The sequence below is a fragment of the Lethenteron reissneri genome, chromosome 69 (genome assembly GCF_015708825.2).
Source record: "Lethenteron reissneri isolate LAM-NWPU_2019-01 chromosome 69, ASM1570882v1, whole genome shotgun sequence".
Taxonomy (NCBI): Eukaryota; Metazoa; Chordata; class Hyperoartia; order Petromyzontiformes; family Petromyzontidae; genus Lethenteron; species Lethenteron reissneri.
The window spans coordinates 10,714,671-10,858,849 of NC_083847.1; the positions used below are offsets into that span (position 1 = coordinate 10,714,671).

The 144,179-nt window shown below is 49.1% G+C and overlaps 4 protein-coding genes and 1 pseudogene across 11 annotated transcripts; 3 read left to right on the forward strand and 2 right to left on the reverse strand.

The window, feature by feature from the left end:
• The first annotated feature begins 16,281 nt into the window (after positions 1 to 16,281).
• On the forward strand, positions 16,282 to 22,274 carry LOC133360710 (sodium channel subunit beta-2-like). The gene is made up of 4 exons (XM_061579496.1): positions 16,282 to 16,732; positions 17,365 to 17,499; positions 19,569 to 19,594; positions 21,612 to 22,274. The coding sequence occupies exons 1-4, from the start codon at positions 16,282 to 16,284 to the stop codon at positions 21,732 to 21,734; spliced, it is 735 nt and encodes a 244-aa protein (XP_061435480.1). The 3' UTR covers positions 21,735 to 22,274.
• Positions 22,275 to 36,465: 14,191 nt separating this feature from the next.
• LOC133360832 (zinc finger protein 771-like) lies at positions 36,466 to 62,781 on the reverse strand. Its single transcript, XM_061579719.1, has 5 exons — positions 61,679 to 62,781; positions 59,208 to 59,327; positions 45,479 to 45,598; positions 39,315 to 39,608; positions 36,466 to 37,966 (listed from the first exon to the last, which is right to left on the reverse strand). The coding sequence occupies exons 1-5, from the start codon at positions 61,716 to 61,718 to the stop codon at positions 37,272 to 37,274; spliced, it is 1,269 nt and encodes a 422-aa protein (XP_061435703.1). The 5' UTR covers positions 61,719 to 62,781; the 3' UTR covers positions 36,466 to 37,271.
• Positions 62,782 to 65,903: 3,122 nt separating this feature from the next.
• LOC133360831 (zinc finger protein ZFP2-like) lies at positions 65,904 to 86,790 on the forward strand. 6 transcript variants are annotated; one of them, XM_061579716.1, is made up of 7 exons: positions 65,904 to 66,062; positions 70,032 to 70,243; positions 70,659 to 70,817; positions 71,303 to 71,488; positions 76,297 to 76,686; positions 77,614 to 78,464; positions 82,041 to 86,790. In XM_061579716.1, the coding sequence occupies exons 2-7, from the start codon at positions 70,201 to 70,203 to the stop codon at positions 82,212 to 82,214; spliced, it is 1,803 nt and encodes a 600-aa protein (XP_061435700.1). In that variant the 5' UTR covers positions 65,904 to 66,062; positions 70,032 to 70,200; the 3' UTR covers positions 82,215 to 86,790. The 6 variants fall into 6 exon arrangements, with proteins under 6 accessions (XP_061435700.1, XP_061435701.1, XP_061435696.1 ...); XM_061579717.1 differs by having other exon boundaries at positions 79,240 to 82,188; XM_061579712.1 differs by lacking the exon at positions 82,041 to 86,790 and having other exon boundaries at positions 77,614 to 79,406.
• A 3,790-nt stretch (positions 86,791 to 90,580) lies between these two features.
• LOC133360835 (zinc finger protein 497-like) lies at positions 90,581 to 118,016 on the forward strand. Of its 3 annotated transcripts, XM_061579722.1 has the most exons (5): positions 90,581 to 90,780; positions 92,438 to 92,619; positions 93,338 to 93,481; positions 110,359 to 110,925; positions 111,576 to 118,016. In XM_061579722.1, exons 2-5 carry the CDS (start codon positions 92,571 to 92,573, stop codon positions 112,736 to 112,738), a joined length of 1,923 nt encoding a protein of 640 aa, XP_061435706.1. In that variant the 5' UTR covers positions 90,581 to 90,780; positions 92,438 to 92,570; the 3' UTR covers positions 112,739 to 118,016. The 3 variants fall into 3 exon arrangements, with proteins under 3 accessions (XP_061435706.1, XP_061435707.1, XP_061435708.1); XM_061579723.1 differs by lacking the exon at positions 93,338 to 93,481; XM_061579724.1 differs by lacking the exons at positions 90,581 to 90,780; positions 92,438 to 92,619; positions 93,338 to 93,481 and adding an exon at positions 108,884 to 108,921.
• An 18,376-nt stretch (positions 118,017 to 136,392) lies between these two features.
• LOC133360456 (zona pellucida sperm-binding protein 4-like) overlaps positions 136,393 to 144,179 on the reverse strand; it is an 8,981-nt pseudogene continuing 1,194 nt past the window's right edge.

Here is a 144,179-nt window from a genome sequence, read left to right on the forward strand (position 1 = left end):
TTTATTTTCGCAAATTCGCTTTAAGTTTGACGTTTCTTCATGGATAGTGAATGTAATAAATAATTCTACGCAGCAACAAAGTGGATTTGATGTCTTTATTTATTTCTTCAGCACTTGAGTCATAAGGTAAGTCTACTTTATGCTTCTACATTATGGTAAAATATACATTTCTCGGCGATTTTCCACATATTGCATCGATTTCCAATTTATTTCAACTCCAGCGACCGAAAGCAGAAGAAAATAAAGTATCAGAGCAGTGAATTTTTACAAATTGACGGTTAGTTATATACAGTGCTACAGTTACATTCAGTGAGGTGGTTTATGACGTAGTTTTGTGCAAGAATCACTGCCATTAATACAGTGCTACAAGTGAACTGCAGTGAAGTGTTTTATGACATACTTGTGTGCAAGATTCACTGTCATTGAATTTACACAAGATACAATTATACTCTGCTCGATTTTTTTCGTAAATATTACAGCTTCCGTCCTAAGACGGGCAAAGAAGCTAGTTACTTAATAATACGCTTCCAAGAGAGGTGCTTTAACGAAGTAAAAGCCTTAAGAGAGCTTCGATTAAATAAAGATATTCGAATTCTGTCAGCTGATAAAGGTCACACTACTGCAGTGACACTTTGGTTGTCTGACCACATGGTAAAGATACACTTAATAAATGTATAAATAATCTTAATGCACAAAACCTAGCCATCTAGTTCACCATGGAAATGGAGGTGAATAGCAAACTCCCTTTCCTAGATATTTTGCTTGAACGTGGCCTAAAATGGTAAAATAACACACAGCGTTACCGAAAGGGAATGCACACTGATGCCTATCTGAATGCAGATTCGCATCATCACCCCGAACAGAAATCCTCTCTCATCAAGACGCTCATACATCGGGCTAAAACAGTGTGAGATGGTGAAAGTCTAAGGAGAAAGATTAAACATGTTAAAGAAGCACTACGACTGAAAGGCTACAATAATGCTTAAATTAACAGAGCATTGAATGCCAAATCAAGATCGAACAACAATACTGCTTGAAGTGATCAGATTATTAAAACAATAAAAATACCATATATCTCAGGAGTAACTGACAAATTAGCTCTAGTTTTGCAAAAGCAAGACATTCAAGTAAGATTTGGTACGATACACACAATTCAAAACTAGTATATTGTACTAAAGATGAATTACCTAAGTTATCAACAGAAGGTGTATATCAGATTAATTGCTTATGCGGTAAATGCTATTTTGGACAGACGGGACGTAACATTAGCGTAAGATTAAAATAACACTAAATAAATATAGGATTCTCTCAAACACAACTGTCGGTAGTGACAGAACATGCTTGCCAACAAGGACACTCAATTGATTTTGATAACGTTGAAGTGTTATGTAAAACTAATTATTACTGATTCTAGATTTGAAGTTTTCGTGACTGAAATGATCCATACTCTTTGGTTTTTACCGAAAAAAACAAAGATTAATTATTACTGGCCAAGATTAATTATGGAATCCATTGTAATTGAGAGAGATACAAATAATTTTAATGGCTCTGCTAGCTACAGGCTTCGTACAGCCTGGAAGTGTATTATTAAGTAATACATATTGCAATTACTTATAGGGGGAAAACACATACTCGAATCGGCCTCAAGCGAGGACCTGGTGCGATGATGTATACGCGTTGCTGGGAAGACAAAGGCAGCCAGGGGTGTGGTGCTAATCATCCACCCCCTACGTGTGTGTGACTCAACAGCTGGAGCAGAGTAAAATATGACGACACCGTTCTAGCTTCTCACTTTGTTGGAGTGGTTAGTGTGGAGCCCCTGCCACGTCGCCCCTCCCTCAGTGGCTGGCTGATCTTGAGGCCCCCCCACCGTCACCCCCCCCCCTGTCACCCCACAGTCACCACCACCCCAACCGTCACCACCACCCCCACCGTCACCCCCCGCGCCACCGTCACCCACTCCCCGTGATATAAAATCGGCCCTTGGCCTGGGCAAAGACGGGACAAGATTTTGAGTGCGAGTCCAAGATGGTCGCTCTCGTCACTCGTGCGTGTTTGGTGCTGGGGCTCTGGGTGAACGGGGCACGTGGTGAGTGGATTCCCACGGTTCACATAAGCACACAGTCGTGTACACACGCACGCGTGTGTGTGTAGGTGTGCGTGCTACGTAGGGATTGACTTCAACCACATCTCAAAACGCCTTACCGGACGGTGTTTTTATTATTGTACGATTTGCCTTGCCAAGTCGGACGACAGATGCTTTATGGGCGCCATGGTAGCTAGGAGAATTTAACTCCCTCCCTTGGTATGTTCAATTCCAACCCTGACGTCTGCTGTATATTTGGAGTTTGCATGTTCTCTCTGCCCGTGGTCGTGTGTATTTTTCTCCGTGTCCTCCGGGTTTTCCCTCCACATTTAGAAACATGCGTTTAGGGTATTTTGCTGCTGGGAATTTCGACATGATTGGCCGCATCATCAACACCATCACCACCATTCTGTATGTATGTTGAACTAATTTCACACCATACGTAGCCAACCGTAGATAATCATAGGTGCGGGGGAAGGAAAACAAACTTAACACAACAATCATTTTTAAAAAAAAATTTCAACCTAGATGATTGAAAAGTTCATAGCTCCCAGTGGCTTCCAAATATCGGAGGGAAGGGCGTACAAGACGCTCGGAGAAGCACATGAGAAAGCGCACGATGCGGTGACCATTTTTGTTTAATGGTTAACTAAAAGTCGCTGCTGCGAGGATGAGCGGAGTTTGCGTGATGATGGTCTATGCTCCTGGACGAGATCAATAAAGGCATTGAGGTTAATTTGTGGCAAGCACTTTGAGTGTAATGAGTGCGACCTGATGAACTTAAAGCTAAAATATTTGTTTTATTTTACAAGGTAAGGCTCACCGAACTATATAGTTATTGTTTTCAGAAGCGACCTGGTTACCACAAATTATAACTCAACAAAGTGGGTTCATCATGTAGACATTTATAGCAGCAGCCAAGTACTCTAAAGGCGTGTTAATTATAAATGTGGAGGAAAAAACTGAAGGACCCGAAGAAAAATCCACGCGACCACGGGGAGAGAGAACATGAAAACTTCAAATATACAGCAGGTGTTAGGGTCGGGATCAAACCCACGACCTCCTGTATGCCAGGCGAGGTAGTTAACATCTCCTAGCAACCGCGATGCCATGCGATTGCGAGATGGACGCAATCTCTGGAGGTCATTACGTCCAGCGTCGTACATGATACGACACATCGCCACCACTTTCTTTCGTAACTTTTGCAGTTGACGTTCGACCTTCAAATGTCCGCTCTTAAAAACTTTCCCACCACCTGGATTTTGGTTTTGTAGCTGACCTCTACATGGCACTGATGCTCATCTCAGTGACCTAGCTTCTCCAGGAAATGTGAACATATGCAAGTGGAAAATTCTGATTGCAATGATTGTTTTGCTTTGTCCTTTCAGTAACCTGCCTTCCCACGCTGACTGTACAGATGTTTATAGCTATGCATAGCACTTTGTTATGAACCAGGTTACCCGAGTTTAATTCCAGGCCATGGCTTACATCAGCGGTGACTGCTATCTGGTATCTGCGACGATGACCGGAGTTTGTGTGATCATTTATATGCCTTGACGAGATCAGCAAGGTATTGTGGTTCATTTGTGGCAAGCACCTTGTTTGTAATGAGAACGACCTTATAATGTATTCGTTCAGCAACCGAAGCCAATGCAGCTCGGCGACCTTGGTCGGATCTTGCAGTACCCGTCACGACACGTGCCAAAGAATGTTGTACACTCTGCAGTTTGCTAATTTTTTTCCAGACGTCCCGTGAGAGTAGTGAGTTGCAATAATCAATTCTTGTAAATACTATGCTACACGCCACCGTGTTGGCTATGTTACAAATCAGTAGTTATCGAATGTGCCATAGAGCCCTGATATGGAAATTGCAGGACCTTACTATGTTGTTGCACGTGGTGATCAAACGACATTGTTTTCGAGTATGGTGCCGAGGCTCTTTATATGAGTAGAAAACTGCATCCTGCAGTCTGCGACCACCCACACCTAATCCACAATTGTGCTAGCCTGAGGCTGAGTGCAACCAGCAGAACCTAAGATTTTTCTGGATTAAGCAGCATTTTCTTTCGCGCAAACCACATGTGCGCCGCTTGCAAGCAATGTTCAAGGTTACAGAGGCTCTCCATATCTTACTTTGACTTCACTAAAATTTACTTTTGTACATCGTCAGCAAATTTATGGAACTTGATGGCATGTTACGAGATGACATCGGCGATCGGAGAGACGTATCTTGAAAACAGGAAGGGCCTGAGGACGGACCGCTGTGGTACTCGGCATGGCATCGGGTGATGACTGTTCGTCCCCCACTTGACGAACTGTGATCGACCATGCGGGTATAACTAAATCCACCCCAATGGTGTACCCAATACACAAAACATTGACCTTAGCCGCCTGATGAGTATCTCATGGTCAATGGTGTGAAAGGCGGAAACATCGAGTCCAACCAACCTGTCATCCGTGATCTTGTAGAGGTCATTAGTGATCTTTAGTAGTGTCATCTCAGTGCTGTGGAACATCCGGTATGACGACTGCAATGGGTTAAATCTGCCTGTTGCAGCGACCTGGGGAAGTAACCACTTCAACCATAGGTATTCAACCTTTGAAATCGTGCTCTGGTTTGAGTCCGGGCGATAGGTTGTGGGTTCACTATGGCTTAAGCTAACTTTTTTTCAAGAGCGGTGTTACCTGCACCATTTTGATATGGTCTGGGAAACAGCCCTCGCTGAAGGAAACATTTGCAATGTGAACAATCGGCGGCGCGAGCGTGTCCGAGCGTAATGTAAGAATTAACGTGCGGAATGTAATCAAGTGGCGATGTCTCATTTGGCAACCGTATGATGAATATCGACAGCTCTGCAAACAACGTTGGTGCCAGGGTTATCGAGTTTTGCATTGGTTCGAGGTTGATCAAACTCAGATGGCAGACCGAGGGAATGCATTGCCTTCAAGTTAGAAACTGAAAATTGGAAGGATGTTATTAACCAGGTAAAACCTTAACTACTTTATAGTTTGCCTTCGTATCCGCATCTCCAGTTTCTTCAGCCTCCTACCCTCCAGTCCCGCTCACGTCCCAGACCCAACATTTTGTAGTACTCGGGCTCGGGTTGGAGCTTGCACTTCAAAGCCCCGGCATTGTGTTGTACTCGAGCTCGGGTGCAACTTGAACTTCGCCACTTTTCCCTACCCCACACCCTCTCCTCCCTTGCTCCTCCCCCCTCCCTCTTACGTATATATAGCCTCGTGTCACAAGCAGCCTCCTTTTGCCCACGTTAGCAATTGTTTATTGCTGTGGGTGCTTCCACCTGATGACAGGCACTTGTGTTGCACCCGAAACGTCGTGATTTAATTTATTTTATTTTATACCTACGTGACTTTACCGAAAGAACCAAAGAGTTTTAGAGACTGCTGTCTCGATTGTCACTTTTTATTGAAGAACGATGCAAATACAGTGACTGCTCTACTTACAAACGAGTTAGGTTCCAGTGATCTGTTTGTAAGGCGATTTGTGCAATTCTTAACATGTTGTATGGCATAGACACTAAACACGGGGAATGCCTTTAGAAGTTGTATAAGCTCGTATAGAACTACCGACTCTTGATCCAAACAGGCAACTGGACATACGGACAGCATTATTCATATTTCTGAAAGTTCTTAAATTGATTTTTTTGTAAGTAGAGGACTCCCTTTACTGTGCAAAGATCGCTTTGATGTTGATGGGTGGTTGGAGTGCAGCAGGACCCTTCACGACTCACCACAGAGCACAGAGGTCCCGAGCAGACTGAGTGATGCTCAGAGCATAGAACGATCTATGAGATGACTCAACAATGAGTCAGTTGAGAGATCTGCTAGCAGCTCTGGAACAGAGTCGAACAGTCATGCGAATTAAACGTGATAACCATGCGTGGTATCATCTCTGGTCGATCATCCAACCCCACCTCCTATAATCACTGCATCACAGGCGTTGCAGGACCAGGCACTTCACTAATCTCTGTCCGCATCCTTTTCAGGTGCAGCCTCTGAGGAAGACGCGCGTCTTCTCTGCTCCAAATTCGGTTCCACGGCGAGCGTGTGTACCAAGAGGTTCGTCATGAGTATGGTTGGCCACTCCGTGCTCCTGCCCTGCACCTTCTCGCTTCGTTCTCCCTTGAACCAAGTCAGTGTGGAGTGGAGACTCAGGGAGGTCAATAATGGAGCAGTCATATTCAACAGTTCGAATAACAATTATACTGCCGACAATTTCAGGGAACGACTCAGACTGCTGGGAGACCCAGGCAAGGGTGAGGCAAACATCAGCATCGTCAACCTGAAACGTGCGGACATAAACACCTACTTCTGCCGAATCAAAGAGTGGGAAATGAGTGAACAAAGAATCAAAGAATATAATTACTACGGTCATCATGGAACCTACCTGCTCGTCCAAGGTACATGTTGTCTCGGTATTGAGATCCGGTTCAGGTAACAAACATTTCAGGACCCCTGCCTCTCAATTGCAGCAATGACACGTGCAGGGCTAGCTTTAGGAAAATCATCACGAGTTGTCTCGGCCTCGCTGTGCGCTGCGTTGCACCACTATCCGAGTAGTTAACCTCGCATTCAATAAACCTTCAGAGCCAGGGTGAACATCTGTCTCCAACGTATTTAATGAATGAAACGAGGTAAAACTGATGGAAAAACACAGCACAAATACAGCATCTGTTAATACTTGCAATATCAATACAATGAATGAACACTGCAGCATCATAACATTGTCTTAGATAACATGAAACTCAAGAATAGGTCCTGGATGGACCAGGCACCTACATTAGCACTGAATAGCTATACAACAAGATAATGTTGCACACTCGAAATGAAGGACGTGGGCAGGTGCTCCAAATCGAGGGCAAGCACATTTATTTATTGTGGTTAATATTAATCTTGGGAAGAACAGCACCGTCACTCTGTCAAATGCAACAACACGTGTGTTACAACCAGCCTTGCTCCCGAGCCGCCATTAACCATGTGACTCGTATATCTGCGCGGTCATTCATTAACCATTTCTCTTCAACCCAATTCTACTACTGATAAACCATCTTTGTCTTTGACAATCACATTTGCACATCACTATTCGACTATTACGTTAATCCTAAGCTGTATGTCTATCTATACCATCCACTTATATCGGTATATTCCACCCATTATATGTACTGTATGTGTACAGTATACGTACTGTATCTCACCATTGTACAGCTTACTACTTTACATGTGTTCTATTCTCAATAGCATTGCAAGTAGTCATACTCTGGGTACATGGGCATGGTTATAGACTAAACAGTATTAGATTTAGAGAATTACAATGACAGTAACTAATTACAGTGCGTCATCCCTTTACAATGCACAGTGCTAAAACGCCTCTAATTGCATATATCACAAACGAACAATTCAAAGCAAAGGCTTAAAGTCTAGAACAAGTCTAGAACATTTATATAACGATCAAAAACAACCTTTGGGTCCTTTACCTGTCAAATGCAACAACACGTGTGTTACAACCAGCCTTGCTCTCGAGCCGCCATTAACCATGTGACTGGTATATCCGCGTGGTCATTCAATAACCCTGCCAGCCACCTACAGGCCCGACTCAGTCATCACATGCTGCTGTACACACATGCATTGATGCACTGCACAGCACATCAGGACTTTCACAGAACCACACTTTACTCCCTTGCTGCACAAGGACATAATTAAAAGAGTGATCCATTCCTAATGTGCCACACTCTCCCCCACAGAATGAGTGTCGTCTCGATACTCCACCTTTCTCATTGCAAACATTTTGCAGTCTTTTCCCTTAAACTGGTCATGAAAGGAGTTTATGAAATCGTGAACACAATTTCTCTAGGGATCATATCCCTTCCAAGATAGCGCCACTCCAGAAGCTCTCTATTTTAGTGTGAGCTCCAACTCTTTGTGCACGAAGAGATAGGAGCCCAAGCATTGTATTATGCTTTTGGAATTACCAGACAATCTGGTATTATTAAACCATGCTTCCCATTTTACTGACCAGAAATGGTTAGGATTCTTTTCCCAGTACCTGTCAAGATAAAATCCTTTACAGCTTGTCAATGCTATGTGGAATTTACCTCTTAGGTACTTACTTATCGGCCTACCAACATACTTGAAACCTTTTCCTCACCATTTTTTCTCCTTTTAGGCATATTAAACACAACACTCACAAACAAAAACATCTTAAACAACTACAACTATATGACCACAGTTTATAGTTTGTCTTGGTCACCCATCTTGTAGTCAAAAGTTCCTTGTTTCACCATGGCCTCCAGTAGCAACCAACAGTTATTCCTTGTGCTCTCGGGCTCCTTCTCACGATGGTTGGTTCACCTAACTTGTCATAGGTGAGTGTTTTTGGCTGTCTCCTCTCTCTTTGAGGGTGGAGTCTCCTGTCGTGATGACTACTCTCATCCTCTCCATCACTCTGTTCCAGGTCCCTTGCAGATTTACCTGCTGTACTCAACTGCTCTCCTTCATTAGTTATAGCCAAATTGGTCTCACTATATTCTGATCCCGTCGGCAACAACCGTCCCTCAGTTGCTTCAGTTAACTGATATTAACTCTCTGAATCTGTCTCCCTGCTCTCCGTACCAGTTGGTGATAAATGTTCCTCGGCTGCTGCCGATAACTGTTGTTCACCTTCTGTGTTGTGCGGGTGGAATTCTTCAGCTTCTGGGTTCAATGGTGACTCCGTGTCTTGTATTACTGTAGCTTGCTGACCAGTTTTTGGCCAACTGAAGTAACCTCTGTCAAATCCATCCTCTGCTTCCAACTCGCTGTCTGTTGGTTCCTTCAAGTCTTTCCATGGGCCTCTCGTCCTTATTTGGTGAGTTTTCTTTGTTGCTTTCTTACTCCGTTGGTTTTGTGATGGCTGCTCAGTTGGGAGGAAGTCACAAGGTAGCAGCAAATTCCGATGAATCACTTTGGTTCTCCCTTCACCGCTTTCAGGTTTCACCTCGTAAACTGGGCTGTCATTACTTTTTCTTCCAATGACAACATACACCTTGTCCTCCCAGTACGAGCGAATTTTGCCTGGTCCTCCTTTCTCATTCAAATTTCTCACCAGGACACGATTGCCTTGTTGTAGCTCTGCCCCATGAATTTTCTTGTCATACTGGTCCTTCCCTTTAGTGGCTCCTTTTGTTGCACAGTCAGATGCTATTCTGTAGGCTTCCACCATTCGCTGTCTCCACTTCTCCACATATTGCGTATAGGATCCTTCCTCTCCCTTGTGTTCAAAACCAAAAATCAAATCCACTGGTAGTTTTGGAGACCTCCCAAACAGGAGATAAAAAGGCGAGAATCCTGTGGTTTCACTACGAGTACAGTTGTAGGCATGCACTACCTTGGCCAGGGAGCTCTTCCAATCTGTCTTCTGCTCTTCAGTCAGAGTCCTTAGCATTGACAGCAGGGTCCTATTGAATCGCTCTACCTGTCCGTTACCCTGTGGGTGGTATGGGGTAGTGTGGGAGCCTCTTATTCCACAATTTTTCTTTAATTGGGCCATCAGCTGATTCTCAAATTCTCTTCCTTGATCATGGTGTATTTTTGTGGGGAAACCAAATTTAAGGGCATAGTCATTGAATAGCTTGTCAGCCACTGTTTTTGCTGTTTTGTTGGTTGTAGCATAAGCTTGAGCAAACCGTGTAAAATGATCCATTACAACCAGGATATATTCATATCCCTGCTTACATGTTTCAAGGTGCAGGAAATCAATGGAAACCATCTCAAAAGGGTATGTGGTGTTGATGTTAGCCAAAGGTGCCCGTGTTGGTATGTTTGGCTTTCTTTTCTTTAGGCAGTCACATACCTTTGTGACAAAATGCTCGACGTCGTTCTGCATCCCGGGCCAATAAAATCGATCTTTGATCAAGTTCAATGTCCCTTTCCACGCCAAGATGGCCCATTTCCTGATGCATTTCTTTATAGACTAATGGGTGATACAGTTTAGGCAATACCAGCTGGGACCTGGTATTGGTTTTCCGGTACAGAATTCCCTCCTTACTGATGTGAAGCTTTGCCCATTCTCTTAATAGTGCCCTCACATCACGGTTTTCTGTCTGGCTGGCTTTTACCATGGGCCTTCGATTTTTGCCTTTGTACTCCAATACTTTGCCAATGACTGGGTCTCTTTGCTGGGCTTATCTGAGTTCACCCCTTGGGATCGGCTGAATCGAGCAAGCTAGTGAGTCACAATCCTCCTGTATTTCAATGGCATGGAGTGGTATCAATCTGGACCAGGCTGTTGATTCCTCATGCTGAATGGTGACTCCCTGCATTGTTGCACTAATCACCTCTGGGCTGACTTTTTCAGTGCACTGAGCTACGAATCAATGTCCAGGGGCATCCTTGACAGTCCATCCGCATCTGCATTGATCCTTTTCGGGCAGTACTTGATTGTGAAATCAAAGTCGACCAATTTGGCAACCCATCTTTGTCCAGTTGCATTGAGTTTGGCAATGGTGAGGACATATGTGAGGGGATTATTGTCTGTGCATACCACAAACGAATGGGGCATGATACAGATAATCCCGGAAACGTTCACAAATTGCCCATTTCAGTGCCAGAAATTCCAGTTTGCCTGAGTGAAGGTGGTAATTTTTCTCTGGTGGAGTGAGAGTTCTGGACCCATAGGCTATGACTCTCATTATTCCATCTTGCCTCTGGTAAAGGATAGCTCCCAGGCCTTCTTGTGAGGCATAGCAATGTAAGACAAATGGTTGATCAAAGTTTGGGTATGCCAATATCGGTGGACTGGATAGGTGATCAACCAATTGAATCAAAACTCTTTGGTGGGAATCTGTCCATGTTAATGGTGTTCTGCTCGGCAGTTGGCCTGATGTTGTTCCCTGTACTATTTTGTTCTTTTGAAATTGCCTAGGTGTTGTTAAAAGCAAGTCATACAGTGGCCTGGCGATACTTGAAAAGTTCTGTATATACGACCTGTAGTAAGAGATGAATCCCAGCATCTTCCTGAGCTCTCCCACTGTTTTATGCTTCCTTGCTTTAAGTGCTTGAACTGGGGCAATCTCTGCTGGGTCCATAGTATAGCCATCTTTCGATACGATTTTGCCTAAGTATCGCACCTTGCTCCGGAACAACTCACATTTCTTTGCTGTCAGTTTGACACCATGTTGTTGATACCGACGCAATACCTTTGTACATGCCACACATGATCTTCAAAGGACTTGCTATGAACAAGGTTGTCATCCAGGTAAGGCTGACAGATTTTGTCCCGAAGGCCAGACAGGCAGTCCTCCATGCTCCTCTGGAATTCTGCTGGTGCTGAACTCAAACCAAAGGGAATACGCACCCACTCATATAATCCCCATGGTGTGATAAAAGCTGTGAGGGGGCGACTTTCTTCATCGAGGAAGCCTTGATGGTAGGCTTTCCCTTGGTCTAAAACCGAAAACCAAGAACTCCCACTCAAACTGTCAAGCATGTCTTGGATCCTTGGGATGGGATGCCTGTCAGGAACCGACTTCTGGAACAGCTCTCGGGAATCACAACATAGTCTCAGGTTTCCGTCTTTCTTCCTTACGCAGACTATGGGTGAAGAATATGATGATCTCGATTTTGTCACCCAGCCTCGATTGATCAAGTCTTGCAGATACTGCTTCACTTCATTATGCAATGGTTTTAGGACGGAAATGTTCGTCTTTTGCACTGGAGTCCTATCCTTGAGGGTGATATGCATTTTCAATTAAGGTATGCTCCCAACATCATTGTCATCTCTTGAAAAAGAATGGCATTCCTCTCTGAGCATTATCTTGGCTGCCATTTGCTGCTCCTTTGTTAGGTGGTCCAGGTTCACCAGTGGGTCCCATTTTTCGCATTGCTCTTTAATTTTTGGCCTCAGCTGCAGCCCCTGAGCTTTTGCTCCACCAGTTTTGTGGCCATCCTGTGTTTGTTGGCATCTCTGATCCTGACTAGGGGTGCCTTGGTGGTACGCCACAGGTCTTACTGCTGCTGGATACACAGATTTCACAGGCTGTAATTGTCCTAGGGTGACCCGCTAATCAAGTGTGATGCTGTGTTTGGTTATGTTGATCACTGCGATTGGTATGCAGGATGAGTTGCCTCTACTCAGTGTCACCAGGACCTCGTTGATGTGTAAACCCTCTGGCCATTGGGGCTTCTCTTCAGGGAAAAACAGCATCACTTAATTTCCCCCCAGCTGTCCTGAATGAGCACGACTTCGAACCATTGTGACTTGCCCTGGTGGTAGCACCACTCTCTGTTTGCCTGTCTTGACTGCCCCACCATCACGGTCCCGGTTGCCAGAAGACAACAGGTGGATGAGGACGTTTGTGTCTCCTGGAGTAATGGAGAAAGCCTCACCCACAACCCCCACTTTAATGGGGTCCGCAAATGTCTCTCCTCCTTCCACCAGCCCATTGATGACCTGCTCGATGACATTAAAACCAATAATGGGATCTTCTGCAACCCTGGGGTCACTGGATACCAGCATTGGAATGAGAAAGCACTGACTGGTCCCCATATTACTGTTCAATCTGAATACCACCTCTATCCAACCTGTGAATGGTATTTCTGTTTGGTTAATTGCCATTCCATTAATTGTACCCGTCCCCAAGAGCTCTTCAACTGGTCTCACTCTTGACTTAGGTAGATGCTTATTTCGCCATGCTTCATTTATAACACTGGCTTGAGCTCCTGTGTCCCAGAGGGCAGAGGTTGATACGTGATCCAGTAAACACTTCACCATGCATCTTTTCCCAATTAACTTTAACAGTCTGTTGTTGCATTTAGGCCTGAGAAAGCTAACCTTGCCCATATTTGGGTTCCTCCACTCTGGTGTCTTTTGACATTCTGTTTTCTTCTGTAATGTGTTGATTGCTCTGCAGAGTACCTTGTGTTCTTGCCAGTGTCGTTTTTGGCAGGTATTCGAGCAGTACTGTACTGCGTGACAACCCTGGCACTTCTGCAGTCTTACAACATCATTCTCTTCACGGAAACAGTAATGACACCCTTGGGACCCTGATTTGTAGGTTACTGCTGGTCCCCCCGTAGCAACCCTAGCCAGTTTCCCTGCTGCTGTCGAGAGGCTCGACATCCACGGGCCAGGTGTCCCGGCTGGCCACATTTGAAACAATGGTTACATGTACCACCTGCTCCAGCCTCTTGGCACATCCTACACCCTCTTGGTCATATTGCTCTGTCTTGGGCTGGTTGTTTCCAGTGTCCTCGCTTGGTGTCTGGGGTAACATCATCCTGCCACCTCTTCCTGATCTCTGCAACTTCAGCCCTTAACTCGCTTACCATCTTTTCAATTCAATCTCGAGATGGCCTTTCAGTTGCTGATGTTTTGTTGCCCTCTTCTTTGGTCCTGACATTTCCGTTGTTGGATGGTGGTATTGGTGATGTAACCACTTTAAATGGTCCCTGTGAGTCCTGCTGACAGCCTTCCCTACTCCCTGTCAACTCAGCTTGCAGTTCATTCATCCGAGTTATTTTGGGAGCCAAATTCTGTTTTAGCTTGTTTTGTCTCTCAAGTTCCAAGCTGGCTGCTTCATTGACTTTTTCAATCAGCATCTCATCAGTGACAGTGATGTCATCCAGATGGGGCTTTATTTGGAATTTTATAGAGTCACTGAGCAATCCTGTGCCAATCGATCTCAGGAACTTCCTGCGTGCCATATCTGGATTGTACTGGTCATCAGCTCATTTTTCTTTAGATGCAAATAATAGTCTGTCCTTTAATTCGATAGCTCGGAACAGGAAGTTTTGTGCAGTTTCTCTTGGCTCCTGAGAGATGTTCATCAACTTCTGATAGAGATCAGATGTGCTTTCTTCTCTATAGTGTCCTTTCAAAATGGTTTTTAACTTGAAAATAGTCAAAAAAATTATTTCTAGCATGTCCCTCAAATTTAGACCAGGACTGATTGCTCTGACGACTGCCTCAATGATGTCAGACTCGGCATGTCCCTTACGGGTTCCTGTGTCGATCTGGTGCATCAGATTGGTGTAAGATAACTTGTCTTTCTGCCCTCTTTCACCAATCTGCCTGCAGATCCTGAATTCTCTCCATATTGTGACTTCCGGCACATTTCCTAGTCTGGCCATTCGTATGGGATTCAATGCTGCTGTGGTTTTTGTTCCACCTTCACTTGAGATTTTCTTTTCCTCAAGGGTTTTTCTGGATTCTTCTTGTGACTCTTGTATTTCACCATCCATATCTTCAGAAAGTTTTGATGGTGGCAGTGTTTGACTTGTTCCACTGCTGTCTTTGTCTTTCTGCTGTATTGTTTCAATGAAAGACAGCAGGTTTTGAATATATGCACAGGCCTCTTCATCTTCTTCTTGGTCTTCAACTCCATCAAGTACTCTTTCTGCCATACGAATCAAAGCCCGTCTGCTTTTATCTTCACCAGTCTCATCATCATTGAAACACTTCAAATATCTGCATGTTTCCATGAGCTGGGCTTTCTGCAGCTGATTCAAAGTAGTACTGGCCTTGACCTGCAGCTGTTCCAATGCCATGATGTGAAGACCGTTCAGATCCTTGTACGAATATCTTTATATATTCTGCCTTTACAGTTGCTTGGTCCGTCTCCGAATAAAGTCCAATAACAACTCAACACGTAATACGAGTGACTCCGTACACTCAGGTGATGAGACACAACCCTACTTCGGAGACAATCTAGCTTCCAAGCTCCAGGCAACTTGTAGGCAATGGAGACAGCCCGATCCCAGGTGACGACGATGGCAGTTCCCCACACCAAGCAGCCCCAAGCCTCCACTCACACTGCGATTTATCCTCGCCCGGTCTGGCCACGCCCTATGTCTCAATCCTCCTCACCGCACCTGGCCTTGCCTCCCACCACCCTTCTCACACTTCCCCGCCATTGGCTCCCAACTCATTATCCTCATTAGCTTGTCCTTCCCCGCCATTGGCTCCCGTCTCATTACCCTCATTAGCTTGTCCTTCCCCGCCATTGGCTCCCGTCTCATTACCCTCATCAGCTCGTCCTTCCCCGCTATTGGCTCTTGTCTCATTAATCCTCATTAGCTCATCCATTAGTAACAATGGTCCCAGGGAGCCACACTGTCCCACTATCGCTCCGCACTGCCATCACACTGGTATTATAAGAACATAAACGAACTTACAGACAATGCTTCTTAAAGTCCCGCAATGGACAGATGCACCCGTCTTCACTGAGACGCTAATTGTGCCTCCATTGTGTACTCTGTGTAATGGCTGACACCCATGCCTGGCCTCATGACTTAGAGATCCTTAACTCGTAACTTCCTGGTCACGTGACCAAACTCAACACCATCATATCAGGAAGTTCCTGTGTGAACATACCCCCATATCTGCCGTGGGGCAGAACACAACCCTCCACCGCATGGCCTTGTGGGAGCCTCAGTACATCTTCTGTTACGGAATCAGAAGAAAAACTGATGACATAACGTACGTCATCACAATGGAAAAGGATTAATGTGCTTGCCAGATATAGTGGGTTCACTTGAGAGACACACTTGACTTAGGAGGCAACACGTTTATTCTATTACCACAATGGGATAACTACATAAATGTATCAACGGGATAACTATATAGCAGTAACCACCACGGGGTAACTACATAATCGGATTAGATCAGTTAACACACTGCCTGAGCCACGATGCCGAGCATGAAGACCGAAGAGCGAACGGACGTAGCACGACGGGTTCCATTCCAGTAGAGAGCCCGGATCGGACCTCGGGACCTCCCTTTTATGCCATTCAGCATGGCCTGGCTCCGCCACGACCATGCCCCCTTCTAGAACTCACTAGAAGACTCTGGGCCTTCCATCACATGTCCCTTCTGTCACCTTTGGCCCACATCCTTACCCTGTTCTGTCACGTGCCCTTGCCTGCCAATCGGGCTGCTATGTCTTCACATGCTCTCTCTCTGCCCGCCGCTATAACCATGCTCCTTCTGGACCATTTACCATTGCAAAGCACACCCTGCTGGCAGAGAGGGCTAATTACAATCCAGTTCTTCTCTCTATCAGTAACTGGCGCTGGGCGCCAACGTGACCCAATATATGTCACTCCACCTTCATAGCCATGTAGTTTACCAGGGACCATGTACATTGTGCTCTCAGTGCAAACCCTCAATCTACCTCCTATTAGCACTCCATCACAGACTCATGCTGTCAAAGAACCAATCTCATTCGCATTCTTTTTCAGGTGCAGTCTCTGAGGGAGACGGGAGTCTTCAGTGCTCCAATTTCAGCTACAGGACGAGTATCTGTACTGAGAGGTTCGTCATGGGCATGGCGGGCAGCTCTGCCCTCTTGCCCTGCACCTTCTCGCTTAATTCTCTCTCAAACCAAGTCCACGTGGAGTGGAGACTCCAGGAGGTCAACAAGGGACTGCTCATATTCAACAGTTCAAATAACTACATCGAAGGGAAATTCCAGGATCGACTGAGACTGGTTGGAGACCCAACCAAGGGGGAAGCGAGCATCAACATCACCAACCTGAACTGTAGTGACACAAATGCCTACTTCTGTCATATCAAAGAGTTGAAAATGAACCAAGAGGGAAACCGAGAGTATAATTACGCTGACCAACTTGGAACCCTCCTGGTCGTCGACGGTACGTGGGCCATACGTTCGAGCTTGCGTGTACACAGGCGACCCTCTAATGCACAGTCACCCGTCTCAAAGTTCCATTTCCATGCCCTCTTTGTTCGCCACGACGCACAGGGTCAACTTGAGGACAATCGTCAATTGCAATGCATTCATTATGATCAGCCATGGCTAAGGAAATGAAAATTCGTTCATCAGACAAAAAATTAAATGCTCGATAACATGTGTTTAATGAAAAAGAACATATCCTTGTAGACGCATGTATCCTCGGTCCTTGATATGATATAAATTCCCATCGCTTGTTATCCAGTAGGGGGAGCGATGATCAGGTTTTTTTTTTATTAATGTCAGAATATAAACTTGGCACGGAAACACTTTCTGGTGACAATTCTTGGCAATATCTTCCCGAATACAGTCTGGTTCTGCTACATCATGGATTTAGCACCACTCAAAGTGCATTGTTTTCAGAAATCTGGCCATGTCTCTTAAAAACAACTCCATTGTGATCAGAAATATGGCCATGTCTCTTAAAACACCTCCGTCGGCTGATTTGTCACACAAGCAGGATATGAAGTTGCAACCTTGCGCAGTGCAGATCCAGTCGTCTAACCACAATGTCACGTGAACTCCATTGCGCAGATGTCTCCATGGAAGACAATGTGACTACTGCATCTAACTCAACATCTTCCATCACGGTTATCGTGATATCCATCGGCTCCATCTCTCTGGGTGCCGTCATCGCGTGCGTTGTGCAGAGGGCACTCCAAGCCAGAGGTGAACGCTTTCGATGATGTGAGGGGTGAACAACAACAACAAACTGTCTACACGGAATTCGCTCGCAAAACCCGCAGGGGATTGTCGTGTTAGGTTCCTGGGAATTGCCGTGGGTCAGACACCTCGTAGCTTAACTAACTTGCCCGTTTCTTCACTAAACACCAAATAAAATATGGCACATTACACAATAACGGGATGATTCACCAAACTCTACGTCCATAAAGGTTGCTTCTTCTGGAGAGCAATTTAAAGATTTTCATTAGTTATTTGCTAATAAGATCAATCGCATTACTTGGACCCAAGGGCTCCTCTCGTCTTTGAGGCTTTTTTACTGGTCCTGCCATACAGACTATTGTGGGGATGTAATGGACCACGTGTGATTTAAATCCCTGTCCCTCTTGTCTTCTTAAGGAGGCCTTTGAGCCAGTGATCCCAATGGTGACCGAATTGGTCAACTCTTCCCTCTCAAAAAAAATGTTCCCGGTGTAACAGGCTAAAATAACCCCTGCCCCGATTAAACCCGTGTATAGTGTGGCTCAGGCCAGAGTATACCCGGGGGGATAAAGTGTCCTAGGCTAAACCATACCCGGGGGTTTAAACTAGACTGGGCCAGACCATACCCCTCCAGGCCAGAATATGCCCCATGTGAAAGTTCAAAGGCAATTATCCATACAGAGAACAGCCGACAACGAACTTCAATCGATATCTAAAAGGCGTATAAATGGAAGTAAGAATCACAGTTTGATCAAATGAAGCATTTTTAGGGTTAGGGTTATTATTAAAGTTTTTCTGGTTGAAGTAATCAAAGTCTATGTGTTTACAGTTTTAAATAAAATGTTGGAAACATTTAGGAATTCATGTGTATATCGCTCAACACTATTACTATCATGGAAGTATGATTTGGCCTAGAGGGGCATAATTTGGCCTAGGCCATAATATACCCCAGAGTATAAATTGGCCTAGGCCATGATATACCCGGGTATAATCTAGCCTAGGCCATTTTAACCCCGGGTATACTACGGCCTGTGGGTATACTATGGCCTGTTACACTGGGACCCTGAAAAAGGCTTTAGTGTGACAACTTTTAAAGGAAACGGTTCTGGATGTTGATATCCTGGCTAACTATCACCCAATTTCCAATCTTAATTTTTTGGGAAGATTATAGAAAGGGTGGCCTCCTCCCAGTTGGAGTCGTGTCTTGAGGCCGAATGCTTCTTTGCTGTAACTCAATCAGGCTTCAGGGCCGATCGTGCAACTGAGTCCGCCTTGATTTGCATGGCAGATGATCTCCTCATGGCGTTGGACAGGTCCTGTATTTCAGCCCTTGTTATGTTGAACTCGAAGGCAGCCAATTCTCCCCGGTCTGCCGTCTTGAGTTTGAATCAACCTGATACAAAAACTCAATAACCCTGGCACCAGCGTCAGTGGCAGAGATGTCTCTCGATCACGTTACGCAGTCAATCATAGATTATCCAGTGGCTTCGGGGGGTAAGGGCGCGCCGGATTTTACAAAACGCCCCATAATCACCATATTGTCTTTATTTAAAATAGAAATTTTTTGCACATTCTTGCATGACATGTTTTAGGTGCTGTGTAAAAGGTTTTTTTAGTATTTTAAATTTGTTTACTATGTGAAATTGGCATAAATAAAAATCAAAAGACAAAATAAACATCCTACTTTTAAAAGTTACTGTATTTACTGTACCGTACTTACCACTCCAATCTGGAAGACTGCAGAATGTTCATTGTTTAAGTTGTTGTATGTAGTGTATAATGTTCCATATATATTTGACACTGAAATCAAGCATAGCTACTTTTTTTGTCACGCACATGGTTCCGATTGCTGGACTGGGTTACAGCCTTTTTCTAGCGGTTTTGCCCGTTTCGCCGAATCAGTTCGGGACCACCAGATAAAGTTATAAGCTGCATGATCGCACGCCAGATAATCAATGATCAACTGTATATCCTATTTCCGTTATGAAAACAACAACACGCATATGTGCAGTTACGGGAGAATGGACCGCAGTTGACTTGCTATGCAATGTCTTTTTTTGTTCTTTCGTTCTCAGCTTTGAAGAGATCGTCATTGACTATGGTGAGAATCCTTTGAAGGGGAGCTCATGCTGCTTGTCAGACTCCCGCATCTCGTGTACAAAAACTCCTCTGGCGCCCCTCGTGATGGGCGCTTCAAGGTCCGACCGCATCCGCCCAGTCCCCGCCGAGCCGCATTGGCTTCCGGTCGCCGAACGAATGCGTCGAGAAGTCGCACATATAGACGGCTCGTTCATCGGCCAACGAACGAGTGATTACATGCGTGAGGATACCGGAGCGCCCGGAGAAAACCCACCTGTGTGCGAGGGGTAACACTCGATCCCATACAGACCGACCAGGTGGGGGACAACATTATTTGTGTCTCGCCTTTTCCTGGCAAGTCAGGGTATGGCTTTCGCACTTCGCCTGGGAGTGTCCCTCAATGTTGTCGGAGGATCCTCGTCCCAGGGCCTATCTGGTGTATCGTCGTTTGGCCCTGAAGAGGGTCCATTGGCGTGGCTCGTGTTGTGGTTCTGGAGACTGGAAGATCGATTATCGATGTTAGTAGTGGTGGTAATGGTGGTAGTGTGTGTGTTGTTGTTATTAATATAGAGACCGGCTGATTGATGATTGATGTTACTCATGGTGGAGGTGATGGTGGTAATGGCTGTGATGGTGATAGTGTGTGTGTTATTGTTGTCATGGTGACATCACCGCCACTTAGTGGTGAATGGCGGTTGTTATTGTTGGTAATCTGGAGACCGGGAGATCGATGATCAATGTTCAGTCGCTACGTCGACGGTAGTCATGATTTCTCACTTAACAGAGTGGGCCGCGCGTGAAGGCTGCCGTCTTCAACTCCAAAAGTGCCTTAATGCTTTCTGCCCCATTCAAACGTGACGTCTCAGCCACGCCGATGTCTCCTCCTCTGGCAATGCTGTCTCCTTAATATCTGAACCGCTGTCTATATAGGTGGGGTGATTATATCAACCCCCCTCCAACCGTTGTGGCCCCACCGTGGCCTGTCTGAACATTGCAGGCGTCGAAGTGAATTCGAGCTGTAACAGGATAAAATTAATCCGCGACAGAATGAATGATATATAAGTTACGTCCATGTAGACGGAAGCCAGTCAGCGTCAGGGGGTGGCTTCATGTGGGCTTTTTCGAGCCACAAATCATGAGACAGAAATCACTGTAACGATTTAAAAATGTTCGAGTGTGGATCAAGCACGGATCAAGCTTTATATTGTAAAAAATCAGTCAATTCCCGTTTAATCGACCATTGAAACAATAAAAACACGACGATTCTCGTTCCACAATTCCTTACATGGGCAAAGCCACGGCCCATTACTCCATATATGGTTCTAAAGCATGAACATAGATTATCCTTCATTCTGTCGTGGATTCATTTTATCCTGTTCCAGCGCACGCGTAACAATGTGGTCGAGAGCCAAGTCGAAATGAGTCGGCGAACATTAACGTGACGAACGTCGGGACCCATAAAGGTCAACTTGCTTTATCCATAATAATTACAAAGGGTTTTTATATGCATACATTAACCCCCACCAATTGTCCCCCCTCTGGTCTTATCACCTGATTGTTCTCACAAGTGACGACATCACATTGACACCCTCCGCTCCACTTAAAACCGAAATAGGAGGATTTCTCCACAAAACTGTGGCTGTCTGCCTGATGTTGCTGCTTGTTGTTGTTATTTTTGTAATTACCGGCGAAACGTTATGGCTACTCGAATTGTAGATGTTGTGGTGGGTTTACTCTCCAACGCGCAACTGGTTAGTGCTCAACTAGTAACGAATTAGCCGCCCTTTTTTTACTTGACACAAACCCCTTGCTAATTGGCTGTGTCTCGGGGTGGTGGCGGGTTTAACGTCGCATTTATATCCATGCAATCTAACCCAAAATAACTCTATGGATAATTTTGGTCGCGAAAGCCCGACTACTACTGCGTGTTAAAGGGAACTTGCATTGACCGACCTCTGCCCGTGGTACGGTGAGCGTTGAAAATGCCCACGGTTTTTATTCTCGCTTTGAGCATTTACTTCTGTGTGTCCATTCCACAGGTCGTGAGGGAGACTCCGATCACGTACGATGCAGTGCGGGTGGAACGTGTAACTGGCACATCGGAAGACAGAAACAATTTTCGTACTTACTCGAATGTGATTTACTCAACAGTTAGCCACTAGAATCGGGTAAAGTGAGTTTACAACCACAGCATCCTTACCTAGCCTCCAGTATGTTTTGTTACTTTCAACAAAGCAAATGCCTGGGTAAACAGAAGAAGGATACACATAATTGCTCTGTCTGGTATAGACAAATCGCCCCACTGAGCTTTGTAGCTCTTTTTCAAAAGCAACGTGGCCATCACAAATGATAGCTCAACGAAGTGCGCTTATCATCATTACATGAACATTCATAGCAACAGCCAAATTACTTTAAACGCGTGGTGATGTTGATTATAAGGAAAAAACCGGAGGACCTGGAGAAAAATCCACGCAACCACGAGGAGAGAGAAAGGCATGCAAACGCCAAATACACAGGCGTCATGGTCGGGATCAAACCTACGCGACCTCCTGTATACGAGGCGAGGTAGTGAACATCTCTGAGCCACCGTGATGATATACAACAGGCGTTAGGGTCAGGATCGAACCCAAGACCTGTATACCAGGCGAGGTAGTTAACACATTCTAGCCACTGTGGCACCCCTGCCTTAAGTTGTGCACTGCAGGAAGCTGTTCACTTATCGAAGGCCATACATTAATCAAAGCCAGCATTGGATCAACACACGTGAAGGTCGATTTTCAAATCTGGCATAGTAGTGTAATTTTAGAGTTGTGTAGTGCATAGTAGTGTATTGTATAGTAGTCTAGTGTATATTGTAGTGTATAGTGCAGTGTTGTGTATAGTAGTGTAATGTGTAGTGTATAGTAGTGTAGTGGGCTGAAGTAGTAACTAATTGGCACATTTTGTTTACGTGACACCTTACCGGCTGTGTCGGGTGGTGGAGGGTTACGACACATTGAAACGTGCACGATCTAACCCAAAAACCTTTATTATGGCATTTATACCCTTTCCGGCAATAATACCACAGGAGTTGTGTCAAGATGTTCAAACACCAATGGACACACATGCCTATTATTGCAAGGCATCAGAGTTGGCATTAAACACACATCATGCTCGTTGTAAAACACAGAACATGTTTTGATAATAATGGTGACCAGGAGTAGCAATTGCGGGTGTACCTACCCAAGGGGAAAAACTGCACCAAGGGTCATAGAATATATCCATCTATGAGCTCCCAGAACCAGCTATAAGGTTCGAGAAGGGGGGCGTGGCCAGCGTGGGTCCTGGCCCCACTGCAAGCATAAAGGGGTGAGGGAGCTCGAGGCTGTTCGTGGGAATCGGGGTCATCTCGCCGTGGAAGTCGCCCTCGTCAAGGGGTATCTGCCAAAACCCCGCTAACAAATCAAGAGTCGAGAAGAACCATGCACCCGAGAACGCGTCCAGGGAATTGTCCATCCAGGGGAGGGGATATGCAGCTACTGAGACCTTATTTAGTTTGCGAAAAGCGAGGCAAAACCGCAGGCTCCCATCCCGTTTTTAACTAGCACCATGGGGGCGCCCCAAGGGCTGGTAGAGGGAGAAATAATGTCAGCGGCCAACATCTCCTCAACCGCCTGCTGAACATTTTCTTTCTCCCTTGGGCTCAGCCTATACGAGTTTTGCCTAATGGGAGCTACATCGCCAGTGTCAATGCGGTGTTGCAGCAAAGGGTTGTGGCCGATATTAAATTTTCCCTGGCTGAAAATCAGTGAATTCCGGCAGCAAGGTACGCAACTCGTCCCGTTGCTCTCGAGACAAGTCCGGATTCTATGCGCACAACTTGTCTGCCCATGTGCTATCCGACTCGCCTCCCTGTTTTACTGCGGCCACGACCCTTGCTGCAGCTGGGTCGACTGCTTCACAGCCCGCAGCCATCGCGTGAGCCAAGACTGCCGGTCTGGACAATAGCTGTTCCCAACCCGACGTTTAACACTTGCAGGAATAGCTTCCGGTCCGTCCTCCGGACCGTCTTGAGCACCCACTAGCGTGGGGCCCCAAGTCGCTCTGTTCAAGGAATCGGCGAACTGTAGCCACTTATGGTAGTGCAGTGGAACCAACATCTGCGCACCCGGCGGGATTTCAACATTCCCTCGCCAGTGCTTGGACCATGGGGGTGGCCACAGTCACCCTACCTGGAGAATGCAAAAAGGGTAACTGCCCTCCTGACGGCATCTCAACACAGCCCTGGTCGGTCAAAATTTTCAGAGGCATCTTGCCGAAAAAGTAATCCAGGAGGTAAGGCACTGCCAACGTCCTCGAAACCATTACAGGACCGGACATCGTGATTTCACCGATCCTGATGCGTGCCTCTATTTGTCCAACAATCCCCATGCTCCTCACGTTGATAGCAACACACGCGTTTGCGACCGGCCTAATACAACGGTTCATGAATCACATCCAAAATGATGGTAGCCGAGGCACCCGTATCAACCAAGACCCATACTCCTACCCCTTGACGAGGATTCCAAACCAAAAACTGCATTCCGAACTCCCCAGGGAGTATTCCGGTTTAACTGCCTTCCTATGGGGTTGCATTTGGTGCCAGGCATGTTCCAAAGGCTAATGGAAATGGTCTTGGCAAGTCTACAATGGGATTCATTCTTTATTTATCTCGACGACGTCATTGTGTCCGGGCACACTTTTGATGAGCATTTGCAGCGGTTGCATTCTATGTTCGTCAGGATACGGTCCGCTAATCTCAAGTGCGGTATTTGGGTCGCATTGTCAGCGCTTCCGGAATAGCCACGGATCTGGACAAAACGGCGTGCGTTTGTGATTGGTCAACTCCCAAGTCGGTGGGTGAAGTTTGCAGTTTTATTGGGTTTGCATCCTATTAATGGCGGTTTATTCCTCAATTCGCGACGATTGCCAAACCACTTAATGCTTTGACCGCTAAAAACCAAAGGTTTTGATGGGGGGGAGGAGGAGGATGCATTCGCCGCACTGCGTGATCACCTTGATAATGCGCCTCCCCTTGGCTATCCGCATTTCTCCTTGCCATTCGTGTTAGATATGGATGCCAGTGATATGGGCATAGCGCTGTCTTGTCCCAGTTAAAGAATGGCGTTTAAAGTGTGGTCGCATATGGTAATCGTGTCCTGTCCATCACAGAGCAGTGCTATTGCTTAACCTGCAGGGAGCTTTTGGCCATGGTATATTTTATACAGCATTATAGGCCATATTTTTATGGCAGGGACTTTGTAGTTTGCCCGGACCACGTGGCCCCCCAGTATTCCTTGCGAGTCGACCAGCCTTCTGGCCAGCATTCACGTTGGCTGGAAATACTGCAAGAGTACTCATTCAGGGTATTTACTGAAAAGGTCTTGTTGTACCTGTAGGCCTTTTTCCAAAATTTCATATTAAAAATAATTCTGCCAATATATTTTGAAGTAATAAATAAATAAATGGAACAAACACCGTCACCCCGCTACCTCGCACAAGCCACACCAAGCATCTGGAGGTCATAAAAAACATTTAAAATGTAACTCCGGGGCAAAGAGGGGTTAACGACGATCTGGGAAATCTCCAGATTGTCAAAGGACCGCATGCCATGACCTCCCCACGGACGTTTTGGACAGTTCACAAACAAATCTGCAGAGCCGTAAAACACAGGCACGTAGCAGGGACAAACGGACATTATAACTGAACATTTTTCTTCTAATACGGTAAAAGTTCGAAACTTGGCTATAAGAATAAGTCGACATTATAGACTGCAGTATTCCTTATTGTATTTCTTATTGTATCTTTCTATCTACGTGACTTTACCAAGAGAACCAGGGAATATGAATTCCGGCAGTCAAGAAAGCTTAAGTCAAAACTAAGCTATATCTCCAACCTCCGGATATCAAAACATAACTCGAGAATAAAACACCGATCCCTGGCGACACGGACTGAGAACAAAGCTTAGCAAAACCCTTGGAATAGTGGTGGTAACAACAAGGGGCATTACGAGTCTTGGTTAAACATAAACCAAATAATAACCACGAGATATTAGACCAGGGGTAACTCAAAATAGATGCAAGAAAAATAGGTCAAACACATATGTATTCCATGGAATCAGCCTTCCTGGCCACCTTTGTCTTCCAACAATTTAACACAACACATGGTAGCCATAAAATACGTATGAAGGGAGAGTGCCTCCCCTCCCTTTTAGCTTAGACCACGAAGAGAGGGGGCGGGGAATGCAAACAAACAAAATTTGATGGTAAAACAGTCAAAGGTCAAAAAGGGGGGGGGGCAACCAGGCGGCCACGGGAGGAGGACAGACAGAGGGCATCTGTTTTTTCTCTCGCAAGAGACGCACAGAGGGGAGATAATTTCACATATAACCAATGACAGATCATGCAAGAGAATACTGCAACGTGCAGACTCCGGGGCATTGCCTCGAGATCAACAATGGGTGTTGTCTCGCAGAGAAGTGGGGCGGGGTGATCGGCATGGACCGACAGAGTATCGCTGAAAGTTTTATTCTACAGTTATGCTGATGTTTTGAGTCACTTGCAGAGTCAAGGATTGTGATAAGTTGTATTGTACTAAGCTTTCACAGTTGTGTAAGAGGTGTGCGAATACAATTTATAAGTTTTGAGAGTGAGTGCCAGCTCCCACGAGCAGCAGCCCGAGAGAAAGAGTGACGAGCAACGTCAATCAATCAACCTCGAGGAAGGGCGGAAAACACCAAGCATCGATCAAGCCAGCAGTGCTGCTATCGGCAGGCTCCGGGAACCTGCCCCCGTGACTGGCACATCATCAACGAGCTGCATCAGCAGAAGCCACGAGTCTACGAAGTAAACGCAAAGAGCCAGTACTGCAAACGGCAAGGATGGCGAGGCTTGCCGAGTAGCGATGTGTCACCGAATACGAGTTCGGCACTGACAGACGAAGTATCGCTCGAAGTTATTCTACATCCAGTGCCAGCTCCCACCTGGCAGCTGCACGATCAAGGAGAGAGCAGGGAGCAGGGGAAAGAGCCTGACCAGCTTCCCGTGAGGAAGAGGAGAGCGCCGGCGAGAGCGCCGTGGATTCGACCCACACACGCCGACCAGCACCAGCTGGGAACCAAGACAAGAGTGAGGAACGGCGACCAGCGGACGAGCTGCGGGCGCTATCTGACGATGGAATCATCGTGCACCGCCGACGGCGAGCGTCGTGCTGACTCTCTTCATCGAGCAGTGGACAAGCAGCTGCTGCCGAGCGAGAGAGAGCGAGGAACCTGTTTGTATGCCCCTCCCCCACACTCACACACTCACAACGCATCGCCCGGCGTCTGCTTAACGCAAAGAGTTGAACAAGAAGACAAACCACCAACACGCACATAATGCACATATCGGGACTAATAATAAAACTAATGATAAGAGTGCGTCAACTATTAGCTGATAATGAATAACACTGCTGCTCATTGAGTTACATGGATATGGTCGTTTAGAAGTATTTTAGTCGTTCTTTTTGTTCATTGCATAACTGTACCAATGCATTAATTTATTAAACTAAACGTTTAGAAACCTACGTTACGATTCCACTCACAGGGAGACTTGTGTTGAAATCTTTCTTTTGATCACAGAATCTTGCCCGCGAATTTATTGAAGCCTTAGCCAATTCATCTTCTTGGTTCTTTCGGTAAAGTCACGTAGAATGGAAATAATAAAAATAAAACATAATAAAATAATTCTCACGACGTTTCGGCCACAACGCAAGCAGCCGTCCTCAGGTGGAGAGCAGGTCTGTCGAGTAGACAGTCAATTGATAAGCATTTGCTGAAGCAGGCACTGCCGCACACCATTGTTCCAAGACATTTCGTTAATTACATAATTTTACCAATGAATTCATTGAGGTCTACATTGGGACATGTTTCTTTATTGCCGTTCGTATGAATATCGTCACATTCATTTTTAAGTACTTTTTCCTATCGCCTTATATGCTCGCGTTACTCTGAGGAATTAATCAATTGTTCTGTCACCCAGTTCAACAAACGTAATCATTGAGGGTTAAATGTACGGATCAATGAGGAGAACATCTCCAGGAGTACTGTGACAATTCCAAGCATAAGAGTTCGCATATTAGAGTGTTATGTTTTTGTTTAGAAATTAAAGTTGCTTAACACAGAAGTGGCTGAGTGATGCCTTTCTAAGTTCATGCATAATAATTATGAGAATTGTATCCTGCGGTGAGATTTGAATTTGGAGACCTGACATAAACACACAAAACATAATCAGTTAATGTTAAAGCGAGAATCATTGTATTAACCCAATTGATCATACAACCCTAGACAACGAAGCCGAGCTTAATCAGCTTAATTACATCACACTTGCATAACTTCATACAACTGATTGTATTATCCCGACTGATAATATGACCCGAGAGAACGAGTTTGAGCCGAATTATCATAACTGCATACATTGGCATAATCGCATACATTTGGATAACCCAATACACGGACACCTCCCTAATTAGCATAACATATATGCATAATTACATGAATTAGCATATTTGAGATATTTACATATTTCCCCATTTCATTAGATTCTTATTCTTTTTTTTTTAAAGACCCGACATATACAACAGTCTGCAATGCAGATACACTGTCCCGCTTTCCGCCGGGTGAGCGATGTGCGTGATCAGTGGGTGCTGCCAGAAGTAAACCACCTGTTGCTGGGTTGCCATAGGTCGTGGCGGAGTATAGAGATGCATTACCAGCTGAGGTTACCCTAGGGGACAGCACGTTGGGCCTCACGCACGCCGAGTAGGGACGACTGCAGGTGGAAGACGTGTCGATGCTGAGCAAAAATCTCACCCCAAACTGGAGTATCCCAAATAGTCCTTGGAGGACTTTGATGAGGTGGGATGAGGGGCTGCAGCGCCATTGTATAGTGTTCCCCACTGCCTTGCGGGTGGTGCATAAAGATAAATTGTTGCACCTCTGAGTACGGAAGACATTGTTGATGCTGCAATTATACACACATACGTGCTACCACAGCCACGCAAAATCTAATAAGCATGCATAGGACTCCCTTATCGAGGGATTCCCCTTTGTTGGCTACATATGCCCGAGTACAGCAGGGAAGGGCGACGCCTTCGATCGCGCATGTAGCCGGTATGGGCTTAATGTGTTAAGACGACTTATTAAGGAGCCACGCTCACCCTCGGAAGAGCCCACTGCCACAGCTACGAGTCTTCCGTGCATTTCCCTTAAATGCGATGCGCGGCCACGCCCCTGTCCCGTGGCCACGCCCCTATTACTGAACCTTCTCGCGAGCCCGAGACCACTCGCTCTACAGGTTGACTCCACTGTCCCATTTCATCAGCTGGCCACGCGCCTTTTCTTGATCATTATCGTGGCCACCAGTCCACTTGCACTGTAGGTTGGCTCTATTGTCGTTACAAATGTAATGCGAGCAAGGACAGGGTGGTTGCCGGCCTCCGCGCCGTTCACACGCGCCGGTGTAGTGAGAGCGTGTGGGAGGGGCCACTGCTCACCTCGCTCCAATGGGAGCGGGGTGAACGGGGGGGCGGAGGCAGAGGCAGGATGGAAGGTGGAGTTGGGTCACGTGGGAGAAGGGGATATAAGAGGAGGGCCAGAAGGAGAAGGGGAGGAGAGAGTGAGAACCAAAGAGGGATCCACGCAGGAGGGTGGAAGGAGCCGTGGCGCCATTGCCACGTGGTCGAGAAGGGATAGGCGCCCACGGGAAGGCAGCGTGCGTGGGGAGCGGCCAGACAGGGGAGCGTGCAGGATCGCACGGAGAGAGACAGGGGAGCGTGCGAGATCGCACGGAGAGAGAGACAGGGGAGCGTGCGGGATTGCACGGAGAGAGAGACAGAAGGGAGCGTGTGCGGAGTACCCGAAGGGCGGTGTGGCCGGGCCGGGTGAGGGAGAGCACACGGAAGGGAGCCAGGTGACGGCGTGGACGAGAGCCACAGGGGAGCGTGCGCGGGGCGCAGGGACATGCGGAAGGCGAGGCCGGAACGAGGAACAGCGGGTGCGTGGAAGAACCCAATAAAGGACACGGAGAACAACGAAGTGTGAAGGAGTCCTTTATTACACAAATGTGATGAATCACACGTATAATTGTGAATGGAGTTAATAATGACCATGGATTGGACTCATAGACTCACGTGACTGCACAGTGGAATAATCAAATCGGAGTACAGGGTGTCTATTCAGATTCGGGTGGACGAGGTACAGGGATTGAGCAGTGAGGTGCTGTGTAACGTTGGGGTCGATAGGTGTGCATCTGGTCATAATTGCATATGCATGCCTGCTCACCAGAAGAACACTTTGAAAGAAAGAGTTGTACCTTGGTGGTGGAGTCACTCGATCCTCAAGAGGAGGGCAGAAACACAACACAAGGGTATTCACTCATCACCTCAGAATTCGTCTATTATTGTTGTATTTATTAGCCGGCCTGTCCCCTCGTTACAATCACGGGAGGAGAGGGATAGGGCGAGCTGGTTACATGAGCAAGCACCAAAAAAACGGAATCATAACAGAATCGTGTAGGAATAATACGCACGTGCTATTGGTTATGGCTTTCTCTCTATCTGTATCACTCTGTTAATGTTAGGACCGCCGTTTCTCACACAACGGAAGAAGGTTTTTTGGCAAAGTCACTCCAAGTTAGATGCCTGACAATGTGTTGTTTTCCTAATGTATGAGTCTCAACGTTGATCAGTGGTGGTCCCCAGCAGAAGGACATGACCTAGCCCAACCCCGTGAGACTGACCACTTCTCGCTGGGAGTAATTAAAAAGGTGATTTTAAACTAAACTGTAAAAAAAAAAATCATTCACCAGATAAGGCCCACTCAGCTATGTAGCTCTTTTTCAGAAGCGACCTGGCTATCACAAATGATAGCTCAACGAATTGGCTTATCATGGGGAAATGTATAGCAGTCAAATAATTTAAACGCATTATTCTAAATGTGGAGGGAAAAACCATAAAACCCAGAGAAAAATCCCTGCGACCCACGTCCTTCTGTATATCAGGCGATGTAGTCAACATCTCCTAGCCACCATGGCGCCCTCTCACCACCATCCAGTTTGCAGGCAGCTGAAGGAGGAGGCGAGGGGTGGAATGGGAGGGTCCCAGTGGCGTAATCAGCGCTGGCGAATCCTGCGAGACACCTCTTCAAACCAGCAGAGAATCAGGGAGCTAGGCCCGGGAGAAGATGGAGACCAGGAAGCGGGAGGCATGAGTGTTGGAAAGAGGCAGTATGGTGGAGCGTGCGCTGGAGGGTGAACTTAGGTGGCCCCAATGGAAGGTGTCGGATTCCACTGGAACACACAACTGCTAGGTTCCAGAGGCCACCGTGCTGGGCTAGACTTTTCCCGCCTGGATCTCTGGTATTCAGGAGGTCCGGTGGACCGGCTCTGGCTCCTGCATCCAGTCATGGAGGATGCTGGACCATGTCCTTGACACCAGCACCGACCGTGGAGCTGATCTGCCCACTGACCATCGACTTGTCATCTGTAAGATGCGCCTGCCATTCTTCCACTCCGGTAGTGGGTGTACACCCAGGACCCCATTCAAACCCTTAGTGGCATGGTCTCAGCTAGCTGATGAAAGTTGCAAGCGAGAATTTCATCATCGCTTGCGGCTGGGGTTGGCATCGTCCACCACTCCTCCTGATGTTGAGGGGAAATGGGCGTTGTTTAGGACTGTGGCTCATGCAGCTGAAATGGCTGCTTTGGATACACGGTCCAGACCTCCCCGGAAACCCGAACTGACAGAGGAAGTGTTCAAGCTGGCTGAGAAAAAGTGACAGGCCCACTCTCATCGGCTACAGCATCCCACGTCAGAGAATGAGGAGGCCTACCACAGCCTTCGCTCGGAGGTTCGGAGAGCTTATAAGGCACTGCAATGATGGGTGGTGGTCGCAGGTTGCAGAGAGTCTGCATCAATGGCCCGCGATCACAAATCGCTCTTTAATTCCATCAAAAAAGTAACCTGCAGCACCACACCTATTACCATCATTAGTGGAAAGAACGGTGATCCAATTTCCGACACCCAGGAACAGGTTTGCAGATTTGCTGAGCATTTCTGTGAGGTCCTGGGGGAGGGGAAATCCCTCAGCCAGGAAAACAACGTGGGACTAAGTGGGGATGACCCTGCCGAAGCTGCAGTTCCTCAAATATTGGAAGAAGTCACCCCCTGTGAGTGGCTGGCTGAGGCGCCATCTGTTGAGGAAGTACTGAAGGCGATCCAGAGTCTGAGACCAGTAAAAGGCACCGGCCAGAGATGATATCCTAAGTGAAATGCTGAGGGAGGGTGGCGTTTGTGCACAGACTGCCCTCCATGACATCATAACAACAGTCTGGACCACTGGACGGGTTCCGCAGGATTGTAAGTGTAGTGATCAGTAGCGTCACTACTGTGTACACACACACATGCACACATTTGACGTCACTATGCGGGGGAGCGTCACTACCATGCGGGTCTACGCAAACACATGACGTCATCCGGGCTGGAGGCGGGAATGACGTCAGGGCCGGTTCTGGACTCGGGCAGCCACGGGGGTGGTGTGAGGCCGTGGCACTCTCTGTAACCCCGGCTGGACAGAGGCACGTGGACAGCAGGGAGGCTTTAAGAGGGTTCTCGAAGGGAGGCGTGACTGGGGTGGGGCCCAGGCACACCGAGGCCCATATAAGCAGCCTCCTTACGAGGTTCGAGGCTGTCCGTATCAAGAATGAAAATGCATCGTGAAGATGCCAAGAAGAGTTAAGTGTCCAGTCAGCGGACCCGCCAGTAGCCCACCTGGCTGGGTCACGCTAGAGTATCTGAGAGTCAGTGCTAGAGAAGTGTGTGTGTTAGCTACAGTAGGACGGTGGTTTCCACCCTATGTGATAGAACGTGTTGGTGTTAATAGTGTTGCCTCCCAAGAAGTGTGTGCGCCTATTTGAGCCCACTACATAAGGATGTCCTGGTGGTCCCCCTCTTTAAGAAGGGGTACCCCACAGACTGTAACAACTACAGGGGCATCTCACCCCGCAGTGTGCTGGGAAAAATCCTGGCAAGGATTATTCAACATTGCCTTGCTAGGCACGCTGAGAGGCTTGCGGAGCCCCAATGCGGTTTCAGGAAAGGTCGGTCCTGCACAGATGCCATATTTTCTATCCGTCTGCTACAGCAGAGGTGTAGGGAATTCCAACAAGACCTACATCTATGCTTTATTGACTTGGTCAAGGCCTATGATACCATCAGTAGGCCTGGGCTCTGGGTTGATCTTTGTGCTTTCGGAGTACCTGACCCTCTGCTCAAACTCATCAGTGAGCAGGCCCGGGTAAAACTACATGGCCGGGAGTCAGAGCCATTCCCTGTATACCTTGGAGTGCGACAGGGATGTCCTCTGGCTCCAACATTATTTAACATCTATTTCGACCACGTAGTTCATGAAGCCTTCAGTAGCTGTACCGGAGGAATTTCCATCTGGTACAGATACAATGGGAGGCTGAACGATGCCCCGGTGTGGTGAAGGGATGGCTCCCTCCTGGTCAACCACGTTATGTATGCCGATGACCTGGTAATTGCGGCTCACTCAGAGGAGGGGTTGGAGGCGTTGGTGCTGAAACTGAAGTGTGACACTAAGAGGTGGGGCCTTACATCACCCCCACCAAAACGAAGCACCTGCCTGGGTATTTTGTACCATCGGACACTCCACCCCCACAACTCCCAATTGGTGATAGGGCAGTTGTGGAGAGAGTGGAGAGTTTCCCATACCTGGGCAGTGTGCTCATGACCGGCTCCGGCTTAACAGCAGAGGTCTCACTCCAAATCAGTGGAGCGGCATTATCGTTTCATTGGTTGCGTAACGCTGTGTGGAAGCTACCTGGTCTCTCGCTCCGCACGAAGCTTCAGGTCTTCACGGCCACGGTCATCCCTCCCTTCTCTACACTTGCGAAACGTGGACCCCCCTAATGGAACATCTTCGCCGGTTAGAAACATTTCGGCTGGCCTGCCTACGATCCATCCTGGGTTTAACCAGGCTGGATTGTGTAAGGAGCTCACAAATTCTTGAAAGATCTGGACAAAGTCCCATCGATGAGCTCCTACGGCAGGCAAGGCCGCGTTGGCTGGGCCATGTAGCCCACATGCCCAGGCACCGCGTGCCTAAACAGCTTTTGCTTGGCCGGATTGAGGGGGCTAAACGGGCGTGGCATGGGCTAGAGAAGAGATGGAGTGATGTGGTACAGGAGGATGTGGAGCTGAGTGGACTTGCTGATGACTGGTACCAGCGGTGTCAAGATCGGCCTCTGTGGAGGAGGCTCATGATGGATGCTACTGGGCAGTTGGAGGTCGTCGCTCTCCATTTACAATGGAGGGCAGAGGCGCGACGCTCACAACAATGAGCAGAGCGCCGGGTGGCTAAAGCACAGCAAGTTGGCACAGTAGGGGGCACAGGTGGTGCATCAGCCACTCATCTCAGTCAGTCGACCTGTGGCATCTGGGTCTGCCCCGTGACCTTCGTGCCAGTGGGCGTTCGACACTTCACATAGCCTCAAGGTGCACTTAGCCTGGCACAAGAATCGTGGTAACACTACTGCCACTTAGTGGCGAATGGCGGTTGTTGTTGTTGACCGAGTGAGTGCTGTTGTTAAGCAGAGTAGCTATTTTTTTAAAAGAGCTTGGCCCGAACGGGAGGCCCTCGGTTTGGAAAACCTTCCCTCGCTGCCAGCAAGGCGTGACGCAGGGGTCTTCACCCCTGAAGAGCTGTCTCCCTTAGCCGTGGGAAAGCCGCGTCAGCCTCGGGTGGAGAGGGTACCCGAGGGGGGGGGGGGAGTGGTGTATGTGGCATGAGGGGCCTGATTTAGGCTGTTACTGATGCCGCTCTCAGACAGGCCACCGCCGTGTAATTTATATCGTAAACAGAGTGGTTCCTTCTCTTTCAGGCGAGGTCAGGCACGGCCCGATAGGAGTACACCACGTGCCGCGAGAGGCCGCGTAAGAGCGGAGGAAGTACGGGTTCGCCGTAACTATGGTGTGAGGGGCCCACTTTAAGCCGTACTCACGTCGCTCTCATACAGGGCACCGCTGTATAATTCACATCGTAAACACAGCGGTTTCCCCTCGATCAGTAAAACACCAGGCACGGTCCGATATGTAGGACTCGTACTCTCATTGTCTTTCTCGTCTCGTTTATTCACGCTTAGAGTTCACACCTCCTCCTCATCATCGCTCCGTGTCTCTCCGTTCGCTCCGATGCACAACCCGCCATTAACAACACTCCATGTCTCCCCGTTCCTACCGTACACTGTATTCTCTCTATCCACTGCTACCGTACACTGTGTTCTCTCTATCCACTGCTACCGTACACTGTGTTCTCTCTATCCACTGCTAACCGTACACTGTGTTCTCTCTATCCACTCTTATCATATCTATTCCTGCTCCCTGCTGCTCCGTCTCTGTCCCGGGCACCAACCACTCCAACTCCAACACCAACCAAGACTCTCGTCTCTCCATTACGCTGTGCCCTTTATCCCCGCACCAATCAGTCCCAATCAATGATCTCATCCCCTGCTTTGCTACTCGCCCCCAGGCCCCCATCCTCACGTGACCATGTTATTGCAGCCAGGCCGGCGCCGGTCATTAGCCACTCACCCTCCTGACCAATCACCGGCCTGCGTCCTCAGTCACCCCTAACACCTGTCGTGTCTCTTAACGACCCCCCCCCTTAATGCCACGACAACAACCGTGTCCTCAGATGCTCCCACTGTACTCTGCTCGCTCGCCTAGCAACAGAACGCGTGGCGCGTGATATTTCAAGTCCTACAGATATAACTATGCTACGCACCGCTAGAGGTCACAAAAGAGCAGGTAAAGTGCAATATCACTGTTAGTGCGGCCGTGTGCACACCACGCGCAGATGGACCACCACCATGTAATTTGTATCATGAACAGAGCGGCTCCCCCTCTTATCAGGCCACGAAAGAGCGGGAGAAGTACAGATTTGCTGCGTGTGTGTGTGATACAAGGGGCCTAATTTAGGCTGTTACGCCGCTCTCGGATGGGCTACCGCCATATAATTCACATCGTAAATGGAGCGGTTCCCCCCCTGTCAAGCGAGATCAGGCATGGCCTGATATGAGCACTCCACACACTGCTAAAGGCCGCGAAAGAGTGGGGGGAAGTACAGATTCGCCGTGGGTGCAGCGCAAGAGGCCGACTTGAGGCTGTGCTTACGTCGCATGCAACGGGACCACTGCCGTGTAAATTCGTATTATCAACAAAGTAGTTCCCCGTCTATTAGGTGAGACGAGGCACGGCCCAAAATGGCCATGGCACGCACCACCTGAGGCCACGAAAAAACCGGAGAAAGTACAGACTGGCCAAGTGTGCGTGGCACTAGGGGCCTGCTTTAGGCAGTGATCATGCCACCCACTACGAGGGGCAACACACTCTGGCCCGAAATTGCTTCGTTGTCAAAATGAGGACGTTGATGAAGACGCGTTGCATGTTGCTTGTATTGTTCAGGCAATTGACAGCGGTGTTTCTTGGTTCACAGCCAAGGCGGTCCTATACGGTGGCATCATGATGGCGAGATGTTAACTACCTCGCCTGGTATACAGAAGGTTGTGGGTTCACTCCCAACCATGACGCCTGCTGTATATTTGGAGTGTGTGTGTTCTCCCCGTGGTCGTGTGGAATTTTCTCTGGGTCCTCCAGTTTTTAGCTCCACATTAAAAAAAAATCCAAGTATTTGGCTGCTATACATTTTCAAATGAAAAGCCACTTCATTGAGTTATCATTTGTGATAGCCAGATCGCTTCTGCAAAGTGGGCCCTACCTGTCAAAATAAAACAGTTAATAAAACATATTTCAGTCTCACGATTGATTCAAAATGTGAGTTTATTACCATTCTGATTAAAGCGACACTTTTACTTGCGTTCAAATTAATGGCATACCTTCATGAAATAATCGTAAATAATCGTAATTATTTCATGCAATAAATACTGGATGATTTTTATTTGTACCTTCTTATCTGGTTCAGTTAAATGTTTACATTATTCACAATGATTACGTTTTGCAATGTATACCAATTTATACAATCGTGCATCTTAAGTTGTTCTAATATTTTAAATACTTATTTTTATATAATTTGTGAATCTTGAAACATCTGCTCCGAGTTTTGTTTCAATAATTTAGCTCATGTACCTTGTGTTCAACCAGTGATCTGAGTGCGACGTCGTGGTTAGGAGATGTCAACTACCTCGCCTTGTATACAGGAGGTCATGGGTTTGATCCCGACCCTGACGCCTGTGTTCTTGGAGTTTTCCCTCCACATACAATAACGTGCGTTTTAGAGTATTTGGCTACTGGTATAAATTTCCATACGTTGATCAGCCACTTCATTGAGCTATAATTTGTGACATCCAGGTCGCATCTGAAAAAGAGCTATGTAGTAGCTCAGAGATCCCACGGGGGGCACAGAGGCCCTGTGGTTCTCACAACAATTGTGCAGGGCTCCTCTCCCACCCGGGTGTTAATCTTCGCGTGGCTTCTGAGATCCCACGGGGCGCACAAAAAATCCTTCCCCGCACCCACGACACTTATTGGGGTTTTGCCCCACCCAAGTGTTGATCTTTGTATGGTTTCTGAGATTCGACGGGTCGAAACTAAAAAAGCCTTCCCCGCACTCACGACACTTGTGGAGGCTTCTCTCCCGCCCGGGTGTGGATCTTCGCGTGGCTTCTGAGATTCGACGGGCGTGCGAAGGCCTTGCCGCACACCAAGCACTGGTACGGGTGCTCCCCCGTGTGGATTATCGCGTGGCTCCTGAGGACGTAGGCGTGGAAAAATGCCATCCCGCACTCTGGGCAGACGTGCGGCCTCTCGCCCGTGTGCGTCCTCACGTGGTTGGCCAGGGCCGAAGGGCGGATGAAGCCCTTGCCACACACGGCACACTCGTGCGGCCTGTCGCCGGTGTGGATCCTCATGTGGCACCTGAGGTTCGACGACAGCGCGAAGCCCTTGCCACACACGGCACAGACGTGCGGCCTCTCGCCCGTGTGCATTCTTGCGTGGCCCCTGAGGTCCCACGGGCGGGCGAAAGCCGCGCCGCACACAGGGCATGCGTGCGGCCTGTCGCCCGTGTGGACCCTCGCGTGGCTCCTGAGGTTCGACGACGCGGCGAAGCCCTTTCCGCACACGCCGCAGATGTGCGGCCTCTCGCCAGTGAGAGCCCTCGCGTGGCGCTTCGGTTCCGATGAGCATTTTAACCCCTTGCAGTTGCTGCTGCCCTGCGCTGGCAATTGAAGTTTCTTGTTGAGGAGCGCCTTGCCGCGAACTGTGGCCGAGAGCCCCTGCTGCTGTTCGCCTTCCAGCAGTGTCGCTGTATCACACAAATAGAAATTGACAAATTTTTATTTTACACTTTTTAGAATTTGCAAAAATACCATGAGAAATGTTCCTCCGAGCTCTGGAGACTACCTGGAGAATATTCTAGGCATGTGTTGACAATGATAGCGAACAAGTGGAGACTCTGACTTTTTGAAGATATTAACATACATTTGTTATCATGTTACGGTGTATTATCCATTCTTTTCCCATTAAAAACGATAGTCCTATACAAGTGTTAACATGTTTTTTGAAAACCATGTATTTTTGGATGCGACGTGAAAACCACCGCTTGCCATCTCGAGACGCCGAAACCCCTCCTGATTTTTTTAAAATAACAATTTAAAGGTTTAGTACAGGGGATCGCCGTCCTTCTAAGGACCGACCAGGGCAAGCCAGTGGCATGGCCCCGAGAGCCCAGAACTGATGTTCTTGTAAAAGACGGTCTGGGGACTCAGGGTGCCGTAATCCCAGCTTGGCCAGAGCTGGTCAGCTAGCCTCCCCTAGCTCTGTAGTGGAGGACCTGGGAGTAGGCTAGCTGGGATAGAGATTGTGGGATCTCCCTGTTAGACGGGTGAAGGGGCCGATACCCCTTCGAGTGTTGTATACCTTGGCCTGTATATAGTGGAACGTTTAACCTACTACACACTGACCTGTAACAGACCAAGGGCTGCAAAAAGTAGCCCGATGAGTTCTGCCAAAAAGCCAAGTGTATATACAGAGTGCTTACATGTGTAGTGACATAAGAAGGGAGGGGCTGCTGGGGGCTCTGGGCGCCAGGCGCTGGGTTCCCAGGGGGTCCAGACTATTAAGCCTCTGGGCGCCAGGCGTTGGGTTCCCAGGCGCTTAAGCCTTTTTGGCGCCACCAACGGGGGGGGGGGGGGGCTGTGTGTGCTCTGTGGGATGTCTGGTGGCGCACACGGCCCCACCCCTCGTTGGACCAGGCATAAAAGGAGAGCTCCCTGGACGATCAGGGCCCAGTTGTAACTCAAGACCCAAGACCCACGACCAGTCATCTGAAGACCCTGGGATGCTGTGAGAGCCAGTGCTGGGACTCTGGAACTCCCGACTCTACGACCTTGTGAGGGCGAGTTCCGGAGCGTAGCCAGAGTAGAGTATCTAGGCTGTGTAGCTAGGCTGTGTACCTAGGCTGTAACAGAGTAGCAGGACTGTTGGAGAGTTGGAGTACTGTTGGAGTGTTGTATTGTAATAAAGAAGTTACATCTACAAGTGTCTCGGGACCCGTTACACATGTAGTTTTTTAAATGTAAGCGCAGCACGCAAACCGCTACACTACCGCTCCCCCACACACAAACACACACAGACTCACACTCGCTCCTTACCACCACCAGCACCAACACCATTGCCGTCCTCCTCCTCTTCCAAGGTCACTTCGATCTCCGCCACATCTGACGAAGCCGCCAGCTCCCGACAGGACGCTAACGGCTCTCCAGGCCATGGAAAGGATTTGTCGCGCCGCATGCGGTCGTCCAAAGCCTCCTCCTCTTCTTCTTCATCGTCTTCATCGTCACCCTCAACCTTCACCTCCACCACCTCCTCCTTCTCCTGTTTAATGTGAAGGTCACGGTGTTCACCCAGAAGGTCCTCTTCTTTAATCTGAACGTGAGCTCCTAGAACTGGGGGGGGAAGAGGGGGTGAACAATATGAAAAACATCCTCATGAATGTTCAGCTCTGCGGAAACATACCCCAGAGGGTAGCGTAGCAGTCAGCACTACGCTGCACTATAAACCTGGTGACCCGAGGTGGATTCCCACTCACGGCCAACACCAGCGACAATTACACTGGTCTACAGCCAAAATGCTTCCGAAATAAATGTAGTCCAACTTTACTAATTCTGGTTCACTGAGAATGAAAATGATGCTAGAAATTGTTGATTGGCTCTAGTTTTCAAGATATGCTACTGGGTCAGTATATACGATCCTTGACTTGGGAATGGTCGAGAATAAGTGAGTTATAAAGGTGTAGTGGTGATAACTACTCGCTGTTCGCAAGCTGTGAGAGAGCAGTTGGTAAACAAGGTTCTCCCGCTCAATCAAACAGTTAGGGTCAAATGGGGTGAGGTAGGATCCAAACGCCAGATTGGAAAGGACCAATCGGAGGGGTCCAAGAGGTGGCCGGGGATTGGTTAACCCGGCCACGAACAGGTATAAAAGCCGGAGCGCTGAGAGCTCTTGGTTAGTTCTGCTACACGAAGACCCAAGTCGGCCGAAGACAGCTAGGACCCTGGACCAAGCCTTCCAGCCCTTGTCAGGGCTGGGGCTCAGTGTAACCAGTGGTCAGGGGAGATAGGTCCTGGATAGGACCCTGGCTCCCAGCCTTCCCGCCCTTGTGAGGGCGAAGGTCTTGAGGGACCAGAGGTCGGGGACCCGCCGGGCCAGCGGCGGGTCAGTGTGCCTCCCCTAGGTCCCAGCCGGAGGATACTAGGCTAGTGGGGGAGATAGCCGGCAAGTCCGGAGTCTGTAACTCCTCAGGATAACGGGTAAGGGGACCGTATACCCCTTGTGTTAGGTGTAGTAAGTAATGGTGAATAAAAGCGTATGGCCTCTAAGAAGTCTCCGTCTCCTTCAAGAACATTACAAAGGGAAGGGATCTCAATTTAAACCAGAAATTACTAAAATACAAATTTGACTGAATCTATGAATAAATCTATGACTGGGTTTGGACAGTAATTGCTTTTTGAGCAAAATGATGAATGATGCAATCTGAACCTGGTATTGCATCATACATTATATGAATTGCATCATGATATTCCTAGAAGTCATGGATGATGTAATCATAACTAGGCTTACATCCCTCTGCTGAAAAAGATGCCCTATATCAGCTCTAGAAATCATACAGTGTGGTGCTCTCTTATTTGTCAGTATTTGATTTTGCAAAGGGACACATTTCTGTTTAGCCAAAGTGAGCAGAGATGCCTCGTACTTGTGTGAACAAAGCAGATAACTTCTGTTATGTTTGTGGTGAAGTGCATCACAAAAGCACAGTATAACCATGATGGTTAAGAAAGCCTATCACCTTTATTTTGTACTCTTAGGTTCTTTCGGTAAAGTCACGTAGGTTCAAAGAATAAAAAGAAAATAACTAAATTAAATCACGACGTTTCGGAAGCAACACAAGCCTCTGTCATCAGGTGAAACTGCTCCAGTAAAATTACTGTAGCGTGTGAAGAAAGCTATTCAAGACACGTATTTTTTATATATAGGGTGCTGGGCAGGGAGGAGCCGTACATGCAGTGTACAAGTACCATACATGCAGTGTACAAGCACCGTACTTGCAGTGTACAAGCACCGTACTTGCAGTGTACAAGCACCGTACTTGCAGTGTACAAGCACCGAGATGGTTATCTCCCCCCCACTCATTGGCTCCTCCCTGCCCAGCACCCTATATATTAAAAAAAACGTGTCTTGAATAGCTTTCTTCACACGCTACAGTAATTTTACTGGAGCAGTTACAACTGATGACGGAGGCTTGTGTTGCTTCCGAAACGTCGTGATTGAATTGAGTTATTTTCATTTATTTATTTTTTATTATTATTATTTTTACCTACGTGACTTTACCGAAAGAACCTAAGAGTATGAATCCTTGCAGTCACGAAAGCTTCAAATCTAGAACCTTTATTTTGGCTGCAAATTTGGAGATCAGGACAGGATGGGAGCCATACACATGTGCTGCAACACTTGTGCAACAAATCTTCACCAGTGGTTGAACAGAAAAAGGAAATTGTTAAAGACATTTCAACAATGGAGAAACGCTATCAGGGAAAATCGAGCCCATCAATGCTTGCAGACTATTGCTGGACAGTGAAGAGATGCTCAATTTAATGACTACAAGAGACAAGCCAAGAAGCGTCGAGTAGACACTGAATAAGGACTAAAATATGTACTTATATATACACTAGCAGGAAGTACCCGGTGTTGCCCGGGCGAAAAAGACAGACACACACATCGACCTACACACACTTACAACAACAACAACCGCTATTCGCCACTAAGTGGCGGTGACGTCACTACGACGCTTGTGCCAGGCTATGTGCACCTTGAGGCCACGTGAAGTGTCGAGCGCTCGCTGGCAGGAAGTCACGGGGCAGACCCAGGTGCCACGGTTTGACTGACTGAGATGACTGGTTGATGCACCACCTGTACCCCCTACTGTGCCAACTTTCTGTGCTTTAGCCACCCGGCGCTCTGCTCGTTGTTGTGAGCGTCGCTCCTACGCCCTCCGTTGTTGTTAGAGGGCGACTGCCTCCAACTGCCCAGTAGCATCCTTCACGAGCCTCCTCCACAGAGGCCGATCTGTACACCGCTGGTACCAGTCATCGGCAAGTCCACTCAGCTCCACATCCTCCTGTACCACATCACTCCCTCTTCTCTAGCCCATGTCGCGCCCGTTTAGCCCCCTCAATCTGGCCGAACAAAAGCTGTTTGGGCATGCGGTGATTGGGAATGCGGGCTACATAGCCCAGACAATGCAGTCTTGCCTGCCATAGTAGCCCACCAATGGGACTTTGTCCAGATCTTTCGAGGATTTGTGAGCTCCTCACACAATCCAGCCGAGTTAAACCCAGGATTGATCGTAGGCAGGCCAGCCTAAATATTTCTAACCAGTGAAGATGTTCTATTAGGGAGGTCTACGTTTCGCAAGCATAGAGAAGGGATGGAATGACTGTGGCTGAGAAGACCCGAAGCTTCGTGCGGAGCGACAGACCAGGTAGCTTCCACACAGCGTTACGCAACTGATGAAAAGATAATGCCATTCGACTGATTCAGAGTGAGACCTCTGCTGTTAAACCGGAGCCGGTCATGAGCACACACCCAGGTTTGAGGATCTCTCCACTCTCTCCACAAATGCCCCATCACCGATTGGGAGTTGTGGGGGTGGAGTGCCCGATGGTACAAAATACCCAGGCAGGTGCTTCGTTTTGGTGGGGGTGATGGTAAGGTCCCACCTCTTAGTGGCATACTCCAGTTTCAGCAGCAGCACCTCCAACTCCTCCTCTGAGTGAGCCACAATTACCAGGTCATTGGCATACATAACGTGGTTGACCAAGAGAGAGCCATCCCTTGACCGTACCCGGGCATCGATCAGCCTCCTATTGTATCTGCACCAGATGGAAATTCCTCTGGTACAGCTACTGAAGGCTTCAGGAACTAAGTGGTCGAAATAGATGTTAAATAATGTGGGAACCAGAGGACATCCCCGTCGCACCCCAAGGTGTACAAGGAATGGCTCTGACTCCCGGCCATGTAGTTTTACCTGGGCCTGCTCACCGTCATGAACGTCCTTAATGAGCGTGAGCAGAGGGTCAGGGACTCCGAAAGCACAAAGAACAACCCAGAGCCCAGGCCTACTGATGGCATCATAGGCCTTGACCAGATCAATAAAGCAGAGATGTAGGTCTTGTTGGAATTCCCTACACCTCTGCTGTAGCAGACAGACAGAAAATATGGCATCTGTGCAGGACCGCCCTTTCCTGAAACCACATTGGGGCTCCGCAAGCCTCTCCTCAGCGTGCCTGGCAAGGCGATGTTGAATAATCCTTGCCAGGACCTTACCCGGCACACTGAGGTGCCCCTGTAGTTGTTACAGTATGTGCGGTTCCCCTTCTTAAAGAGGGGGACCACCAGGGCGTCCTTCCAATCCTGCAGAACCCGTCTAGTGGCCCGGACTGTTTATGATGTCCTGTAGGGCAATCTGTGTACAAACGCCACCCTCCCTCAGCATTTCACTTGGGAGATCATCTCTGCCCGGTGCCTTTCCTGGTCTCAAACTCTGGGTCGCCCTTAGTACTTCCTCAACAGATGGCACCTCAGCCAGCCACTCACAGGGGGTGACTTCCTCCTCCAATATTTGAGGCACCGTAGCCTCAGCAGGGTCATCCCCACTTTGTCCCATGATGTTTTCCAGGCTGAGGGATTTCCCCTCCCCCAGGACCTCACAGATATGCTCAGCAAATCTGCAAACCTGTTCCTGGGGGTCTGAGATTGGATCACCGTTCTTTCCCTTAATGATGGTAATAGGTGTGGCGCTGCAGGTTACTTTTTTGATGGAGGTAAATAGGGATATTTGATCGTGGGCCATTGAGGCAGACTCCATCTCCTCAGCAAACCACGACCACCACCAATCCTTGCAGCACCTCACAGCTCTCCAAACCTCCGTGCGAAGGCTTCGGTAAGCCTCCTCATTCTCTGACGTGGGATGCTGTACACGACTATAGTGGGCCTGTCGCTTTTTCTCAACCATCCCGAACACCTATGTCAGCCAGAGTCTCTGGGGAGGTCTGGTCCGCGTACCCAAAGCAGCCATTGCAGCTGCATGTGTCACAGTCCTAAATCTCGCCCATTTACCCTCGACATCAGGGGAAGTGGGGGACAATGCTAACCCCAGCCGCAAGCGATGATGAAATTCTCGCTCGTAACTTCCATCAGCTAGCTGAGACCAGGCCACCTTAGGTTGAAATGGGGTCCTGGGTGTACACCCACCACCGGAGTGGAAGAATGGCAGGTGCATCTTACAGATGACAAGTCGATGGTCAAAGGGCAGATTAGCTCCACGGTAGGTCCTGGTGTCAAGGACATGGGCTCGCATCCGCTGGTCCGTCACTATGTAGTCCAGCAGATGTTCTTGCTTGGACCCGGCATGCATCCATGATGTTGTGTGGATGCGCCGATGCCGGAACAGCGTGTTGGTAATTACAAGCCCATGGGCAGCACAAAAATGTAACAGCCTGTTACCATTGTTATTGAGCTGATCTGGCCCATGCCTTCCAATCACTCCAACCAGGTGCCATCATCATGACCAACTCGGACATTGAAGTCACTGACTAGCAGACGTCTCGGACAAGAGGAAAGGGGAGTTAAGGATGGGTCTCTATGGGTTTCAGTGTGTTTTTGGGGGCCTCCGTGGGTCGCTATGGGTCCCTGTGGGTCTCCACAGAGATTCCACTCCACAGAGATCCACTCCACAGAGATTCTACTCCACAGATTCCACTCCACAGAGATTCCACTCCACAGATTCCACTCCACAGATTCCACTCCACAGATTCCACTCCACAGATTCCACTCCACAGATTCTACTCCACAAAAATCCACTCCACAGATATTCCACTCCACAGATTACACTTCACAAATTCCACTCCACAGATATCCACTCCAGAGATCCACTCCACAAAATACACTCCACAGAGATCCATTCCACAGAGATCCACTCCACAGATTCCATTCCACAGAGATTCCATTCCACAGAGATTCCACTCCACAGAGATACCAATACACGCAGATTCCACTCCACAGAGATTCCACTCCACAAAGATTCCACTCCAGAGATTCCACTCCACAAATATCCACTCCACAGATTCCATTCCACAGATTCCATTCCACACAGATTCCATTCCACAGAGATTCCACTCCAGAGATTCCACTCCACAGAGATTCCGCTCCAGAGATTCCACTCCACCACAGAGATTCCACTCCACAGTTGTCCACTCACCGTCGTGCGACTCTCGTGGCTCCACCTTCACGCGTGGCCGCGTCTCAGCCCCGGCCTCGTGTCCGCCAGCCTCTCGCTTGACAGTCGGTGGCCACGACGGGAAATGCTCCACCGCATCGCCTGTCCCGAAAGCAACAAAGGAAAAGACACGGCAAGAATCGGTTCGACTTATTTCATACTGTAGGAGGAATAATTAATTCAGACCGGTGGTTCTTAAACCTTTCCTTGCAGCCTGTGCATAGTGGAGTGTATAGTGTAGTGTTCAGTGTAGTGTAGTATATAGTCGCGTAGTGTATAGTGTAGTGTATAGTAATATAGTAGTGTAGTGTATAGTGTCGTGTTTAGTGTAGTGTATAGTATAGTGTATAGTCGTGTAGTGTACAGTGTAGTGTATAGTAGTGTCGTGTACAGTGTAGTGTATAGTAGTATACTGTATAGTAGTGTATAGTGCATTGTATAGTCAGTTTAACACGTAGGCTTTCACGACCAATATCATCCATAATACAGGTTGTTAAGGTTAGATCTCATAAATATATACAGTGAGGGAAAAAAGTATTTGATCCCCTGCTGATTTTGTACGTTTCCCCACTGACAAAGAAATTATCAGTCTATAATTTTAATGGCATGTTTATTTGAACAGTGAGAGACAGAATAACAACAACAACATCCAGAAAAACGCATGTCAAAAATGTTATAAATTGATTTGCATTTTAATAATGGAAGTAAGTATTTGACCCCCTCTCAAACAGAAAGATTTTTGGCTCCCATGTGTCTTTTATACAGGTAACGAGCCGAGATTAGGAGCACACTCTTAAAGGGAGTGCTCCTAATCTCAGCTTGTTACCTGTATAAAAGACACCTGTTCACAGAAGCAATCAATCAATCAGATTCCAAACTCTCCACCATGGCCAAGACCAAAGAGCTCTCCAAGGATGTCAGGGACAAGATTGTAGACCTACACAAGGCTGGAATGGGCTACAAGACCATCGCCAAGCAGCTTGGTGAGAAGGTGACAACATATTCTTAGGTTTTTTCGGTAAAGTCACGTAGGTAAAACATCAAAATTAATGAAAATAAAATAATCACGACGTTTCGGAGGCAACACAAGTCTCCGTCATCAGGTGGGACCGTCACAGCCGGATTAGCTGCATCAAGTGAGGCAATGATTCAAGATGTAATCCCTTAAAAGCCAGTTGAGGGGGGAGGAGAGGGGGGGGAGCTCATCAGAATGTGGTAGCCAATGAATGGAACGTATCGGGAGGGAGGGGGGCGGGGCTCAAAGACGGCACGGAGTGCCACGTACAACGCATCGGGAGGGGGAGGGGGCGGGGCCAAAAGGATGGATGACGGCTTGGACGCGGTTGCTGCTGCACACGCCAATGCATTGGACAGAGAGGGGGAGGGGAGGCCTGATGCACATGATATCATGCGTTGGCGTGTGCAGCAGCAACCGCGTCCAAGCCGTCGTCCATCCTTTTGGCCCCGCCCCCCTCCCCCTCCCGATGCGATGTACGTCGCACTCCGTGCCGTCTTTGAGCCCCGCCCCCCTCCCTCCCGATACGTTCCATTCATTGGCTACCACATTCTGATGAGCTCCCCCCCCCCTCTCCTCCCCCCTCAACTGGCTTTTAAGGGATTACATCTTGAATCATTGCCTCACTTGATGCAGCTAATCCGGCTGTGACGGTCCCACCTGATGACGGAGACTTGTGTTGCCTCCGAAACGTCGTGATTTTTATTTTATTTTCATTAATTTTGATGTTTTACCTACGTGACTTTACCGAAAAAACCTAAGAATATGAATCCTTGCAGTCACGAAAGCTTCAAATCTAGAATTAAGGTGATAACAGTTGGTGCGATTATTCGCAAATGGAAGAAACACAAATAAACTGTCAATCTCCCTCGGCCTGGGGCTCCATGCAAGATCTCACCTCGTGGAGTTGCAATGATCATGAGAACGGTGAGGAATCAGCCCAGAACTACACGGGAGGATCTTGTCAATGATCTCAAGGCAGCTGGGACCATAGTCACGAAGAAAACAGTTGGTAACACACTACGCCGTGAAGGACTGAAATCATGCAGCGCCCGCAAGGTCCCCCTGCTCAAGAAAGCACATATACATGCCCGTCTGAAGTTTGCCAATGAACATCTGAATGATTCAGAGGACAACTGGATGAAAATGTTGTGGTCAGATGAGACCAAAATGGAGCTCTTTGGCATCAACTCAACTCGCCGTGTTTGGAAGAAGAGGAATGCTGCCTATGACCCCAAGAACACCATCCCCACCGTCAAACATGGAGGTGGAAACATTATGCTTTGGGGATGTTTTTCTGCTAAGGGGACAGGACAACTTCACTGCATCAAAGGGACGATGGACGGGGCCATGTACCGTCAAATCTTGGGTGAGAACCTCCTTCCCTCAGCCAGGGCATTGAAAATGGGTCGTGGATGGGTATTCCAGCATGACAATGACCCAAAACACACGGTCAAGGCAACAAAGGAGTGGCTCAAGAAGAAGCATATTAAGGTCCTGGAGTGGCCTAGCCAGTCTCCAGACCTTAATCCTATAGAAAATCTGTGGAGGGAGCTGAAGGTTCGAGTTGCCAAACGTCAGCCTCGAAACCTTAATGACTTGGAGAAGATCTGCAAAGGGGAGTGGGACAAAATCCCTCCTGAGATTTGTGCGAACCTGGTGGCCAACTACAAGAAACGTCTGACCTCTGTGATTGCCAACAAGGGTTTTGCCACCAAGTACTAAGTCATGTTTTGCAGAGGGGTTAAATACTTATTTCCCTCGTTAAAATCCAAATCAATTTATAACATTTTTGACATGCGTTTTTCTGGATGTTTTTGTTGTTATTCTGTCTCTCACTGTTCAAAAAAACCTACCATTAAAATTATAGACTGATCATTTCTTTGTCAGCGGGCAAACGTACAAAATCATCAGGGGATCAAATACTTTTTTCCCTCACTGTAAATGTATCGTTAAACCCGCCACCAACCGACACAGCCAATTACTAAGGTTTGATAGTAGTTTTTTGCCTTTTGTTTCATAATACCTTTCATTTTTTAACCATTTTGATGATTTTTAAAGTGTTACATGAAAAAGTAAAAGTGACATGTTATCATGTAAAGCAACGATAAACACATGAAAAGACCTATGTTTACAATTTATGAGTCAAACTCTATTATCTACACAATATACAAAGACTAAAAATGTAAAAACTTGAATATCTTGGGAACAGAAACCAATCAGTTGTTTTAATTGTCATATTTGAATTAAGCACGTAAACATCGATAATAAACAGCACATTTCATCTCTGAAGCAGATGACGTCTAAAAAATTGTAGACCAGTGTTATCTGAATCGGTCCAGGGCCTCCTCTCAGTCGACTCAGCCTCAAATACGTTTCCTGGTGCGGTGTGTAGTAAACATCGCCACTAGGAAGACAAAGGTGGTCGGGCGTGGTGCTAGCCACCGACCCCCTCACGTGCCATGCCGGCCTTCAAAGGTTCTTGCTAGACAGCACTTGCACCAACAGTCTGTTACAGGTTATATGGGGGATATTTGTCTTTATTTTCTGTTGTGTCGGCATATGTTTGTGTGTTTGTGTGGGCGTAGGTTAAGGCCTTAACGTGCACATAGCCTGGCACAAGTGCCGTGGCGACGTCACCTCCACTTAGTGATGAATGGCGTGTATGCGCATGTGTGTATCTGTGTATGTTGAACTTCTTTCGAATCGTACGTAGCCAACCGTAGCTAATCGGAGGTGTGGGTGGTGGAAGGACAACAAACTAAACACAACAAGGAGTTCTAAAGCCATTAGTTCTCAATGTAGCATAGTGTAATAGTGTCGGCTGGTGGACAGCAGCGGCAACTGTGGTGGACAGACAGTACACACGCTGGTGAACGTGTGCATGGGTGTGTTGGCAAGCCGTAGGAATGGGGAAAGGGTCACGAAGGACCCCATCTGAAAGCCCCTGGAACCTGCTAGTGGGTTCGACAAGGGAGGCGCGGCCAGGGCTGAGTCAGGCCGCGCTGGTAGGATAAAAGGAGCCGAGAGCGGGAGCTCGAGGCTGCTGGTTCTGGGATTGGATTTGTCTCGTCGTTACTGTCGTCTCGTCGCCGTCATCGCCACCGTCTTCGCTCGATATTGCGCTTCTAGATAGCAGTTGGCTGTCTCAGTCAGCGCCATCTGTGTTATAGACGGCTAGTGTTGTGTATAGGTCGGCTAAGCGACTGCAGAGAGTGTGCAGACGAAACCGTGAATGTTCTAAATCAAAGGTGCCTCCTACAAACCTCGTCTCCAATTCAATGACACTACAGTAGTATAGTGGTGTAGTGTATAGCAGTGCAGTGTATAGTGTAGTGTACAGAAGTGTGTTATATAGTAGTGTTGTGTGTAGTATTGTATAGCATACTGTAGTGTTATGTATAGTAGTGGAGAGTATATAGTAGCATAGTGCATACTAGTGTAGGGGTGTTAAAGAGAGGGCCCGTTATGCATGGCAGCCTATGGAAAACAAACACAGTGGGCGGGGCTACGTAAGTGCACGAGGAGGTGCCCTCTACGACGTCCGAGCCAGACACCCTGGGGGGGGGGCTGGTTCGAACGTTATGATCCCCCGGGGCCCCACCCCTCAGGGAGGGGTTGGGTATAAAAGGGGATGTTCAAAGGGCTCGAGTCAGTTATGTTTAAGCTAAGGGAAGAAGACTGAAGACGTCTTAGATAGAGCCCTGGACTCCCCTAGTTCGATGTCCTTTTCAGGGCCGGACAGGACTGAGCCAGCGGCGTGGTCCCGAAAGCCAGAGCCGGTGCTCTTGTAAGAGCTGGTCTGAAACTCCGGGTACCGGCCCCGACTTACCAGTGTCGGGCCAGTTAGCCTCCCCTAGCCCATTAGTGGAGGATTCGGGGCTAGGACAGAGTTAGCTAGGGGTGTATCCCGAGTTATACGGGTGAGGGGGCCGATACCCCCTCGAGTGTGTATATGCCCACTGTCGTATTGTGAAATAAATATACGTGTGCCTCAACCTCGGCGTCAAGCGTCCTCACCGGTACTTCAACTGGTGTCAGAAGTAATTCGAACATGGACACGCGGAAAACAGCGCGGGCAAAAGTACCGCAGGAGGAAGACACTGCCGAGATCGTCGAGCCCGAGACGGCTCCACAAGACATGGTGCAGCCGGGGCCTGACGCCTCCTTACCGGGGCATCGAAATGAAGAGGGGCCGCAGTCAGACGCGTTACGGCTGGCTCACGGGAGGCTGGCGGAGCTGCTGTATGCCGCTGCCGCCACGCTGGAGACCATCACGCGATTGGGGGCCGGTGATCCAACACGGGGCGAGGCGAGCCAACGACCAGGGCGCCTTCCCGCCATTTCGGAGCAGTCCGAATTTGAAATTCCCGCCATCGACGCTACAGCTGTTCAGGGCGTGGCCAGCCTGAACATCCGCTCCGACATCGCCGTCGCTGGAGCTGCAGCGTCATCGCCGCCGGAGGGTGCGTCATCACAACCGCGACAGGCGATCCCATCGGCCGTTCGCACCGACGCACAGCCGAGTGGTGGTGACATCTGCCTGCGGGAGTCTACAACAACCGCTGCGCTTCATCAGAGACTGCCCCCGCTGAAGGAGTTCATCGGCGCGGAGGGAGACTGGGCCGGGTTTCGCCGACGTTTCCTCGCCCATCAGGAGATGGCGAAATGGTCCGATGAGGAGGCTCTCTGCGCGCTGCCGGCGCTCCTCGACGGCGACGCGCTCGCCGCACTCACATCGGCGCCGAGAGAGAAGCGGTCTACGTTACCGATGGCGCTACAGCTGCTGGGCGGGGTCTATGGACCATCAGCCGAATGCCGACAGCAATTTTACGACCGCAAGCGGGGTGAGAAGGAGTCGCCCCTAGCATACCGGACGAGCCTCCTGGCGATGGCTAAGTCGGCCTTCCCTCGTATGGACGACGACGGCGTGGATGCTATGGTCACGGAGAAAATCCTCCTCCTGGCAGACGACCTTGACATCGCTGTCGTCGCGCAGGAGGACGCGGAAATGACATCGCTCCAGGCGGCGCGGCTCCTCCACGCAAACCTCCTGTCGCTCCGGCGGAAAGCCAGCAGGGCATCGGCAGGGCGTGCGGTGGCTGCAGCCACCCTTCCGACGGAGGAGCTCTACGCCGTCGACCACCGACGGCAACAGGCGACGGGAGCACGGTCGGGCCGGGACGGGTTGGGCCGTTCCGACCATCCGTCACCTCCGACGGCGCTCCCGCGGTGTTTTAACTGCGGCGTCCGGGGCCACGTCGCCTCGGGGTGCCGCTCTCCTCGTCAGCGCGGGACGACACCTCAACGGGACGACGGGCCTCATCACAAGCTCCACCATCATAACCCGGCGAGTCGCGGCACCCCACATGTTTGGCCCACGCACACGCCCGTCACGCACTCAAACACCGCAACGAGAGGGGGGCCGATATCGCGCACCATCGCACCATCACGCACCACTCTGGGTACTCATATCGAACCCGGCCAGTGGTCCGTGCTGGCCGATCGTGTGGTAGCCGCATCGTCGGGGTCGTCGGCCGTTGTGGGGCACATCGACGGGGTTGAAGTGCGCATCCTGGTCGATACGGGAGCATCGGCGACCATTATTTCGGAGTTAATATACAATATTCTCCCTGTCCAGAGCCGTCCTTTGATGCCTGTTAACGTACCATTCTATGCGGCTAACGGGGGCTCACTTGGCATCATCGGACAAATTCGGGCCCAAATTTGTGTTGGAGAAATTAAATTGTCTGGGCCGATTTTTGTTTCCTCCTCGCTGGCGGTTCCGTGCTTGCTGGGGACGGACTTCCTGGCCAAAATGCCGATTAGGATATTAATCGACCAGGGATGCATTGAGCTCCCGTCGGGCAGACGCATGGCGTTTTTGCCATCACCCGTTACGACTCGGACGGCGTTCGCGACGGTGCCGGCATTCGTAGAGAGAACGGTGCGCGTCCCTCCGGGGGCACAAATGTTGATTCCCTTGAAACTTCGGCGACCCTTCGCTAAGGGTATTGCGGCCCAAGGGGTTCTGCTGGGGCCGTCTAGGGCCGGGATTAGTGGACCTCATTTACTTCCGGCCCAGACCATAGTAAGAGGGGACGGTGAACCCTTCATCGCGGTCCTCAATGTGGGCTCGCAGACGGTGGTGGTCCCACAGGGAACCGTGCTTGCTCACGCAACGCCGGTGCCATGTGAGGAAACCGTCGCAAATCACGTCAGCGTTGTCCCTGCGCCGCGACCGCATTCGGACAGCGATGAAGGGTGGCTCGAGGCGCTTTGTGCGGGATCGACGGACCTGTCAGATTCAGAGCGTCAACAACTTAAAACACTACTGCGGGAATTTTCCGACGTTTTTAGTCGGAATAAATACGATTTGGGTTGTACTCACCTGCTGCGTCACCATATTGACACGGGTGACAGCGCGCCAATTCGCCAAAATCCGTTTCGGTTGAGTCCCGCCGAAAAGGACCATGTCAAATCGGCTATTGATGACATGTTGGCCGCCGACATCATTTCTCCTTCCACCAGCCCTTGGGGAGCGCCGATCGTCCTGGTTAAAAAGCAGGACGGATCGTTGCGGTTTTCCGTTGATTTTCGGCGCCTTAACAAAATTTCGGTTGCCGACGCATACCCGCTCCCTCGGATGGATGAATCGCTGGACGCCTTGGCGGGAGCGCGATTCTTTTCCACACTCGATTTACTTTCGGGATTCTGGCAGCTTCCTCTGGACGATGATTCAAAGCCTAAAACTGCTTTCCGTACACCGCACGGCCTGTTCCAATTCAACCGGTTGCCGATGGGCTTACACTCAGCGCCGGCAACTTTCCAGCGTTTGATGGAATTGGTTTTGGCTGGATTGCAATGGGAGTCGTGCCTCATTTATTTGGATGACGTTATCGTCTTTGGTAAAACTTTTGACGAACATCTCCAGAGGTTGCGGGCGGTTTTCCTAAAGATGCGGGCTGCTAATTTGAAATTCAAACCCCAAAAATGCCATTTGTTGTGCGATTCGGTGCGTTATTTGGGGCACATCGTGGGACGCTCAGGTATTGCTACCGATCCCGCCAAAACGCAGTGTGTCAGCTCCTGGCCGACTCCCACCTCGGTGGGAGAGGTCAGGAGTTTCATTGGGTTCGCGTCGTATTACCGACGGTTCGTCGCTGATTTTGCGACAATTGCCAAACCCCTGCACGCTTTAACATCTAAAGGGGTTCGGTTCCACTGGGGTCAAGAGGAGGAGGCTGCTTTCTGCTCCCTTCGGGACGCCCTGGTAAAAGCCCCTCCCTTGGTTTACCCCGATTTTTCTAAGCCCTTTTTGCTTGACACCGATGCGAGCAACACGGGTATTGGGGGTGTGCTTTCCCAGGTGGTTGATGGCGTGGAACGGGTGGTCGCGTACGGTAGTCGGGTGTTGTCTCCTGCGGAGCAAAGATATTGTGTCACCCGTAGGGAACTGTTGGCAATTGTCTATTTCATCCAACAGTATCGCCCATATCTGTACGGTCGGCATTTCACCGTCCGCACAGATCATGCGGCACTACAGTATGCCCTGCGAGTTCAACAACCATCGGGACAGTTGTCTCGATGGTTGGAGGTTCTCCAGGACTTTGATTTTGAAACCACCTACCGTAAGGGCGTTCGCCATACGAATGCGGACGCTCTGTCGCGCATGCCAACCACCTCGGAATGTGCATGCCTCCTGGGGTCGGGACGTTGCAGGCCTTCAGGGGACGCATCGGTTCCGGTTTTGGCAGCCACCGACGATGCCCGTCACTGAATGGGGGCGCCTCCAGATGGAGGATACCTCCCTCCTCGGGTGGCGTCGTCGCGTCGGGGGTGCTGAGCGTGTGAAGGGTGATTCGGATGCATGGGAAATGGTGCAAGGTCTGCTGATGCATTGGGACGGGAAATCCCAGCGATATCGGCTGGTGGTCCCTTCTGGGTTGCGAGGCAAGGTGGTGTGGGCCGCGCATGAGCGCCTATTACACCTGGGGACCCAAAAGACTCTTGCACTGCTACAACTTTATTTTTTTTGGCCTGGCATGACGAGGGATGTTGGGGGTCTATTGGGATCATGCCCTCGGTGTGCGCAACGGAAACCGCCGGCGCGGGAGTCTAACCCGCCCTTGCAATCGATCAAAGTGTCCAGAATAAATGAGCTTGTCGCGCTGGACATTTTGGGCCCATTTCCCGCCACCCCCAGGGGCAATAGGTATTTGTTGACTGGTGTCGAGTATTTTACACGCTGGCCTATGGCCTGGCCCCTTGCCAACCAGTCGGCAGCAGCCATCGTGGAGGCCTTTGTTCAGGGATACGTCCTGGACAAAGGTGCTCCGGAGCGGCTGCTGACCGACCAGGGCAGAAATTTTTCCGGTAAATTACTCAAACAAGTCTGTGACCTCCTAGGCACGAAGAAAATTCGTACCTCCCCGTATCACCCGCAAACTGACGGGATGGTCGAGCGCCTGCATCGCACCATTACGTCAATGATGTCACAGCAGGTCTCGGACTCACAGACTGACTGGGACCTGCATATTCAAGGGGTCTTGGCGGCATACCGGATGGCACCCCATGCAGCTACGGGATTTTCCCCCTTTTACCTCATGTACGGTCGCGAACCCGACCCGCCTGTTCGCGCCCAGCTGCAGATCCCCGAGCCGCAAGGGAAAACTAAATTGGCTGACCACGTCAAATTTAATCTGGCCAAATTAACAGAGGCGCGGGATGCTGCAATGCTAAACTCGGACCTCCGTCAAAAGGCGAATGAGCGCCTCAGGCTGGGTCGGGCGCACATGATACAGTGGAAGCCGGGGGACAAGGCATGGCTGCACTGTCCCCAAGTGCCACTGGCTACCTCCTCTAAGCTCGTGCGGCCGTGGTGGGGCCCTGTGGAGGTGGTCGAAGTTTTGCGACCACAGTGCGTGCGCATTAAATGGGGGAAGCGGCGATGGTTCGTGCACCCCTCTAGGTTAAAACCCTTCGTTGCGGTACACAAACCCACTTCACACATGCGTGGCCAAACGTGTGGGGGGTCGACCGACTCATTGGGTCCGTCTCCGTCGTTCTCACCTAATGCCTTGCCGGCCGTGCCACCTCCAGGTGCATCAGGACTGACGGGCTCACGCCCGACCACCCCTCCTGGGGATACCGACGGTCGCGCGGCATCGGATGAGGACTCACTCCGGGACGGACAATTGCCACCTGACGGTCCGCCACCCGGGGTTACCCCGTGTGAGGGGCCCGCGGCAAGGACGCGCGCAAAAATGCGCAGACTGTTATGAGGCCGGAAGATGTGTACATAGGTTGTGTTCATCGTGTGTTGTGTGGGTGGTGTGTTCCCTGCCCATTGAATGTACATATGTTGGGTTCATTGTGTGTTGTGTGGGTGGTGCGTTCCCTGCCAATTGAAATGTACATACGTTGGGTTCACCTGGTGTTGTGTGTATGGTGGGTTCCCTGCAAATTGTATATAGGTTGTTTTTTTACGGAATTCGTATTTATTCAAGGGGGGGTGCGTCGGGTTGTTTTCTCTTCTTGCTGTTGCATTTTGTTGTGTTCTTGTTGCTGTTCTTGTTATTGTTGAAAAATAGTGAGGCACACGCGCGGTCAAGGTGTAAATGCACTTTTATTGTCATTTTTGTATGTTGGCAGCCGGGACAGCTGCAAGCTATGCGGGGGGGGGGGGGTGATGTAGGGGTGTTAAAGAGAGGGCCCGTTATGCATGGCAGCCTATGGAAAACAAACACAGTGGGCGGGGCTACGTAAGTGCACGAGGAGGTGCCCTCTACGACGTCCGAGCCAGACACCCTGGGGGGGGGGGCTGGTTCGAACGTTATGATCCCCCGGGGCCCCACCCCTCAGGGAGGGGTTGGGTATAAAAGGGGATGTTCAAAGGGCTCGAGTCAGTTATGTTTAAGCTAAGGGAAGAAGACTGAAGACGTCTTAGATAGAGCCCTGGACTCCCCTAGTTCGATGTCCTTTTCAGGGCCGGACAGGACTGAGCCAGCGGCGTGGTCCCGAAAGCCAGAGCCGGTGCTCTTGTAAGAGCTGGTCTGGAACTCCGGGTACCGGGCCCGACTTACCAGTGTCGGGCCAGTTAGCCTCCCCTAGCCCATTAGTGGAGGATTCGGGGCTAGGACAGAGTTAGCTAGGGGTGTATCCCGAGTTATACGGGTGAGGGGGCCGATACCCCCTCGAGTGTGTATATGCCCACTGTCGTATTGTGAAATAAATATACGTGTGCCTCAACCTCGGCGTCAAGCGTCCTCACCGGTACTTCACTAGTATAGTGTATAGTGTAGTAAATAGTGTCATGTATAGTAGTGTATACCAGTGTAGTCTATAGTATAGTGGATAGTAGTGTAGTGTATACCAGTGTAGTGTATAGTGGTGTGTATAGCTGTGTAGTATATAGTAGTGAATAGGGTAGCAGTGTCATGTATAGTCGTGTAGTGTATAGTAGTGTGTAGTGTAAAATAGTGTAGTGTGTAGTGTATAAAAGTGTAGTGTATAGTGTAGTGTTTAATTGTGTATAGCACAGTGTATAGTATAGTGTACAGTAGTGTAGTGTGTACTGTATAGTAGTGTAGGGTAGTGTATAGTAAGGTTTGTCACGTAAACAGAACATGCCAATTCGTTACTAGTACAGGGCACCGGTGTGTTGGAGAGCAAAACCACAACAGATCGTACCCAGATTGTAAATGTTGTGGATTTGCTCTCCAACACACAACCAGTGTGCTGTACCAGTAACGAATTTGCACGTTCAGTTTACGTGACAAACCTTACTAAATGGTTGTGTCGGGTGGTGGCAGGTTTAACGACACTTTTATATACAGGTTGCTTAAAAATATTTTAACACTTATATGGGACTATCGTTTTTAATGGAAAAGAACGGATAATACACTGATAATTGGTTCTTTACCCTTCTATCTGGCAACAAAACTGACACCTTTTTGCAAGGAGTCATGTTTGCATAGACCGCAATACCTGCAGTCATAATACAAACAAAAGAACATAACTCTGATAATGTGCACTGTCCCTGAAGTTGATTGGTCCACACCCGAGACAGCTTTCCTTCGAGCCTAGTCTCATATGGGTTGGACCAGATGACGCCAAAAGGCGCACTTTTGGCGTCATCTGGTCCAACCCATATGAGACTAGGCTCGAAGGAAAGCTGTCTCGGGTGTGGACCAATCAACTTCAGGGACAGTGCACATTATCAGAGTTATGTTCTTTTGTTTGTATTATGACTGCAGGTATTGCGGTCTATGCAAACATGACTCCTTGCAAAAAGGTGTCAGTTTTGTTGCCAGATAGAAGGGTAAAGAACCAATTATCATATTTTTACTGGCAAATGAGGTCCCCATAGGATAATACACTGTAACATAACAAACGCATGTTAATAGCTTCAAAAAGTCAAATAGTCTCCACTTGTTCACCATCATTGTAAACACATGCATGGAATCTTCTCCAGGTGGTCTCCAAAACCCGGAGGCACATTTCTTGTGGTATTGTTGCAAATTCTCAGAAATTTAATAAATAATTTTGAAGCATCCTGTATTTATGTGATCTCACCCAAAAAAAAATCTGTATTATGGATAATATTGGTCGCAAACCCCTACTTGTTTTTATTTTACCAGGGGTAAGAACCCACTGAGTTACATAAGTCTTTTTCAGAAGCGACCCTGGCCCATCACAGATGATAGCTCAGCGAAGTGGGCTGTTATCATCATCATCATGTGGAAATTTATAGTGGCAGCTAAATTACTCTCTAAACGCGTGGTGATGTTGGTTCTAAATGTGGAGGGAAAAAACCGAAGGACCCGGAGAAAAATCCACACGGCCATGGCGAAAGAGAGACACGCAGACTCCTTATAGCCGCAGACGTCAGGGTCGGGATCGAACCCACGACCTCATGCATGCAAGGCGAGGGAGGTAACATCTCTTAGCCATGGTGAGAGAGAGAGACGCAAACTCCAAATATACAGCAGCAGGCGTCAGGGTCTGGATCGCACCCACTACCTCCTCCATACCAGACGAAGTAGTTAGCATCTCATTTGGCACCGCAGAACCAACAAGGACTACGTGCGGGAGGGTTGTCGTGTGGTGCCAGCTACCATAGAGAATGGCGGCGGACGTGCCGCTATGGTTCTCTGCGGTGAGTGATGTCGTCTTTAATAAACACACAACGACGCTGCTGCTACTGTGCCTCGCTTGCAATAAAAATTAATGCTTCAGCCGCTTTGCACATTCCCCGAGATTGGGCGGTGAATGGGGACACCCACCCCTGACCCTGCGACTAGCAGACGTCTCAGACACGGGGAAAGGGGAGTTAAGGATGGGTCTCTATGGGTTTCTGTGTGTTTCTGTGGGTCTCCATGGGTCTCTATGGGTCCCTGTGGGTCTCCACAGAGATCCACTTCACAGATTCCACTCCACAAAAATCCACTCCACAGATTCCACTTCACAAATTCCACTCCACAGAGATTCCACTCCACAGAGATCCACTCCACAGAGATTCTACTCCACAGATTCCACTCCACAAAATACACTCCACAAAATACACTCCACAGAGATCCATTCCACAGAGATCCACTCCACAAATTACATTCCACAGAGAATCCACTCCAGAGAGTCCACTCCACAGAGATTCTACTCCACCACAGAGATTCCACTCCACAGTTGTCCACTCACCGTCGTGCGGCTCTCGTGGCTCCACCTTCACGCGTGGCCGCGTCTCAGCCCCGGCCCCGTGTCCGCCAGCCTCTCGCTTGACGGTCGGTGGCCACGACGGGGAATGCTCCACCGCATCGCCTGTCCCGAAACCAACAAAGAAAAAGACACGGCGAGAATCGGTTCGACTTATTTCATACTGCAGGAAGAATAATTAATTCAGACCGGTGGTTCTTAAACCTTTACTTGCAACCTGTGCATAGTGGAGTGTATAGTGAAGTGTACAGTGTAGTGCAGTATATAGTCGTGTAGTGTATAGTGTCGTGTTTAGTGTATAGTGTAGTGTATAGTAGTGTAGTTTATAGTGCATTGTATAGTCAGTTTAACACGTAGGCTTTCATGACCAATTTCATCCATAATACAGGTTGATTGGGTCAGATCTCGTAAATATATAAATGTATCGTTAAATCCGCTACCACTCGACACAGCCAATTAGTAAGGTGTGTCACGTAATCAGAACATGCCAAATCGTTACTAGTGTAGTCTGTTGTCCAGCAATAGCCCAGCGGTGGACGAGCAGTACACACGCCGGTGAGCATATACGCGGGTGTGTCGGCAGGACAGAGGAACTGGGGCAAGGGTCATAGAAGACCCCGTCTGGAAGGCCCTGGAACCCGCTAATGAGTTCGAAAAGGCAGGCGCGGCCAGGGTGGAGCCAGACCGCGCCGGGTAGCATAAAAGCATTGGAGAGTGGGAGCTCGTGGCTGCCGGTTGTAGGAAGTGGACTCGTCGCTGTCGTATTCGCCGCCTTCGTCACTGCCGTCTTCGCTAAATATTGCGTGGCCAGATAGTTGGCGCCGTTGGTGTAACACGGTCAGGGTTCTGTCAAGGCTAGGCTAGACGACTTGGGAGAAGCAAGGGAGAATCTGTGAACCTGAAGTGTTGAATAAAGCAGGTGCCTCCTCAAAAACCTTGTCTCCCGCTCCGCTGATACTACACGAGTACAGCAAACCGGTGTGTTGGAGAGCAAAGCCATATCATTTACAATCTGAGACGACGTTTCACCAGTAATTACAACTAGCTTCATCAGGTGACAGCCAGATTTGTGGAGAAATCATCCTCTAAAGTACCTTAAATAGAGGGTTGATGTGATGACAACGCTTGTGTGTTCTTCTTGCGCGAAGTGGGTGGGGATTAATAAATGCGTATAAATAACTATGGGTATCCATTGCCTTTTGGGTTATTTATATCGTAATCAACATACATTATGTATGCACATTATGCAAGCCCATTGTTGTTATACTTCCTGTCAATTGTTTGTACTAAAATAGCCCCGCCAACTGTAATCCGTATTGAAATATGGTGACCTGTTGATTGATTCGCTTCCAAGCACCACCAAGTCTGTAGCTACCTGAACGGTAAAAAAATATTTTTAGTTCTCTCATTTTCGATAGATTCTCTAATTAGCCTTGGTCAGTAGTAACTAGTATCGCACAAAGCATCAACATTATCAAAAATCAATTGAGTGTCCTTGTTGGCACGTGTGTTCTGCCGCTGCCGACAGTTGTATTTGGGAGTATTTTATATTTCTTTGGTGTTCTGTTAGCCTCCTGCTGATCATTCGTCCTGTTTGCCCAACATAGCATTTGTCACAAGTACAATTGATCCGGTAAACACCTGTTGACAGCTTCGGTAATACATCTTTTGTACCAGATATTCATTTAAGCATTTTATGTACCATGCCAAATCTAGCCAGATGTTTGGAAGAACAAAACATCCGAGTCAGATTTGGTACGGTACATAAAATATAGAAATTAATATCTGGTACAAAAGATGTATTACCCAAGCTATCAACAGGTGTTGATACACACCGCCACACCAGGTACTCATTCGAAGCTGAGTCGACCTAGGGGAGCAGGCCCAGGAACCTGTTCAGATAATTGCCTGTCACTAGTGATGGTGGCCGCGGGTGGGAACCGTGAGAGGGAATCGAACCCGGGTCTCTGCCGGAGTTCAGTGCGTGGCGGAAGCACAAACCGCTGGCTGAGCCACTGCTCCCCTCACACCCCCCCCCCCTCACACCACACCACCAGCACCACCTCTAGTACCACCACCACCACCAGCAGCACCACCACCAGCAGCACCACCACCAGCAGCACCACCAGCACCACCACCAGCACCACCACCACCAGCAGCACCACCACCAGCAGCACCACCACCACCAGCAGCACCACCACCAGCAGCACCACCAGCAGCACCACCAACAGCAGCACCACCACCACCAGCAGCACCACCAACAGCACCACCACCAGCAGCAGCACCACCACCAGCAGCACCACCATCATCAGCAGCACCACCAACAGCACCACCAGCAGCACCACCACCACCAGCAGCACCACCACCACCACCAACAGCACCACCACCAGCAGCACCACCAACAGCAGCACCACCAGCAGCACCACCAGCACCAGCAGCACCACCACCAAATTCACCGTCGTCGTCGTCGCCGTCAGCATCCCGTCGAAACGCCATCCCCCGGTGCCCCCCCCCCCCGGCTCTCACGCCACCGGCGACTCTGCAGGGGGCACAGAAGACGCGGGAACGTGACCCGGAACGGCAGGCGCAGCTTCAATTAACTTCACGCAACTTCACGAAACTTCTTCCCGCAACTTCAAGCAACTTCACACAACTTCACGCTGCGTCAAGCAACTTCGATCAATTGCTTCACGCTACTTCACGCTGCGTCAAGCAACTTCGATCAACTTCAAACTACTTCACGCAGCTTCAAGGAACTTCATGCAACTTCTTCAAGCAACTTCAATGAACTTCAGGCAACTGCACGCGACTTCATGCAACTTCTTCAAGCAACTTCACGCAACCTAGATGTAGACTGGGTGTAAACTGGATGTAGACTGGGTGTAGACTACTGGGTGTGGACTAGGTGTAGAATTGGATGTAGACTGAGTGTAGACTATATACTGGGTGTGGACTGGGTATAAACGTAGACTGGGTGTAGACTGGGTGTAGACTGTGTAGATTGTAGACTCGGTGTAGACTGTGTGTAGACTCGGTGTAGACTGGGTGTAGACTGGGTGTAGACTGTAGACTGGGTGTAGACTGGGTGTAGACTGTACACTTGGTGTAGACTGGGTGTGGGCTGGGTGTAGACTGGGTGTAGACTGAGTGTAGACTGGGTGTGGAGTGGGTGTAGACTATAGACTGGGTGTGGACTGGGTGTAGAGTGTAGACTGTGTGTAGGCTGTAGACTGGGTGTAGACTGTAGACTGGGTGTAGACTGGGTGTGGACTGGATGTAGACTATAGACTGGGTGTAGACTACTGGGTGTGGACTGTAGATTGGGTGTGGACTAGATGTTGACTGTAGACTGGTGTAGACTACTGGGTGTAGACTATAGGGTGTAGACTACATGGTGTAGACTACTGGGTGTAGACTATTGGGTGTGGACTGGGTGTATACTTGATGGAGGCTAGATGTAGACTGGATGGATGCTAGATGGAGGCTAGATATAGACTGGGTGTAGACTGAATGTGGACTGGGTGTAGGTGTAGACTGGATGGATGCTAGATGGAGGCTAGATGTAGACTGGATGTAGCCCAGGCGAGACGCTGCGCGCCACCAAGCTAAGGAGGCGGCTACATAGCGGAGAAAGCGGCTCACTTGAGTACTGAACACCCCCCCCCCCCCCACTCAATAATAATAAAAACCTTAATCTGTGCGTCTCAACAAACCTCTAGGGCGACTTCCCGACAAGGAAGACGGCTGAAATTTGCGACATATTTAGCTTGTAGTACACACACAACAAGGATAAACGTCTATCTTCTATCATGTATATAAATACAAACCTTAATCTGTGCGTCTCAACAAACCTCTGGGCGACTTCCGTGACAAGGTAGACAGCTGAAATGTGGTACATGGGCAGCTTTCATGGCACATACAACAGGAGATAGAAACGTCTATCTTCTATCATGTATATAAATAAAGACCCTAATCTGCATACGGTGCCTATCTTATTACAGACCAATTCAGACCTGATTGGTCACACCGTGCCCCTTATACATTTCAATGTTCATCCTACAAAGCCCCATCACAAGGGAAAAATACACAGACAAACCTTTGTTGTTCCCTTTACTGAAACGGCTGTACACCGTATGGACCTGAAATTTCAATTTCCCTGTACAAGAATGCGGGGTAAACCGTATGATTCGACAGCGTTGAATCTGTGTGTCTCAACAAACCTCTGGGAAACTTCCCGACAAGGTAGACAGCTGCAATTTGGTACGCGGATAGATTTTAGGGCACACACAACAGGATAAAAAAAATATCTTCTACGTGAAAAAATACCTCAATCTATGTGTCCCTCTAGGGCACTTCCCGACAACGTAGACAGCTGAAATGTGTCTTCTTGGTTCTTTCGGTAAAGTCACGTAGAAGGGAAATAATAAAATAATAAAAATAAAACATAAAATCATTCTCACGACGTTTCGGCCACAACGCAAGCAGCTGTCCTCAGGTGAAGAACAGGTCTGTCGGGAAGACAGTGTCTGAATGAAACACCCCAGGCTTGGAGCGTATATTTAAGCTGGGTTGGAGGGGGAAGAGCGCCTTGACAAAATAATTTGCATATCAAGAGGACTTTACCGAAAGAACCAAGAAGATTAACCATGGCTCTGATTATAATCTATGGCATTGTCTTTGAAAATGATTGGCCAACACCATAGATGGCAGCCTTCTTTCGGGGCTATCCTCACTACCAGTGTCAGACCAGAGAATGTCAAAAGGCGTTCGGTGTTCACTGATCGTAGATTTTAAAAAAAGAGAGCAAAAAATAATATCAAGTTAATTATTATATCATGTTGCGAACGTGTGCCTGGCCAAGACAGCCCTTTATGAACTAGTAGTAAATAATAACAGGAGGATGTCTCCACAAATATGGCTGTCGCCTGATGAAGCTAGTTGTAATTACTGGCAAAACGTCGTACTCGGATTGTTAATGTTTGTTTCTTTGCTCTCCAACACACCGGTGTGCTGGACTAGTATATTACACTATACACTACACTATAAACTACACTATACACTACTATACACTACACTATACACTACTATACACTACACTACACACTAGTGCTGTACTAGTAACGAATTGGCACGTTCTGTTTACGTGACAAACCTTACTAATTGGCTGTGTCGGGTGGTGGTGGGTTACGCGATCTAACACAAAAAAGAAACCTATATTGTGGATGATGTTGGTCGCAAAAGCCTACATGTTGAACGAGTCGTAAATAATCAACAGTTTAATGTTAAGTTTTTCGTCATAATAGAGGTTTTTTGGGGTTGGATCACGTAAATATTTAAAAGTGTCGTTAAACCTGCCACCACCCGACACAGCCAATTAGTAAGGTTTGTCACGTAAACAGAACGTGCCAATTCGTTACTAGTGTAGGACTTGAGAAAACACGCGTCACGCATTGGGTTGTGATACGGACACGCGGGGAGACAGTGAGGGCAAACGGGGACACAGCCAGCTGGGCGCCATACTGTTGTTATTGTGCCAATTAAGGTGGTACGGTAATTAAGGGAGACCTGCAGGTGTTCGGGGTAATCGAGGACGCAGGCCGGTGATTGGTCGAGAGGTGTGAGTGTCTGAGAGGGGCGCCGGGGTGTCTAGAACAACAACATCGTGTGACACTGGGGGCCGGGGGGGCGAGTAGCGAAGCGGGAGATGACATAATTAATTGGGGCTAATTGGTTCGGGGATAAAGACAGAGAGCGTATGGAGAAACGGGAGTTGGAGTTGGTGCCTGGGACAAGAGTGTATAGTATAAGGTAGCAGTGGACAAGAGTGTATAGTATAAGATAGCAGTGGACAAAGAGAATACGGTATACGGTAGCAGTGGATAGAGAGAGTACGGATAGAGTAGCAAGGACGGAGCGAGTACAGCGTAGGGTAGAAGCGGAGTAACGGACCTTGGTGGAGAGAGAGAGCAAAGCAGCGGGGCGGAGCGAGCGAACGGAGGGACATTGAGTGAGGTTGATGGGGAGTTGTGCGTTGAAGAGTATGGAGGAACATTGAGTGATTCTGTCGGAGGAGATGTGAACTATATGCGTTAATAAAGAAACGAGAAAGACAAAGAAGCTGTCGCGTTAGTACGAGTTCTACACTAGTACAGCACTAGTGTGTAGTGTATAGTGTAGTATATAATGTAGTGTGTGTAGTGCGTAGTGTATAGATAGTGTATAGTGTGGTGTATAGTGTAGTGTATAGTAGTGTATAGTGTAGTTTACTAGTACAGCACTAGTGTGTAGTATAGTGTAGTATATAGTGTAGTGTGTGTAGTGCGTAGTGTATAGCATAGTGTAGTATATAGTGTAGTATATAGTGTAGTGTGTGTATAGCATAGTGTAGTGTATATTAGTGTATAGTGTAGTATACTAGTACAGCACACCGGTGTGTTGAAGAGCAAAGCCACATCATTTACAATCCGAGTACGCCGTTTCGCCACTAATTATAACTAGCTTCATCAGGTGGACAGCCAGATTTGTATTATGGATGATATTGGCTGCGAAAGCCTTACGTGTTTTTGAGCTTAAATAGAAGATGGGGGGGGGGGGGTGATGGGCCGCTTCCTCCTCCAAATCCTCAGCGCCGCGTCTTGGCCCGCATTTAGCCGTCCTTTGGACTTGTGTTTATATATTTTTTATATTTTACACTTCCATCATTTTTACTCTTCGGTTCTTTCGGCAATTCATCTTTATTCTTCTTTTTATTGTCACCATCATCACCACAATCGGCTCCGTCTCCCGCACGGAGGTGCCTGCAAAGCCGCTGGTGGTTACGGCGATGCATGGTGATGCTACGTATGTTGCACGCGTGTTGCGTGTACGTGTGTTGTATGTTGTGTGTGGGTGTGTTGTATGATGTATGTGGGTGTGTTGTATGTTGCGTGTACGTGTGTTGTATGTTGTGTGTGGGTGTGTTGTATGTTGTGTGTGTATGTAGTGTGTACGTGTGGTGTGTGGGTGTGAACTTCGTACGCTGGCCAGCCCGTAGCTCGTCGAAAGTGCGTTGATGGGTGGGGGGGGATGACAACAAACGACACAACAACACCAACAACAAACGACACAACAACAATACACGACACAACAACGACACATCGATATATCAACAGCAACAAACAGTTGTCAGTTCTCATTGTAGTGTAGTGTATAGTGTAGTTTATATAGTGTAGTGTGTATAATGTAGTGTATATAGTGTAGTTTATAGTGCAGTGTATAATAGTGTAGTATATAGTGTGGTGTATAATAGTGTGTGTAGTGTATAGTATAGTGTATAATATTGTAGTGTAGAGTATGTAGTGTATAGTAGTGTAGCGTATATGTTGAAGTTCATACGCACCATAGGTACTGTGCAGTAGAATCGCACTGTGTGTATGCTGTAGGGTGCCACTGTGGCTTGGGAGATGTTAACTACCTCTCCTGGTATGCAGGAGGTCGTGGGGTCGATCCTCAATCTAACGCAGCGGTGGCTATGGAGATGTTAACTACCTCTCCTAGTATGTAGGAGGTCGTGGGTTCCATACGGAACCTAATGCCACGGTTCAGTTTCATTTCAGTTCCATGTATTAGGTATAACCCTGTGAGCCATGTGGCTCTTGACTCGGGTGCAACCGCAACAAACAAAAACATGAACAAAGAACATCTTAAAGTGACTACTCGCAACAGAAAATCCAGGAAAAAAAACATCAAAATCTTCCAGAAAAAGCACCGCATATCAATGCTGTGTGCAAAAATCCCAGTGGGATGCAAGTCAAACAATATAACAACCATAAGACAATTTAGAGTAAAGTGTTCAGGCTAACTCTGTACTTCAACAAACATGGCTAAACCAAAAGTTTTCAAAATCACCAAAATAAACCTATACAGGTAGTCGTCTATTTACGATGGAGATGCGTTACGACGACCCCATCGTAAGTCAAAGATATCGTAAGTCGAATATGGCTTAGCCTACCCAGGAGTCTTAAAGAATGGTGATAATTTATCAAAACGGAGCAATTTACAGTACCGTACTGTATAAACTATATACTGTATTAATTACAATACTGTATTGCACAGTAAAATGTAAAGTAAAAAAACAAGGTAAATTCTTAGCCTAACCATATGAATTGCAATTTAATAGAAAGTTTTTTCAGGAAACAATCCTATCCGCTATAAAAAAAAAACTTTGAACATGCATTGAACGTAACGTATCATATTGTACTGTACTCACCAAGATTATGTCTGTCGTCTGCATACTTGAACGATGTTAGGTTGTTGATGGCTACATTAGCTTGGGCGGGAGATGCGTACATCCCGGCAGCGTCCCAACGTACTACATCGTACCTCGTACGCTGCTGCGTTTGCCTGCCGCGCGAAATTTAAAATATTTTACAATTTTGTCGTATCGCCATCGTAAGATCGAAATATCGTAAGTCGGACCATCATGACTCGGGGACTATCTGTAAAAGCAATGTAATAGTGATCATAGGAACTGTGATTCAAATTTAACAATAAACGATATACATAACATGTACGATCAAACTTTGCAGCCATAGCTGGCAGCATGAGTCACTCCATAACAGCAGGAGTATCAGTAGGAGTATCAAAAATGTTCAATGCACATTTAAAGATCAGCACACTATAACAAAAACTCAAGATCATACCTTGCAGCGGTCATCCGGAGTGATACATTTGATTTCAGGCCACTATGAATAGCAGTGGCAGCTAGGGGTGTACAGCTCCTCTAGAGCAGTTTTGAGTGAAGATCTCACAGGTAGTGATCCAAATTGCAGTTTATTGGCGATAGCATTCCAGATCCTGGGGGCATCAATAGCAAAGGCCCTTCCCTCCTGTATTTGTATGACATGAAGGAATGTGATGCTTGTACATGAGCGAAGACCTTGGGTCACATTTGTTCTTCGAAACAGTGAGGAGATCCAGCAGGGAGTCTGCTGATTTTTTTGTGGCTGGGAGATGTTAACTACCTCTCCTGGTATGCAGGAGGTCGTGGATTCGATCCCGAACCTGACGCCTGCTGTATGTTTGGAGTCTGCGTCTCTCCCCGTGGTCGCGTGGATTTTTCTCCGGGTCCTCCGGATTTTCCCCTCCACATTTAGAATGAACGTCACCACGCGTTTAGAGAGTTATTTGGATGTTGCTGCTGCTGCTATACATTTCCACACGACGATGATATCAGTCCACTTTGTTGGGCTGTCATTTGTGGTGGTCAGGGTCGCTTTTGAAAACAATAACAGCATAGCTCTGTGGGTATTACCTGGTGAAATAAAAATAGTTTCGTTTTAATATAGGTATCGATAGATATGGGTTATTTTGGGTCTCTACGCTTCTAATATGAGTATGGCTCTCTGTAGCTCTATATGACTATGGTCTCTATGGTCCTATATGAGTGGGTTTCTAATGGGTCTATATGAGTGGGTATCTAAGGTTCTATGAGTATGAGTCTCAATAGTTCTGTATGGGTTTCTATGGGTCTTTATGAGTATGGGTCTCTAATGAGTGTAGCATTAAATTGGCTGCTATCCATTTCCACACGATGATGATATATGAGTATGGGTCTATGGTTCTATATGAGTATGGGTCTATCTGGTTCTACATGAGTAATGGTCTCTAATGAGTGTACCATCAATGTGGGTGCTATATATTTCCACATGATGATGATGACAGCCCACTTCGTTGGGCTATTACTTGTGATGGCCAGGTCACTTCTAAAAATATATACACTCTCAGTGGGGCCTTACCTGGTCACATAAACATAGTTAATATAATGAGCCAAGAATGTGTCCCCCGCGTGACGTCACTCCACATGAGGTCCACCCCCCTTCATTAATATTCATGATTGGGTGGATTTTTACACTAACGCAGAGGAAGGTCGAGATGAATTAAATTATTTATTATGCAAAGTCGCTTCAAATATGACATTTCTTTACAGAAATTTTTTATACGCAGCACAGTGCTACATCCGTGCGTGATGTCACTGCAAAAGAACCCCCCCCCCTTTATTAATATTTATGCCTGCGTGGAATTTTACATTAACGCACAAGGAGGTCGCGCACTCCACATGCCGCACCCTTCCCCTCATTAATAATCATGAGCGGGTGACGTCACTCCACATGCTGCACCCCTCCACAATAACCATTAGCGTGTGACGTCACTCCACATGGGGCAACCCCCCCCCCCCCCTCATTAATAATCATGAGCTGAACAATTTTTCTATTGAATATTTCAGATTTACTGCAATATACACCCGTCCTTGAACAGGCAAAAAAAGCTAGTAGTTAATAGTTGAAGAGTTTTGTTTGTGATGGCCAGGTCACTTCTGAAGATCTACACTCTCAGTAGGGCCTTGCCTGGTCACATAAACATGGTTACGATGACGACGATGAAGCCCACTTCGTCGGGCTATCGTTACGAGCGATGGCCGGAGTTTGCTTTCCAAAGAACAAAGAGTGACTACGCAGCTCAGCCGGGGGTGGGGGGCTCACTGCTGGTGGGACAAAAATAAATCAACGGTTTTGAATCGAAATGAGGCCATGAGCAGGGAGAGAGAAGGAGCTGGGAAGCAGCGGTCTCCACATTGATGAATCTGCACAACTTTATTTAGACTTTTTGTTCACATTTTTTTACTTTCTTTTTACCTTTTTAACCTTTTTAGACTTTCTTTTTAAAAAATGTAGACTTTTTTCTTATTTTACTTTCTTTAGACTTGTGTTTACTTTTCTTTTTTTAACTTTTTTAGAATTAACTTTTCTTAAACTTTTTTTTCTCCAAAAGATCTCTATCCAGTCGACGGCGACCACGATGGCCGGCGTCTTGAGTTCACGGGAGCCGAGGTGAACAAGGAAGCTGCTCAACCACCATCATCGTGTGAAGAGGAGGAGTAGGAAGAGTCTCCATCGCCGTCCGGTGGCGCGGAGCTGCAGGAGACCGCGAGGGCCGTGAGATGTCACACAGAGGGGACACACGGAGCGGAGACGCTGCTGGGGGTGAGGACTCCATAGACTCAGCACTGCCATAGACTCAGCACTGCCATAGACTCAACACTGCCATAGACTCAGCACTGCCCATAGACTCAGCACTACCATGGACTCAGCACTGCCATAGACTCAGCACTGCCATAGACTCAGCACTGCTACCCATAGACTCAGCACTGCCACCATAGACTCAGCACTGCCACCATAGACTCAGCACTGCCATAGACTCAGTACTGCCATTGACTCAGCACTGCCCCCAGACTCAACACTACCCACAAACTCAACACTGCGCCATAGACTTAACACTGCGTACACAGAAGCCACGTGGTTTACTGGAGGCTTGATTTGGTCTACAGCGAGAGAGATCATCATCAGCAGCAGCAGCCTGAGTCTCTCTCTCTGCTGTGCTGAATTTCACTCCGCGCAGGTGACGTTGAGCAGGAGCAGAAGGAGGAGGTGGAGGAGGAGGTGGCCGCCGTTCGTCCAACGGAGCCGTCGGTGAGCGGAGGAGATGTTGAGAGGCGCTGGAGTGAGACGTGCGTGCAGGTGAAGGTGGAGAGACAGGAGGAGGACGACGACGACAAAAGTGAGTGCTTAAGTCTCTGGATCTTTGTGGGACTCTATGAGAATGAGTCTCTGTGGGTCTTTTATGGTTGTATATAAGTCTCTGAATCTCTGTGGGTCTCGATGAGAATGGGTCTCTGTGGGTCTTTGGGTCTCTGTGGTTCACTGTGGGTCTATATAAGTCTCTGGTTCTCTGGGGGTCTCTATCGGTCTCTGTGGGTGAGTTTCTATGAGTCTCTGTAGTTCTCTATGTTTCTATATAAGTATGGGTCTCTATGGCTCTGCATGAATATGGGTGTCGATGGTTCGGTATGAGCATGGGTCTCTGGTTCTATATGAGTAGATCTCTATGGTTCTTTACAAGTTCGGATCTCTATGAGTTAGTATTACTTACTAAAACAGTAAGTAATAGTAATAGCACTTGCCCCAACAGACTGTTTGAGCTCGATAGGGAGGGGGACCCCCTGTAATTGTGTGCGTGCGTGCGTGTGTGTGCGTGTGCGCAAGGCTATGGTGGCGTTCCGGTTCCGGTCGTGCCCTCACCCTCGTCCCCTTGCTCGTCCCGTCGCCGTCGTTCTGGGCCATGGCCCAGGCAAGGGACAGGCGGCTGCCTTGACCACGCCTGGGGTCGCTATGCCGCCGGTTCGCCAGAGACTGCCGCTGTGGGGATGTTATGGGTCTGTGGCATCGCAGGTGACTCTAAGCTAAATCTTTATTTTCATTTTTTTTTTCCAGGTAAGGCCTCACTTAGTTGTGTAGTTCTTCATCAGAAGCAGCCTGGCCATCACAAACTAAACTCTTAAACTATTAACGATGTTTACGTGACCAGGTAAGGCCCCACTGAGCTGTGTAGCCATCACAAGTGATAGCCCAACAAAGTGGGCTGATATCATCATCATCATCATCATGTGGAAATGTATAGTAGCACGTTGATTCTACACTCATTAGAGACCCATACTCCTATAGATCCAGAGAGACCCATACTCATATAGAACCATATAGAACCATAGACCCATACTTCTATAGAACCAGAGACCCACAGTTTGCGCGTCTCTCTCGCCCCGTGGTCACGTGGATTTTTCTCCGGGTCCTACGGTTTTCCCTCCACATTTAGAATGAACGTCACGCGTTTAGAGTTTTTGGTTGCTGCTATGAATTTAAACGTGATGGCGATAAGCCCACTTCTTTCAGCTATCATTTGTGGTCAGGTTGCTTCTGAAAAATACGCTAATACCTCGGTGGACTTTTCCTGCTTACCTTCCCTATACCCTGCACTCCTATCGTGTTTTTAATATAATTTGTTGCTGTAACTTTCTGACCCGCGTACCCCTACTGGACGTCTGTGAAAAATATCCAGATCAGCTCAATAACAACGGTAGGAGGCTGCCAGATTTTTCTGCAGCCCATCTGCTTGTAATTACCAACACGCTGTTCCATCATTGACGCATCCACACAACATCATGGATGCATGCCGGGTCCAAGCAAGAACATCTGCTGCTAGTGACGGAACAGCGGATGGGGGCCCATGTCCTTGACACCAGGACCTACCGTGGACCTGATTTGCCCTCTGACCATCGGCTTGTCATCTGTAAGATGCACCTGCTATTCTTCCACTCTGGTGGTGGGTGTACATCAAGGACCCCATTCAAACCCACAGTGGCATGGTCTCAGCGAGCTGATGAAAGTTGCAAGAATTTCATCATCGCTTGCAGCTGGGGTTGGCATCGTTCCACCCCCTTCCTCCTGATGACAAGGGAATGAGCGAGGGTTAGGACTGTGGCTCATGCAACTGCAATGGCTGCTTTGGGAATGCAGCCCAGACTTTCCCTGGCTGATGGAGGAGAACAAGTGACAGGTCCACTCCCACCATCTACAGCATCCCACGTTGGTGAATGAGGAGGCGTACCGCAGCCTTCGCTCAGAGGTTCGGAGAGCTGTGCGGCACTGCCAGGATGAGTGGTGGTTGCGAGTTGCTAAGGAGATGGAATTTGCCTCAAATGCCCATGATCACATATCACTCTTTAATCTCATCAAAAATGTAATTTGCAGTGCCACACCTACAGTATTACCATCCTTCGGGAAAAGAAATGTGATCTTATCTCTGACCCGCTGGAACAGGTTTGCAGGTTTGCTGAACATTTATGTGAGATCTTGGGGGAGCAGAAATCCCTCAGCCCAGAAAACATCATGGGGCAAAAGGGGGATGACCCTGCTGAGGCTGCTGTCCCTCAAATATTGGAAGTAGTCACCACCTGTGAGTGGCTGGCTGAGGTACCATCTGTTGAGGAAGTATGGAAGTTGATCCAGAGTCTGCGACCAGGAAAAGTGCCGGGCAGAGATGATCCCCCAATCGATCTGGTGAGGGAGGGTGGAGTTTGTGTGTAGACTGCCCTATATGACATAATGACTGTATGGATCACTGGACGGGTTCCGCAGGATTGGAAGGATGCCCTGGTGGTCCCCCTCTTGAAGAAGGGGGACCACACAGACTGGAACAACTACAGGGGCATCTCCCTCATTGTGCCGGGAAAGATCCTGGCAAGGATTATTCAACATCGCCTTGCCAAGGATGCAGAGGAGAGGCTTGCGGAGCCCCAATGTGGTTTTAGACCAGGGCGGTCATGCACGGATGCCGTATTGTCTGTCCATCTGCTACAGCAGAGCTGTAGGGAATTCTAACAAGACCTACATCTTTGCTTTATTGACCTCTGGCTCCTACATTATTTAACATTTTTTGACCATGTAGTCCAAGAAGCTTTCCATGGCTGTACCGGTAAAAATCTCCATCTGGTACAGATACAATGGAAGGTGGTTGATCGATGCTTGGGTGCAGTCAAGGGATGGCTCCCTATTGATCAACCATTTTATGTATGCTGATGACCTGGAGATTTCTGCTCACTCAGAGAAGGAGTTGGAGACGCTGCTGCTGAATCTGGAGTGTGCCACTAAGAGGTGGGGCCTTACCATCAGCCCCACAAAAACTAAGCACCTGCCTGGGTATTTTGTATCATTGAGCACTCCATCCCCTCAACCCCTATTAGTGGGGGAGTTGTGGAGAGAGTGGAAAAGTTTCAGAGAAGGAGTTGGAGATGCTGCTGCTGAATCTGGAGCGTGCCACTAAGAGGTGGGGCCTTACCATCAGCCCCACAAAAACTAAGCACCTGCCTGGGTATTTTGTATCATTGAGCACTCCATCCTCTCAACCCCTATTAGTGGGGGAGTTGTGGAGAGAGTGGAAAAGTTTCTGTATCAGGGTGGTGTGCTTATGACCAGCGCCGGTTTGACATCAGAAGTCTCACTCCGAATTCGTCGAACGGTATTGTCTTTTCATCGGCTGCGTAACACGGTGTAGCTCCACACAAAGCTTCAAGTCTTCTCGACCACGGTCAATCCCTCCCTTCTCTATGCTTGCGAAACGTGGACCCCCTTAATGGAACATATATGCCAGTTAGAGATATGCTGGCTGTCCTGCCTATGATCAGTCTTGGGTTTAACCAGGCTGCATTGTGTGAGGAGCTCACGAATCCTTGAAAGATCTGGGCACAGTCCCATTGGTGGAATGATGTGGCACGAGAGGATGTAGAGCTGATTGGACCTGCCAATGACTGTTACCTGCAGTATCAAGATCGGCCTCTGCGGAGGAGGCTCGTGAAGGATGATGCTGGGCAGTTGGAGGTAGTGGCTCTCCATTAACAATGGAGGGCAGAGAAGCGATGCTCACAACAATGATCGCAGCGCCGGGCGGCTTAAACACAGAAAGTTGGCAAACTAGAGGGCACAGGTGGTGCATCGGCCAGTCATCTGTCAACTCATGGCACCTGGGTCTGTCCCGTATCCTCCTGCCAGCGGGCATTCAAGACTTCACATGGCCTTAACGTGCACATAGCCTGGCACAAGTGCTGTGGTTATGTCACCGCCACTTAGTGGCGAATAGGCGGTTGTTGTTGCTCATCGGATTACTACAGTATAAAAACCATTTTGATTCTGATCCTGGGTGATTTGACAGCAGGCTTCTTAGCCCCTTTTAGCATGCCCAGGACGTCTACAAGTTGCAGGGTGGGTGGTGTCCCGTTCGCGGCTGAATCTCGGAATGTGGGAGCGGCTCAACATTAATTTTATTGCAGTGAGGCATAGTAGTGGCAGCAGCGCCATTGTGTTTCATAAAGAGGTCGTTACTCACCACAGAGAACTGTAGCGGCATGACCATCGCCACTCTCTATGGTAGCTGGCGCCACAAACTCTACCGTGCCACAGACTGTACTGCGCCAAAAACTGTACCGCTTCACAGACTGTACCGCGCCACAGACTGTACCGCGCCACAAACTGTACCGCTCGACAAACTGTACCGCTCGACAAACTGTACCGCTCGACAAACTGTACCGCTCCACAAACTGTACCGCTCGACAAACTGTACTGCACCACAAACTGCACCGCGCCACAAACTGTACCGCTCCACAAACTGTACCGCGCCACAAACTGTACCGCGCCACAAACTGTACCGCTCCACAAACTGTACCGCTCCACAAACTGTACCGTTCCACAAACTGTACCGCTCCACAAACTGTACCGCTCCACAAACTGTACCGCTCCACAAACTGTACCGTACCACAAACTGTACCGCGCCACAAACTGTACCGCTCCACAAAATGTACCGTGCCACAAACTGTACCGCGCCACAAACTGTACCGCTCCACAAACTGTACCGTGCAACAAACTGTACCATGCCACAAACTGTACCGCGCCACAGATGCCACACTGCAGCACACACAACCATCCTGCGCCTTGTGGGGGTGAGCCTCGGTTTCCGATGAATGTTATTTTGTTTTACCTTTTCTTCCATTTTGTTTTGATGACTTACACGTACGCTATCGGAACGGGAAAGGGTTGAAAGACTGGAAGTTGTGATTCAAGAGGGGAAGGTTTGACTTTCAACGTCAACATTTTCAGGCAAGGTTTTTTGCGGAAATATTAAACGTAACGATGCTACTGCCGCTCCTGCTGCTGCCTGTATCTCTGATCGTCATTCTTCATGAGCAGCATCAGTTCCCCATGTTTGTTAAGTATGTTTGTGTTGAGCTCAAACATACATGTATAATCATAGTCATCATGTATGTCCGTACGTGTGAACTTCTCTTTCATACCACCATGTGTAGCCACCCATGCTAATCGGAGGTGCCATGGGGGGGGGGGGGGGTTAGGACTAAACACAACACCAAGAAGCAGTTATAAAGAAATGAGTTTGTGGCTTCCGAATATTGACGACCGCAGAAGAATTGCATCAGAAAGCGCCACGCGATGCGGTGACCGTCTTTGTTCGACGGCTCGCCAAAATCCGCCGCCAATGCCCCCACGGCTGCTGCCAAGACGGACGACCCTGGGGGGAGGAGTTTGTGCGCGCTATGACGACGGCGGTGATTTTTCCTCTCCTCGATGAGACCAGCGTCGTCATATCCATGGTCATCTCCATCATCTCTCCTCCCCCCCTCCTACCCCCGTCGCAGCTCGAGGGACCTTCGACGTTCGCATCAAAGAGGAGGACGTCAAAGCGGAGCGAAAGGACGAAATTGTCGACGATCAAACCGGCTCCTACGACGACAGAGGAGGAAGAGCGGGGGGAGGTGGAAAGGGAGGAGGCGCGATCAAGAGCGAGGAACTGCACGTCGTCCCACGACGCCGCGATCTTCGCATCGTAAAGGTGGACACGCACGCCGGCGCCGGATGGGAGATGGTTCTCAGTCGTCGCTCTGATAATGGAGGAGGAGCAGGAGGAGGTCCCAGCGTGAAGCCCGCAGAGCTGTGGGGCTCGCGGCGGTGGGCAGAACGACCGGCGGCTTCGGTGGATGTGGCGGAGATCGAGGTGGAGGTGGAGGAGGACGACAATGATGATAAAGGTGAGGTTGGGGAGAAGGGGAGGGAGGGGGGGGAGGGACACGGAGGAAGGACACGGAGGAGGGAGGGGCGGGAGGGAGGGAGGGAGGAAGGGAGATGGAGAGGAAGGGAGGGAGGGAGCCACCAGCCCTGCTCTGTCTAGTGTCTATCCCTCTAGTCTCTGTATTGTCTCCACAGTCTGCCTGTCGACACTGCGTTTTGATGTGTGTGAGTATTCGGATCGCGCATTGAGATCCTGGATGTGTCGATGTGAATTATGCAGTTGGGCGCCACAGTGGCCAGGATATGTTAACTACCTCGCCTGGTATACAGGAGGTTGTGGGTTTGACCCTGATGCCTGCTGTATATTTGGATGTCTGTATGCCCGTGTCTGTCTCTCCGTGGTGACGTTGATTTTTCTCTGGGTTCCGCCAGTTTTTCCCTCTACATTTAGAAACATTTTGAGTATTTGGCTCCTGCTATGAATTTCCACGTGACCAAGGCACTTCGATTAGCTATCATTTGTGATGACCAGGTCACTTCTGAAAAAAAGAGTTGCACAATTAAGTTTGGGGCATTACTTAGTAATAATTAGTTTAGTTTTAGTATGGGTCTCGATGAGTGAATCTGTATGGGTCTCTATGGTTCTGCACGAGTTTCTGGATCTCTGGGAGTCTCTAGGGCTCTGAGTATGGGTCTCTATGGGTCTGGGTGGGTCTCCTGAGTCTGTAGAAACACACGTTCAGAGTATTTGGCTGCTACAAATTCCCACGTGATGATGATGATGTCAGCCACTTCGTTGAGCTGTTGCTTCTGAAAAAAGAGCTGATCAGTGGGGCCTTTACCTGGTCATATATAACAAAAAATTGTCGAGTTTTACTTACAGTCCATACCATAAGACCCAACCAATGTCGGCATCCCCCTCCCCCCCCAACCTCTGTCTCTTGCAGGGATAGCTGTGAGAAGATGCCCCGGCGCATTTAGCAGGGGGGAGAATCTCAGTGCTGCGCTCGGCTTCCGGCCTCCCGGCTTCCAGAGTCTGCGTCGCGACCTCCGCCCATTGCGAACGGAGCAGCACCCGCTCGGCGGCGACGACGACGACGAACCTCCACGGACCGTCATCGCGAACGAAGGGCCGTCGGGGCCGGAAGCTCCGACGGCCGCACCGATGGCCGCCCGCCCGCGGTCCTTCCGGTGCCGTGACTGCGGAGAGGATGCGGCAGGCGGCGCCTCGCGCCCGGACGATCACCGGAAGGCTCGCGTCGAGAAGCCCGGCCACAGCCACCACGGGCGCAGGTGCCCGGCGTGCGAGAGGGCATCTGGTGCAGGGCCTCCGCACGTTTGCCCTACGTGCGGCAAGGGCTTCGTCCGCGCAGCGCACCTCAAGATTCACGTGATGACGCACACGGGCGAGAAGCCCCACGTGTGCGCCATATGTGGCAAGGCCTTCACCCAGACGCCCCACCTCAAGATTCACATGATGACTCACACGGGCGAGAAGCCCAACGGCTGCCGCCTGTGCGGCAAGGGGTTCATCTGTCCCTCGAAGCTCAGGATCCACATGCGCACGCACACGGGCGAGCGGCCCCACGTGTGCCCCGTGTGCAGCAACGGCTTCACTCAGTCGTCCGTCCTTAAGAGCCACATGCTCACGCACACGGGCGAGCGGCCCCACCGCTGCGCCGTGTGCGGCCACGGCTTCACGCAGTCCTCCTACCTCAAGAGCCACATGCGCACGCACACGGGCGACAAGCCCCACCCGTGCGCCGTCTGCGGCAAGCGCTTCATCTGCCCGTCCAAGGTGAGGGTGCACATGCGCACGCACACGGGCGAGAGGCCCCACCGCTGCCCCGTGTGCGGCAACGGCTTCACGCAGTCGTCCATCCTTAAGAGCCACATGCTCACACACACGGGCGAGCGGCCCCACCGCTGCCCCGTGTGCGCCAAGTGCTACGCCGACCCCTCGTACCTCAAGAGCCACGTGCTCATCCACAGTGGCGAGAGGCCGCACGCCTGCGCCGTCTGTGGCAAAAGCTTCACCCACTCAAAGGTGCTCAGGCGGCACATGGCGACCCACTCAAGTGGCCGGGGGCGGCAGGGGAAAAAGAAGAGGGTGGGGGGAGGCTACATGGCTGTCGACTGAAGTTGGGTGGAGGGGAGAATGTCACGCTTTTTTTTTCATACGTACGTGTGCGTGCATGTGCACCGTAACGTATGTAGCAAGCCGTACTAATTGGAGGTGGTGGAAGAACATAAAACTAAACGCAACGACAACCAACGAGCAGTTCGAAAGAAATTAGTTCTCAATGTAGTATAGTAGTGTATTGTGGTGGAGAGGTCTGCTTGTTTCAATGATCCCAAGAGCAGAGCCGTCAGGAGCCTCGTGCTCTTGGTAGCCTCGTGCTCCTGGTAGCGTCATCCATGGCGGCAAGGTCAAACGACGGCTGCAGTGGGAAAAGTGGCAAAGTGGCTCCAGTTGTCACCACTGGATCCAGCCACTAACCTGTCAAGATTGTGTGAATCCCCCCCCCCCCCACCCCATGCGCACCGGGGTCCCCACGTAAATCCACGCGCAGGTTCTCATCAGGTTCGTGAAAAGTCCTGCGGCGATGGACGATCGCCGAAAGTGGGGCCGGGGCCGTGAACCTGGAAGCCCTCGGTCAAGACTCTACATGCATGCGGTGGATGTGATATGGTCGTTGGAAACCCTCCACTGGGATAGGGGTGTCCTTTGGCAGTAACATCGGCGGGTGAGCAATACTCTTTAGGATGCCCTCTGGTCACTCTCACATGGGGGAAGGAGCTAGAAAAGGTGACCTTGACATAGGCTACTCCACATTTCCTGGCTGGGAAACCGCACCCAGGGTGATCACCGTTTAGTTTTTGCAGAATAAAAACTAAACGGGCATTAAGAAAACGAAAAGAAAGATACATTTTGCACACCTGGTAAGTAAGAACACTCACAGACAACATCAAGAATGATTGCCCTGAATGAAGAATGGCCATCGTGTCCAGAGAGTTAGCGAAGCACAACATTGACATCGCTGCTCTCATTGACACACGATTTCCTGGAGAGGGGCAACTGAGGGGAGGGAAAGGAGGGTATTAAACCTTCTTCTGGAAGGGGAAGATGGATATTGAACCTCAGATCCACGGGGTTGGCTGCACAGTCAAAAATAAGATTGCCAATGCACTCCTAGAACTGCCCACACAAGGGTGTCAATGAAAGGCTGATCACCCTCCGCCTCCACAACCGTCATCAGTGCCTATGCTCCAACCCTCAACACTGATGACAGCATCAAGGAGCAGTTCTACTCCGATCTCGATGACACCCTCACCACCATCCCGAGGAGCGACGAGGTCATACTCCTGGGTGACTTCAATACCCAGGTTGGATGTGACCACAGCATCTAGAGCAGAACCATTGGCATGGACGGGGTGGGAAAAGTCAACGCCAACGACATCCTCTGCCTATCCAAGTGTACCCAACACGGCCGGATCAAAAGAAACAAAGTCTTTCACCAGAAAGACCAACAAAAGACTACATGGAAACACCCCAGGTTGCAGCAATGGCACTTCCTGGACTATGTCATCGTCCATGCTAGTGATCGGAGAGAGATTCTCTTTACAACGGCAATGAAGGGATTCGAGGACTGCTGGACGACCACCTCATGCACGTGATCGCCCCCCCCCCCCCCCGCCCCACCTTATTCACCATCGATATCACGGTCACCGTCCGCGGTCGCCTTCTGTCTGGCGTCAGCATCCAGTACCGTCTGGACAGGAAGCTCTTCAACGTTGGACGTTTTCGGGCGAAGATGAAGCTGAGCACGAGGGACATCCACGACCTGCAGTTTGAGTGGTGGCTCACTCTGCGCAAGACATCCAGATGACCCTCGATATATTCAACTCTGCATATAGGAGACTTTGTTTAACCCTGAACATTACCAAATCCAAGGTCCTCCACCAACCGCCATCCAACCAGCCAAACATCCCCCCGACTATGTCAATGGAGAGGCCCCTGAATACGTGGAGTGTTTTTCCCTTACCTCATTTCTCCCAAACGGCCATCGTCAACGAGGAGATCCAACACAGAGTCTGGTGCGCCAGCGTCGCCTTCAATGACAAAGATCTCTGCAGGACAACAAAGCTCCTAGTTTACCGGTGCGCTGTTGTCATCCCAATACTGCTCAACTGCAGCGAAATGTGGACAGCCAACCGGCACCACATCACTACGCTCGAGCGGCTTTCATCGGCGCTGGCTCCATCAAATCCAGGGGATCGAGTGGAAAGATCACTGCACCGATGCGAGTGTCCTCCTCCAAGCTGACACCACCAGCAGTGAAGCGACACTTCTAAAAAACCAACTCCGATGGACCGGCCGCTGCATCCGCATGCCTGAGAACCGCCTTCCTCGCCAGATCCTTTTCTCCCAACTCTCAAATGATCAACGGAGGAGGGGACGACAAAGGAAGCGGTTCAAGGATACCCTCCCTGAAGCACGGAAAAATCAGCCTTCAAGACTAGGAGGAGCAGGCTGCCGACCGCCTAGTGTGGCGCCGCTGCAACCACCAGGCCGCGGCCCGAATCCGAGACCCAAGGTCTCGATGCCGAAGTGGATCGCTGCCAAAAAATAAAGGAAAAGGAAACCAACCCGGCACTGCGGATTCCACTTCATTCCGGGACTGTGTGGTGCCCTGAATGGCGAAAGATCTGCGGTTCCAGAATTGGACTCCTCTGCCACCTCAAGAGCCAACACTAAACCTGATGGACGTCATATTCAAACCCTGAGGGAATGCCGATGACGAGGACAACGTATAGTAGTGTAGTGGAAAGTAGTATGTAATCGTGTAGTCTGTAGTGTATAGTGTAGTGTATAGTAGTTTGTATGTGTGTAAGTTGAACTTCTTTTGCACCGCCTTATGTAGCCAACCGTGCTAATTGGAAGTGCCGGGGGGGGGGGCAGGGGGGGCAGGCGAAGGACAAGAAACTAAACACAACAAGCAGTTTTTTTATAGTTTGTCAATCTGGATGATGTAAAAGTGCGTAGCTCCTAAAGGATTCCTAATTTCGGAAGGAAGAGCCTTCCAGACAGCCGCAGAAGAGCGTTCTAGACGTCCGCAGAGCAACGACTACAGTTTCACATTCATGTGGTCAAGCCCAGACAACCGCGTCAGGAGCAAGCGGAGTAGTGTATCATCATCGCTGTGATGTCTCCCTCGTATTTGTGGATGGGGCCATTGCGTCGTTATACGTTGTGTACGGCCTCTGTTCTGGGTGACCACAGTCGCACCACTACTACTAGAGAGTTTATAATTTTCCATTTGTGCATCAGGTATCTGCATCTACTGCCATGTTTTGTATGGATGCGGTTTAGGCGGTGGACCATGAGCGGCTTCGTGGAAGATCAAAACCCCAGGTGGGGGTCTTCTGCTTTGGGTACTTCACACCAACGTGGCATTTGATTGTTTGTGAGTTAAATTTCAAACTGGTGGTGAGTGCAGCGGTGACAAAGGCAAGCGATTTCATTATTTGTCCTGCTGCATTTTAACGGCGATGCAGTCTCCCACAAGAGAGAGAAAGAGATCAGCCACAAAGGACATCTGAGAGCATCCGCCCATTCGCCCATGCAAGAAGAGTTAGCTGCTGCCCAAGGTTCTTATTGGATACTGGCCCGTCACATAATTTAACACGGGCGATTCGCACACAATGGTACCATAATTTCGCCGATTGTAAAACCGCTGCTGTCGATGTATTCAAAGTCATTAAACTGGTGTTATTTGCCGCAGAACCAGCAGGCCACCAGCTGTTGACTCGTGGCCCAACTCAAACCGACCGCTACAGCCTGCCTAAGATGACGTACCATTCAATGAGGTCACACGTCACACGCGTGAGGTTCTTGCCACAAATTAACCACGACAGCTCGCTGATCTTTTTGTGCAGCATAAACCATCATCGCGCGAAACCTGCGGCCACAAGAGTTAGCTGCTGCCAAGGTCCTTATTGGATACTGGCCTGCCTATATCATTTAAAACGACCGTCTCATACAAAGCTATCTCCGATTAACACCCCCAGCACCATCGATTGAGCACGGTCGGCTACGTACGGGTGTGAAAGACGTTCAATGTGCGTACGTATTTTGCGCCGATTGTAAAACGCTCCCCGTGGATTTTATATATTCGGTGTAGATAGCCGGGCGGTGGTGGCTATGCACCTGGCCTCGTAATCCAGTGCTGTGAAGGTTGGAGGCTCGCACAGATATACTAATAATAAGACAGTAGACTCTCGATTATGCACGCTAATGATGGGGAGGACGGCTGCGGATAATACAAAATCATGAATAATACAAAAATATAACTATTTTCTAAAATAAAGCACAAACTCTATTGTTACTCTTTCGATGTAGAATGAATACTAACGATCGACCGATCGATGATGCGCGTGCTCAGTGATCATAACACTTTTCTCTTCTCGTCCAGCAGAAGACTCGGCCCACTAAGTGGATGACAGCAGAGCCACAGCCAATCAACATAAATCAAACTCAGCCCACTGTTGTAAAGATATTGCAACTACTGTACTGTAGGTGCGATCACGTGGATATCAAATTAAGTGGCACAACATATTTGTTCAGTTTAAGCACCGTGACTTGGAAATAAATATTTCCAAGAATAACAATGCATAGCTGTTTTTAGATTACTAATGTGAGCGTAAGGGAAAATAGATGAGTTTTTAATGTATGTCAAAATCTCAGGTGCGCGGTTAATCCGCCATGGGTTTTGACTTAACGTTACCAATTGTTGGCGTAACTGTAAGGCGTTTACGTTATATGTGCACGCGGTGGTGCCAATTTCGGCCAATCGGAGCTAGTATTTGAATTGTAGATGTTTTGTATTAACTCTCCAACACACCGGTGTGCTTAATTTGTAACTAAATTGGTAGGTTTTGTTGACGTGACAAACCTCACTAATTGGCCAAGACGGGTGGTGGCGAGTTTAACGACACATTTATATTTACGTGATCTAGTCCAAAAACCTCTTGTAAATAGCACCCAAACAACAACACGACAAAAGAAATGAGTCCACGAGGTCTACTGCACAACCCAGAGCACACTGCCCCAACTTGTCAACCAAAGCCAGGCAACCTTCGCCAGGAGGGGCAGCGGTGGAGTGGCGAAAAAGTGAATGGCTCATTGTGAAACTCCCCTTCCGCCGGTGGTGGGTGTGGAGGAGCCACGTTCTTAATGGAAAATCCACGGGTTTATTCATTTACATCAAAGTGTCAGGCGCGGGGTTTAATCCGCAAATCGGATAAACCGCAGGGCGGATAATCTGGAGTCTACTGTACTGTAATTTTATGTGCAGGGTGCTTCAAAAACTTGTTAACTTACATGGGACGATCATTTTTGATGGAAAAATAACGGATAAGATACACTAACATGATAAATGTATGTTTATAGCTTCAAAAAGTCAACGAGTCTCCACTGGTTCGACATCACTGTTAACACATGAACTGGAATCTTCTCCAGGTGGTCTCCAGAGCCCGGAGGCACATTTCTCGTGGTAGTGTTGCAAATTCTCAAGTTAACATTTTTTTGAAGCACCCTATATATATAAAACCACGTCATTCTTGCTTGATAGCATCCCATAACGCTGTGCATCAATCATGTAAGAAATCCACGCCGGTCGCACCCGTTAAAAAAACAAAAAAAGCTGGTGAGCCCAACCTTGAGCGAGTGGCTCACGCCTGAGCACATTCTGCTATGAGTCTTTGGGTGCTTGCGGATCGCGGTCGTGTGCAGCGTTGAAACACCTCCACCACGGAACTCTCCAATTGCTACAAGAAACAAAGCACCAAATTGCCTTGCAGGGACCGAGTCCTTGAGCTGCAGTGAAACCCAATGATCACGCCGGCTGGATGTACTCGTGACTCGTATGGCCGTTGTTCACAATTGCACCCGAGAAGAAGAGAAAAAATAATCACCCATCCCTCTATTTAAGACCGAAACAGGAGGAGGATTTCCCCACAACTCTGTGGCTGTCACCTGATGATGCTTGTTGCTGTTGTAATTACTGGCAAAATGTCACAGCTACTCGAATTGTAAATGTAGTGGGTTATAGTGCTGTGCTAGTATTTAATTGGCACGATTTTTTACGTGACAAACCCCTTACTGATTGGCTGTTGGGTGATGGTTGCGGGTATAATGACATACTTATATTCACGCGATATAACCCCAAAAAAAACTTGATGGATAATAAACGTAATGTTAAACAAAGCCAAGTCGAGGTCTTAACCCGCTCACGAATGGGTCGTAGCTGATTGATCTAGGACTCGAGGGCATGGTCTCAGCCCCCCACTTTACGAGCAGCTCTGATTGGCCGAAATTGACGCCACCGCATGTGCATGACGCCAACGTATACCTCTTCGTCAATAATTTGGCCACAAATGCTGTCATTTGTGATGGCCAGGTCGCTTCTGAAAATAAGTAATATTTAAAAATACTTTTTTTTAACATGCTTTAATGAAATGTACTGTACTCGTAATGGCAAAACTCCACGACTCCAGGAAGTGGCCCCGAAGTTTACCATAATGTAAGGGACCGTGGTGATTTACAGCCAACGTCAGTTGAGCGTGGACAATTAGACCCAAACCGAAACATAACATATAAAAAAGATGGTTTAAATTTTATATATTTTTACGACAATATAGTATTGTCATAAGTATACCAAGTTTGCAGTCGATACCACATTGGGAAGTGGGTTAAAATTGAGTTACAATATTTGAGGATACGACAACAACAGACAGTGAGTTAAATAAAATCGTGTATAAAAAAGAACTACGCAGCTCAGTGAGGCCCTTACCTGGTAAAATAAAAACAAATGTTTAGTTTCTAAAATAGTTTAACAGATTAGTTTAACTTCGAATCGAATTCACTTAAACTTGAAAAAAGAAGTTAACAAAAATCACTGAGGTCTGCACAAGAAAGAGCTGATCATGATTGGCAAAGCAAAAAAAACGTATAATGTTAAACAAAGTCAAGTCGAGGTCGAAATCAGCTCACAATAGGGGACATCGCTGGTTGGTCGAGGTTGCACGCGGCTCAGCCCCCCCCCTACTTTACGAGCAGCTCTGATTGGCCGAAACCGTGCCACCGCGTGCGCATGACGTCAACGCGTACCGTCACATCAACAAGGCGGCTCACTACAGGAGGCATAACGGTGACCCCCGCAAAAAAAGTTATTTATTTAGCCAATGCTATTTCACGTGGCTTCCCACAGTCAATGACACCAGATACATTCACTAAATTTAGATAAATAAAACAACTTTATCTGAGTAGACGTCAGCCACCCCCACATAGCCACGCCCACAGTCAATGACGTCAGATACCTTCACTAAATTTAGATAAATAAATCAACGTTTTCAGAGTAGACGTCAGTCACCCCCAGATAGCCACGAAGCCACTTTGGAGCCACCTCCAGCACGTGCGGGGCCACCAGTCCTGCACTCTCACACGGTCTTACCACGTGTTCTTGTACAGGGAAATTAACTTTTCAGGACCATACGGCGTTACAGCCGTTTGTGATGGGGCTTTGTAGGATGAACTTTGAGATGTATAAGGTCACGGGTTGATCAAAATTGTCTGAATTGGTCTGTAATAAGGTAGGGGACTGATTATGGGTTGACAGGTATGCTCCACTACTACACACTGCACTACTATAAACTATTACATACACTACTATAAACTACTACATACTACTATACACTAGGCACTACTATACAGCCGAAACGTCCGATAGTGTCTTCTGGCTTCCCGTGGCAGTCACGATGCCCCAATCGATGCTCGGAAGCAGCGACGCACTCCCTGATCAAACTGTAAGGGGCCGTCCATAAATGATGTCACGCACCTAGGGGGTGCGGGGGGGGGTTCAGACATTTGTGACGATGTGTGATGACGGGGGGGGAGGGGGTTGAGAAATATGACGTCACATCAAAATGCGCAACTTTAAATAAATATAGACAACACGTTTTACGTAATTCTCCTACAACATCAGAGTGCAGCGCTACATTAAATACGCACTACAATGACAATAGTTTAAAGCAATTTGAAGCATGTTTTATTTGGGGGGGGGGCAGAGCTTTGTGACGTCATATTTGAGGGGGGGTCTGACTTTTTGTGACGGTGGGGGGGGTCAAATATCGTCCAAAATCGCGTGACGTCATTATGGACAGCCCCTAAGCGGTTTAATACTGCACCACCCATTGGCGCCTTGAGGGGTCCAGGCCAGACATCTGGACGGATGGATCGCGCAAGAACCTCTAGCCCAGTGTCACGGATTAACCGAGATTCGAACTGCTTGGTAGTAGTAGTGGTGGTGGCTGTGTATATGACATTTGGTCCACGTATATATAATTGATGTCACGGCGCTACGGGATGCTGTTTAGCATAAATGACGCAGGATATAAAATCAAAATTATTATTGTATCTGGGCGACCATCCAAATAATGTGGTCTTTAGATGATGTTGTTTGTCGTTGTTACTCGTTGTAGTAAAAGAGTTTAAGAGGGGGGGGGATGTTAAAATATGATCTTGGATATTTCTTTGTCGTACTGTGAAGTTTGTGTTATTTGCAAGTGTAAAATTGCTCAAAGAATATTTCCGTTGTTAATCTGCGATGTAAAAATACAGCCGCGCGGGCAATATATCCGAAGCTTGTGACATTTATCAACTAATAAAATGCCTAATCTCATTTAAAAAAATGGTTATACAGTATATATATTCGCACCTCCGATTAGCTATGGTTGGCTACTGTACGGCGTGAAAGAAGTTCATCATACATACACTACTATACACTAAACGTTTATACACTACTAAAAACAGTTATACACTATTTTACACTACACTATATACACTACACTACTATACACTACTATACACTACACTATACACTGCTATACACTCCACTATTATAGACTAAACTCATATACACTACACCACTATACTCTGCTATACACTCCACTATTATAGACAACTACAATACCATACACTACACCACTACACCCTACTATACACTACACTATACATTAGTATACACTACACTATATTACACTACTATACACTACACTACTATACACTACACTATGATATACTATGCTACACTATACTATAAATTACGATACACTATACTACACTATACACTACACTACTATACACTACACTATTATACACTAAACTACTATACCCTACACTATATACTACTATACACTACAATACTATACACTACACTATTATACACTACTATACACTACACTACTATACACTGTACTACTATACACTACACTACCATACACTATACTACACTATACACTACACTACTATACACTACACTATTATACACTATACTACTACACCCTACACTATACACTACTATACACTAGACTACTATACACTACAATACACTACACTACTATACACTACAATACACTACTATACACTACACTACTAAACACCACACTACTAAACACTACACTACTATACACTACACTAATATACACTACACTAAACACTACACTGATAATTGTTTTTTTGCCCTTTAATCTGGCAACAAAACTGACACCTTTTTTTTACAAGGAGTCATGTTTGCATAGACCACAATACCTGCAGTCATAATGCAAACAAAAAACATAACTCTGATAATGTATGCACTGTCCTTGAAGTTGATTGGTCCACACCCGAGACAGCTTTCCTTAGAGCCGAGTCTCACATGGTGTTGGACCAGATGACGCCAAAAGGCGCACAACTCAAAGACAATGCACCATCAGAGTATGAGAGCTCGGGGTAAGCATTTACACCGTTGGAACCTCATTTGCCAGAAGAAAAAATATGATAATTGTTTTTTTACCCTTTTATCTGGCAACAAAACTGACACATTTTTTACAGTCTAGTCTCTAAGGAAAGCTGTCTCGGGTGTGGACCAATCAACTTCAAGGACAGTGCATACATTATCAGAATTGTGTTTTTGTTTGCATTACGACTGCAGGTATTGTGGTCTATGCAAACATGACTCCTTGTAAAATATCAATTTGGAGCTTTCGTGACTGCAGGAATTACTCTTTAGTTATTTCTGTAAAGTCACGTATAAAGATAAAATAATAAATTAAAGAATAGCATACGACGTTTCGATTGCAACACAAGCAATCATCATCAGGTATAAAAGAAATAGCAACAAAAATCTAACCAGAAAACTATAGACAGACATATAAGCAGACAGATATCACAAAGATACATAGAGAGAGAACACACATCGGCACACAGAGAGAGAACGTCTCTGTGACGAGGCCTTAAATAGAGAGAGGGGGTAGGGGCGGAGAGAGGGAGGGGTTAGAGAAAAATTAGCATGTCAATGAGTAGGACGACGCGTGGTAAGGTACGCCAGCTTGAAAATTAGGAGAGCGGGAGAGAGACACACTAAATTAAATAACCTAGCACAATATCGAAATGTAATGTAATCCAACACAGAGAGTCGGTCAACACACAACGCATAGCCTGGTTGATTACGTATTTCAAAGATTGCTAAGTTATAAGTTAAGTGTGAAATTTGAAAGACACAAACACGAAGATCGATACACAGAGAGAACAAAAAACCCAGAGAGAGAGAAAAAGATCAACTTAAAACTTCCCCATAGAAGTGGTTCAATCTTAATTTGGAGCTTTCGTGACTGCAGAAATTACTCTTTGGTTCTTTCGGTAAAGTCACGTATAAAGATCAAATAATAAATTAAATAATAGCATACGACGATATTTTGCTAGGTTATTTAATTTAGTGTGTCTCTCTCCCGCTCTCCTAATTTTACAAGGAGTCATGTTTGCATAGATCACTATACCTGCAGTCGTAATGCAAACAAAAAACATATAATGTACATTATCAAAGTTATGTTTTTTGTTTGCATTACGACTGCAGGTACTGTGGTCTATGCAAACATGACTCCTTGTAAAAAAAGGTGTCAGTTTTGTTGCCAAATAAAAGGGTAAAACAACAATTATCATATTTTTTCTTCTGGCAAATGAGGTTCCAATGGTAAACACTACACTATTATACACTACACCACAAGGCCGTAGCCATGGAGTCAACATTGGGGGGGACCAAATCTTCCAGGGGGTCTGGGGGTCACTAACACATAGGATGGACTTTTAATTTATTTTTTACAATAATGTCTAATAGTGTATTGTATTACATTGCTCTGTTTTTTCTTTTTTACCTTTTTTGTTTCATTGTATGTAATGGCAGAGATTAGGGATTAATAAAGTACAACCATAACCACAATCATATAAACAGAAATCTATTTTATAGCAATATATTGGGGGGGGGACATTTTGAGCATATTTGAATATTGGGGGGGGATATGGTCCCCCCCAATATATATAATTACAGCCTTGCTACACCACTATACACTACAATACTATACACTACACTAATATACACTACACTATACACTACACTATACACTACACTATACACTACACTAATATACACTACTATACACTACACTGCTATACACTACTATTCACTACACGACTATACACTACACTACTATACACTACACTACTACACACTACTATAGACTAAACTACTATACATTGCACTATACACTACTATACCAGTGTCTAAGTGAGCTGGCTTGTTGTATCTCGCAGTCCACGGTGTCGAAGTGAGCCAGTGTCTAAGTGAGTGTCTAAGTGAGCTGGCTTGTTGAATCTTGCAGTCCACGGTGAAAAAGTGAGTGTCTGAGTGTCTCAATGACCCAGTGTCTAAGTCAGTGTCTAAGTTTGCGTCTGAGTTGACTTGTTGAATATTGCCGTCCACGGCGTCCAAGTGAGCCAGTGTCCAAGTGAGGCGTCTTGTTTCTTGCTTGCAGTCGCCTGCGCTGGGCCCGCGGGGAGGAGGAGATCCACGGCCCTCAGGCGGCTCCGTGAAGCTCCTCCGTGAGGCGGCTCCGTGAGGCTCCTCCGTCAGGCGGCTCCGTCAGACTCCTCCGTGAGGCGGCTCCGTCAGGCTCCTCCGTGAGGCTCCTCCGCGAGGCGGCTCCGTGAGGCTTGGCGCGGCTCCTCCCGTCAGCTGCAGGTTTGTGATGTTCTGGGTGACGCTCAAATCGTCGTAGAGAGACCCATAGAGACCCACAGATACCCACCGAGACTCATAGAGACCCACAGAGACTTATAAATACTCAGAGACCCACAGAGACCCATACTCATAGAGACCCACAGAGACCCATACTAATCGAGACCCACAAAGAACCAGAGAGTCCCACAGAGACCCATAGAGACCCAAAGAGACCCATAGAGACCCAGAGAGACCCACAGACCAAGAGAGACCCATAGAGACCCATGGAGACCCATGGAGACCCATAGAGACCCACAGAGACCCAGAGAGACCCATACTAAAACTAAACTATGTTCATGTTACCAGCTGTAAGGCCACCACTGAGATGCTGTGTAGCTCTTTCTCACCACAACGATAGCTCAACCAAGTGGCTCAGACCTATCGAGATCCATCGAGACCCACAGAGACCCACAGAAACCCATCGAGACTCAGAGACCCATCGAGACCCACAGAAACCCATCGAGACCCACAGAAACCCATCGAGACCCATCGTGACTCAGAGACCCAGAGAGTCCCACAGAGACCCATAGAGACCCAGAGAGACCCATAGAGACCCAGAGATACCCATAGAGACCCAGAGATACTCATAGAGACCCAGAGAGACCCATAGAGACCCACAGAGACCCATAGAGACCCATATTCATAGAGACCCACAGAGACCCATACTCATAGAGACCCATAGAGACCCAAATAGACCCAGAGAGACCCATAGAGACCCACAGAGACCCATACTCATCGAGATACACAAGAGACCCAGAGAGTCCCATAGAGACCCAAAGAGACCCATAGAGACCCACAGAGACCTAGAGAGACCCATAGAGACCCACAGAGACCCAGAGAGACCCATACTAAAACTAAACTATGTTCATGTTACCAGCTGTAAGGCCACCACTGAGATGCTGTGTAGCTCTTTCTCACCACAACGATAGCTCAACCAAGTGGCTCAGACCTATTGAGATCCATCGAGACCCGCAGAGACCCACAGAAACCCATCGAGACTCAGAGACTCATAGAGACCCACAGAAACCCATCGAGACCCATCGAGACCCACAGAGACCCACAGAAACCCATCGAGACCCATCGAGACTCACAGAGACCCACAGAAACTCATCGAGATCCATCGAGACCCACAGAGACCCACAGAAATCCATCGAGACCCACAGAGATCCACAGAGACCCATCGATACTCAGAGACACATAGAGACTCATAGAGACCCACAGAGACCCATAGAGACTCATACTCATCGAGACCCACAGAGACCCAGAGAGACCCAGAGAGTCCCACAGAGACCCATAGAGACCCATAGAGACCCATCAAAACCCATAGAGAGCCACAAAGACCCATTGAGACCCACAGACCCATATAGACCCACAGAAACCCATTGAGACCCACAGAGAATCATACTAAAATAACCTAAGTTTATTGTTACTTGGTGTAAGGTCCCACTGAGCTGCTGTGTAGTTAAAAATTAAGAAAAATATCTTCTTGTTTAAGTAGCAATCTTGCTATCATCACAACGGCAACAGCTCACACACGCACACAGTCCAATGGAATCTACGATTGAAATCCACCACTTTACAAATAGTAAGTGATTATTCATTACGCCTGCATTCTCAGGCGTGGGAAGAGCGAGGAAGCTTTTTCACCGCCATCGTTGTCGTCACGCTAAGAGGAAGAGAAGTAGGAGTCTCCAACATCATCGCCGTCGCCCATCCAGCGAGGAGCTGCAGGGGACCGCTGGGGCCGTGAGATGTCGCGCAGAATGGACGCTCGCAGCGGAGACGGAGACATGGCTGGGGGTGAGGACTCCATAGACTCAGCACTGCCATAGACTCAGCACTGCCATAGACTCAGCACTGCAATAGACTCAGCACTGCAATAGACTCAGCACTGCTATAGACTCAGCACTGTTATAGACTCAGCACTGTCATAGACTCAGCACTGTCATAGACTCAGCACTGCCACCAAAGACTCAGCACTGCCATAGACTTAGCACTGCCATAGGCTCAGCACTGTCGTAGACTCAGCACTGCTACCCATAGACTCAGCACTGCCACCCATAGACTCAGCACTGCCACCCATAGACTCAGCACTGCTACCCATAGACATATCACTGTCACCCATAGACGCAGCACTGTCACCCATAGACTCAGCACTGCCACCCATAGACTCAGCGCTGCCATAGACTCAGCACTGCCACCCATAGACTCAGCACTGTCACCCATAGACTCAGCATTGCCACCCATATACTCAGCACTGTCACCCATAGACTGAGCACTGCTACCCATAGACTCAGCACTGCCACTCATAGACTCAGCATTGTCATAGACTCAGCACTGCCACCCATAGACTCAGCACTGCCACCCATAGACTCAGCACTGCCATCCATAGACTCAGCACACTGAAGCCACGTGGTTTACTGGAGGCTTGGGCTGATCTACAGCGAGAGAGAGATCATCATCAGCAGCATCAGCAGCGTGAGCCTCTCTCTGCTGCGCTGCGTTTCGCTCGGCACAGGCGACGGGAAGGAGGTGGGGGGGGAGGAGGAGGTGACCCTTCACCTGCCCGTGGAGCCGCTCGTCAGGCGGGAAGGCACTGGGGAGGAGCGCAGGCATGAGACGTTTCTCAGGGTGAAAGAGGAGAGAGAAGAGCAAGATACCGGTGAGGGGCGAGTGGCGGTGGTGGTGGTAACAGGAACGTATAGCGCTGGGCGTTGGTGCATTCGGGAGTCCCGGCTTAGGACATTTTGAATCGGTGGGGTTTGGCGGCTTTCGGTTCCCACGTTTGGTCATGTGCAACTCCTCCTCACCTCCATCGCATTTCCAGGCCACCTACAACACCGCCACCACCATCTCCATGCCACCTCCCACACCGCCACCAGCATCTCCATGCCACCTACGACACCGCCACCAGCATCTCCATGCCACCTACGACACCGCCACCAGCATCTCCATGCCACACCGCCACCAGCATCTCCATACCACCTACGACACCGCCACCACCATCTCCAGTCCACCTACGACACCGCCACCACCATCTCCATGCCACCTCCCACACCGCCACCACCATCTCCATGCCACCTCCCACACCGCCACCACCATCTCCATGCCACCTCCCACACCGCCACCAGCATCTCCATGCCACTTACGCCACCGCCACCACCATCTCCATGCCACCTCCCACACCGTCACCACCATCTCCATGCCACCTCCCACACCGCCACCACCATCTCCAGGCCACCTACGACACCGCCACCACCATTTCCATGCCACCTCCCACACCGCCACCACCATCTCCATGCCACCTCCCACACCGCCACCAGCATCTCCATGCCACTTACGCCACCGCCACCACCATCTCCATGCCACCTCCCACACCGTCACCACCATCTCCATGCCACCTCCCACACCGCCACCACCATCTCCAGGCCACCTACGACACCGCCACCACCATCTCCAGGCCACCTACAACACCGCCACCACCATCTCCATGCCACCTGCCACACCGCCGGGATTCATACCGAGTTCGATTTCCGCTCACGGCCGCCACCAACACCGCTGACGATTGTCTGTAACCAGTACTTGGGTGTCCCCTAGGTCGACTCGGCCTCAAATGAGTACCCGGTGCGTGTTGTGTAAACGTTGCCACGAGGGAGACAAAGGCGGCCGGGCGTGGTGCTGGCCACCCACCCACCCCCTCGTGTGCCATGGTGCCGGCCTTCATAGGTGCTGCTGCTAGTCGCTACTAACAGCACTTGCCCATAGAGTCCGTTGCAGGCTATACGGAGGATATTTGTCTTTGGTAGTCGTCTGTATGTGTGTCATTGTCTAGCTCTGGAGACTGGAAGATCGATGGTCGATGTTGGGAGTAGTGGTGAAGGTGGTGGTGATGATGATGGTAGTGGTGATGGTCATGATGGTCGTGGTGGTGATGGTGGTGGTGATGATTATACACTAGACTATACACTACACTACTATACACCACACGACTATACACTACGCGACTATACACTACGCGACTATACACTACACTACTATACACTACACTACTATACACCACACTACTATACACTACACTACTATATACTATACGACTATACACCACACTACTATACACTACACTATACACTACACTACTATACACTACACTACTATACACCACACTACTATACACTACACTACTATATACTATACGACTATACACCACACTACTATACACTACACTATACACTACACGACTATACACCACACTACACTACTATACACTACACTACTATACACTACACTATACACCACACTACTATACACCTGAGGTGTGGACTCGAGTCATGTGACTTGGACTCGAGTCAGACTCGAGTCATGAATTTGATGACTTCAGACTCGACTTGGACTTGCATAACAATGACTTTGTCCCACCTCTGAGGTGTGGACTCGAGTCATGTGACTTGGACTCGAGTCAGACTCGAGTCATGAATTTGATGACTTCAGACTCGACTTGGACTTGCATAACAATGACTTTGTCCCACCTCTGCTATACACTACACTATACACAACACTACTATACACTACAGTGACTACACTATACACTACTATACACTACACTATACACCACACTACTATACACTACACTACTGAACATTACACTACTATACACTACACTATACACTACACTGTACACTACACTACTATACACCACACTACTATACACTACACTACTATACACTACACTATACACTACACTACTATAAACTACACTACTATACACTACACTATAGACCACACTACTATACACTACACTATACACAACACTACTATACACTACTATACACTACACTATACACAACACTACTATACACTACACTACTATAAACTACACTACTATAAACTATACACTACACTACTATACACTACTATACACAACACTACTATACACTACACTACTATACACTACACTACTATACACTACACTACTATACACAACACTACTATACACTACACTACTATACACTACACTATACACAGCACTACTATACACTACTATACACAACACTACTATACACTACACTACTATACACTACACTACTATACACCACACTACTATACACCACACTACTATTAACTATACTACTGTACACTACACTACTATACACTACACTATACACAACACTACTATACACTACACTATACACTACACTACTATACACTACATTACTATACACTACACTACTATACACTACACTACTATACATGACACTACTATACACTACTATACACCACACTACTATACACCACACTACTATACATTACACTACTATACACTACACTATACACTACAACACTATACACTACACTACTATACACTACACGATACACCACATTACTATACACTACTATACACCACATGACTATACACTACACGACTATACACCACTATACACTACACGACTATACACCACACTACTATACACTACACTACTATATACTATACGACTATACACCACACTACTATACACTACACTATACACCACACGACTATACACTACACTATACACAACACTACTATACACTACAGTGACTACACTATACACTACTATACACTACACTATACACTACACTATACACCACACTACTATACACTACACTACTGTACACTACACTACAATACACTTCACTATACACTACACTGTACACTACACTACTATACACCACACTACTATACGCTACACTACTATATACTACACTATACACTACACTACTATAAACTACACTACTATACACTACACTACTATACACTACACTACTATACACTACACTATACACTGCACTGTACACTACACTACTATACACGACACTACTATAAACTACACTACTATAAACTATACACTACACTACTATACACTACTATACACAACACTACTATACACTACACTACTATACACTACACTACTATACACTACACAACACTACTATACACTACACTATACACAACACTACTATACACAACACTACTATACACTACACTACTATACACTATACTACTATACACCACACTACTATTAACTATACTACTGTATACTACACTACTATACACTACACTATACACAACACTACTATACACTACACTATACACTACACTACTATACACTACACTACTATACACTACACTACTATACACCACACTACTATTAACTATACTACTGTACACTACACTACTATACACTACACTATACACGACACTACTATACACTACTATACACCACACTACTATACACCACACTACTATACACCACACTACAATACATTACACTACTATACACTACACTATACACTACAACACTATACACTACACTACTATACACTACACTATACACCACACTACTATACACTACACTACTATACACCACACTACTATACACTACACTATACACTACACTACTATACACCACACTACTATACACTACACGATACACCACATTAATATACACTACTATACACCACACGACTATATACCACACTACTATACACTACACTACTATATACTATATGACTATACACCACACTACTATACACTACACTATACACTACACGACTATACACCACACTACACTATACACTACACTACTATACACTACACTATACACCACACTACTATACACTACACTATACACAACACTACTATACACTACAGTGACTACACTATACACTACTATACACTACACTATACACTACACTATACACCACACTACTATACACTACACTACTGTACACTACACTACTATACACTACACTATACACTACACTGTACACTACACTACTATACACCACACTACTATACGCTACACTACTATATACTACACTATACACTACACTACTATAAACTACACTACTATACACTACACTACTATACACTACACTACTATACACTACACTATACACTGCACTGTACACTACACTACTATACACGACACTACTATAAACTACACTACTATAAACTATACACTACACTACTATACACTACTATACACAACACTACTATACACTACACTACTATACACTACACTACTATACACTACACTATACACAACACTACTATACACTACACTATACACAACACTACTATACACAACACTACTATACACTACACTACTATACACTACACTACTATACACCACACTACTATACACCACACTACTATTAACTATACTACTGTACACAACACTACTATACACTACACTATACACTACACTACTATACACTACACTACTATACACTACACTACTATACACTACACTACTATACACGACACTACTATACACTACTATACACCACACTACTATACACCACACTACTATACACCACACTACTATACATTACACTACTATACACTACACTATACACTACAACACTATACACTACACTACTATACACTACACTATACACCACACTACTATACACTACACTACTATACACCACACTACTATACACTACACTATACACTACACTACTATACACCACACTACTATACACTACACGATACACCACATTAATATACACTACTATACACCACACGACTATATACCACACTACTATACACTACACTACTATATACTATATGACTATACACCACACTACTATACACTACACTATACACTACACGACTATACACCACACTACACTATACACTACACTACTATACACTACACTATACACCACACTACTATACACTACACTACTATACACCACACTACTATACACTACACTATACACTACACTACTATACACTACACTACTATACACCACACTACTATACACTACACGATACACCACATTACTATACACTACTATACACCACATGACTATACACTACACGACTATACACCACTATACACTACACGACTATACACCACACTACTATACACTACACTACTATATACTATACGACTATACACCACACTACTATACACTACACTATACACTACACGACTATACACCACACTACACTATACACTACACTACTATACACTACACTATACACCACACTACTATACACTACACTATACACAACACTACTATACACTATAGTGACTACACTATACACTACTATACACTACACTATACACTACACTATACACCACACTACTATACACTACACTACTGTACACTACACTACTATACACTACACTATACACTACACTGTACACTACACTACTATACACCACACTACTATACACTACACTACTATATACTACACTATACACTACACTACTATAAACTACACTACTATACACGACACTACTATAAACTACACTACTATACACTATACACTACACTACTATACACTACTATACACAACACTACTATACACTACACTACTATACACTACACTACTATACACTACACTATACACAACACTACTATACACTACACTATACACAACACTACTATACACTACTATACACAACACTACTATACACTACACTACTATACACTACACTACTATACACCACACTACTATACACCACACTACTATACACCACACTACTATTAACTATACTACTGTACACTACACTACTATACACTACACCATACACAACACTACTATACACTACACTATACACTACACTACTATACACTACACTACTATACACTACACTACTATACACGACACTACTATACACTACTATACACCACACTACTATACACCACACTACTATACACCACACTACTATACATTACACTACTATACACTACACTATACACTACAACACTATACACTACACTACTATACACTACACTATACACCACACTACTATACACTACACTACTATACACCACACTACTATACACTACACTATACACTACACTACTATACACCACACTACTATACACTACACGATACACCACATTAATATACACTACTATACACCACACGACTATATACCACACTACTATACACTACACTACTATATACTATATGACTATACACCACACTACTATACACTACACTATACACTACACGACTATACACCACACTACACTATACACTACACTACTATACACTACACTATACACCACACTACTATACACTACACTATACACAGCACTACTATACACTACAGTGACTACACTATACACTACTATACACTACACTATACACTACACTATACACCACACTACTATACACTACACTATACACAACACTACTATACACTACACTATACACTACACTACTATACACTACACTACTATACACTACACTACTATACACGACACTACTATACACTACTATACACCACACTACTATACACCACACTACTATACATTACACTACTATACACTACACTATACACTACAACACTATACACTACACTACTATACACTACACTATACACCACACTACTATACACTACACTACTATACACCACACTACTATACACTACACTATACACTACACTACTATACACTACACTACTATACACCACACTACTATACACTACACTATACACCACACGACTATACACTACACGACTATACACCACTATACACTACACGACTATACACCACACTACTATACACTACACTATACACTACACTACTATACACTACACTATACACCACACTACTATACACTACACTATACACAACACTACTATACAATACAGTGACTACACTATACACTACTATACACTACACTATACACTACACTATACACCACACTACTATACACTACACTATTGTACACTACACTACTATACACTACACTGTACACTACACTGTACACTACACTACTATACACCACACTACTATACACTACACTACTATACACTACACTATATACTACACTACTATAAACTACACTACTATACACTACACTACTATATACTACACTATACACCACACTACTATACACTACACTATACACAACACTACTATACACTACTATACACTACACTATACTCAACACTACTATACACTACTATACACTATACGATACACAACACTACAATATACTACTATACACTACACTACTATACACTACACTACTATAAACTACACTACTATAAACTATACACTACACTAATATACACTACTATACACAACACTACTATACACTACACTACTATACACTACACTACTATACACTACACTATACACAACACTACTATACACTACACTATACACAACACTACTATACACTACTATACACAACACTACTATACACTACACTACTATACATTACACTACCATACACCACACTACTATACACCACACTACTATTAACTATACTACTATACACTACACTACTATACACTACACTATACACAACACTACTATACACTACACTATACACTACACTACTATACACTACACTACTATACACTACACTACTATACACTACACTACTATACACGACACTACTATACACTACTATACACCACACTACTATACACTACACTATACACTACACTACTATACACTACACTACTATACACCACACTACTATACACTACACGATACACCACACTACTATACACTACTATACACCACACGACTATACACTACACTACTATACACTCCACTCCTATACACCACACTACTATACACTACACTATACACAACACTACTATACACTACTATACACTACACTACTATACACCACACTACTATACACTACACTATACACTACACTACTATACACTACACTACTATACACCACACTACTATACACTACACTATACACCACACGACTATACACTACACGACTATACACCACTATACACTACACGACTATACACCACACTACTATACACTACACTATACACTACACTACTATACACTACACTATACACCACACTACTATACACTACACTATACACAACACTACTATACAATACAGTGACTACACTATACACTACTATACACTACACTATACACTACACTATACACCACACTACTATACACTACACTATTGTACACTACACTACTATACACTACACTGTACACTACACTGTACACTACACTACTATACACCACACTACTATACACTACACTACTATACACTACACTATATACTACACTACTATAAACTACACTACTATACACTACACTACTATATACTACACTATACACCACACTACTATACACTACACTATACACAACACTACTATACACTACTATACACTACACTATACACAACACTACTATACACTACTATACACTATACGATACACAACACTACAATATACTACTATACACTACACTGCTATACACTACACTACTATAAACTACACTACTATAAACTATACACTACACTAATATACACTACTATACACAACACTACTATACACTACACTACTATACACTACACTACTATACACTACACTATACACAATACTACTATACACTACACTATACACAACACTACTATACACTACTATACACAACACTACTATACACTACACTACTATACATTACACTACCATACACCACACTACTATACACCACACTACTATTAACTATACTACTATACACTACACTACTATACACTACACTATACACAACACTACTATACACTACACTATACACTACACTACTATACACTACACTACTATACACTACACTACTATACACTACACTACTATACACGACACTACTATACACTACTATACACCACACTACTATACACTACACTATACACTACACTACTATACACTACACTACTATACACCACACTACTATACACTACACGATACACCACACTACTATACACTACTATACACCACACGACTATACACCACTACTATACACTCCACTCCTATACACCACACTACTATACACTACACTATACACAACACTACTATACACTACTATACACTACACTACTATATGTAATAAAGCTCGTTGAGGCGGCTTCTGGAATCCGTCCTTTATTCAACTTGTAATACAGCTTTTCCTTCACGCTGCTGACAGGCAGCGTGAGAGGGACAGATAGAGAGAGAGACACACTGCCACGTGGCAACCCGGAGCCCCGCTCCCGCGTGGCCCCCTTCCTCTGTTCCTTCTCGTTCTGACCACATGTCGCTCGTCTCCACCCCTATTTAATACCCGGGTCACGTGGTACGTTTCCACCAATCCTGGTTAGCCTCCATGGAATATTCCAGGCCCCCTCGTAAGCTGCCGGGACCACGCCCCTGACTCATCTCCCCATTGGATGTGGTCAAAGCCAGCAGAACCAATCCCCTACTTACAGCTGTCACTTTTCCATTACGTCAGGGCCACGCTCCTAGGCTTCCCCCCATTGGCTATAAATCAGGACCGGCAGAGCCAATCATCATGACGAGTTGTGATACGTCATTGAGCCGGATATATCCTCACATTACATCACCCCCCCCCCCCCCCCCCGGTGTAAAAAGTCAGCCGTCTCGGCTAGGAAAAGGGTGACAAGCTGAATCCCATTAGGATAATTATTAGGGCGTCTAAGACGCATTAACTAGGTAAGGGGGGAGTAGGCGTCTACGCGCTGGGATATTCAAAACATTTAACAACAGACATACATTAGGGCGCCCCTGTAGCGCAGTAACAACAGGGTGACAGACCGCAAGGCAATCAATACTAGCGAAACGGAAGAGATTTCGATCGCGTACGCGACGCCGGACCCTCTCCGTTGTTCGCGCGTGGTTGCCTCGCCAACTGATCAGCAGGAGGTGGTTGCCGTGGAGAAGAAGAAGAATGTTCAGTTTCCGTTGTATCTGGGACAGGTCCCGTTGGAGGAGGGACGTCTGGGGTCTCGTCGTCCCTCAAAACCTGTTCATCTGCGGGGGGTATAACACAGCCCCGCTGGGGATCAACGGGCGAGGCAAGTGGCACATTCGGCACGCCAGACCCCGGCAGGTCAACAAGTGGAGATGAAGGGCCAGCACGCGGGTCAACATAAGGTTTGAGTCGCGACGAATGGACATACCAATGACGTTGGCCGTACTGGATGCGAACACTCTGGGGATTCCGAATGTCCACCAGCCTCACAGGCCCCCGCCAAGGCTTGTGCAGTTTAGGGGACGTGCCCACTGGCACTTGAGGGCAATGAAGCCATGCCAGATCGCCCACCGACCAGGACATATCAGTTCGCGATCGACGCGCATACCTCTCGTTCCTTGCCTGCGTACGGGCCGTCGCACATCTGGCAGCCTCTCGCGCCTCCGTAACCCGTATAAGCGAGTCCCGTACGTGATCAGGCAAGGAAGGGGACGGTTGTTTACCCGCCGCACCCAGTTGCACATCAATCGGGGGTACATTCTCACGGCCATACATCAAGAAAAATGGTGAATATCCTGTGGACACGTGCCGCCAGGACGACCCGGTGTGTGACAAAGCATGGCCGAAAGGGTGCGGTTAAACGGGTTCCACCATGCCATCCGTTTGCGGATGGTACGGGGAAGTACGGATTTTCTTTGTGCCCAGCGCAGCGCATACATCCTTGAGCAATTTGGAGGAGAAGTTACGTCCTTCATCCGTAAGCAGCCCTTCGGGTGCTCCTTTATCCATGACGTAACCATTCAAGAAAGCCTCAGTGGACGAGGCCGTTTGGTCAGGCAGAGGCCAGGCCATAGGCCAGCGGGAAAAATATTCGACCCCGACCAAAAGGTATTTGTTTCCCCTAGCCAATGGAGGGAACGGGCCCAGGATGTCCAGAGCAACTAGCTCATTAATACGGGATACCTCAATTGAACGTAGTGGCGGAACATAATTTTGACGAGGTGGTTTCCTCTGTGCACAATCATGGCATGACCGGATAAAGTTATTGACATCTGCCATCATGCCGGGCCAAAAGAAATCCTGCTGCATCGCGGCCAACGTTTTCTGCACGCCGAAGTGCATCAGTTTGTCGGCGTGCAGAGCGCGGAGCAGGTCGTGGCGAAGGGATGTCGGCACAACCAGGCGTGAACGGTCAGACACTCCATCTGTCCCGCCTGGCCCCGGAACATCTGCCATTTCCATCCCGCCAAATGAGATTTCGGTTTCCCGATCAGTTTCCGCAGCGGAGCCAGAGAGGCATCGGCCTCCTGCTCGCGTAGCCACACCGAGTGCGGCAAATGCAGCGTATCGTCGGCGCCAACGGGTACATCCTGGCCTTCATTGTTCGAAATCGCCCCCATAACCGGACAGGGCAAGGTAGGCAGCGCTGCACAGGACCCCGACGCGGCAGCCACCACCCTACGGGCCAATTTTTTCCATTGCATCGACACAGGTACACCACAATTACCGTCCAGAGTGCAAACATGTGTGCAAGTGGATGGGTGATGTGACAAGACCTGCCGGGTGTCCGATGTGTGTCGACTTGCCCGAGCGTGCCGTGGATCCGCGTCCGGTGGAGGAGATGGAAGCCGGCCCGACGGGAGCTGAGAAGGCAGAGGTCGGCAGCAGCAATCCAGGGCGAAATGGCCTCGTCGGCCACACTTGAAACATGTGGCCGCCGTCGCCCGGCGGTCGCTCGTCCCGGTCTCTGCACGTGGTCGTCCGGCCCCATCACACCGCTCGCACGGCCGGCGTTTCGGGGCCCAGCGAGGAACAACAGCCATCACGAAGCTGTGTCTTGAGGACCATGACCTCGATGCTGATAACCTTCGCTGACTTGAGGACTTCAGTGTTGGCGACGAAGTCACTCCAGTGAATATTGAAGATTGTGCGGAGGCAGCGCTGATGGAAACGCTCGAGGAGACTCAGGTGACGACGGTACGTGACCCAGGACTCAGCGCCATACAGGAGAGTGGTCAGCACAACAGCTTTGTAGACGTTGACCTTTGTGGCTCTTTTAAGGTTGCTGTTGTTCCAGACACGTTTGTATAGTCTGCCAAATGCACTGTTTGCCTTGGCCAGCCTGTTGTCGACTTCGTTGTCGATCTTGGCGTCAGACGAGATCACGCACCCCAAGTAGTTGAACTGGTGGACAGCTTTCAGTTCTGTTTGTTCAATGAAGATGCTTGGTGGATGGTGCTCCTCATGGGGTGCGGACTGATGAAGAACTTCAGTCTTCCTCAGGCTGACTTCAAGGCCGAAGATCTGAGCTGTTTTCGTGAAACAGGACGTAATTCGCTGCATAGCTGCCTCTGTGTGAGCAAGGAGGACGGCATCGTCAGCAAAAAGCAGCTCCCTGATCAGTTGCTCCATGATCTTTGTGTGGGCCTGCAAACGCCTCAGGTTGAACACGCTCCTGTCGAGACGAACACAGATGTATACGCCATCAGCGTCGTCGAGGTCCTCTGTGGCCTGCTGGAGCATCATGCTGAACAAAATGGTGAACAGCGTGGGAGCAAGAACACAGCCCTGTTTCACGCCGTTTGCAATAGGGAAGGGCTGCGAGAGATTGTTGCTATGTCTGACTTGTCCAAGCTGGTCTTCATGAAGCTGGACGATCATGGTGAGGAACTTCGGTGGGCAGCTTGGCTTTTCCAGGATTTTCCAAAGTCCCTGCCTGCTCACGGTGTCAAACGCTTTTGTCAGGTCCACAAAGGTGACGTACAGCGCTTTGTTTTGCTCCCGGCACTTTTCCTGAATCTGCCTCAGGACAAACACCATGTCTGTGGTTCCCCGGTTGGCTCTAAAGCCACACTGGGTCTCTGGGAGGTGATCTTCAGCTATTGCGGGTGTAATGTAGGAATTTGGGCGGGAGACGACTTGACGGGTAGCACACTTTTATTAACACCAAACTCATTAACACGTGTGGCCAACTGTAGCCTACGCTACGCGGTTCCCCCGGCTACACACACCCGGGCTCTCCCGCCCCGTAGCTTCCAGGGAACCCACCCCGGCTGGGGTATGGGTCTCGACCACTGGGTCCCACAGCCTCGCCTCACAAGGACGTCAGGCCGCGGGTCCCACGGTCTCGCCTCTGAGCCGCACAGGGTCCCGGCCCTTACAAGGACAGCGGGACTAGGGGTCTCAGGGCCCTATCTCTTCCAACTCCGTCTTCGATCTTCACTGGTTACTAACTCCCCGAGCGCCCCTGCGCATCGCCTTTTATAGTCATCCGCTCCCGGGGAGACGGAGCCTATGCGGACCTCGATGTGAGCACCCACCCTAGTTGACCAATCACCACGCGCTGCCACACGATCCTTTTTCCCAGCTTGTGTCAGCGCACACAACCACTCACCACGTGCTGCCACACGATCAATCACTGTCAGCGCGCGTCACCACTATACCACGCGATGTAGCCACACCCGACGCGCTCTCACACGCTCCCCCCTTGTCAGCGCGTACCGTCACTACACGGGTACCAGTCTATTCAGCAGTACTCTTGCGAGGATTTTGCCGGCGATGGACAGAAGTGTTATGCCACGATAATTGGAACAGTCTGATTTCTCCCCTTTGTTCTTGTACAGGGTGATGATGACTGCATCTTTGAGATCTTGAGGGAGTTTACCCTGCTCCCAGCACCAGACGAAGAATTCATGGAGTTTGGTGTGCAGTGCTGGGCCTCCGTTCTTCCATACTTCAGGAGGGATGCCATCAACTCCTGCAGCTTTACCACTCTTCAGCTGTTTAATGACTTCCTCAGTCTCTTGTAATGTTGGTGCCACATCCAGTTCGGTTTTCACTGGTTGTTGTGGGATGCGGTCAATCGCTGGTTCTTGGACTGAGCGGCTAGCATTGAAGAGCGTGTAGAAGTGCTCAGACCAGCGGTTCAGGATTGAGTCCTTTTCGGTGAGCAGTTCTTTCCCGTCTGCACCCCGCAGGGGGCTCAGGATTTGGTACGAGGGGCCATATACCGCTTTTAGAGCTTCGTAGAATCCCCTGTAGTCGCCAGTATCAGCACAAACCTGAGTTTTTACTGCGAGGTTGGTCCACCACTCGTTCTGAATCTCTCGAAGCTTGCGCTGGATGGTCCTGCATTCCAGGCGGAAGGCTGCTTTTTGTGCGGGCAGGATGGTCGGGCCAGGTGGGCCTGGTGTGCTGATCTCTTCTGTGACAGCAGTTCCTGGACTTCTAAGTTGTTCTCATCGAACCAATCTCTGTTTTTCTTCGTGGAGAATCCGAGGGTATCTTCAGATGTTTGCAGAACAACAGCTTTGATGCGGTCCCACAGCACTTCATGAACCGGAGGCGCGTCTCCTAGGCAGCTCGGTTCCTCTAGCCTAGATCGTAGGCTTTTCTGGAAAGCTGCTTTGACCGCGGCAGACTGAAGGCTGCAGACTTTGAACTTCTTCCTCGGGGCACCACCTTTCCTTGGTCTGGGTTTAAAGTGAATGCTGAGTTTGCAGCGGACAAGACGGTGGTCTGTGTGACACTCGGCGCTGGGCATTACCCTGGTGTGAAAGACATCTTTTAGGTCACGCTGGCTCACAAGGATGTACTCTATGAGATGCCAATGTTTTGACCGAGGGTGCATCCAGGTTGTCTTCAGACTGTCTTTCTGCTGGAAGATGGTGTTGGTAATGGAAAGCTGCTGTTCCGCACAGAGTTCAAGTAACAAGCGTCCATTGTCGTTGCAGCTGCCCACACCGTGCCTTCCAAGTACGCCTTTCCAGGTTTCCAAGTCTCTGCCCACTCTGGCGTTGAAGTCGCCAAGGATGACAATCTTGTTGTCAGCTGGGATATCCTGCAGAAGGCTGTGTAGGTCGGAGTAAAACTTGTCTTTATCAGCGGGATCTGCCTGGAGAGTTGGAGCGTACACACTGAGCAGCGTTGCGTGTTGTTGGTCACGAAGTGTTAGACACATTGAAATGATGCGGTCAGAGTGACCAGTTGGCAGGCTTGCAAGCTTGGTAGCGATAAAGTCCCTGATCATGAAGCTGACACCTGATCGGCGTCTCTCTGTCGCTGGTTTACCTGACCAGTAGAGAGTGTAACCTGCGTCATGCTCCCTCAGACTGCCTTCCTCTGAAAAGCGGATTTCGCTGAGGGCGGCGATGTCAACATCCAGCCGAGCGAGTTCGTGTGCGATTAAAGCAGATCGTCGCTCAGGTCGAGTGCTGTCAGCTGAGTCTAGCATGGTTTTGATGTTTCATCATGCGAGTTTGAGTCCTTTCCCACCTTTTAAGGCGAGTGGGATGCGCCGTCGATTCTTTGATGTAATTCGACCGCATATGAAGATGCCCGTTGACCGCGGTAAGCCAACTAAGGGAGGAGGAGACGAGCTTTGTTTAGGCCACCTTTTCTAGGCCCCTCTCCGTGTGGAGCAAGCAGTGCTGTCCCTAGAAAAGGCTGCTTGGTCGCTCAGGGTGCTGCCGGGTGATGATGTCGTTTCCAGGTCATCATCAGACGACCACTTGCGCCTGAGCCGCCTGCATGCAGGATTGAGACTGCGGCTGCCAGTGTCATCTTACACCTGCCGAGTTCGCCCCTTTCCCATCGCTACAGGACTTAGTGAGACCGGAGGGGGGGGGGGGGGGGTAGACGTGAAGATTACCTTCTTGCCTGCACAAAGGAGCTTTCAAGTGGAGTGCAGTGTGCGCAGAACTAACCCCACCCTTTAAACCCGGGGTTCGTCTGCCATGGCCTAGCAAGCTGGGACGGTGACAGCGAGGTCCTCTGGCCGTAGGTTTTACATCAGTTTCCTTTTCCTAGGTAGACGGCCTTCCAAGGCTGAAGAGATCCACCTTCCCTGCTATTTCAAACCATAGCTGGTAGGCCACAGCCGCAGTCCACAGTAACGAAGTGGCGCGCCTTAGTCCCGAACACTTGGCCTTTGGGTCCTAACGAGACCCTTCCGCCCTGGCCGGTGACTCCGTCGTGGGAGTTCATTCGCCCAGTGATGCAGTGTTGACATCACCCCCTGACGTCGTTTAGCCCGCCAGCTGAAGCGGTTTACCGGGGTGTGGCACTAAGAGCCAGACGTCAGAGATTTAGGAGATGGATGAGGACCAGTGTTTCCGTCCACTCAAAAATTGAGTGCAGCTACCAGAAAACAAAGGTACTACCTCTACCCAGAGCTCCCTACACCCCAACTATACTACTATACACTACACTAATATACACTATACACTACACTATACACTACACTACTATACACTACACTACTATACATGACACTACTATACACTACTATACACCACACTACTATACACTACACTATACACTACACTACTATACACTACACTATACACTACACTACTATACACTACACTATACACTACACTACTATACACTACACTATACACTACACTATACACCACACTACTATACACTACACTACTATACACCACACTACTATACACTACACTATACACCACATTACTATACACTACTATACACCACACTACTATACACTACACTACTATACACCACACTACTATACACTACACTATACACCACACTACTATACACTACTATACACCACACGACTATACACTATACTTTGCACTCCCATCGTGATTGTGAGTGTCGTGTTGTTGTTGTGGTTGTTGCAACTTTCTAACCCCCCCCCCCCCCCCCCGTGCCTCCCTACTGGGCCATCTGTGACAAGCAAAGAGCATCATAACTCATCAGATACCCTCCACCTGCCCTCTTAACGTGAACCTTCCGATTGGTTGCGATCTCTCCCAGCTCATGGAGGCGACATTCAGATCAAAGAAGAGGACACGCAGAGCGATGGAGGTGACGGAAGAGGAGGAGATGGAGGAGGAGGTGATGATGATGATGGAGGTGATAGCGATGGAATTGGTGATGATGATGGAGGAGGTGATGATGGTGATGATGGTTGTGGAGATTATGATGGAGGAAGAGGAGGAGGTGATGATGTCCTCTACATCAAAGAAGAGAACATGCAGAGCGATGGAGGTGACGGAGGAGTAGGAGATGATCATAGAGGAGATGATGATGGAGGAGGTGATAGCGATGGACATGGTGGTGGTGGTGATGACGGTGGAGGTGATGATGATGATGGAGATGACGATGGAGGAGGTGGTGATGATGTCCTCTACATCAAAGAAGAGGACATGGAGACAGACTGCATTGACGACGACGATGACGAGGCCGCCGCTCTGGAGTGCCGGATCTTGCACGACGGCTCCACCTTGAGGCCCGGGCCGGCCGTGGCCTCCTGGCGAGGACGAGGTGCCTCGCCGGGCGTGGCCGAGATCGAGGTGGAGGTGGAGGGCGACGACGACGACGGTACGGGAGGGAGGGAGATGGGGGGGAGGGGAAGGAGAGGGAGGGAGGGCATTATGGAGGGAGATGGGGGGGAGGGAGATGGAGGAAGGGAGAGGGAGAGGAGAGATGCAGGGTTGAGGGAGGGGAGAGGTGAAGGAGAGGGAGGGGGGATATGGAGGGGGGAGATGGGGGGAGGGAGGGAGGACGACCTGGACATTACCAAATCATCAGCATACATAACGTGGTTGAGCAATAGGGAGCCATCCCTTGACCGCACCCGGGTGTCGATCAGCCTCCCATTGTATCTGTACCATATGGTAATTCCTCCGGTACAGCTATTGAAGGCTTCGCGAACTACGGTGTCAAAATAGATGTTAAATAATGTTGGAGCCAGAGGACATCCCTGTCGCACCCCAAGGTGTACAGGGAATGGCTCTGACTCCCGGCCACGTAGTTTTACACTTGGACACGCACACACACACGGACACGCACGCGGACACACACACGGACACACGCACACACACGCATGCACACACACGCACACATGCACACATGCGAGCGTAGAAAATCGCTTTCTCTCAATAATGTAAAACCTTAGCAAGTTTGAAAGTTTATTTTTGTTATTTTTAACACCTCGCTTTCACCTGCCCGGCGGTGCCCGATGACCGCAGGCTCCGCGCTCGGCGGCGGCGGCCTCATGGGACGAGAGAGCGAGGAGGACTACCGCAGCGAGCTCGCCAGGGAGTTTGGCCTTCAGCCACGCATGCGGCTGCGATCGATGCGGACGAACGCCAGCAAGGGCCAGCGACGGCGGCAGCAACAGCAGGTCCTGGGCAATCCCCGCGCCTACAGAGCGGACGACGGTGACGGTAACGACGCCGGCGACGGTGACGCCGACGCATCAGACCCCCGGCCTCCGCCGAAACCACAGCACCACCACCACCACGCCTGTCCCGACTGCGGCAAGGAGTTTGCGACGCCCAAGAGCCTCCGGCGCCACCGCAAGATCCACATGGACGTGAAGCCCTACCAGTGCCCGGCGTGCGACAAGGGCTTTGTGCGCCCCTCCACGCTCCGCAGCCACATGTGGATCCACACGGGCGAAAAGCTCTTCAAGTGCCCCGCGTGCGGCAAGAGCTTCACGCAGTCCTCCTCGCTGCAGTACCACGCGCGGACGCATGCCGCCGAGGAGGAGGAGGAGGAGCGGCGTCGGCGTCGGCAGCTCCGCGCCCGCGGCTCCCCCGCGGACGGAGCCGCCTCGGCCGACGACGCCGACGCGCGGGTGGCCGCGGCGGCCAGGCCGTACGCATGCTTCGTGTGCGGCAAGGGCTTCACCCTCCCCAAGGTCCTCAAGGACCACATGATGACGCACACGGGCGAGAAGCCGCACGGCTGCCCCGTTTGTGGCAAGCGCTTCATCCAGTCGTCGGCGCTGCAAAGGCACGCGTGGACACACACGGACGAGAGGCCCCACGTGTGCCCCGTGTGCGGCAAGGGCTTCACCGTGCCCAAGTTCCTCAAGGACCACCTGATGACGCACACGGGCGAGCGGCCATACGCATGCTCCTTCTGCGGCAAGGGCTTCATCAAGCAGCTGAACCTCGTGTGCCACGTGCGCTCGCACACGGGCGAGAGGCCACACGCGTGCCCCGTGTGCGGCAAGGGCTTCGCCTACAAGTCGGTGCTCAAGCGTCACATGGAGACACACGCGGGGGAGGAGGAGGAGGAAGAGGAGGAGGAGGGGGAGGGGGGGGAGGGGGTGGAGGAGGAGCGGTTGGGGGGAGAGCAGGTGGAGGAGGAGGAGGAAAAGGAGGAGGGTGTAACTGCTTCTTGAAGGATCTGTGTGAGGATGTTTGCTTGTAAGGGTTGGCATCTGTGTGCAGACTGCCCTACATGACATCATCGCAAATGTCCGTCTGCTACAGCAGAGCTGTGGAGAATTCCAACAAGACCTACATCTCTGCTTTATTGACCTGGTCAAGGCCTATGATACTATCAACAGACCAGGGCTGTGGATTGTTCTCCGTGCTTTCGGAGTCCCTGATTCTCTGTCCAAAATCATTAAGGACCTTCATGATGGTGGGCAGGCCCGGGTAAAGCTATGTGGCCAGGAGTCGGAGCCATTCCATGTTCACCTTGGCGACAAGGATGTCCTCTGGCTCCCATATTATTTAACATCAACTTTGACCACGTAGTTCGAGAAGCTTTCTATGACTGTACCGGAGGAATTTCCATCTGTTATACAGATGCAATGGGAGGCTGATTGATGCCCGGGGGCGGTCAAGGGATGACTTCCTATTGGTTAACCATGCTATGTATGCTGATGATCTGGTGATTGCTGCTCACTCAGAGGAGGAGTTGGAGGTGCTGTTGCTGAACTTCGAGGGTTCCACTAAGAGGTGGGGTCTTGCCATCAGCCCCAGTAAACCTAAGCACCGGCCTGGATGTTTTGTGTCATCAAACGCTCCACATCCTCAGCTCCACATTGGTTGTGGGGCAGTTGTGGAGAGAGTGGAGAGTTTCCCATCCCTGGGCAGTGTTCTTATGACCAGTGCTGGTTTGACAGCAGAGGTCTCACTCTGAATCAATCGGCATTATTTTTTCATTGGGTGCGTAATGCTGTGTGCAAACTTTCCTGGTCTTTCGCTCCTCTCAAAGCTTTGGGTCTTCTTGGCCACATTCATGCCCTCTCTTCTGTATGCTTGTGAAATGTGGACCCCTCTAATGGAACATCTGCGCCGGTTAGAAATATTCAGGCTGGCCTACCTATGATCCATCCTGGGTTTAACCAGGCTGGATTGTGAGGAGCTCACAAATCCTTGAAAGATCTGGAAATCAGTGAGCTCTTCTGGCAGGCAAGGCTGCATTGGCTGGGTCATGTAGCCTGCATGCCCAGCGACCACATATCCAAGCAGCTTCTGTTTGGCAAAATAGAGGGGGCTAAATGGGCACGGCACGGGCTAGAGAAGAGATGGAGTGATGTGGTACAGGATGATGTGGAGCTGAGTGCACTTGCCGAAGATTGGTACCAGCGGTGTCAAGATCAGCCTCTATGGAGGAGGCTGGTGAAGGATGCTCTTGGGCAGTTGGAGGCAGTCGCCCTCCAGCAACAACGGAGGGCAGAGGACCGATGCTCACAACAACGAGCGGAGTGCCCGGCGGCTAAAATGCAGCAAGTTGGTACAGTAGTGGGTACAGCTGGTGGTGCATCTGCGAATCATTTCAGTCAGCCAACCCATGGCACTTCCTGGGTCTGTCTCATGATCTGTCAGCGAGCCTTTCGACACTTCACGTGGCCTCAAAGTGCACCTGGCCTGGCACAGAAACCATGGTGATGTCACCATCATTTAATGGCGAATGGCAGGTATTGACGTAAGGATGTATGTAAGGATGTATGTATTTGTGTAAGGATGTACATGTGTTTGTGTAAGGATGAATGTGTGTGTGTAAGGATGTATGTGTGTAAGGGTGTATATGTATGTATGTAAGGATGTATGTGTGCATGTAAGGATGCATGTGTGTATGTATGTAATGATGTATGTGTGTTGGACTACATAGTGATGGACCAGCGAATGCGAGCCCATGTCCTTGACACCAGGACCTACCGTGGAGCTGATCTGCCCTCTGACCATCGACTTGTCATCTGTAAGATGCGCCTGCCACTCTTCCACTCTGGTGGTGGGTGTACACCCAGGACCCCATTCCAACCTAAGGTGGCCTGGTCTCAGCTAGCTGATAGAAGTTGCAAGCAAGAATTACATCATTGCTTGCAGCTGGGGTTGGCATCGTCTCCTACTCCTCCTGATGTTGAGGGTAAATGGGTGAGGTTTAGGACTGTGACTCATGCAGCTGCAATGGCTGCTTTGGGTACGCGGTCCAGACCACTCCAGAGTCCCTGGCTGACAGAGGAGGTGTTCAGGCTGGTTGAGAAAAAGCGACAGGCCCACTCTCATCGGCTACAGTTTCCCACGTCAGAGAATGAGGAGGCTTACCGCAGCCTTCGCTCAGAGGTTTGGAGAGCCATGAGGCACTGCAAGGATGGGTGGTGGTCGCGGGTTGCTGAGGAGATGGAGTCTGCCTCAGTGGCCAGGCGATCACAAATCCCTATTTAACTCCATCAAAAAAGTAACCTGCAGTGCCACACCTATTACCATCATTAGGGGAAAAAACGGTGATCCAATCTCCGACCCCCAGGAACAGGTTTGCAGATTTGCTGAGCATTTCTGTGAGGTCCTGGGGGAGGGGAAATCCCTCAGCCAGGAAAACATCGTGGCACAAAGTGGGGATGACCCTGCTGAGGCTGTGGTGCCTCAAATATTGGATGAAGAAGTCACCCCCTGTGAGTGGCTGACTGAGGTGCCATCTGTTGAGGAAGTACTGAAGGCGATCCAGAGTCTGAGACCAAGAAAGGCACCGGGCAGAGATGATCTTCCAAGCGATATGCTGAGAGAGGGTGGCATTTGTGCACAGACTGTCCTACATGACGTAACAATAGTCTGGACCACTGGACGGGTTCCGCAGGACTGGAAGGATGCTCTGGTGGAAGGGGGGGGGGCCGCACAGACTGTAACAACTACAGGGGCATATCACTCCTCAGTGTTCCGGGTAAGATCCTGGCAAGGATTATTCAACATCGCCTTGCTAGGCACGCTGAGGAGAGGCTTGTGGAGCCCCAATGCGGTTTCAGATAAGGGCGGTCCTGCACGGATGCCATATTTTCTGTCCGTCTGCTACAGTAGAGGTGTAGGGAATTCCAGCAAGACTTACATCTATGCTTTATTGACCTGGTGAAGGCCTATGATACCATCAGTAGGCTTGGGCTCTGGGTTGTTCTTCGTGCTTTCGGAGTCCCTGACCCTCTGCTCACGATCATTAAGGGCCTTCATGATGGTGAGCGGGCCTGGGTAATACTACGTAGCCAAGAGTCAGAGCCATTCCTTGTACACCTTGGGGTGCGACAGGGATGTCCTTTGTCTCCCACATTATTTAACATCTATTTTGACCACATAGTTTGTGAAGCCTTCAATAGCTGTACCGGGGGAATTTCCATTTGGTACAGATATAATGGGAGGCTGATCGATGTCCGGGTGCGGTCAAGGGATGGCTCCCTATTGGTCAACCACATTATGTATGCCGATGATTTGGTAATTGCTGCTCATTCAGAGGAGGAGTTGGAGATGCTGCTGCTGAAACTGCAGCGTGCCACTAAGAGGTGGGGCCTTACCATCAGCCCCACCAAAACTAAGCACCTGCCTGGGTATTTTGTACCATCGGACACTCCACCCCCACAGCTCCCAATCGGTGATTGGGCAGTTGTGGAGAGAGTGGAGAGTTTTCTATACCTGGGCAGTATGCTCATGACCGGCTCCGGTTTAACAGCAGAGGTCTCACTCCGAATCAGTCGAGCGGCAATATCTTTTCATCGGGTGCGTAACGCTGTGTGGAAGCTACCTGGTCTGTCGCTCCGCACGAAGCTTCAGGTATTTTCAGCCACGGTCATTCCCTCCCTTCTCTATGCTTGCGAAACGTGGACCCCTCTAATTGAGCATTTTCACCAGTTGGAAACATTTAGGCTGGCCTGGCTACGATCCATCCTGGGTTTAACCAGGCTGGATTGTGTGAGGAGCTCACAAATCCTTGAAAGATCTGGGCAAAGTCCCATCGGTGAGCTCCTCCGGCAGGCAAGGCTGCGTTGGCTAGGTCATGTAGCCCCGCATGCCCAGCCACCGCATGCCTAAACAGCTTTAGTTCGGCCGGATAGAGGGGGCTAAACGGGCACGGCATGGGCTAGAGAAGAGATGGAGTGATGTGGTACAGGAGGACGTGGAGCCGATGACTGGTACCAGCGGTGTCAAGATCAGCCTCAGTGGAGGAGGCTCGTGAAGGACGCTACTGGGCAGTTGGAGGCAGTCGCCCTCTAGCAACAACAGATGGCGGAGGAGCGACGCTCACAACAACGAGCAGAGCGCCATAGGGGGCACAGGTGGTGCATCAGCCAGTCATCTCAGTCATCTCAGTCGGTCGACCCGTGGCACCTAGGTCTGCCCAGTGACCTGTCAGCGGGCGTTCAACACTTCACGTGGCCTCAAGGTGCACATGGCCTGGCATAAGCGTCGTGGTGACGTCACCGCCACTTAGTGGCGAATGGCGGTTCTGTAAGGAAGAATGTGTGTGTGTGTAAGGGTGTATATGTATGTAAGGATGTATGTGTGTATGTAAGTATATATGTGTGCATGTAAGGATGCATGTGTGTATGTATGTAAGGATCTATTTGTGTATGTAAGGATCTATGTGTGTATGTTAGGATGTATGTGAAAAGGACTTCGGACGAGGTTAAGTATAGCTCAACTGTATGGTTTATTCGCTGATAATGTGCAGACATATAGAGACGATACTTATAGACGATTCACTCCAGAATGCGCCCCGAGATCTCTCTCGGGCTCTTCATATATATACTGTACCCCCCTTTCCAGAAGGTTCTCTTCTATCTTCCACTCCCCATTCTCCTTTTCCAATGGTTATCAACAGTCCCTTATTAATTATTTTAATCTTCCTGCCTGTTCCCCTTGCACCGATATGATTTGAATGCTCCGATGCCTTCCAATCAGATCGGTGTGGTGGCATCACTGACCAAGTCAGTGGCTCTGCTATTTTTAAACTCTGCCTGCCTGTGAAGTCCTTAAGACTTCTGGCATTGGACTGGCCACCAAGCCTAACTGTTACATATGTACGGATGTATGTAACACCGGTGACGATTATATGAACCGGCCCTGCGCCACCCCTAGGTCGACTCAGCCTCAAAGGAGTACCTGGCAAGGTGTGTAACCATCGCCACTGGGTAGGCAAAGGTGGCCGGGCGTCGTGTTGGCCACCCGCTTCCTCGTGTGCCGTCCTGGCCTTCATAGGTGCTCACAGCGCTTGCCCCAACAGTCCGTTAAGGTTATATGGGGGATCTTTGTGTATGTAAGTATGAATGTAATTATGTGTGTGTAGCCGGTCCGCCATATGCCCTCTCTCCTCCGGTCGTGAATCCTGGCGAGGAGGGGAGACAGGTCGGCTAAATAGATGACAATAATAAAAATAATAACGGTCAGAGACTATGATGAGTAAGAGATGCTCTCCTTTGTGTTTCTGTCCCTCCGGAGCAGTTGGGGGGGGGGCACTCTACAACAGCTGAGCACCAGGGGAGGGGTGGTTTTTAAAACGGCAATTTTTTGGTTATTTCAAAGTCTCCTTCTGAAAGGGGCGATCGCGTCCACCTGAAATAGTCACCAGACTACCCAATACCAATACAGCCGCCATTTTACACTAAGTGACGGTGACATCACCACGGCGCCTGCGCCAGGCCCAGGTGCACTTTGAGAAGATCACTTTAAGCGTTGAAGGTTCCAATACAGCCGCCATTTGACACTAAGTGACAGTAACGTCACCACGGCGCCTGCACCAGGCCCAGGTGCACTTTGAGGTCATCACACGATGTGTCGAAGGCTGGCTGTCAAAGACCAGACTATCCCCCCCTCCATGTCACAAATTAAAATTCATGATAACGGCCATTCGTATCGAATAACGTTAAACATACAAACATCTCTGTTATTTTGACAAACATTTAACAAAGAAACAATTGCCCAAAAACATATTTTGTGTCTCCCGAACTGCACACAGTCCCGGATAATGCTGCGTAAACGAAACAATATGTACTTATATAAAGAATAACATAACAAAGCAATATTTAAATATCGAATTACGTTATTTTGTAAATTAGCTAACTTCTATTTTACCGGCAATTAACGTATATTGAACAATTCTTCTTTGTTATGTGGTATAAACTTTCAAAAAAATACGCCTATTCTGCTCACCCCATTAACTCAACGTTAAATTACTGCTACACAGTGGCCGGTCTGTACATTCCCAAAGGACTACAACAACACAAACGACAACGCTAAATGTTATCCGCCATCACCATACTTGTCAACCCACATGCTTTATCCCTTATTTTTGTACGTGGGAAGTTGAGTTTTCAGGTCCATATGGCCTCCAGGCGTTTGTGATGGGACTTTGTAGGATGAACGTTGAGATTTATCACAGAACGGGGTGACCAATAAGGTCTGAATTTGTAATAAGGTAGGCACTGATAAGGGGTTGACAGGTACGTAGTAGTGTTGTGTAAAGTAGTGTAGTGTATAATAGTGTATTCTAGATTTGAAGCTTTCGTGACTGCAAGGATTCATATTCTTAGGTTTTTTCGGTAAAGTCACGTAGGTAAAAAATGTAAATTAATAAAAGTAAAATAAAAAATAATGAAAATAAAATTTAAATAAAAATCACGACGTTTCGGAGGCAACACAAGCTTCCGTTTTCAGGTGGAACCGTCACAGCATGACAGCTGTATCAAGTAAATGAGAGATTACAAGAGATACCACTCCGTATATATAATGGTTGAGGGGGGGGGGAGGGCCAGGAACGGCCCACTTTTTATTATTATGGTAAGGTGCAGCTTGAAACTACGGCTAGACTGTATAACAAATGACTGGGCCTTTATTATGGTGAGGTGCGGCTTGAGACTACGGCTAGCCTACATAACAAAATGCTGCAAATGAGACAGAGCCTCTGCCATGTAGATGGTAAAAGCACAAAAGCATGTCAGGAAGAAACAGCCTCCTGCTATGTTGTTTGGTGGGTAAAACTTATAGCAGGAAACCAGTGTGTGAAAAAAGAAGCTAAACCTGGTCAAACAAAACTGGCTGTCTATCAGTAACCTGTACAGTAACTCAAGAATAGTTGTCTGTCAAATAAGATGGTCCAAATAAGTGTAGTTAAATCTTTTTTGCATGGTTAATCACATCTTTCCAATGATTACTCAGTTTGTAACCATCATCATGGTTGAAATTATGTCTGTGTATATTTGTATGGCTTCGTGTACAAACCTTTGATGGTAGCCAGGAGGTTTGCAGAGCACCTTGGTCTCAGAAAAGACAATTTCATGAGAGCCCACAGAGTTATAGCAATGATCGGCAACGGCCCGAAGAATCAGTTCTGCCGTGTTTCAGATCTGACTTGTGCTCGCGGACACGATCAGAGACATGACGTTTCGTTTCTCCAATGTAGCAATCACCACAACTGCAACTCAGTTTGTAGACTCCAGGATACTGTAAGTCAGGAACGACATCCTTCACAGATGGAGTCAGATCACGGATTTTATGCACTGTACTGAATCGGACTTGGATGTTATGTTTAGAACTTTGGAGATCTTTTTAGTTACGCCTGCTATGTATGGTAATGTGATAGTTTTGGTTGGAGTTTCATGTGGCTGTTTCTGTATGGTGGGAGAAACAGCTTGGCGGATGGTGCGGTCAGAGTATCTGTTCATCCTGAGGGCCCAATGTACATGTCTTAATTCACCGGCCAGGTGGTGTTGGTCATAAATGCCATGAGCTCTGTGGTATAGCGTTTTGATGAGAGAATTCTTTTAAGATGGGTGGTGGTGGGAATCCGGTTTCAAGTAGGAATCTGTGTGGGTGGCTTTCTTGTAGACAGAATGACCCAAGGATCCGTCAGGTCTCCTCTCAAACAGAATATCTAAAAATGGTAGTTTACCATCTTTCTCCACTTCCATGGTGAATCTGATGGATGGGTGTCTGGAATTGATGTGGTCCAAGAAGTGGTTCAATGCTGGGAGGCCATGTGGCCAAATGATGAAAGTGTCATCCACATACCTCTTGCAGGGTGGATGTCTGGATGGCATCTGATTCAAACTTTTCCATGAACATGTTGGCTATCACTGGTGACAAGGGGGAGCCCATAGGGTACCCTCATTCTGTTTGTAGAAGGTGCCATTCCAGGTAAAATAGGTGTTGGTGAGGCAATGCCTAACCAGCGCAGATACATTAGAATTAAATCCATGTTGGACCAAGTCCTCAATTATTGTTAGGGTGTTCGGTACTGGGACTTTGGTAAACAGAGATACTACATCAAAACTGACGAGGATGTCATTAGGAGATAGTACCATGTCCTTAACCATATAGACTAATTGGGTTGAGTTGAGTACTGCCGAAGAGGTCTTGCCTGTGAAGGGAAGCAGAGTATCTGATAGAAACCGGGCTAGTTTGTAGGTAGGAGAGTTTATCGTCGACACGATGGGTCGTAGCGGGGTGCCTTCTTTATGTATCTTGGGAAGACCATAGAGTCTGGGAGATCTTGCCGCCGATGGTTTTAGAGGGACGTTTGGTTGGTTCGATTAGGGAAGTCGAACTCGTGATGATTTTGTTGGTTTTTGTCGTTAGGCTATTAGTAGGATCGTTTCTAATTTTGGAGTAACTCCCATCATAAAGTAGGTCCAGGATTTTGTTGTTGTACGAATCTTTATCCATGATGACCGTGGCATTGCCTTTGTCTGCCGAGAGGATGACTATATAATTTCTCTTTTTTAGGTCCGCGAGTTCAGAGCGTTCGTTTTTGCTAATGTTACTAGTGGGTTTCTTAGCCGTACCTTACCACCCACACAGATTCCTACTTGAAACCGGATTCCCACCACCACCCATCTCAAAAGAATTCTCTCATCAAAACGCTATACCACAGAGCTCATGGCATTTCTGACCAACACCACCTGGCCAGTGAATTAAGACATGTACATGGAGCCCTCAGGATGAACGGATACTCTGACCGCACCATCCGCCAAGCTGTTTCTCCCACCATACAGAAACAGCCACTTTAAACTCCGATCAAAACTATCACGTTGCCATACATAGCAGGCGTGACCAAAAAGATCTCCACAAAGTTCTAAACATAACATCCAAGTCCGATTCAGTACAGTGCATAAAATCCGTGATCTGATTCCATCTGTGAAGGATGTCGTTCCTGACTTACAGTATCCTGGAGTCTACAAACTGAGTTGCAGTTGTGGTGATTGCTACATTGGAGAAACGAAACGTCATGTCTCTGATCGTGTCCGCGAGCACAAGTCAGATCTGAAACACGGCAGAACTGATTCTTCGGGCCGTTGCCGATCATTGCTATAACTCTGTGGGCTCTCATGAAATTGTCTTTTCTGAGACCAAGGTGCTCTGCAAACCTCCTGGCTACCATCAAAGGTTTGTACACGAAGCCATACAAATATACACAGACATAATTTCAACCATGATGATGGTTACAAACTGAGTAATCATTGGAAAGATGTGATTAACCATGCAAAAAAGATTTAACTACACTTATTTGGACCATCTTATTTGACAGACAACTATTCTTGAGTTACTGTACAGGTTACTGATAGACAGCCAGTTTTGTTTGACCAGGTTTAGCTTCTTTTTTCACACACTGGTTTCCTGCTATAAGTTTTACCCACCAAACAACATAGCAGGAGGCTGTTTCTTCCTGACATGCTTTTGTGCTTTTACCATCTACATGGCAGAGGCTCTGTCTCATTTGCAGCATTTTGTTATGTAGGCTAGCCGTAGTCTCAAGCCGCACCTCACCATAATAAAGGCCCAGTCATTTGTTATACAGTCTAGCCGTAGTTTCAAGCTGCACCTTACCATAATAATAAAAAGTGGGCCATTACCTACGTGACTTTACCGAAAAAACCTAAGAATATAGTAGTGTGTTGTAGTATACCTGTCAACCTATACGGTTTACCCGTATTTTTGTACCTGGGAAATCGAGTTTTGAGGTCCTTACGGTGTACAGCCGTTTCAGTACGGGCAAAAAAATTGTCTTTGTGTTTCTCTCTTGTTATGGGACTTTGTAGGATGAATGTTGAGATTTATAAAGGGCATGGGGGGGGGTGACCAATAATGTCTGAATTTGTAATAAAGTAGGCACTGATAAGGGGTTGACAGGTACGCATCACTAAAAAAAACGTTATATTCTGCATCACCAAAAGATTCCACAATCATCTTTCGACTCGGCTATATCCTTCGATTCGAGTTTCGATTGATGCAAACGAACGAGTTATTAGTGCTTAATGGTCGTAATAATAAATTAGCCATGAGGTGCCCGACGCCGTCTTATTAATAAGATTCCCCCCCGCGCAAAAACGACAAACTAACGTAGTGCGACTCAAGAAATAGGTGAAGATCTCACGCCTGCAATAGCGACCAGAGACACCATCCATAACACAGGTTGTTTTGGGGTTAGATCGCATAAATATATAAAAGTGTCGTTAAACCAGCCACCACCCGACACAGCCAACTAGTAAGGTGTCATGTAAACAGAGCATGCCAATTCGTCACTAGTACAGCACTAGTGTGTAGTGTAGTATATAGTGTAGTGTGTGTAGTGCGGTGTGTAGTGTATAGCATAGTGTAGTGTATAGTGTAGTATACTATTACAGTACACCGGTGTGTTGAGCAAAGCCACAACATTTACAATCTTGAGTATGACGTTTCGCCAGTAATTACAACTAGCTTCATCAGGCGACAGCCAGATTTGTGGAGAAATCCTCCTGTTTCTATCCTTAAATAGAGGGTTGATGTGATGACAACGCTTGTGTGCTCTTCTTGCGCAGCTGCATGGGGATTAATGAATGCGTATAAATGACTGGGTATCCATTGCCGTTTGGATTATTTATATGCCATCATATTATGGGATCTAACCCAAAAAACCTGTATCATGGATATTGGTCGTGAAAACCTTTGTGTTAAAAAGACACTCTCCACCGTCAAAACACCGCGGCTGAAAATTCCTCCGGTGGGATTGAGCGGCGCCAGCGTTCAATATATTCTGGACCCGATTATGATAGGTATTTATATATATGTATCTTGAAATCAACTTTAATATCAAAAGTCTTAATCGGTGCTTATTTTTATCGCCGCCGATAACTCGACCGACAGTCAATTGACATTGCCAAGCTCCTGTCAGTCGATTGACATTCAAGTAATATCAATTTAACGGTTATTTATTAATCGGAGCTAATGTAGTACGTGTTACCTGTACGGAGTTGGTCAGGAGGGAGAAGTGCCTCCTGCACTCTGCTGTGCACGTGGGGGTTCAATCTCTGATCGCCATTGCCTCCTTCACTTAAATAATAAATAAATAATCTGCACGCCTGGCTACATGTGTAGTGGGTTCAAAGAGACTTGGACAACGTAGTCGGAGGCACACTTATTTATTGAACGTTCCACTATGTACAGGCCAAGATATACAACACTCGAAGGGGTATCGGCCCCTTCACCCGTCTAACAGGGAACCCCACAATCTCTATCCCGGCTAGCCTACTCCCAGGTCCTCCACTACAGAGCTAGGGGAGGCTAGCTGACCCAGCTCTGGCCAAGATATGGCATTACGGCACCCTGAGTCCCCAGACCGGCTCTTACAAGAGCATCGGTTCTGGGCTCTCGGGGCCACGCCACTGGCTTGCCCTGGTCGGTCCTTAGAAGGACTGCGATCCAGGGGAGTCCCAGGGCTTATCTAGCCGGTCTTCCTTCTTCGCTGGTTTAAGTTAAACACTGAACCCCGAGCCCACCGGCTCACCGCCTTATATAGCAACTCCCCCACCGAGGGGTGGGGCTGTGGGAGATCACAGCGCCGTTTTAGCCCCCCAAGCTAAACGGTGCGGACGTGGATGTAAGCATCCTTCCGCGTGCGGGCATAACCACCCCTGGTGTGTTTGTTCGCCCTCCCGTAACACCTCTACGTCACCTCCCCCCCCCCCTGTACAGCCCGCAGCCGTCCCGGCTGCAACAAAATTCACAATAAAAGATGCATCCCCCCAAACCCGTGTGTGCCTCGCGTAAACAACAACAGCAACAATAACAACAACAGTAACAACACTAACGACACTATCGAGAGAGAGAAAAATATATAACCCGATGCACCCCCCCGAATAAATACCCCATCCCGTAAGAACCCAACATATATACAATTTCAAGGACCCCCCACCCCGCGACCCCAGCAAGGGCTGCACGAGCGGCCGACCTCACAAAAGTCTGCGCGTTTTGGCGCGCGTTCTTGCAGCGGGACCGTCACAAGGGGCAGCCCCGGGCGGCCCGGCGGTGGGTGTCAATAGTTCGGATGCGAGAGTGTCTGGCTTCGCCGACGAGCGACCCCCGACCCCCCCGGGAGGGGTTGGCGGTCGCGAGCACGTCAATCCTGGTGCACCTGGAGGCGGAACAGTCGGTGGCAAGTCAGGCGAATGCAGCGAAGTCAGACTCCGGTAGTCGGTGGACCCCTCACATGTTTGGCCATGTGTGTGTGTGGTAGGAACATGGGGTGCAACGAACGGTTTCAACCGCGAGGGGTGCACGAACCACCGACGCTTCCCCCACCGGATACGTACATATTGTGGCCGCAAGACCTGCACCACTTCCACGGGCCCCCACTACGGCCGCAACAGCTTGGACGAGGTTGCCAGCGAAACTTGGGGACAGTGCAACCACGCCTTGTCACCCGGTTTCCACCGGAGCACATGTACCCGGCCCAGCTTGAGCCTTTCATTCGCCCTCTGGCGGAGGTCTGAATTTTGGATGGCCACCTCCCGTGCCTCTGTCAATTTAGAGATGTTGAATTTGACATGGGCAGCCAATTTGGATTTCGCATGCGGCGCGGAGATCCGCAGCTGAGTCGTGACAGGCGGGTTAGCCTCGCGACCGTACGAAGAAAGGCAAAAATCCGGTCGCTGCATGAGGAGCCATTCTGTAGGCCGCCAAAACCCCCGGAATATGAAGGTCCCAGTCGGTCTGGGATTCAGACACCTGTTGAGACAGCATGGACGTGATAGTCCGATGCAGACGTTCCACCATCCCGTCAGTTTGCGGATGATATGGGGAGGTACGAATTTTCTTCGTACCCAGGAGCTTGCACACCTCGTGGAGAAGTTTACTCGAGAAATTTTCCCCTGGTCGGTCAGCAGCCGCTCCGGAGTACCTTTGTCGAGGTAAGCATGGCCACATGACACCTCCACTGGCTTGGCCATGTGATCCGCATGCCTGATCACCTGCTCCCCCCGTCGAGTTCTCTAACGCCAACTCAGCGCAGCCAAACGCTTCACTAAAGGACAGAAAAAGTGCTTCGAGGACCACAGCAAGTACCTGCTGAAGCACTGTAACATAAATCCCTCCACCCTGGAACCCCTGGCACTGGACAGGTCCAGCCTGGTGGTCCACATGTGCCAGTGGGGTTCAGCACCTGGAAGACGCCATCTAACAGTGGAGAGACACTCCCAGACACCAACGCACATCTGGAATAACGCCATCCGAGACCCAACACACGTGTCAGATTTGCAGCAGAGTGTGCGGCTATCGCATCGGCATCCACAGCCACATGAAGTGGCACAAACGCCAAAAGTGCTAACCCACCCACAAGAGGAGCAATCGTCATCCTCTTTATCGATGGACAGCCAAGAGAGAGGTCTAGTAATTATAGTAATATCTACCGACTATAGTAGTAACTGCACATTTAAAAGGGGAGGGGGGGTAGGAAGAGTACATCAGTGGGGGCGACAGGCGAGGCACAAAGCACCAAGAAGACTTCCAAACGAGCTAAGCAGTGTTTTCTTAGTCCGTGCTGCAGAAGTAGTTGTGTAGTCTGGCTTGTCTCCATGCACGCTGTCCAGTATTATCCTCAGCGTGTGCTCTTGCAACAGTAACGGTGCAGTCTCCGGCTTGTCTTTATGCAGGCTGCTCTGCAGTTTACTCAGCCCGTGCTGCCGAACTGCCTTCCTTGTTTGGTTGCTGTTGAGAGCCGCAGCTCCTCCGTTTATTTTGCACGCCACAATGCTGCCACTTTGTTTGGGAGTCTTGTTTTTTCCTGGCATTTTTTCTTGTAAACAAAATGGCCACCAAGTCTTTAGCGCCAGGGAACCTCCCGACAACTCCGCAACCGTTTGCATTGCTCGAGGCAACCACGCATGTGCAGATGCGCGTTGTGGCTCAGTTATCAAGATCAGCGTACATTGTAGTTTGATTTACTTAGTTTATATTAGACCAAGGATACAAACAAATAGCGAGTGTTCATCCGGGGGCTTAGTTTGTTGGATTTATGTACCTTCTTGAAATGTAAACCCAATAGTTTGTTTAAAGCGTTGTAAGGAAGTAAGATAAAATGACGTCCATATGTAAAGGAGGGAGTGTGTAGGGGCCGTTGGCCCCCGGGGTCCCTCCCACCAGCATCCCCTATTCCATTTACGTTACCCCACCTCCCTATTTCCCGCTACGGTTTCGCCGGCATTCGAACGCGACGCCCCTACTGTTACAGCCTCGCGCCGCGCTCCCACGCTGCGAGCATACGTGCGCACAGCATCATCAATCAAACGCCATACTCCCCCTCTTTTCACCGCTACGTACAGCTCTCGCACGCTGTGAGCGTGTGCCCGTCTATAGCCCTGTGCGGCACTCGCCTCCATGTCGAATAACCACGTTACCAATGCGCACCCGTATCCGACACGTAACGAACGTATGCGCACTCACGCAAACAGCTCCCCGCGGCACTCACTCACCACTGAATACTCGCGTTATGATCGCGCACCTGTATCACACACGGAGTGAACACACACGACACCCACTCTCGCTCCGCTCTGCACAGCGCTCCCCCGAGGCGAGCCGCAGCACTACACACGTTCACACCGCTCACGAGATCACACAAGGCCACGATTCGCTATTAATGATTTATTATCTGCTACCTGGTAATTAATGTTAAATCAGTGAGTCGACGAGGCTGGCCTATTCCACTAAACCTGTACCTATTCCCTATTTATCGGTTATGACCCTACTTCACCTCCTTACTCACTGCTGGGTGCCCACGACAGTTTGCTGCTCCCTGTGTTAACAGCGTACCTCGGTGCGTCGCACGGACGTCCGGGTCGCTGGCTGGAGCTGCGTCTGGTCCTCTGGCGCTGGAGTAAGAGAGCGATTTCCCCTTTGCGCCCCCTATTTATCCTCCCTACATCAAAGGGATGCGGCTCTGAACAATGGGCTCGCGCCCCCCTAGCACGCGCACGGCGGTTCCGGGCGCTTTTGATATGCTGATCAGTGTGCGGCGTGCGCGGCGTAAATCCTAACCAATCCCTTACCCTCCCTAACAATGGGGCCTGCGCGCTCAAGCACAACCATCCCAACCCTCCGTGACTATGCGCAAGAGCCCCTGCGGTCCCGCTATTCATGCTGTCCCGTCTCTCCCGTGCTTACCCCGTCGACACATGGGTGGTGTGTGTGGGGGATGCGCCTCAACCGCGGTGGCTGAATGCCCCTCGCCGCGGCCATACCATCCTAAGGCCGGTCGCAGCGCCGCGGTGCAAAGTAGTGTCAGGGGAGGTCGTCCAATTCCCTGATCGCCGGAAACCGTGAGAGTTAATCCCGATAAGGGTTTCTCGGATAAAAACCGGTCGATCAGGTGACCTTCCCTTCCAGCTCTATGGGGGGGGGGGGATGCGTGCGGGTGTGTTCATGTGAGGTGAGGTGAGGGGGACGAGGGGTTGGCTCCGTCGCTTGGTGGTGGCGAGGTCGGGGGTGGGGCGACTGCCGAACGGCTTCGTGGCGGCGGCATCACATAGCCCCCCGAGGTGCCAGTCCCCGTCCCGGGTTGACTGGAGCACCTTACTTGGGCCGCGCCCACGAGGAAACGTTGCGGGGTCCGGGGGATCCGTCCGGACCTTGTGGCTGGTCTTGGGGCGGGTGGTTCCGTCCTCTGTAGCTCCTGCGGCGGCCTCCTCCTCCACTCCAGCGGCTCTCCCCGTCCTCCGGCACCTGTGGGCTGGGGCACGAACTCAGCAGCGGAAGGGTTTAGGGGCCGTCGTCCCTGCCGTCTCATGACTGGATCAGGGCGTCTCGGGGGCCCGGCGGGGCCCATGTAGTGTGCGAGGCCCCCCAACACGAGGGGTGCGGGTACTCCGGGATTTCGGGGCCTTCGGGTGACGGGGTTCTCTCTCGCCGGGGCCGCTTTCCACGGTTTTAAGCGGCGGACGTTGACCACCGTCTCTCGACCCCTCTCCCCGCCATAAATTAGTACCGTCCAGGGGGAGATCTGCCGCACCACGGTCCAGGGTCCCCGCCAGTAGGTCGTCAGTTTCCCCACCTGCCCGGCCCCGACGCGAGGGCTGTGTAGCCACACCTTAGCGCCTGTTAGGAATAAGGGGGGTTCCATGCGGGGTCGGGTGCCCTGTTCCTGCCGCCGATGCGCGGCTTCCCCTTATGGGTATGCTCGGCCTCGGGCTTCTCGCAGGGTCTCCAACAGGTGTTCCACGGGGCGGCTTCCCTCCTCCAGCTGGGGGGAAGGGACGCCGAATAGCAGATCTGCGGGTAAACGAGACTCACGGCCGAACATCATTAAAAACGGGGTTTGTCCCGTCGACGTGTGTACGGTGGTGGCGTAGGCGAAAAGGGCATAGGGGAGGTGTTCGTCCCAATCCCGTTGATTTGCGGCCGCCATACGTTTGAGTTTCCCCGCTAGGGTCTGATTCATGCGTTCTACCATACCGTTCACTTGGGGGTGGTACGCTGTGGTTCGGTCCTTCTGGATTCCGAATTCTCGGCACAGTGCCTGGAACAGCTCGGCCTCGAACTCGCTACCCTGGTCGGTGAGGACTCGTTCTGGGATCCCGTGCTTAAGTACATAATGTTCCACGAATGCCCGGGCCACCACCAAGGCCGTTTTATCAGGGATGGCCACTGCCACGGGGTAGCGGGTGAAATACTCTACTGTGACTAGGATATACCGGTTGCCTCGATGGGATCGTGGGAATGGCCCCTGTAGATCGATCCCGACCAGCTGATTCGTGCGGCTGACGTGGAACGGCCTTAGGGGTACCTGGTATCGTGCCGGTTTCGGCCCGCACTGCTGACAGGCGTGGCAGCCCTGTACCCAGGCCGCCACGTCTTGTGCCAATTTGGGCCAGAGATACTGGCGACGCAGGGTCTCTCGCGTGCGTCGTTCCCCATCGTGGCCCCCGAGCGGGTGGTTATGCACCAGCCGTAGCAGCTGGGGTCGCACCTGGGCAGGAACACAGATGCACCCCGGCTGGCTGGCCTCGGTTAACTCCCATACCACTCCGTTCTGCACACACAACCGGGCATACAAACTGCTCCAGGGTCCTGGTAGGGCACTCTTTTCCTCCCGCAGTGCCGCCTCCACTGCCGCCAGATCGGGATCCCGCTGCTGGGCCTGTCTCAGCTGCTCATCGTTCAGGCCCGGGAAGGCGCAGCCGACGTCCTCCTGGATCCGTCCGATCGGGTCCCGAGCCGCGGGTCCCGCGCTTGCCGGGCGGTCAACGGGATCCTCGGTGCCACCTGTGAGGGTCTCTGTGGCGCACACTGCACTCTTTCTCGCTGGGGGGGGGTCAGTGGCCGCGGCCTCTCGGGGGTCCGTTGCCTGCCGTCAGCGTCCCCCCGTGAAACACGGGCAGGCCTCCTCCGCCCTTGTCTCGGCGTACACCGTGGGCCGCCTCGACAAGGCGTCCGCGTTTGCATGCGTCCGGCCAGCCCGATACTCGATTTGCAGGTTGTACTCCTGCAACTGCGCCAACCACCGGGCCATCTGCCTCCGCAGCTCCTTGAATGTAAGAAGGAACTGCAGAGCATAATGGTCAGTGCGTACGCGACATTTCCTGCCGTACAAATACGGCCGGAACTGCTTACATGCGAAAATCACGGCGTACAACTCTTGGCGGGTCACGCAATAGTTCAGCTCGGCCCCACTCAAGGTCCGGCTGGCGTACGCGATGACTCGTTCCGTCCCATCCTGTACCTGCGACAACACCGCGCCCAGCCCGCTGCTGCAGGCGTCAGTGTCAAAAATAAAATCGGTGGTAAAATCGGGGAAAGCGAGGGTGGGGGCGTGGGTGAGGTGGTCTTTGAGAGTGGTGAAGGCCGTCTGGCAGGCCCCCGTCCACTGATAGGGGTGCTTAGGGGAGGTGAGTTGGGTGAGTGGAGCATGCAATCTCGCTGAATCCCTTTACAAATCGACGATAATAGGTGGCGAGCCCTAAAAATGATCGGATCTCCGTCAGATTCCTTGGCCGTGGCCACTCCACTACGGCGCGTACCTTCTCCAGATCGGTGCGCACGCCTGCCTCGCTGACGCGGTGCCCGAGGTACCCCACCTCGCGTTGTGCGATGTAACACTTACGTGGCTTGAGCTTGAGATGAACCGCTCGCAGTCGCTGGAATACCTCCCGTAACCTGGACCAATGCTCAGACAAAGATCTACTGAACACTATCACATCGTCCAAGTAAATCAGGCACTGTTCCCATTGCAAGCCCCGCATCACCAACTCCATCAGCCGCTGGAACGTCGCGGGCGCATTGGTGAGTCTGAACGGGAGTACTCGAAACTCGAATAGCCCCATCAGGGTGGTGAATGCGGTTTTCGGCCGATCCTCCTCCGCCATCTCCACCTGCCAGTACCCGGACGCGAGATCGAGGGTGGAAAAATATCGCGCTCCGGCGAGGCTGTCAAAAGTGTCGTCGATGCGGGGTATGGGGAAGGCGTCGCTGAGCGTGACTGCGTTCAGTTTACGGTAATCAACGCAGAACCGAGTTGACCCATCCTTTTTCGTTACTAGTACCACCGGGGCTGACCAGGGGCTCGCCGAGGGCTGAATTATGTTATCGCGAAGCATGTCCCCAACCGCCTCTTTGATCTGTGTGCGTTCGGGTGCGCCCACTCGGTATGCAGGGAGTTTGATGGGTCGGGCTGCACCGGTGTCAATTTGGTGCTTAACAAGGTCGGTCCGACCCATGTCCGAGTCGTGTTCACTGAACACGTCGGCATACTACCGCAGTAACTCGCGCAGCCGCTCGGCCTCTCCCTTAGGTAAATCCGCCCATGGTACATGTAACGCGTCGAGCATGGGGACGACCTCGGCTCGGGGAGTCGGGCCGACTCGCCACCCCAGGTCCTGGTCACCCTCAGGACGACCGGGGTCCTCAGCCCAGAGTGCGAACACCGAGTCGTTAGAGTGGCATGCGTGCAGGGGGTGTACGGTGGCAATCGGGGTGCGCCGTCGCAGTATCGCTGGGGTACTGTGGGGGTTAAACATCCGCATAAACAATCGGTCCCCATCTGCGTCTACCAACGTGGCGGATCCCACGACCCCATACCGTTTTGCCAACTCCGGGTGAGGAGTTAGCATTACCTCCCCTGATGGTCGGAGCGCGGGGTCGGTGGGGGATGTTGCCACCGGCACCAGCATCTCGGTGAGCGGCCCGATGGTGACTGCCGTCGCCAGGATAGCGGCCACAGGTGCGAAGCGGAGGCGCGTCGGTTCTCGTCCCAGGAATGGAATCCGCTCGCCGCTGCTCTCCATGGTGGCGCATCGCTGGCGGGGTTGCACGTTGAGTCCCAGCTTTTCTAAGAGGTCGGTACCTGCAATACACTCGTGACACAACGCACTCAACACGTAGAATTCCTGGGTGCACACCTGGCTGCCTATGCGGACCTCTAGGGTGGCCCTCCCCAGCAGCCCCATTCCGTGTGCAGCGCGCGGTCCGGTGCCTGCAGGTGACACACGTCGACCCCGATCGCGCTGCAGTGCGCTGCGCTCACGAGCGAGGCCACCGCCCCCGTGTCCAGCAGGATTCGGGTACGCATTCCGTTCACCTCCCCTTCCACCAGCGACGTGGCCCCCGTGATCCCCGCCACCAGCTCCCATAGCCAGTTGCCAGGAGTCACCGTTTCCGTGGGCGTTGTTGCTGGAACCTTTGTGGAGATCACTCGCTCGCCATTATCACTACAGCTTGTTTGTGTCGGGGCTACGTCGATTTCACCCCCCGGTGGTCCCCTCTCTAGGGGGGCCTTAGTGTTTGACCTTAGCTCTTGTCTAGCTCGGGCGACCTGAGGACAGTCCCTCCTGAGATGCCCTCGCCGATCGCATACATAACACGCCCGGGGAGGGGTGGCGGCTCCGTAGTGGGCTCTCTGCCCACTCCCTCCTCCCCCAGTGCGCTGCTGCTCATACTCTGCTTCTAGTCGGGCTATCCTTCCAGTTAGCCCTCCTACCGTGGAGTCTAGTTCCCCCATCTCGGATCGGATGGTCTCAATGGAGGATTGCAGCTTGGTCATATTTTTAAATCCTTTATATTATGTTCGCTTGCTTGCGTGCTTGCTTGCTTGCTTACGACCGTGCAAATCTTTCGGTTGTTTTTTAACCCACTTCCCGTGATCCAATCGAGCTGACATTTTGCACACAGACTCGTTGTGTGAGACAATTAATGTTCGTGAAATTTTTTTCCCAAAATTTTACACTGTTTAGGGAAAACAAATTAAATATTTAATTACCAATTGCTTAATACTGGCAGGCAATCATCTGACCCATAGGTGGCAGCCATCTCAAGCCAGAGGACGAGAGGACTCTAGCCGCCACGCATATAAAGGATTTATAGTGAAAAACTTTGTTTTTACGGGTTATACTTATTATTCGCTTCCTCGCGTATATCTCTTATGCCAGCCTGTAACCCGGCTACCCACCCTGGGGTTTTCTCGCTGGGTCTCTGGGGCTCCCTTGCCCGTTCCCTTACTGCGATGGCGAGCTCTTCCTCCTCGTCGGAGAGTAGACTCGCTACGGCGCACTCTCGTCCCCTCCCTCGAGGCTGCGCGCGCTCACCCGAGAGTTTCTTGCATTTGCGCGCGCGCTTGACGAGGGTGTCAAAGGAGAGGCGTGCACCGTCGACATTTGGCTGCCACCACGGGGTTTGTGCCAAATATCGCTGGACCTTCCCGGCGGCGAGGCCCTCAATTATTTTTGACTCGTACTCCGGGTACGCAAGCTGGGTCAGCGTGCGCACGTCCTCGGCGTGATCTCGCAGATCCTCGCCGGGTTGGCGGCGGCGTGCCTCTAATGCCGCCTGCGCCTCCTCCTCATCATACTTGCCGAAGCGCTCTTCGAGTTCCTCCCAATGAGTTTGAGCGCTTGCGGGCAAAGCTTCCACAAAGTCAGCTGCCCGCCCATCTAAATGTAGTTCTAACTGCTGCAACGCCTCCTCATCTGACCACCCATTAATCTTTTTAGCCCCCTTGATGCTGCGGGCAAACGATTTCCATGATGGAATCCCTTTGCCCGTAAATGTGCCTTTTACTTTAACTTGGGTCGGGGAGCCTCTCTCCCTTGGGGGCGCGGGGGAACGTCCCGTTTCTGACACCAATATGTAGGGGCCGTTGGCCCCCGGGGTCCCTCCCGACTGCATCCCCTATTCCGTTTACGTTACCCCACCTCCCTATTTCCCGCTACGGTTTCGCCGGCATTCGAACGCGACGCCCCTACTGTTACAGCCTCGCGCCGCGCTCCCACGCTGCGAGCATACGTGCGCACAGCATCATGAATCAAACGCCATACTCCCCCTCTTTACACCACTACGTACAGCTCTCGCACGCTGCGAGCATATGCCCATCTATAGCCCTGTGCGGCACTCGCCTCCACGTCGAATAACCACGTTACCAATGCGCACCCGTATCCGACACGTAACGAACGTATGCGCACTCACGCACACAGCTCCCCGCGGCACTCACTCACCACTGAATACTCGCGTTATGATCGCGCACCTGTATCACACACGGAGTGAACACACACGACACCCACTCTCGCGCCGCTCTGCGCAGCGCTCCCCCGAGGCGAGCCGCAGCACTACACGCGTTCACACCGCTCACGAGATCACACGAGGCCACGATTCGCTATTAATGATTTATTATCTGCTACCTGGTAATTAATGTTAAATCAGTGAGTCGACGAGGGTGGCCTATTCCACTAAACCTGTACCTATTCCCTATTTATCGGTTATGACCCTACTTCACCTCCTTACTCACTGCTGGGTGCCCACGGCGGTTTGCTGCTCCCTGTGTTAACAGCGTACCTCGGTGCGTCGCACGGATGTCCGGGTCGCTGGCTGGAGCTGCGTCTGGTCCTCTGGCGCTGGAGTAAGAGAGTGATTTCCCCTTTGCGCCCCCTATTTATCCTCCCTACATCAAAGGGATGCGGCTCTGAACAATGGGCTCGCGCCCCCCTAGCACGCGCACGGCGGTTCTGGGCGCTTTTGATATGCTGATCAGTGTGCGGCGTGCGCGGCGTAAATCCTAACCAATCCCTTACCCTCCCTAGCAATGGGGCCTGCGCGCTCAAGCGCAACCATCCCAACCCTCAGTGACTATGCGCAAGAGCCCCTGCGGTCCCGCTATTCATGCTGTCCCGTCCCTCCCCTGCTTGCCCCGTCGACACGTGGGTGGTGTGTGTGGGGGATGCGCCTCAACCGCGGTAGCCGAATGCCCCTCGCCGCGGCCATACCATCCTAAGGCCGGTCGCAGCACCGCGGTGCAAAGTAGTGTCAGGGGAGGTCGTCCAATTCCCTGATCGCCGGAAACCGTGAGAGTTAATCCCGATAAGGGTTTCTCGGATAAAAACCGGTCGATCAGGTGACCTTCCCTTCCAGCTCTATGGGGGGGGGGGGGGATGCGTGCGGGTGTGTTCATGTGAGGTGAGGTGAGGGGGACGAGGGGTTGGCTCCGTCGCTTGGTGGTGGCGAGGTCGGGGGTGGGGCGCCTGCCGAACGGCTTCGTGGCGGCGGCATCACAAGTGCGTATATGGGTGTATTTTCTAATTTTAAACCAGGTACAACTTAGAAGAAACATTCAAATCACCCGAAAAAATTGAGTACTGGTTCAAGCGTCAAATGTCAGTTATTATGCAGGATTTATTAAGTCCAGGAGAAATGGTCTTTACAGGTTGTCCGTCCTTCCGTGCGAGAGGTTTAGGAGAAACGCTCGTCAGGTTTACTTTTCAGGTAGAATGGAGGTCATTTTCAGAGAAGGGGGGGTCAATGATTTCCAGCCCGTGATTGATGCAAACGGTCTTCCAAACAGCCCAATTTTTCAGGCAGATGGTTTAACACAGGTCCCAGAGTTCAGGCAGTTGTAGACACGAGACTCCTGGCTATCAGCATGTGTGGTGGCTATGCCCAAGGCGTTAACCGTTGAGGAACCGCGTTGAGGCAGAGTTTCTCCAGCAATCGCCCCAATGCAGCTAAGACAGAGGCGTCGTCACTGCATCAGAAGCCACTCGTTCACAAGGCCACAAAGAATGTCTAGTCAAGCTTCCCATAGCGTGGTTGGCATCTTTTCCAGGGGAAAAGCACTTTTGACAATGTGGAGAGATGCTTTGTAATGCCACCTAACTTTTACTTAAAGCTAGTTACCTCCGTTTCTCCCCCCTTGCACTACATTGATTACCTTTGGAATAGTTTGTTAGTGTGATGGGAAATGTCCCTGGAACATAATGTCCAAGTTTTGCGTGTCTTTAGGGGGAAAAGATTAATTAAATTAATTCTGGATTCATATTCTTTAAGCATGGCAAGGTACTCTTGTTTGAAGAAGCCAATGGCCTGAACCTTCGTACAAGTTGCTGCTATTGAGGGACTTGCCTTGGGGAAGAAACGTGGCCAAATGCCGCATTAATAGTTTCCTACATATTGCACACATACAATCTTCGTAAAAAGGTCAGAACAGCAGTAGCAAATTTCAAACTTTTATTTTGACAATGGTCAAGCGAGACATTCAAGTTCCAGCAATCACAAGTTGTCATCAATAGCCACTCCCATCGAGCGCCACAGCCCGGCTCCTGTGCCTCCTGACGGCAATGGCAGCAGACAGGCAGCGCAATGACGGCTGTGGCAGTTGCGAGGAGAAAGGACAGAGTACCAGCCGAGGCCCACGATGAGGGAGCCTCCAGCAACAGCAGAGCAGCGTCGTTAACAGGAGCGTCTTCAAAGAGCACGGGGCCCTGCAGCGACACCACGTGCTTTCCTACCACGCTGGAAGCGTCAGAGATGGCATTGCGCTCTGGAACAAGAACAGAAATCGATTGATGACCACTGGCCCATACAAAAGGACACCAAATGCTTCAGGTCAAGTTCCCCAGAAAAATCAAACGAGTAGGTCATTATGGCATGCCACGGCTTGTCAAAAACCAGTCTGCAAAGTCACAGCTAATGTGCTCTAAATATAAACGTTGACAAAGCAACATTACCACCAACATGAAAACCCCTTTGTCCTGACAAGTCGTTTCTCTGCGAGGCTTTTCTGGGTAACAAGCGCAAGATATTCAGAGGTCGCGGTAGTGCTCACTGTAGCGCCTGGTCTGTCCATACTGCCGATTGCACTCGGTGAGGAAGTTGGGGCTGGAGCCGTCACACACCACGATAGAGCAGTGCAGGTAAACCTGTGGCAGACAGAATGCATCGCTCCAGTAAGTAAAGTTTCCCATGTTTAAGGTAGTCCTTCTGCCTTCTCCAGTTGTACACAGTACATGTCATCCCTCCATGGGGACCTGGTTTTTAAATCCTTTATATTAAGTTCACTTGCTTGCTTGCTTGCACGCTTACGACTGTGCAAATCTTTCAGTCGTTTTTGAACCCACTTCCCGTGATCCAATCGAGCTGACATTTTGCATACAGACTCGTTGTGCATGACAATTTATTTTCGTGAAAAAATGTTTCCAAAATTTTACACTTTTTAGGAAAAAATAAATTATATTTAATTACCAATTGCTTAATGGTGGCAGGCAATCATCTGACCCATAGGTGGCAGCCATCTCAAGCCAGAGGACGAGAGGACTCTAGCCGCCACGCATATAAAGGATTTATAGTGAAAAACTTTTTTTTACGGGTTAATTTTTTAATGGATGGAAAGAATCAGGCACTAACGAGGTCACGGGTGGTGCTGCGGTCAGAGTTCATGAAGGCGAAGGCCTGGAGTGCAGGTCAGCATCACCAGGGAAGACCACACTGCAACACGGGGCAGCTGCACAGGAAAAAAGTGCCGTTTACCCTCAATTTAAAGCAGATTGAATGCACGCATCTTTATTTAAATCTGCACGCAAGGATGAAGGCCAGCTTTACAGTCAAGACATGTTCACGACCAGCAAGGCAGCCCAAATGCCAATATGTAGTGCATCTGTGCAATGCAACCACCACTGCATGTAAGTCCGGCCTTGTACAAACCACCAGCTCTGGGAGGAGGCAGAGGGTGGCTGTGTTAACATTCAGAACATCAACCCCAAGGAGCATTGGTGGCCATCGACATTTTGGATGGCACTGCAATCTTGCTTAGACGCCAGTACTTGATAGTCGCCATTACACGAACCTTTGTCATTGCAAGAGGACGTAATTAGCACAACTCGACTTACGTGGGGGAAGAAAAAGAGACAACCAATGCCTCAAACCAGGTTGCCTCTGCAGGCCCTGCTGTGGCAGTGAGAGAGGGTTTAGAGAGCACTACCCCGCCCAGCCTCACCCATCCACCACAAGCTTCCACTGCGTGGGGTCGGTGGCATCTGCCGTGGGCGTGGCCCAGCAGTCCTTCAGGAAGAGCACCAGCGTGGGGTCAGAGCGGTGCAGCAGTGACGCCTGCACGTAGAGCGGCGTTCCCAGAAGCGTTACCAGCGGGTACTGCCAAGGCTGGTACGGCGTGATGTAGGAGTTGTCTGGCAGCGTGCAGACATGGTTAACAAGGCATGTGGATTAGTGGTGTAAAGGTCCTGTTTCGAGTTCATTGGACAAGGCGAAGCACAAATCCCCTAAAACGTGCGCATTACTTTTGAATTGAACTAGTGCACCTCAACATGTTCCTGGCAAAAAAAAACGTGGTTTATATTTCATTTGTATTTTCAAAATAAAATGACGTGACCCTCACCTCCGATTAGCATGGTTGGCTACATACGGTGTATACAACGGCATCTCTAAATGTCTGTAGCTGTTGTGAGGGGCACAGTTTCACACGGAGGGGTGGGAATCGGGTGCTAACAGTTGGCCAAGCTCTAGTCCCATTATTAGCCAATTGGTAACCAATGAAGCTATTGACAACAATTCGTTCAAGCAAAATGTGACCTGACAAATGAGGCTAAGAAAGCCAGTCCAATTTTCCTGTAAACAATGCCCTCAAGGAGACCGTTTTGATTGATGGGTTGTGCAAAAAGACGCATTTGGTAGGGGCATTGTCATCCCGTTCAATGTCGGCCCCACACCAACATGGTTTCAGCTAATAGCTGCTAGATTCAAAACCTCAGCAGAAATTAGCATTTGAAGTTTAACGTCGTACCATGGAGAATGTGCAAGTCGTTCTAGTTCCATTATGGCTCATTATGAACTCTGTTGGCAGGTTCACAATACTGGCAGCACAGCCGAGCACGTCGTCCATTTGTTGCAGTGGTTTGCAGTTCAAGTCCAGCGACCATGCCGATAAATGTTGCAGATGCATTCAAAAAGCGCATGCAGTCTGCATCAGGGTAAATTATACCAGGGTTGAGCTTGCTAGCTCAGCAATGGATAAAATAAGCATGGCTTACAGCTGGCTTCGAGCCAGAGCTAATACGGAGAATACAGACTAAAATCTTCCCTGGGCAGAGCAACAGCACAACCTGTGTTCCCCTAAAGTGCCATTTGTCCTCTCAGAACTGCACAGGGTGTGAGAGGGCAGTACTCACCAGTGAAGACCTGGAGCAGCAGGGAGAGGGGCCCAGTGGCCGTGGCTGGAGGTGGCGGTGGGAGAGTGCTCACCTGCACTCCAAGCTGCACGTCTCCACTTCCAAGGAAGCGGCATTGAAGAACCATCCTGGCAAACAGACACCACCCATAAAAAGTCATGCACAACGCCCTCACGGCAGCAAGAGATTGCAGGAGCCACGCAGCAGACTGACAGGGTGCTTTGCAGACGTACCAGTCAAGGGACCACTTTGGTTAATACCGTGATTACATTAGCCATAAACCATATTCCTACTACTTCAGGCGATGTTAAAAAGATCCTGGTGACGAAGAAAAGTTGCCCTTGTGTGTTGAATGTCCCAATTTGAAAATTAAATCGTTGAATATGGAAGCACAGATTGGTCATGGTTCTGCAGGGATATGTTGCAAATATTTAATGTTGCAGGGACAGTGCTCATTGATGGGGGTGCAAGACTCATGCTTGACCCTCATGAGCAAAGTACGTGCAGAGGGGTGGTGGCAGTGCTTACTTGTATGTGGACGACTTGGTGATGGCGACGTTTCCATCGACGCAGAGCTCCCGCTCGGAGACCAACATTAACTCGTACACGAGCTCCTGTCCACTCCACTGGTCACAACAAAAAGTAGTTTACACAACGATACTTCCATTGAGCGATCAAGCAGAAGACTGATAACTGGTTCTGGCTAAGAGTCCAAATTGCTCAAACTTAGATATTAGGATCCCCCTAAATTCTGCTTTGGCACTCGATTCATTTGACTCAGTCAGTGACCACGCTGTTCTTTATCAACTCGTGCATGATTGTATTCTGCACATTAAGTAGTTGTACATCGTGAATGGTCCGATGCAGCACTTTAACAAGGTCAAACAACCATCAGGATGGGGGCAGGGCAAAGCAGAGTCCAGGAGCCCAGTATCTGTACAGTGGCACCACACGCTGCCATGGGTACGTCAAAGACTGCAAGGTCTGCAGACACCAGCACGGGGCTGCACTGCGCACTGCTACTGCCAGTCAGGTGCACGGTGCTCAGGTCCAGCGGTGGAGACGTTAGGTTCCGAGACACGGGCACCACAAAGCGCCCATCTGTGGTGCACACTGGGTGGAACATGGTGGGAGGGTATGGGAGAATACAACGAATCACGAAAGATAACCCATGTAGCCCGTGGTGATACAACAAGTTCAGGGAACCAGCTACTGTGCCAACATAGAACCTCACAGCAAGAGCCTAGTTTAGGTAGTGAATTATGGTACTTGCAGGAAATGCAAGCGCACAATTGCAAAAGAACCAGGAGAGATGATCTAGGTTGATACAAAAGGGAGCCGTTGACCCAGCAGACCCATTCTATAGCACTATGTCATAGGTAGTCTGTGGGTCCGATTAGCAGAATCAAGTCAATGGAACTCACCTCCAGCTCTCGCCGATCTTAGGTTCTTAGGGCAGTCAATGGTGAAAGCCCAGACAAGTCCATTCAGCCCCTGCCGCATCTCCTACAGCTCCACCTGGACCTTCCTCCTGCCATCCTGGTGAAATCAGCAGCTCTCAAATCAGACTGGAGGCCAGTGCTCCAGGAAGGCGCAAACAAAATCGGATTTAGTGCATTCTAAATGTTTGGGCGAGGTCAGGTTAATGACAAGTAAAACTGTCAATAGGAAACCCGCCACCACCTGCCACCCAAATTAAGACAGGCAGACCCGCACGTGGGGGTTGCATTCCTGGGTCCGAAATCACTCTCTCAGGTTAACCCATATTGACCTTGCCACAAAACCTCCATTAGTTTCCCACAAATTCCCCATTGTGTCAACTACACACTTATGATTGGTTTTCACTTCCATGTGTAATAAAAGACTCGGACGCTTCTCTCTGACATCCGTGTCCTTTATTTGGGTTCTTCGTATTTACCCTCACGGCACTCTCTTAGAGATACTCTGCTTGCAGCCCCCGGCTGCTATCACTATTGTAGCCTCCTTCCTCTCCTTGCAGTCTCGCTGCCAACTCCGTGTGCAGACCCCCGCTGCCAACTCCATGTGCAGACTCCCGCTGCCAACTCCGTGTGCAGACCCCCACTGCCACTTGCAGCCTCCTCGCTGCTCCGGGTCAGTCACCGTTGGCCGACGGTGCCGTACCTCGTTCCCCGCATACGTGGCGATCTCGCCACTCTCCCGCTCTCGCCCTGCGTGGCCTACCTCGTTCCTAGTCTCCCGTCACTCCCTCTCCTCTTCCGGTTCCTCTCCCTATAGACCTGACCCCTCTCCCCCACGTGACCTAACTCCTCCCCTCATGACGTCACCTCCGGGAGGTCGTTCACGCCCGCATTACATCACCCTCCCCCGTAGAGAAAATCCAGCCGACCTCGGCTGAACAACAACCTAACAAGTAATGCGAGCGTAAAAGACCAATACATTAAAGGACACGAAGCATACAACAACAATATAACAAGAACACAACACAAGTTAACGAAATGTGAGGGATTTCGAGCGAGTATGGGTAGCCGGACCGTCCCGGACGGTCGGCGGCCCTCCCGCCGAGCGGGAGCGTGGCAGGGTTTTAAGGGCGACAGGAGCAAGTTTGTCCGTCGCCATTGGAGGCCTGCCACCGTCCCGGTCCCGTTCAGAGGCGTCCCGTAATCTCGTCCGTGGCGGGGCAGGAAGGGCTGCAGGTCCCGGAGATTCCGCGGCCCCGATCGGCACCCCGCGAGCGGAGCGTCCTCCCTCCTGCGGCGTCACGGCCGGCTTGTCTGTAAGGGGTACGACAGGCGCTCTTGCAAGGTCAGCAGGCACAGGCAAGGGCGAGTCGGCAGCAACAGACCCCGGCAAGGCAACCTCAGGAGATGACGCATCAGGTCGCGGGGCAATGTACGGCTTCAACCGAGATGTATGTACGAACCAGCGCCGCGAACCAACCCGAACACGCGCCGACTGTGGGTTGGGAACCGCGATGAGGCGGACCGGTCCTTGCCATGGTTTATGTAATTTAGGAGAGGTACCTGGCCGCACCTGTGGGCAATGAAGCCAGGCCAGGTCCCCCGTTTTCCAGGGGCACTCCCCCTTTGAACGTCGAGCACACCGCTCGTTCCGTGCCTGGGCTTTGGCCGTAGCCACGCGGGCTCCTTCCCTCGCCTCAGTGACACGGCGAACGTTGTCCTGAATATAATCAGGAAGAGGTTTAACAGGTCCCCTCGCTCCGGTTCCCAACTGCTCATTGATTGGCGGCACGTTTTCACGGCCGTACATAAGAAAGAACGGCGAATATCCAGTAGCCGTGTGCGGCGTCATGCGATACGCCGAAAGCACCCCAGGGATATGCAAATCCCAATCTGATTGTTTTTCACTGACCGTATGACACAGCATGGCGGACAGGGTCCGATTTAACCGTTCCACCATACCATCCGTTTGTGGGTGATAGGGGGATGTCCGTATCTTTTTAGTTCCAAGAGCCGCACACACCTCCCCCAACAATTTAGACGAAAAATTCCGGCCTTGGTCTGTAAGGAGCCTCTCCGGCGCCCCCTTGTCCATAACATACCCAAATAGAAATGCATCTGTGATAGACGCCGCTGACTGGTCCGGCAAAGGCCAGGCCATCGGCCAGTGGGAGAGGTACTCCACCCCCACTAGCAAATATTTATTTCCCCTAGCGGATGGCGGAAAGGGTCCCAAAATATCTAACGCCACCAATTCATTAACCCGAGATACCTGAATAGATTGTATCGGCGGCACATATGGATGTTTAGGTGGCTTCTGGTGGGCACAATCGGGACACGCGCGAACGTGACCGACGACATCTGTCGACATGCCGTGCCAATAATAGTCTCGCTGCAGCGTCAATAGGGTCTTCTGCACCCCCAGATGTAAAAGTCTGTCACAATGCAGAGTCCTAATCAATTCGTACCGCAATGATGCCGGTACAACCAGACGCCAGCGTTCCTGTATCCCTTCCCTCCACATCAGCAACCCATCTCGGAGAGCGGATTCCGGCGCACCACCCGCACCGAGTCCCCTACTCGCCTTTTCCGATCGCTTTCGTAACGTTACCAAGGAATCATCCAACATTTGCTCCCGAATCCACACAGACCTCGGGAGACGCAAAATCCCATCAGCCGGTCCCCCATCAACCGGTCCCGGCTTAAGCGGAGCTTCAGGCACATCAACCGCCAGCGCGACAGGCTGAGGGGGGTGCTGAATCGGTCCACACCTATGCGTCCCCGACGCACACGCGCAAGGGGATCGCTGCGGCAACCTGGAAAGCGCGCCCGCATTAGCGTGACGCACACCCTTCCGATGTTGAATTTGGAAGGAAAATTCTTGCAGCGTGTCCAGCCACCTTGCCAATTGGCCGGACGGCTGGTCCATCTTAAGAGCATACTGCAAGGCCGCATGGTCCGTGCGGACAATAAACGACCGACCGTACAGATACGGTCGAAATTGGCGGAGAAAAAAAACAATAGCCAAAAGTTCCCTGCGAGTGACGCAGTAGCGGGTTTCTGCGGGAGACAAAACCCGACTACCATACGCCACTACGCGTTCAACTCCACCTTTTGACTGAGACAACACCGCCCCAATGCCAGTGTCACTCGCATCCGTATCCAGAATGAAGGGATGTTCAAAATCCGGATAATCCAACGTTGGTGCCGTAGCCAATAGATCACGCAGGCTTCGAAACGCCGCCTCCTCCGGCGGTCCCCAAGCAAATTTGTGTCCTTTCCCCGTAAGGAGATGCAAAGGCCTCGCAATCGTAGCAAAATTTGGAACAAACCTCCGATAATAAGAGGCGAACCCCAAAAACCGACGCACATCACCCACCGTGGCCGGGGTTGGCCAATCACGGACACACGCAGTTTTCTCCGGATCTGTGGCCACCCCGTCCGCACTA

Excerpts from the sequence above, each read along its gene's own strand:
- LOC133360710 (XM_061579496.1), top strand. The coding sequence starts at position 16,282 with ATGCTGTCAAAGAACCAATCTCATTCGCATTCTTTTTCAGGTGCAGTC. Across the intron at positions 16,733-17,364 it reads AACCCTCCTGGTCGTCGACG|ATGTCTCCATGGAAGACAAT; the intron begins GTACGTGGGCCA and ends TCCATTGCGCAG. Across the intron at positions 17,500-19,568 it reads GAGGGCACTCCAAGCCAGAG|CTTTGAAGAGATCGTCATTG; the intron begins GTGAACGCTTTC and ends TTTCGTTCTCAG.
- LOC133360832 (XM_061579719.1), bottom strand. The coding sequence starts at position 61,718 with ATGGCGTTTCGACGGGATGCTGACGGCGACGACGACGACG. Across the intron at positions 59,328-61,678 it reads TGACGGCGACGACGACGACG|GCGATGCGGTGGAGCATTCC; the intron begins GTGAATTTGGTG and ends GTTTCGGGACAG. Across the intron at positions 39,609-45,478 it reads GCCACGAGAGTCGCACGACG|TTCTAGGAGCTCACGTTCAG; the intron begins GTGAGTGGACAA and ends TTCCCCCCCCAG.
- LOC133360831 (XM_061579712.1), top strand. The coding sequence starts at position 70,201 with ATGTCACACAGAGGGGACACACGGAGCGGAGACGCTGCTGGGG. Across the intron at positions 71,489-76,296 it reads ATGGGTCTGTGGCATCGCAG|CTCGAGGGACCTTCGACGTT; the intron begins GTGACTCTAAGC and ends CCCCCGTCGCAG. Across the intron at positions 76,687-77,613 it reads GGACGACAATGATGATAAAG|GGATAGCTGTGAGAAGATGC; the intron begins GTGAGGTTGGGG and ends TGTCTCTTGCAG.
- LOC133360835 (XM_061579722.1), top strand. The coding sequence starts at position 92,571 with ATGTCGCGCAGAATGGACGCTCGCAGCGGAGACGGAGACATGGCTGGG. Across the intron at positions 92,620-93,337 it reads AGACGGAGACATGGCTGGGG|GCGACGGGAAGGAGGTGGGG; the intron begins GTGAGGACTCCA and ends CGCTCGGCACAG. Across the intron at positions 110,926-111,575 it reads GGAGGGCGACGACGACGACG|GCTCCGCGCTCGGCGGCGGC; the intron begins GTACGGGAGGGA and ends CGATGACCGCAG.